Here is a 107,836-nt window from a genome sequence, read left to right on the forward strand (position 1 = left end):
CACTACCCTTAACATTAAAGTAACATTGATAAATAATGCCATAACATTACCATTTTGGGTAAACACTGAGTTCTACCATAGCTTGGAAACCATACCAGGATTCTGATGAAAAGTCAGATTGCCACTTTTATCAAATGGCCCTAAAGGTTAGACCAGATAGGTTAACTATCTGCATAATCTAGCAAAAATGAAAGCACATTTAAATCCAATTGACTTAAGCGTCTATCACTGAACTGAAAGACACGTGCCATAGCATCAGTGGGATTTACAAGTGTTTAACAATACTGGCTATCCTATCACATGTCTTTTCTCTGGCCTTATGAATGTGCTGAGCTTAGTTCACCATCTCTACTGGCACATTTGCTAGCAGTTCTGGCAGAGAACCCAAAGATTAAAGAGGCATGAAAATCAAACTACCTTAATCCTTTGATGTGGTCCCTCCAGAACCAGATTAAGGAACATAAGGCAAGCAGCATGTGGAAATCACCGCTGTTGCTGCCAAAGCTGTTGATTTGGTAGCTCTGAAAAAACATCAGACTCTACTCTTGGATATAATTCTTGGGAATAAATTTTTTCATCATTTTATATCATCAACTTTTGCAAAACCAGGCAGTTCAATTAATAAACCATGGTTTAATATATGCATGTTATTGTAGGGTTTGGGCTTTTTTTATTCCATGAGATATTTAATCAGCCACATGTCACATTCCCAATTCACGTTGTAACGGCGTACAGTAAACGAATTACTAATATGGAACAGAAGGTTTGGGGTGTAAAATCCTAAATCCTTCAAAGACTTCCCTGGGTGATCATTTTTCTTCTGTGTATTGTCAAGATTAATTGGAATTCAAAGGGCACCTTCATAAGCATGAACACAAGATTTAATAAATTCACTATTCAGATTATTGTGGAAGTAGCTTAGTAAACATGTCCAAGCAAATAGACTTTTTGCAGAATGCCTTTCATTGCCCCTTTCTTTTTCAATCTATATATGGAGGCCGTTAAATGCTTCAATATTGTTGTGGCACAAAGCCCACCGTGTTTTTAATGAAGTGTTTTATACAAATATATAAAGAAAAATAATTGCTCTGCAAAATATATATCTCCCCCAAGCCTATTATTAGTTGCACAGAACATTGGGTCTCAGCTCCAACATAGATAGATTGTTGACTTGTTCTGGTATCTGTTTCACTCCGCACTCATACAGCAGCAGTCATTGACCTGGTTCATATTACCACCTAAACTGTGGTTGGGACTCCTTTTCCCTTTAAAGTTTAATCTGTTGGGGACTACATACTGGAGGAAGATGGGCAGAAAGCCCATCCCTCCATTCTCTCTCTCTCTCTCTCTCTCTCTCTCTCTCTCTCTCTGTTGCATACTCAGCTGGAACAAGAGGCAGAGGCTGTGTAGGTTCCAAAAGTCCTTTATTATTGAAAACAGAACTAGACTTCAAGAACAGCCATTTTGCCTGTGAGCCTGCCCGAGCCAGACTGACTAGCTGCTGCTAAACTCTGTTAGTTAACTTGTTTCCGATAGGAGTGTTCACTCACCAAGCTCGTCTGTAATTGGCTAGGTCGCGCCAGGAGGCGGACCCTGTAAGGTGGTTGAACAGCTCCTATTGGTTCCCATACACAACACCCCTCCCCCCAAATTCCAAACATTATGAACAAATAAAATCTTTAAGGTGTGTTGGACGTTTACGTTCTCTTTGGGACCGTCGCAGTTCCGGGGTCTGCACCTGCGACTGAGGAACATCTCCAAGTCCCTGTTTGCTGATTGGTGCCATCAACCGAGGCGGCTCTGCAGGTGTTGCCGGTTGCGGGGCTGCTGTGGGCACCGGCCCAGGATCGCACTGTTGAGGTGTCTCGGTTGGCGGCACACCCTCCGTTTCCCCACTTGTCCCAGTTGCCAAGTCACCAGCTGCGTCTGTTGCACTACCCTGTGGTTCCGCTGGCCGTACTGGGTCGGGAGATGACCGGGGTCTGATCTGGTCGAGGTGTCTTTTCCAAACCAGTCCACCCTCCAGCCTCACCTCATAGGAAACCGGCCCTGTACAACGCTCAATGGTGCCTGGTACCCAACCTGGTCCAAACCCATAGTTCCGAACATATACAGGATCCCCTGGGGCAAATCCCTTAGGTGCTTTCCGCTCCATGGTGTGTGGTCGCTGCTCTAAGGCCCTGTCGGGATGTATGCGATCCAGGAGAGTAGTGAGCCTCCTTCCCATAAGCAACTCAGCTGGGCTATGGCCAGTGGTTGCACTTGGGGTGACGTGTTGAGCCAACAAAAACTCTGATAAACGGAGGGTCCAGTCTCCCTGTATTATACGCCTGAGCGCATCTTTAGTTGTGCGAACCATACGTTCTGCTTGGCCATTGGTGGCTGGATGAAAGGGAGCTGACCTGATGTGGCGGATTCCATTCTTAGACACAAACTCTTGGAATTCCGCTGAAGTGAAAGCTGTTCCATTGTCACTCACCAGGGTGTCAGGCAAGCCGTGTGTGGCAAATAACTTCCTGAGTGAGTTTATAGTCGCCCTACTGGACATGGTGGAGGTCGGTGTCACCTCGAGCCACTTGGAATGGGAATCCACCACGATGAGGAACAGTTGGCCCTGGAAGGGCCCTGCATAATCTATGTGCACCCTGGACCATGGGGACCGTGTGGATTCCCAGGACTGAACTGGTGCCTTGGGGGGATCCGGCCGCGACACTTGGCAGGGTTCACAATGTTTAACCCACCCTTCAATCTCGGCATCTATGCCCGGCCACCAGACGTAACTCCGGGCCAGTGCCTTCATCCGGACTATTCCCGGATGGGACACGTGCAAACCTTCTAAGACCTTTCTCCTAAGTGAGGGGGGAACTATGACTCGGCTACCCCACAGTATACACCCCCTGTGTGACGACAACTCGTCTTTGCGAGCTGTGAAGCTTGAGAATTCCGGTCCTGGCTTCTCAGGCCAACCCCTCCCCACCCACTCTGCAACACGAGCCAACAACCTGTCTTTCGCTGTTGCAGCAGCCACGTCTTTCACATGTAGGGGTTGGTCAGGTAAGTCCTCCAGTTGCATTATCTGGTGAGCCGGAGCAGGATCTGGACCATTCTCGGGCAGCGGTAAGCGGCTGAGAGCATCAGCGTGCCCCATGGCTTTTCCGGGTCGGTGCTCTAAGGAATATTGATAGCCGGCCAAGAAAATGGACCAACGCAGAACCCGAGGGGAGAGCGTCTGAGGCGTCTGGCGATCGGGGGCAAGGAGTCCCAAGAGAGGCTTATGGTCCGTCACGATAGTGAAGGGCCGGCCATAAAGGAAGTCATGAAATTTTTTTACTCCTTTAACCACTGCCAGACCCTCCTTATCAATCTGGGAGTAATTGCGTTCTGCTGGTGTGAGGGTTTGGGAGAAGTACGCCACTGGGACTTCTCTTCCGTCCGATAGTTGGTGGCCCAGAACCGCGCCCACCCCGTACGGGGAAGCGTCGCACGCCAACACTACAGGGAGATTTTCATCAAAATGCATCAACACCGAATTAGAGATAAGCAATTCTTTGACCCCTTGGAAAGATTTTTCCTGTCGTGGGCCCCACACCCAACATGCTTTTTTGTCCAAAAGCCTGTGCAAGGGCTCGGCCACTGCCGCCTTGTGTGGCAGGAACGCATGGTAGAAATTGAGGAGTCCCAAAAAAGCTTGCAATTCTGCCTTGTTCTTAGGGGCGGGGGCATCACAAATGGCACGCACCTTGTCCTCGGTTGGATGGAGGCCGTCTGCATCCACTCGGAACCCCAAGAAGTCCACGCTGTTCACTCACAATAGGCACTTTTTCTGTTTGACCTTAAGTCCTGCCGCCTGGAAGCGTTGTAGCACTGTCCTTAAGCTAGCGGTGAAGTCCTCCCTCGACGGCGCAGCGATCAACACATCGTCGAAGAACGGCGTGACTCCAGGGATGCCTTTAAGAAGATGGTCCATTAGACTCTGGAATACTCCTGGAGCCACGCTGATTCCAAACTGCAGACGTTTAACTCTGAAGGCGCCCTTATGGGTGACTATTGTTTGGGCGTCAGCTGTGGCCTCATCCACGGGTAGCTGCTGGTACGCTTGTGCCAAGTCCAGCTTTCCGAAGACCTTGGCCCCAGCCAGGTTGGCCAATACATGGCTCACTATTGGAACCGGGTAGGCATGGTCCTGCAGGGCCCGGTTCAGGGTGCACTTGTAGTCACCACAAATGCGGACTGAGCCATCAGGTTTAACCGGGGTGACAATTGGGGTTTCCCATGAGCCCGATGTAACCGGCTCTAATACTCCCTGTGCCACTAAACGGTCCAGTTCCTCCTCAATTTTGGGTTTGAGCGCAAACGGAACTCTACGAGCCTTGACCCTAATGGGTTGCACCATGGGATTGATCTGTAGGGAGATCGGGGGTCCCTTGTAAAGGCCTAAGGTTCCGTCAAAAACTGATGGAAACTCCTGGCAGATTGACTCAAATCCTGTCCCAGGTGAAATTTGATTTAGTCCTGACACGCTTAAGCCTAACGGGCCAAACCACGCCAAACCCAAAAGGCTGGTAAAGGGCCCCTTAGTTATGATGAGGTCCAATTTCTTAATGTGATTCTTAAACTGAACCTTGAAAGTGCCCATACCCCTTAGCTGAATTATATTTCTCTGGAAGTCTCGTAACACCACAGTGGCTGGTCGGAGAGGTGGGGGCCGTTTGGGAAAAAGCTCTCTAAATGTCTTGTCCGATATTATGGAATACGATGAGCCGGTATCCAGCTCCATATTGCACGGCTTTCCCTCGATTCTAACTTGCACCCTAAGCTTATTAGATCCCAGGGATGGAAACTGATATACCCTGTCTGAAGAGATTGACTGCAACTCCACCTCTTCGAGGGCCTCGTGCACGCGTTGTCTGGGTCGTATTCCTGCGTTCTTGGAACGGCAGACACGCATGATGTGCCCGGCTTTGCCACAGCCTCGACACGTGACGTCACGGAACCTGCATGTCTTACGATCATGGTTCTCTCCACAACTGGCACAGGTGCTGTGTGGGTTGGACTGATGCTGGTTCGACTTGCGCGCAGCTTGGGAGCGGCGGTTGCGGTCGGGTTGGCCTAGGGTTCGGTGGACATCCTCGGGGGAATCGCCAGAAGATGAACGGTCTCGCTGAACACGATGGGTCCCCCCTTCTGCTCAGGAAATTGGGGCCCTTCCGTGGGCATTATCCTTCTCGGAAGCCATGGCATATTCATGGCAGTGGCCATCGTGATGTCATCTTTCGCCAGCAGCTTGCGGCGGAGATGGCTGTCTCGCACACCAACGATGAACCTTTCCAACAGACGCTCCTCCAGGTTAGTGAATTGACAATACATCGCAATTTCCCTGAGAGCAGCAATATACTCATTTACCGACTCATGCGCTTGTTGCTCTCTGTGGGCAAAATCGTAACGGCGGTGGTTCTTTGACGGCTGGGGTGCAAGGTGCCCTGTCATTGCCTTTGTTAGCTCATCGAAAGAGCAGTCCTCAATGTTCTTAGGTGCCATCAAACCCTCCAGTAAGGTGATGGCAGAACTTCCCAGCACGGTGAGAAGCACATCTACTTTATCAATTTCCCTAGTAAACCCTTGAAGCCGAACATAGCTCCTTATTCGGCGGAGCCATTGAGGCCATTGCTCGGGATGGCTCAAGTCAAAGTCTGGTGGTGGCCTAGTCAGCCCAGCGGCCATTTTCGTACCTTGAGCTGTCGCTTGTGTGGTGGTGGTCGATTCCGAAGGAGCTGCTGACCCTTCTTCGCCACCGGAGTTCTCCGCAGAGTCCAGCGTGACTGGATGTCTCACTCACTTTGAGCGGCAGGGCGGTGCTGCAGTGACACTCAGGCCTCAAGTCCAGGCCTCCAACTCAGGCTCACTGTGTGTGGCAGGCCGGTGCTGCAGTATCAACTTAGGCCTCAAATCCAGGCCTACAACTCAGGCCTACAACTCAGGCCTTAAAACTGGCTGGGCAAGCATCCCACCTTCGTCGCCAGTGTTGCATACTCAGCTGGAACAAGAGGCAGAGGCTGTGTAGGTTCCAAAAGTCCTTTATTATTGAAAACAGAACTAGACTTCAAGAACAGCCATTTTGCCTGTGAGCCTGCCCGAGCCAGACTGACTAGCTGCTGCTAAACTCTGTTAGTTAACTTGTTTCCGATAGGAGTGTTCACCCACCAAGCTCGTCTGTAATTGGCTAGGTCGCGCCAGGAGGCGGACCCTGTAAGGTGGTTGAACAGCTCCTATTGGTTCCCATACACAACTCTCTCTCTCTCTCTCTCTCTCTCTCTCTCTCTCTCTCTCTCTCACACACACACACACACACACACACACTATTTAATTCATACATAACAAAAACTTCAATTCTCTCACATCCGCCCCCCTCTAGTTGCTATTCTCCTCTTAAAAAAAAAAAATCCACCTACACGAGAATTAGAGAGATATTCCAGATACTCTCCACCAACCTTGTCACCATGAACCTTGAGTTATACTTCCAATGCCTCACATTTCCATGTGGGTAGCTGTTAACATGAATATTACCAGTTCCTTATAAACATGTTTCCCAATTATCAATAAGGGAAATGCCACAACATAAATGTGCTGGCCCATTATCTTGGGAATTCTGTCAAATTCCATATTCCAAAACCATTGCACAGGACTACACTCCCACCACATGTGAATGAAAGACCTGAGTTCATCACAGCCTCTCTAACTAACATAGTGGGAATATGGCATAATTAATATGATGCGAACTCATCCAGTCCAGTGCCATCGGAATAACACTTTTTCTTCTGTTTATTCAGAGGTTGTTTTTACAAGCTGCTTCCAATTCTTGTGTAGTTGCTTCCAAAGTTTCCAGTTGCAACAGTTTATAGATTGCAGAACCTACAATTTTCTAGTCATTATCAGGTTGAATACAAAAAACTTGGATGAATAATTTGAATTTATCACAAAGGAATGTAAAACATCCCCCATTGTCCTCCACTTCTTAGAATGTGTTCTGTGATTCACAGTTCATCATTCTCCAAGCTTTCTATTTCTTTCACTTTTCCTTCTGTTGGTTTTGTCTTTTTTCTCAAATTCCATTTACTCAATCTTTTCCCCACACTCTATTTAAAATAACTAAATATCCCTTTCACTGTTTTTATCTATTCTATATTCTTTGTATCAATACATACAATTTCTTAAGAAAATATCCAGTCTGCTAACCCTATTATGCTTTTAAATTTTGTTATGGATCTCCCATCATACATCCCAAAATTTAGATTGTGCTTACTCTGATCATTCTCTGTCTATCTCAGTTTAAACAATAGGTTACATATTTTTTACAAATACATTCTTATATGTATATTAGGTCATAACTCTGGAAAACAGAATTAATTATATTTGCCATGCTCTGCAGCTTCTCTTCTCTTTTCTTTGTGCCATTCCAGCTAAGTCATCCACAAGCATAACCAATTTTCTTCCTTTCGATTTACTTTAACAACTAAATTAATTTTCTCCTTTTTGGTTAACTGCATCCTTCAGAAATGTTTTTAATATGGCAGCAAACATCCTTTGTGAACCTGTTCACCCATTATCATAATCTGCAGTTGTAGCTTCCTGAACTGTATATACTACATTCTGCTGTCTTTTTAAAGCTTTATATATATGGGCTGGCATTCAACTAAATTTTACGCAGAGGAGACCTATCGAAATTAATGAACCTAACTGACTCATGTTACTTTCAAAGGATCTATACTCTAAGTAAAATACTTTATTTTATCTGCCTTGCCTTATGCCTACCATCTTCTGCTTCCTTTGCTTTCCTAATAATTAGATTTGTTGCAACACAATCCTATGCGATATTCAATAGGCCTTACACTTGGTTTCATAGGCTAGCATGCCAAGATTAAACCATCATTTCTGAGTTTGAATGTAATGGGAAACTATGGTTTAAACAAGCAAATCCCAAATCTGGCATGCAAAACAAAGTGGCAGTTTATAAGGAACACAATGCTCAGTCTTAATCATAATAAGCCATTATTTTGTTAAGCCAAGATTGTTACATCTGAACTGGCTTTGTATGGGCACACCAGGCTAAATCTGAGCTCGTATGAATAGACTTTGAGCTAAACTGAGTCTTGAATTTTTATTCTGGGTTTGTTGTCCCTTTCTATATGCTCACGAACTTGTGTATGGGTGTCAATTATTTTTGTTTTCTGCTGCTTTCTCTTCATTTATCCTGTTTTTACTTATACATTGTGTACTGGTTGATTAATTGTTGTGTTGCTGATTTTAATTGTATGTTAGCCACCTTGAATTATTTTATAAGACAAGCTAGATATATATATACATATATAAAATAAACAGATCATAGGCATGTTAGATCAGAATCAAGTTCCACTGTGTTTAGTAAGGCACGTTTGCTAGCAAGCGTGCAAAAGATTGCAGCCTGAGTAGAGCAGAGATTGAGCTTCCTTCCTAGTAATTCCCCCTCCCCCCCCCACACTTGATGACCACACCTGTTATTTTGAACTGGCTGTCATTTTAAGTTATGTGTATGCTCAACTTCCGTTCAAGTTCAATGTGACCATGAAAGTTAGAGTATAGTTCTGAATCACACCTCTGCTGATCAAAACTGGTTTCTATTAGACTTTCCACTTTGTACTGCTGATGTTGCAATTCTTTGGAGAATATTGAAAGAAACAATTATGATAAATTAATGGCAGATTGTTTAGAAAATGAAATTTAATAAAGAGTCTTCCTCTTTATAAAAACTGGGAGAGGCAAGGTTTTTTGTTTTGGTTTTTTGCTGTATTTTACACAACTGTGATGATGCTATACAGAATTGCTTCAAGAGAGATGGAATTCCAGCATAGCCACATTTTTATAGGGCTATGCCCTTTCTGGCTTCTAACCAGGAAAGGCAATGCATAGTTTTTGTGGGTAATGAAAGAGGAAGTGTCATGTATGTAAACAGCAATACCCAGATTTCATTAGAGCACAATTAACCCAAAAGCTGATATAGGGCTCTTTTGTGATGCTGATGCAATGGAACTGTGGAGATAAGAGGGAATGTGCTTTAAAGTTTAGAAAGACTTTAACAGACTTTTTCTGAGCAACTATGAAAAGGGAGCAACTTTTCAGTTCTCTGATCCTACATGTTAACCGTTGTCAGCAGCCACTGTGCCAGGCTTATGCCAATGTAAGGGGGTGTAAGGGAGTTACACTCCCATATACTCCCAACATCAAAGTATAAAGTATAAAAGTATAAAAAATATGTTATCACTGTTGAAACAAGTAATATGTAGCAACACCAACTAATAGTATCATGGTGTCCCTGACAACTCTGCTGGTGCCCAAACATCACAATACAGTGGTACCTTGGTACTCGAATGGCTTGGCTCCCGAACAAATCGGCTCCCGAATGCCGCAAACCCGGAAGTAAGTGTTCTGTTTTGCGAATGTTTTTCGAAAGCCGAATGTCCGACGCAGCTTCCACTTGAGTGCAGGAAGCCGCACCTTGGTTTTGAACGGTTTCGGGAGTTGAATGGACTCCCGGAACGGATTAAGTTTGAGAACCAAGGTACCACTGTATTGTGCCAGACTTCTCTAAGCCTCAACTACACATTGATAGGCACTAAACATTATGAGTGGCATGATGGGTATCACCCTACCCAACCCAACCCAATCCCTACTCACACATAGTGCAGAAACATCTTGACAGAAATAACCTGACAACCCAAACAGATCAAGTAGCATAATAACAGGGAAGTGCTGTAGCCTGCAAACAATATTTTTGCTAGTGGAGAAGCAAGGATGAGACAGGGAATGAATGGAATGTCATTCCAAGTACAACACACAGTCATCTATGTAGCCTAGTGCATGTAGAACCCAGAGTTACGCAGAAAAAAAGGTTTAAATTTTGCCGAAGGATGACTACGATGATGATGATTATTATTATTATTTCAACCATCTGACTGGGTTGCCCCAGCCTCAGAATCCATGTTCAGAATGCTACATGTTTGTGTCTATTGGAGGGGAACAACCTTTTTTCAAGGGACAAGGCTGGGAGCCACATGCACAAGGAAGAAAGGATAGTACAAAATAAAGGATCAGCATGACCTGCCTGCTTGCCCAACGAGAAGAAGCAAGGTACTAAGAAACAGGAAATGTTGGTTTGGTAATATTCCCTGCCAAGGTAAAGCTTACCTTCCAGGTATCAGAGCGGCAACAATAAATGTGGATGGAAAGAGAGAAGCAGTGGGACTTGAACCCCAAGACTATGACCATCATAGACTTCCCTTCATGGGTGAGTTCATGACATGCCCTCTAAGCCATATGCATCAAGAACTCCAGCAGGTTTAGCAAAAAAAAAATAAAAAAATTCCCAGATTTTACCTCAGGCTACATAAAGGCCTCAGAAGAGACAGTGCAGTATGAACATTGATATCCAAGCAGAGGGAGTGGTACACCAATTAATGACCTCACCAAGCAACAGTCAGCCCTGAGAGGCTTCAAAGTGCCTATCATTTTGTAAATCTATTCAATCCCATGTAGTCACATATACCATATTCTGTTGATTGATGGTTATTTCCCCTAGTTTTCCTCAATAGAGAGCTCATCTCAGAGGCATCTGGTTGAGTTCTCTGCAAAACAGGTTGATGGACTAGATAGGTCTTTGAACTAACAGAAATCTTCTTATGACCTCGCTCCAATGTTCACAGAATACATAAAACAGAGTATGATATCCTATTGGCTGCACCACTAGCAACTGCAGATACGGCACCTTCAGTATTAGAAAGGGTCCAATATGCTTCCATTCATCACTGAAAGAGGGTTGACAAATCAAGAATAAAGACTGGGAAGGTTTATTAATACCAACAGAAGATAATTATTAATCTTATTTTGAGACATTTCCATGTAGCAGAAAGGGCAAAAACCAGACTGGAAACAGTCAAGTAGAAAATCGGGAGAACAAAGAGGAGGACAGCCAGTCATACAAGTTTTGAGAATACAGAAGAAAAATCAAATAGATCTGGCTATTCCTAGTATGGGCGTCAGGACCTGATTTAGATGAAGAGAGGCCCTAGGCTACTCCACTTGTGAGTCCCCTCCCCACCCCCACCCTCCACCCTCACGACTAGAAGAAAATAGAAGTGTGTTATAAACAAAATTGAGTGAAGCCAATGATGATGGGTATTTAAAATTATGCAATTCACAATTTTTCCTCTAAAGGACATAAGATATTAGTGTTAAATACCATGGTGATTTTAAAAAATGCATAAAATTAACACTGAAAAACTTTTGCAATAACTGAACTTTGCAAACCTTTTGTGGTCTGTCTGGGCAAGCTGGATCTTCCTGTTATATACCTGCTGGGATTGACAAGGCATCTGACCCTCACCTGAATCTCATAGCTTTCCTGACGAGTGCTTTGGTCTGACCACCAGATACCAGGCACTCTACGATTCAAATTAGGCCCCAGTGTTTTTGTTACAATACCCTTTTCAATTAGGTAATCAATTTTAATCTATAATTTAAATTCTCAAAACTTCCTTATTTGAAAATCGAGCAAGTAAACTACTGCTCTCACTTCATTACAAACAGTATTTCTACCTGCAACACACTTGAGCAAACCTGCTCCTCTTCCTTTCACAGATATTTTGTTGCCATTTGCAACTGTAGCTGCCTCTGATTAGTTATCATTTAACTCTTGGGGGAAATAATTAGCATCACACGTCATGTACATGGAAGTTGCCGAACCAATTAACCAACTAGAAGGATTACTGTTAATAGCACCAGTTTTCCTATAACTTGATATTGCTGGATAGTTTTGATGAACTGCAAAAGCATTTTTAGTTTGCTTTCTGTTGCCACCCTGGAACTTTTATTAGTGCCACTTTGTTTTGTATGATTTCTTGCAAATGAAGGAAAATAACTTCATGTTGATAATATAATTTTGGTTACTGAGGACAAAGAAGATTGTACAAAAACAATATTGGGTGCAGGCCTGGCCAGGACATAGGCGTCTTGACTGTGACAAAGGTGACCTGTGTGCTTGCTTGCTTGATTAACAGCTGCTGGGAAGGTGTCTGCTCTCCCTTCTTATGGTCTTTGTACTAGACTTGGAGACTCCAAAAGAGAGCATTCCATGTCAAGAAGGAGTGCAAGTGGGCACCCTATCAAATGACAGGACAGGAGCTACACAAAGCAGCGCCTTTTCACTGGTGGTGCCCATTGTATGCCTCACTGTTCCCAGACCTGCTCTCTTTTGGCCTATATTTTGGAGCTTTATAATTTATGAAGACTTTGGAAGAACTGGTTGACAAATCTTATCAGTCGCTGATGTATGAGCGGATTTTATTTGCTGCTATTCTGGGCTTTTGGTGCTCCAGGGTTTACAGCAGCGTAAAAGTGTTGGCCAGGATGCCAGAAGGGATACAAATTACAAGCTTTCTCCATTATCTGCACAGCAGGGGGTGTTAAGTCAACAGTGCAAAGGCTGAGGTGACGCATTCCCTGCTGGTTACCTGCTTTCAGCAATAGGGGTCACTGTTTGGTAGTACCCAATTGGTTAACTGTCAGATTCTAGAGCTCCCTATTGGTGGCTCTTAGGGAATTCACAAAACACAGAGTCCATTAATAAACACAGTGTTCATTCATAAAGCAGTAACATAAATCTCCATGGCTACTTATTGGGTGTATGTTTCAGCGGTGGAACATACAGGTTTATGGCCGTGCTGTAGTGTAGTGCTTATGGAACTGTGAATAAAAGGTGGCTGGGTTCATTGTTTCGGGGTTTTTTGGGGGGGAAGAGGTGACAAAACTGATTCCCACTAAGTGTCCCCCTTTATTTCCATAACAAGCCATTGAGTCTGTACTCTGAATAGTGACACCAGAAGGTGCAGAGCTTGTCAGTCCAACCTCAGCACAGTCTCATCAGCACTGACCTTAAGGCAATTGGAGCAACTTGGCCAAATTGGGCCCCGTGTGCCGCTTCTAAGGGCCCCCCGCACAAGGGCAATCTAGATGGATTTTATTTATAAGATTCTGCAGACTTTGGCTGTGAACTGGGGGCCTACAAAAAAAAAATCATGTTGTGCCCCACTGCTTCAATTTGGGCACCACTGCCTAGCCCTGAGACTCATAGTTGCTGGGCCTGAGTTGCCCTGCCCTTGCATGAAGTCTTGGGATTACAATTTTGGGAGAGGGGAGACTGCGGCACTAGGGAGTGGGCAGACTGGCAAGGCCCCCTAGATTTACAGGCTTGGGTTGCCCTGCCCTCGCATGAAGTCTTGGGTTTGCAATTTTGGGAGAGGGGAGACTGCGGCACTGCGGAGAGGGCAGGCTGGTGAGGCCCCCTAGACTTAGAGGCCTGAATTGCCCTGCCCTTGCATGAATAATAATAATAATAATAATAATAATAATTTATTATTTATACCCCGCCCATCTGGCCGGGTCTCCCCAGCCACTCTGGGCAGCCTCCAACAAATACCAAAATACGATACAAAGTCACAAATTAAAAACTTCCCTAAACAGGGCTGCTGAAGTCTTGGGTTTGCAATTTTGGGAGAGGGGAGACTTCCTGCTAGGGAGTGGGCGGGCTGGCGAGGCCCCCTAGGCTTCAGCCTACTTAGCCTATACATAAATCCGGCACTGATGCGGGTTAACTTTAGTCCCTTCACAGATACATGTGTGTAGTAGACGTCCATGCAAGGGTCAGTTTTAATCAGCCCAGGATTCCTTGTCACTTGCACAAACCCTGCATAGATACATCTGTATGTTTGTAGGCCCGTACTTATTGTGAGCGGCTAGCAGCTGGTAGCTGTTGAGGGCATCAGTGGTGGTCAGGAACAAGGCTAGCAACATTGCCATGCAAGTCCTTCACACAGTGGGTGAACCTGTGATGGGATTTTTATGGGCAGTCCATTTATGAAAAGTCATGTGGGCAGTTGTACACCTTCATTTCAGAATTATTTCAAGCCTTTCAGAAAGTATTTTGAGAACTGAGCCACCTTTGCTATAGAAACCCAATTTAGGCTCCAATTCGAACCCCTCACCTGTCTTATAGATTCAATAGAACTTATTCTGAATGGACATGCTTAGGATTGCAGCCTAAAAAGAGTAACCTGGTTGCCTTTTTATTTTATTGAGATAAGAAAAGGTATTGATTGTGAGCAGGAAAGATTAGCCAGCACTCTTTAAAACTGTGTTTGCTTTGTTTACACACACAACTATGAGATACAAGGTTGGAAGATGCCAAGTTAGTTTCACGCCAATCTAGGTCAAGTCTTGTCTAAGCTGCTCTCGCTGCTGGGTTCCCCTTCCTTGTATTCCTCCTGCTTTTCTTCTTCCTTCACCTTCTCCTCGCCTCGCCTTGCCCTCAGTTGCCTTAAAAGAAAACACCCACTTTCTCTCTCTCTCTCTCTCTCTCTCTCTCTCTCAGTTCTTATCCTCCTTCCCTTCCCGTCCCTCAGCCCCGCCACTTCCTTTCTCTCCCCAAACCTAAGAGCGCAAAAGTGTTCCTAAACACCGCTCCCCTCCCCGCCCCAGATGGCTTGATCTCTCTCTGTGCATCTCACGTTTTTGTTTTTTTTTCAATTCACACACCCTAACCTGCTCTTCCTTCCCCTTTCACAGTCGCCCTTCAGAGCAGGGTCATTGGCTGTTGCTAGAGGCTCCTCTCTCCGGATTGGCTAAGTCGCGCTGCTGCTCGCTTCGCCAGTTTCCAGACTTGTTGTCTGGCTCTAAGGCTAAAAGTCTGAAGGGGAAACTAGTGCAGCTGCGCGGTTGGGGCCGAAAGAGAGAAACCGAGACCGACTGTGTGTGTGTGTGCGCGCGCGCTAGTCAGTCACGCTTGGCTGTCTGGGCGGCGCTGCAGTGTCTCCCCCTGGCCTGGGCGGCGGTGCTTAGTAGTAGTAGTAGTAGTAGTAGTAGTAGTAATAGTAATAGAACTGCTCCCGCCGCCCGCTCTCCGTCCCTCCCTCGCTCCCCGCGGCCGGCCTGCCTGCCGCCGCCGCCGCCGCCCTTATCTCTGGGGAGCCTGAAGGAGACACCTCAGCGAGTCACTGGCCGGCGCCCAGAGGAACGAGCCTGCCAAGCGAGAGGGGCGGGAAGGAGGGAGAGGAAGGGGGAAGTGTGGAGAGGAGGAGCCGTGTGTGTGTGTGAGGCGGGGAGGGCGAGGGAGGAAGGCAAGCGGAGCGAGGGAGGAAGGCAGGAAGGAAAAGCGAACGAATAGAAGACAAGAAGGCTGCGCAGTGGAAGAAGGAAGAGCAGAAGCAGGAGGAGGAGGAGGAGGAGGAGGAAGAAAAAGGGGGCTTGTTGCGCTTCGCATCCCACCACATGCCCCTGGCGGTGGGTTGCGGCAGGCGCTACAGCATCCTGGGCCCGGCCTAGCGAGCGAGGGGACGCAGAGAAAGGAGAAGCAGCCAGGGGAGGAAGGGTGGAGGGGGGGGGGGTCGACGACGGAGGCGGGTCCGCAGCTCTGGAGCCTCTTTGAAAAGGAGAGCTGGGCCAGGCTCCGGCGCAGGCATTGCGGCCCCCGCGGTCGCCCCGTGTCCCCCCCCCTCGCCCAACACCGCCGCCGCCTCAGTAAGGGGCGGGAAGTGAGTCTTCTTCTGCCGGGACTGGGCGGCGTTCGAGGCACCTGAAACCGCGCATTTGTCACGGCGGAAGAGGGGGAAAGCTGAGGCGACGCAGAGACCTTCCCCCCCGCTCAACTGCGAAGAAAAGTGAAGAAGGAGGCCGGGGGGAGGGGGAGAAATAACTCACCTCGGCCGGCCGGGCCGCAAGCTTGGCATTGCTAAATTTCCACGCCTCTGAACGACACCCCTATCCCCGGAAAAGAAAAGAAAAAACCCAACAACGTCGACGAAAGCTGTTGCATCCTCCCCCCCCGGCCCCCACCCCGTTTTTTTCTTTTCTGAACTGCTGAGAAAACTTGATTTGGATTTAAATCATCCATTGGGTAGTGAAGGAACCTGGTGCAAATGGAGATCTGCACGCCCGAATTGTGAGGTTGGTTTTCAAAAGAAATAATTTTGAAAGTGTGCGTGTGCGGGAACATTAGGAATGAAACCCTTTTTATGTGTCGGAGAAAGGGGACACAATTGTACTTCATTTTGAGATGGTGGTCTGCCTCCTGTCCTTACTTTCGTTAGCTTTTTAAATGTCTTTCTGGATTTTGAAGCTGGTTTCCAGTTTCTTTCTCTCTCCCCCCCCCTCTCCGTGTGTGTGTGTGTGTGTGTCTGTGAGAGAGAGAGAGAGAGAGAGAAAGTCTAATCATTACCGGTACTTTGAAATTTTGTTGCAGAGGAGAAATCTAGGAGAGCTGATTTTGTGTGCGTAAAGCTTCTCAGACAGAAGTTTCTTTGTTCCATAGTAGAAGGTATTGAAGTGAAACTGCCTGATTATGCATTCGTGATCTTAAAACATGTCATCTGTAGAAGCAAGTTGCTGGACCGATAACTTTCTTTCTCTGCAAGCATTCCGTTTGCAAAAATGGCAAATATTCTTTTTCCCTTGTACCATTAAAGTTTGAAGACTTTTTCTTTTCTTAGTGGCTGGTGTCTTTCTTTTAGAAGGCATTTCTTAGCTGTCGAGTAAGGACACAGTTCAGACAGGCCTGCTGTTTTGTGAGACTTAACAAGTAGTTCAAAAACGTTTGAGTAGTAGAGGTATTTGTCATATTGTTATAAAACAGCTTCAGCACATTTAGTCAGTGGCTATCTCCTGAGGGAGTTTAAACTTTATTTGCAAACATCTACTTGCATAGGTGGTTTATGGACAAATTTATTTCCCCCCAATAGTGGAATTCAATTGTTTCATTTGTTGTTGTTTTTTTAACCACGTAGTTTGGTCTTGGTGTTTTGGGAAAAGGTATGAAAATATTGAGTTTTCTGAAAAATTGTTAAGATTAAGCAATTCTTATTGTAAGGAAAGCAAAATGTGTTGTATCACCTGTTGAATTATATAATTTTGATGACTTCACAAGCAACTTGCCATTTGTTTTTGTACAGATCTGCTTTGAACATGTTTTCTAAATTGTGCATTAGCCAGAGGACTATAACTGAGGCATTATTTTTGTACTGCGGATGGTTTAAATCAACGTCCATGCTATGTTTTGCTGGTCTGTCTTGATGGGAGTAAAGGCAAATTTCTCTTGGCGTCAATCATCATGATTAGGAAACTTTCAAACTATACACATGATCTTTAAAGACACCAGTAAAGGTTACTCTTGGCCATTTCAAAGGATTGGACAGAAAGATGGCAGTGAACTTCAACTTCCTTATATGGCTTATGCGTGGCAGAATAGCCTAAACAGAGTAATCATTTTACAGTGAATTAGCACTTCCAAAGCTGTGTTACATTCCCCACAAAACATATTCTAAAGAGGGATAGAAGGTATCATTGCATGATACATATAACTATAAGATATTGTATATCTAACAAGTAGCCATAGAGCATAAACTATTGTATTTTGAACTATTTATTGTTCTTGATATTGGTTGGACTTAAAATACTGTACAGTGCAGTCCTGTAAATGTCTACACAGAAGTAGACTTACTCTTAGGTAAAGGTGTATAATATTTCAGCTTTAGATTAGTTTAGTCACCATATAGGATTAGGCCCTATTTAAATAGCACACTTCTGCTTAGGCTAGTGATATGTCATAAATTACATTCATTTTATTAATACAATTTGAAAAGATTTGTTGGAATTATTGCTCTTGGCAAGTCAAGCTTATATGATAGTAAATTATCTGACAGGCCTTTGAATTTTCCCCTTTGTCTGATTGGTTCAAAGCCTGTTTAGTGGTGTGTGTATGTATTACATTTCATTAGTGATGTGGAAACTTTTCCTAATTTGACTTTTTCAGTGAGCTATGTTTATATATGTTCTGTATGTCTATATAAAAGGACTCGGGTGGCGCTGGGGGTTAAACCACAGAGACTAGGGCTTGCTGATCAGAAGGTCGGTGGTTCGAATCCCCGCAACAAATAGGTACCGCTCCATCGGGAAGGTAAACAGCGTTTCTGTGCGCTGCTCTGGTTTGCCAGAAGCGGCTTTGTCATGCTGGCCACATGACCCGGAAGCTGTACGCCGGCTCCCTCAGCCATTAACGTGAGATGAGCGCCGCAACCCCAGAGTCGGACATGACTGGACCTAATGGTCAGGGGTCCCTTTACCTTTTTATCAATATAAACATTTTATTTTTTAGTGTTCATACAATTATGTTCTAATTGTTATATTATCTAAAATTAATAAATAATAGCAAATAAGATTTACCTCCATTCGTAATTCAGATGAATGCCTGTCTGTACTGTTCAATAAGTCATTGGGAGACAAAAGAAAAATAGTAAATTTATATAGTTCTGCATGCCAGAAAAGTGTAGCTGAATAGGCAACTAAAGCAGGTTAAGTCAAAGCAGTAATCAGATGGCAATATTTGCATGTAGTGAATCTTTAATAGGTGCAATGAAGTATTTAGTCATTAACAGAAGACTTATTTGAAAAGGTGAACGAACCGTTAATCAATTTATTAAAATACTTATCTGTATACATGTCTGCTCTCAAATTTAAAATGTGTACTTTAGTTCAGTTTTAATATAGCTAGTGGCTATTTTTCACAATTACACACTTAATTTTTTTAAAAAAACTGCACTACTTTATTGTCAAAGTGGTTTACATAGAACATAATGTATAAAATTATCAGTAAAAGTCAGAAGATAGAAACATGCTGCCACATATATATATATATATAGAGAGAGAGGGGGGGTGTACATTACACACACACACACACAAACCTTGCATATCTAGGCAAGCTTACCTAAACAGTTTTTTTTTAAGCAGGCATTGAAAACAACACAGTGAAGGTCAGTGGGTAGTGAGTTCCAGAATGTAGGTGCTGCCACACTGAGAGATTAATTATTTACAAGTGTGGAATGGATATTGTGTAGCACTTTCCAAAGTGCTAGTTCCACAGTTTGCAGTGTTGAATGGGCATAGAAGGGGTAACGTTGCCTTTAGTACACATTAATGTCTGCCTAAGCTGATCCACATGTGGAATCAGACTTCCATGCACACATTGAATCATGGAATTATAGAGTTGGAAGGGACCACAAGGGTCATCTAGCCCACCCCCTGCAATGCAGGAATCTTTCACCCAATGTGGGACTTGAACCCACAAACCTGAGATTAAGAGTTTTGTGCTCCAGCTACTAAGCTATCTATGGTGATCACCTGTTAGAATAGAAAATGTGAATGAATAGATTCTACATACAAAGTTTGAGGCTACATCTAGTTTCTGCCTACAAGTTGCAGCTTTATCAGATTGAACACTGACTCAGTGTAACCTTAGAGCTTTTCTGATTGACAAATGGGTGTTCACAATTGAATTTGTGCAAAACTGGATTGGGGTCTGTGTATGCTATGGTGAGGGACCTTCTGTGGCCTGTGACCATAATGAAATTCTTTCATTGAAGGCTTGTCTTCATAACTTCCGGGTTTCATCTGCATGTGAAAGATTGAAGCAAACTGACCTGTTAGCATTTGTTACACAGTTAAGAAAACATTTGCTTAAATTTTTGGACCCACAAAGAATATGTTTATGGTTACTGACATACCTACAATTTGTGTTCCCCAGCCAATTAAAATATAAATATATTGAGTGTCCTGCTATGTATGTTGTAATTATGTATGGAATGGTGACCTCTGCAAACAACAGGGCATACTCAATGCTCTGGGGTTGTTGAATAGCCTGCTAAAAGAGAAAATCCCTGTCCCTGAATTTTCCAAATGCCAAAATGTTTTCAGGATGGCTTTTAGATAATAGTGATGGTATACTGCTGCAAAAAAAAAAAAGGTCTGTGGTTTTTAAGGGTATTTCTTTTGAACTTTGTGAGCTACCCTGTACACAGGAGATGTAGAGCTAGATTTAAAAAAAAAACAACCCCAAAAATTAATTTCTACCTTTTTAAAAAGCTACTTCTATTCATTTACTGAATATTTAAACTTGATCCTCAGGGCAAATTACAGTAATAAGAGTAAAAGCAAGTCCCTACTTATCTTTAGTTACCAAATTCAGGAATGTACAAAGCTCGGCTATTGACTTAGGCATTAAGTTTGAGAAGATGATTGTGGGCCTCTAAAGTAAGGCCACTTCTTCTATTCACTTTGGGTAGAAGGGGTAGTATTAATAACCTGCCCTCAGTCCACTGTTAACTTGGGAGGAAGACATTATGCAGGATCCAGTCCATTCAGTTTTTTCTTAGTTAAAAATAGCACCCCAGCTTGTGCCTGAAGGGCCCATGAAACCATTGCTCACTCTGGTGTAAGGATTTCCTGGTAATTCACGCCTGTTGATACAAGCCCTTCTGTTCTGCTTCAGCTGCATCCTTTGAAGGAAAGGTGTATTTGGTTGTGTTATAATAGCAAAGTTCTAAGGTTACGAAAGTATGATTATTGACAAAGGAAAATTTGGGTGGAATATTATACCCTTACCATGTAGAAATTGGTGGAATAATATGCATTGATAACCCAGAATTATATTTGTTTCACTTGCATGTTGAGATAGGTTTAGTAAATTGACTGGACCTGCCATCCAAGTACTTTGTTTTTGTCTAGTAGCAGCTTGTCATGTATGCTTCATGTATTTGCTGCACAAAATACCACTGTAACATAATGATCACGTAAAGTGTGGCTATTCTCTATATATTACAATCTTTAGCTGAATAAAATTCTACAAGTACAACCTTGTAAATTTGTGCCGTTAAATGGCTCTTAACTAGTGCACTCCCAAGTCTGAGTCTATTCTTTTATGGGCTCTTTCTTAATTTGCCTTGGAATTAGCCTATGATCCAGGACCAAGATTCTTACCAGATTTGATGAACAATGTTGCATATGGTTTTTTGCAAGGTCTATACCCCAAGAGATGGTAGGTCCACAGCAATTGGATAGTTCAACAAGGCCTTTGACAAGGTGCCCCATGATATTCTTGTAAAGAAGCTGGTAAAATGTGGGCTAGACAATGCTATCATTCAGTGGATTTGTAACTGGCTGACTGACCGAACCCAAAGGGTGTTCATCAATGGCTCCTCTTCATCCTGGACAGAAGTGACTAGTGGGGTGCCACAGGGTTCTGTCTTGGGCCTAGTCTTATTCAACATCTTTATCAATGACTTGGATGATGGGCTTGAGGGCATCCTGATCAAGTTTGCAGATGACACCAAATTGGGAGGGGTGGCTAATACCCCAGAGGACAGGATCACACTTCAAAATGACCTTAACAGAATAGAGAACTGGGCCAAAGCAAACAAGATGAATTTTAACAGGGAGAAATGTAAAGTACTACACTTGGGCAAAAAAAAAAAAAATGAAAGGCACAAATACAGGATGGGAAACACCTGACTTGAGAGCAGTACATGTGAAAAGGATCTAGGAGTCTTGGTAGACCACAAACTTGACATGAGTCAACAGTGTGATGCAGCAGCTAAAAAAGCCAATGCAATTCTGGGCTGCATCAATAGGAGTATAGCATCTAGATCAAGGGAAGTAATAGTACCACTGTATTCCGCTCTGGTCAGACCTCATCTTGAGTACTGTGTCCAGTTCTGGGCACCACAGTTCAAGAAGGATACAGACAAGCTGGAACATGTCCAGAGGAGGGCAACCAAAATGGTCCAAGGCCTGGAAACGATGCCTTATGAGGAACGGCTTAGGGAGCTGGGTATGTTTAGCCTGGAGAAGAGAAGGTTAAGGGGTGATATGGTAGCCATGTTCAAATATATAAAAGGATGTCATATAGAGGAGGGAGAAAGGAATGTTTTCTGCTGCTTCAAAGAAGCAGACACGGAGCAATGGATTCAAACTACAAGAAAGAAGATTCCACCTAAACATTAGGAAGATCTTCCTGACAGTAAGGGCTGTTCGACAGTGGAATTTGCTGCCAAGGAGTGTGGTGGAGTCTCTTTCTTTGGAGATCTTTAAGCAGAGGCTTGACAGCCATCTTTCAGGAATGCTTTGATGGTGTTTCCTGCTTGGCAGGGGGTTGGACTGGATGGCCCTTGTGGTCTCTTCCAACTCTATGATTCTATGATAATCACAATTTATGTGGATCTTGGCCAAATACATCCCTGCCATGTTAAGTCAGCACCATCAGCTGTGAAATACAAGACCTAGAGTGCTTTGTGTGGTCAGCCACATCTCCACCTAGAGTGTTCCATGCTAATAATGCCCAATGTGTTTAGATATTGAGTAAGTGCCAACCTAGCAGTTTGAAAGCACGTCAAAGTGCAAGTAGATAAATAGGCACCGCTCCGGCGGGAAGGTAAAACGGTGTTTACGTGTGCTGCTCTGGTTTCGCCAGAAGCGGCTTAGTCATGCTGGCCACATGACCCAGAAGCTGTCTGCGGACAAACACCAGCTCCCTCAGCCAGTAAAGCAAGATGAGCGCCACAACCCCAGGGTTGTTCACGACTGGACTTAACGGTCAGGGGTCCCTTTACCTTTTAAGTGTGTAGATATCTCACCTGGCTTCGGGTCACCTAAGTTATATACCTCCAGGAAAGTGGCCTCTACAGAATGCCATGGCATTGCACCTGACCCAACAGCTTTAGTTGCAGCATACTGTCAAGTGTACTGCTCTCATGCAGATAATACTGAAGAAGAATTGGATGATTTTTGTGCTGCTGAATTTGAAGATGAACCTGTAAGATCAGATATGTTAAGGAGCAAGTAACTATATGTATCTTTTCTCAACTGAAATGTGGTTTATTGTGAAATTGTCAAAAATCTTCATATGTGTTTACATGGGATGTTGATTGGACAAGTATATCAACACATACATGGGGTATTCCATTACTGTCTGAATTAATGCTTGACCTGCAGGACAATGTCCAAGAATGTTTCCACTTCATGAGGACATCCAGCTGCAGGAAATGCTCATAATTATTTACACAAAGAATAAAACATGCCTTCAACCAGGGCTGGAGAACCTGGAGGATTCCTAGATATTTCTGGATCTCCCTTTAGCCTAGCTAGCATGGTCAGTAGTCTGGAATGATGGGAGTTGTAGCCAACAAATGGTGGGCCACAGGTTCCCCACTTCTACTTTGGAAACTTGTTGAATTTAAGTTCTCATCCCCCCCCCCCAGCTAAAGTCAAACATGCATATGACAATTACCTCCAAAGCTCTGAAAAAAATATTAACAAGCATGTAACATACAGAAATCTTGACAAAATAAAATGAATGGGTGGTAGTTAAAATTGTGATAGATTGCAGCATGTGGCTATTCTCTAACTTTTGAGATACAGAGTTTTGTAGAAATATTTACCATTTTCATTACATACTAGCTGGCCCGGCCACGCGTTGCTGTGGCTGATTTGGTGAAATGGGAAAGGGGGGTGCAGTGCAAAAGTAGAAGTGTATGCTTACGGGCACTTTTTCTTGTTGAAGTTGAGGATGTGTGGTTTCCTTACTGGCTCTGCAGATGCTTTAGGCGCTGCCATAAATGGCGGTCATTTCGTTTCCGGGCGTCCAGACTCTCCTCTCAGTGGAGATGGAGTCCCGGAAATGACCAAAGTTTTTTTTGCGGCTGACTCCACAGGCGCTACGGCCGTCTTGTTAGTGGAGGCGGCGTCGGAAACTGCTTCTTATCCGGCTGGCTCTACAGCTGCTACTGCCGGCGCAGCAAATGATGGTAAGTTTCGTTTCCGCCCGCCCTGGCTGTTTTGTAAGTGGAGGTGGCGTCGGAAACTTGAAAGGTTTGAGAGTGCCGTTTCCGCCCTCCTGGCTCTGTAGGTGGCTGAGGTAACACCACAGATGGCGGAAGCGACGTTTTGCCTCACTTTTCTGCCACACCCGATGGAGCCATGGCCGCCAACCGCACAAACAGTTGTTCCTGCCTGCGTGGGTCTACAGCTGCCACCGGAGACAGCAGCGGTGTTTGTGAGCGGCATGCTCACAATTTTTACCTGGGTTAGGTGTATTTTTGCAATCTAACTACGTAAGATCCTTCCCATATGCCCATGGAACGTTGTGTCCAAATTTGAACAGAGTCGGTCAAGCGCTTGCGGAGAAAGGTGGTACAGCACAAACACCCACCTTTTACGATTTTATATATATAGATGGTAAGAATTCACCCTTTTTGGTGTGGGTTGGTCAAGGACTTTCACCAGCTTATATGAGATGCAGGATTTGCATGGAGGGTTTAGCATCAAATGCAGATGATTGTGACTTTGCTTAAAACAAAGATGAATAATGGTATGTGCACAAACGTTTGCTGTTTACTTGTATGGTAATTAATGCTGCAAATGGAAGTGAGGGTAACATAAAGCAATTATTATTTGTTATACTGGACAATGATACATAATGTTCCTTAAGAGGTCTGATTATAATTGGATGCAAACCAAGTGCTGAATTGCAGGTGATTCAAACAAACAAACAAACAAACAAAAAATCAATGGGTAACTAGGTCTTTAAAGATGTAGAGACCCTGAGTTGTATGGCCATACACTATGTACTGCCATAGTGTTGGAATGGCAATTTATTTCTTCTGTAGGAAGAGTGCAGTGACAAGACTCTAATTCCTGATTATGCAGAGGGAGAGGAAAGGCAACATAATGGACCATAAGTGACCTGTTTCTCTTGTGGTAAGTTTTTAATGGAATGAAGTGAATCTTGGCTTTAATTTTATATGTTTTGTTAGCTGTCATGCTTGGAGAGATCTAAGAAGGAAGTCAACCTAAAAGATTCTCTTGTGGATAATAGTTTCAAAAGTTGACTTGTAAGTCCATTTAATAATTTTAAGTGCCTGAACAGGTGATGTATATTTGATATTGGAAGTCAGGGTAAATGGAGCTGGTAAGATAGAATTTCTCAACCTTCAGTGGTCTCCATATTAATCAAGATTATATTACAAATTAGCTGTAGTGCTCTGGTTTTACTATAGGCTCTTAGTGTGGTTAAACAAGTGCTGTTCCTTACTCATGCTGTAGAAAGTAGGAAGAGGTAATGATCACATATTTAAATAAAGTTTCACTGAAGTAGACTGAAAGTATATTCTGAATTTCTCAAAGGCAAATCGAAAGATAGTTTAAGAAACATTCACAGTGTATGGTTTTTTGGATGTAATATTTCATGCTGCTGAAAAATCCATTTTTGTGACAGCAGTGACCAGGATACTTGGGACAGAGGCTATAGTGTTGCCAGCTAAGGAGATGTACCAGGTTCTTGGTTATGAGCCTAATGTTTGTGATTAAGAGACCACTGTACCCAAGCCTGGCAGGCAGGAGCCCACTGAACCAAATTCCACAACACCAGAGCCTGTAAAAGCAGAGCCAGGAGCCTCATTGGTCCATGGGACTTGAAGAATCCATACCACCTTACCAGTCTAATGGCATAAGGAGCACACCATGCAAGTTTGCCATGCAGTGCATGAGAATTGCCTATCTTTGAGTCAGAGGTTTGGCCTTTTAGGAGACACTTAAACTTTCCAAAAGCATATAAGAGAAGCTGACCTCAAGGCAGAGGTCAAATAGGTATCTGCCCATTTCTAACCCTTTTTGGAGCAAGTTGCTCATTGGGAGCCATCCTTGGTGCTGTGGCAGTTAACCCGCCTTACTACCTTGCTCCATGGGCTCCTCTTTGAGCAGGGCAGTTTAGCGTATTTTTGTCAAATGATTTGTATATCTAATTGATAGGTAAGATTTAACATTTTCATGCATTTCTGCTGTTATAATAGGCATGCAAAATTGTGGGGTAGAGTCAATGTTAGTCATACTAAAAGAGCCATTGAAGTTCATGTGTTTGGCAAACTTAAGGTACAGTTAACAAAACATTGTATCTTTTCCTTTCAGGTACTGTAATTTTTGTTCTTTTAGCATTTCATTTCCTCCACTCATTTTCTCTCTACCCCTTCCCTCCAAAAAAACTGTATGTATATTCTTGCCAATTTAGGATAATGCTTCATACATCTCATGAAATGAACTGTGCTCACAAAAGCTTATGCCATTATAAATTCGTTAAAAATTGAAGGTGCCAGACGCTTATAACAAGAATGCAAACTTAACATGGCATTCTTTCTGGCAATCCATTAGTTATATAGTTTAGGGATAAAAATAATTTGTCTCTGTTGTATATGACTAGTTCCCCAAGGCTTGGAAATGTATTTCCATCCCTGAATTTGTCTCTACCCCCACCCCAAAATGGAGAATAGCTAGTGTTTCATATAACAGAATCCTCATGCAACTATAGAAAAATTCAGAAAGAATTTTCCTTTTACACACTGTTAATCAAAATTGTCCCCTAGGAGTAAGTGTCAGATTAAGAAGCAAGTGTCCACTAAAGGCCATGCTAGATAACCTGATCTCCATAAAGAAACAAGCGTCTGTATGTTGAGCAACTACTTTTCTTATACACAAGCAGCTTGCCGTAACCTTTTGTGAGGGCAATGCAAAACTGTAGCCAAATAAACTGTTCTGCATACGCAAAGTGATTTGCACAGCCAATGGTTTTCCCTTGTCCCCTTGTTGTCAACAATTTTTTAAATGAGATCTATGAAAATAATTTATAGTCTACTAATATTGGCTCTGCCCACTGTTATGTTCATATAGGAGCTGAGGGCCAAGTATGATAAAACAATGGCCAACTTGTGTCTCAGGATAAAATCATTCTGAATCCATACAAAGAGATGGAGTGAAATTTTAAAGTACAGCATAAGCTAGCTGGCAGGCTGGCAAAATCTTTCCCTCATCCATACTTTCACCCCCCCCCAACCCTTTTACAATACTCTTCTACTTGAACATAGTAGATAGCACTTCTATTGAATAATGTTGTGGACACACAGAAGATCTCTTACCTTGTGGTGTAGATAATTCACATTCAGCAGTAATTTTTATACTGACAACCATAGACTAGCTTTCAGTTCTCTAGTCTCAATAATCAGGTATTCCATATAGCTTCCTGATCAACTTCCCTTGCCCATGATGGGTTGCCTCCCTTCTGATTTGTTGTTGTTGTTGTTGTTTAGTTGTTTAGTCATGTCCGACTCGTTATGACCCCATGGACCAGAGCACGCCAGGCACTCCTGTCTTCCACTGCCGCCCGCAGTTTGGCCAAACTCATGTTGGTAGCTTTGAGAACACTGTCCAGCCATCTCGTCCTCTGTCGTCCCCTTCTCCTTGTGCCCTCAATCTTTCCCAACATCAGGGTCTTTTCTAGGGAGTCTTCTATTCTCATGAGGTAGCCAAAGTATTGGAGCCTCAGCTTCAGGATCTGTCCTTCCAGGGAGCACTCAGGGCTGATTTCCTTCAGAATGGATAGGTTTGATCTTATTGCAATCCATGGGACTCTCCAGAGTCTCCTCTAGCACCATAATTCAAAAGCATAAATTCTTTGGCGATCAGCCTTCTTTATGGTCCAGCTCTCACTTCCATACATCACTACTGGGAAAACCATAGCTTTAACTATATGCACCTTTGTCGGCAAGGTGATGTCTCTGCTTTTTAAGATGCTGTCTAGGTTTGTCATTGCTTTTCTCCCAAGAAGCAGGCGTCTTTTAATTTCATGACTGCTGTCACCATCTGCAGTGATCATGGAGCCCAAGAAAGTAAAATCTCTCGCTGCCTCCATTTCTCCCCCTTCTATTTGCCAGGAGGTGATGGGACCAGTGGCCATGGTCTTAGTTTTTTTGATGTTGATCTTCATAACCATATTTTGCGCTCTCCTCTTTCACCCTTATTAAAAGGTTCTTTAATTCCTCCTCACTTTCTGCCATCAAGGTTGTGTCATCAGCATATCTGAGGTTGTTGGTGTTTCTTCCGGAAATCTTAATTCCTGCTTGGGATTCTTCCAGTCCAGCCTTTCGCATGATGAATTCTGCATATAAGTTAAATAAGCAGGGAGACAATACACAGGCTTGTCGTACTCCTTTCCCAATTTTGAACCAATCAGTTATTCCATATCCAGTTCTAATGGTAGCTTCTTGTCCCACATAGAGATTTCCCAGGAGACAGATGAGGTGATCAGGCATTCCCATTTCTTTAAGAACTTGCCATAATTTGCTGTGGTCGACACAGTCAAATGCTTTTGCGTAGTCAATGAAGCAGAAGTAGATGTTTTTCTGGAACTCTCTAGCTTTCTCCATAATCCAGCACATTCCCTTCTGACTAGCCTAGAGTAAAAAAAAAGAAAAAGCGTTGCCTCAGCACCAATCTGTTAAGATCAGGCATAGGCTGCAGGATTCCTATAGCCTCTTTCCTTGCCACTTTGTAACACATAATGCAGCTTGCTGCAGTAACCCTCTGAATTCTGTGCTGTTTCCTCACCTATGTTGCATGTTTCTAGGAGCATTGGTTATAACAAATCCTTTACATGTTATGAAAGATCAACACATGTGACTTAACATTTGGCTTAACATTATGTCTGACCCTGAGCTCATGGTTTGTTTGCCCAAAACGAAAATTACAAACTATAACCATTGTTACAGCTCATGAATTGTTTGGAGAAAAACATAGTATATGTATAAGCCCAGGCTTGGAGATAACACTAAGTTCTTGGCAGTGTGGAGGCAGTAGGAGCTGAAGAGGAGGTGAAGCAGGTGCAGTTTTCGCTCTGTGCACCAATACACTGTGCATTTACCTTTTAATCGTAGTTCAGCATAACTGTATAGTTTAAAGTGATATGTGAACTAAGCCATTTAGTTGCTTAGAGGGATGTTTTTCCTTAAAAACAAGCAAGCAAACAAACCCACACACAACAGAACTTCCAAATAAGATGTTTGGGTATTATAATTGAAATAAGTTGGTGGTGCTGATTTGCAATAGTCGTTAGGATTGCTTATTAATTTTTCAAATCTTATTCAAGTATTTATTTTAAAAGATAGTTTAACTTCAGTATCTGTTTGTGAGGGATTTAGCTGGGACCATAAAGTCCATGGTGGAATTCATATAGTTTTGAGTACCTGACTCCCTTCATGTAGGCAGGTATATACCTCAGTTTAAGAACAGAGCCTGAAATTGTAATGCTAACTTATCTGAGGGTTTGCTGAAGAATTAAGCGTCATATAGTCTTAAAGAGGAAGGGATTTATGGATGTGTGAAAGAGACATTACAGGAGGTGGGAGGAGAGGGAGTTATCGCAAATAAGAAGTGGCAGGGGAAGACATGGTATGTGCTCAGCAAATGCTTCAGTTCTTGAGCTGTCAAAGCAAGAAATATCAGCCAATTTGACTAATATCCTCAGGTTGGGTATAATAAAACTTAATTAGCATAGAGGAACAAGCCCATGGCAGGGTTTGTGCATTAGACATGCCAGTTTTAATATTAAGTGAGGCATGTTTGCCAGCCTGTATGTGGAAGCAAGGATTACATAAATACTATGGCAAGTATACCATGTTCTATGAAAGTTGCAAGTGTAATAGTTTCTGTTGATGATTTACATATTACCTTAAATGCTGACGTACACATTTAAATAGCTAACTAGTGAACAGAAATGCATAGTAACATATCCATCACACTAAATTAGATTGATCTCGCTCCCCCCCCCCCCGGTGAATTCAGTACATGTGAGACAAAGGGGAGTAACTCATTTGGAATAAGAAAATGTCTTGGTAGCTTAAAAGTTGGGTAGAACCAAGGTGAAATGAAGCCTCCCTAAAATTCTTTAGAATTGTGATTCATTCTTATAAGGGCAAGTTGCTGTGAAGCATGTTGTGTTGCTCACTAAAGTGCACTTCCAGTCATGTGACGCTAACTGACCTAGGTGTAGAAAACTAGCCAGAATTAAAAATGGAATAGTTTACTGTCACTACTTTACCTTGCCTAACAAAAACAAAAAAATGAACAGATGTTTTTAATTTTTGTGGACAGGAGATACTGAATGCTTAGCCCAGAAGAGATCTTTTGAATTTTCTCCCTATTTGGGGTTACAGATTTAGAGAACATTCCAAATGAGAGAGTTGTGTTGGTCTGTTGCAACCAAGACAGAAGGCCTTGAGGTACCTTTAAAGATAGCATATATACTGTGATATAAGCTTTTCTGGAGTAGGGCCTCCTTCATCAGATACATGAATGGTTGTTCTCATTTGGCAGAGGTTAAATATGTGTATAAGCAGAGACATATTGTAAACAGAGACATATTGTAAACAGTGGGACCCAAAAGCCAAAATTCAAAAGGCTAAAAAGTCTGAATGACCATGTTTGGATTTTGCACTAAATCATTTGAGATGAATAAACTGCAGTGAGCCTTGGGCTTACACACTCCCCCTCTAATCTTCTGGCATGGCCACAAGGAAGAGTTCACAAACTTTTGCTTCCATATTTACTTAAATACTGAAACAACAAGCCATTAAAAAACAAACAAACACCTTTTTGCTTAAATGGCAACTAAAAATGGAAGCAAAGCCTTCCAAACTTGAGTAGATGAGCCAGAAGCTCAGTTCAGCTTGTTCATGTAATGTCTCAACAGGTTCAGTATTTGAAGGAGAAGCAGAGCTGTCAACCTTCCTTTTTTTGCATTGGGAAACTGCCATAGCTGTCAACTTTCCCTTTTTTTGCAATGGGAAATGGTGCTGGAATAAGGGAATTTCCCGCAAAAAATGGGAAAGTTGACAACTATGGGGAGAAGGCTTCTTTTTTACATGGGGAAACATTCAGTAATTTGGTTCTCCAAAAGTACTCTGAAGTGAAACCATCAACAGAAGTCCCTAGCACGTGACTCTGAGGAATATATAGCTGCTAGTGGTTGAACTGTGAGATAAATTGGAAGGCTGCGGTTAAATTCCCCTTGAGTTAAGGAAACTCTTTTCCATATCCAGTGAACTGAGCATAAGCCAGAGTGATGTACTTATTGTCAAATCTAGGCTTGCCATATTTCAAACAGTGAAAATCTGGACAGAAAGTTGTTGAGCAGTATTTCAGACATGTCTGAAAAATCCGGTTGTTTGGCAACCCTTTTTGTTGCTCCTTTGCTCCTAATATTAATCTATAGCATGAAAGTGTCTGAAAATGACTCTGTTATAATCCTAGTATTATACCAGGTCCTTCTAGTTGAGGTCTGTGGCCTATTCTTAAGTAAGGCCCAAACTTGACCTAACAGGAAATATGAAAGGATGCTTGTAAATTGAGACTCAGGGTTTGCATCTGTCTCTCAATGTGATAAAAATAGTTTTTAGTGTCATAAGTGCTATGTTTAATATAAAACTTAAAAGTGGATACTAATTTATATGGAGCAAAATCTGGAAATTCCAAACTATATAGGCCAGGTGGAATTGATTAGCATTAATTACTTGCAGGATCATGCTTGTTTTATAGCTGTGGTGCTCTTTCTGTAATACTGAATGTAATGCTGAAAGGATATCTATTTGTCTCCATTGTTCTTATTTCCATTTTATGCAGCAACAAACTAGAGCTTATTCTGTGACCAGGGATTGTAAACAAACTGCTCTTTTTGGACAAATGTACTTGTATGGTAAATAACTTCCCCAAAACTTGCTAGTTTAATACTTAACCTTTTAGATTTGCACTTAAACATATTAGGTGTATGCTGATAAAACAGTGGTTTGGTTTGAACATAATACTGTACTAGTTTGAAGAATGAGCCTTGCAGCCGTGAGGAGGAGCTGAGAAAATTTCACTCCCATTTTAGAATAACTGCAGTTTGTCATATAGACTGAAATGTAGACATACTGATTAGTCTTAGTGATGATTAGTGGAATCAAGTTAACTCCAATCCACAGTTTATGAAGGTGGGTTGCTTTCAAAGAAGAGTGGGAGGCATCCAGAGTCTGCAGTCACATTCTACAGAAAGTTTTTAACATGTTTTCTCAAGGAAGTACACTCTTTGTCCACCCACAATAATATTAATGTATCTAGGCTGTTGAAGCCAATGCTAAATCATAGAATCATAGAGTTGGAAGAGACCACAAGGGCCATCCAGTCCAACCCGCTGCCAAGCAGGAAACACCATCAAAGCATTCCTGACAGATGGCTGTCAAGCCTCTGCTTAAAGACCTCCAAAGAAGGAGACTCCACCACACTCCTTGGTAGCAAATTCCACTGCCGAACAGCTCTCACTGTCAGGAAGTTCTTCCTAATGTTTAGGTGGAATCTTCTTTCTTGTAGTTTGAATCCATTGCTCCGTGTCTGCTTCTCTGGAGCAGCAGAAAACAACCTTTCACCCTCCTCTATATGACATCCTTTTATATATTTGAGCATGGCTATCATATCACCCCTTAACCTTCTCTTCTCCAGGCTAAACATACCCAGCTCCCTAAGCCGTTCCTCATAAGGCATTGTTTCCAGGCCTTTGACCATTTTGGTTGCCCTCTTCTGGACACATTCCAGCTTGTCAGTATCCTTCTTGAACTGTGGTGCCCAGAACTGGACACAGTACTCCAGGTGAGGTCTGACCAAATATGGCTGCAGTGTGTGGAGATATGTATTATTACTCACTGCTTTTTATATTGAAATGTTTCTTCTATTTTGCTGTTTAGTAAAATTATTTAATCTGTCAGTTTTGCATGCTGCATCAGAGGGGCTGTATTAAACTAAGTTTTACTCAGATCCATTGAAATTAATGGACCCAAATTAGTCTTCTCCATTATTTTTAGAGGGCCTACTCTGACTAGCATTGACAACAACCCAAAGTGATTTGCAGAGCACAGTGTCATTTGTAAAGCCATGAAATGGAAGGAATCCTCGGCGGATCCTATTCTCATAAGGCTTGTAAAGAAGTTAAATACTGTCTACAATCTGTATGTTTTTTAAAAAGCAATAAAGTGGAGCTGTTAAAGACATCTTTCAAGTTTTCACTCAGTAAATCAAAATTACAGTAGACTTCTCACCTATGGGTTTCTCACCTGTGGACTATCTGCTAATAAAATTTATTTTATCTAGGACTGTGCATTGAATCAGTGCAGTGTATGGTGTTGTGTCTTTCAGATGTTAGAGGCTTGAGTGGCATGACTGCCTTTTTCTTGGTAGACAGATCCTGTAGGTCAGGAAAGCAGAGATGTGGCCCAAATGCTCAGTTGTTCTTTTTGCATTGTTTGTAGCATTTTGTGTATGGTATATCTGACTTGGTTGTTGGTAATTATTTAATGATTTCTTGTAATCAATGGGAGTGGTTTTTGTTGTTGTCATTTTGCTGATATCTTGTAATACTATATGTAAAATGATTCTAGGGATACATTGTGCTGTGTACAGTAATGTAGAAAGGTGGTGTATACATTTGAAATAAAATAAAAATGCTGTGTGAATACTTGTAAAATCAGTTGCAAAGACTTAGGTCCTTGGTTGGTAACCCCTCTCCCAATCCCAGATTTCAGAAGTTAAGAAATTCAGATCCCACTTTTATTTTAAACATAGGTCATTAGAATAGAGGTCTAGCTGCTTGTTTCAAAATAAATTGGATAGAAGGTTCTCTTTTGCTCGTAACATTTCTTGCAAATTAGCACTCTGCTTTTCCTTCCATATTAAAAGATAAGGCCCTCGGATGCCTGTTCACTAAACTTTTTATCACATAAATTTAGAAATTCACATCAAGAATGAGCAGGAAAGAGTTGCATGAGCCTTGAAACACTCTCTCTGTGTGTCATGTACAGAACTCAAGGAAGCTTATCAGCACAGTATCAGTACAAGGCGATAGGAAAAAGAGTGAGCTAGAGCTGCTGCTTGGTTTCCTCTTCAAGGCCCCTGACTGATTGGGTGGAGCACCTGGCTAAGACAACAAGCAGTGCAAAAGAAAAGAAGAAAAAGCCACAAATGGCTCCAAAACTGCAGGGTCAGAGGAGAGTTGGAGGCAAACAATTGGCTTGGAGTCAGTCCCCAATTGATCATGGCTCTATTCTTATGTGATATCTGACACTTTAATCTGTCAGTTTGATGAATCAATAAATGTTACAGTCCTAATAGTAAGCTGCATCTTGGTTGTTTAATCTAAATATTTCTAGTGCTTCAGCATTTGGGGCTTGATATGGGAGACTCTGATGATCTAAATTCTCAGTTGTGCCACAAAGCTAAAGGTTTGGCTTAACCTATTTCAATTGTGGTGCAAAGTATGGTCCCATTCTGAGTTTCTATTGGTAAGGAAGGACTGAAAACATCAAAATGTTTGGAGTACTACCTGCTGTCTGAAGTTAGCAAAAAAACCAAACCTCACTTCCTCTCTGTCCCCCTCCTCTGCACACACACCATTTAGTTAGTACAGTGGTGCCCCGCTAGACGAAAATAATTCATTCTACGAATTTTTCCGTCTAGCGGTTTTTTCGTCTAGGGAGGCATTCGTCTAGCGGGGCACCACTGTATTGGTCTCTTGTGAAGGAGACCATATCCCTTAAAGCATAAAATCAACACTTAAGCAGTCAATGCTTAACAGAAGCTGCAAATAACTCCCTTGTTTCTTTTGTTTATATACATATTAAGGAAGCACTTGTCAGTATCACTTGTAAGTGATCTCCAAGTGATTCGTGCAGGACAAAGTGGGATTGGAGCAAACTTGTATTGGACTGAGACTTGGTTTCTTTTCATAGTGCAAGAACTGGAGCCAATGCTGTCCCTTATTTTTGCAGTAGTGGTCTTGGACCTTGTGAGTTCCCATGGTTCAGGAATAAGGTTTGATGCTGCCCTTGATTGTTGCAGGATTGGGACTGGTCCTCATTCTGCAAAGAATTGGCTTGATGCTGCTTTCCTAGTGGCCTAGAATATCCACTGAAGGTGGAGTGGAGGGTGTTAGGCATGGAGGCACATTGCTTTCTTCATGGAGTCCGTATCAGCAGAGGCTAAGCTGGACCACAACTCATAGGAGGGATAGCATAACCCCAAAATAAAAAAAAATGCAACTAGGTTTATAACATATGATGCCAATTCTATTCTACCCCCTTGTCTCTTTTCAGTGTCAATTGTCACATAGTTCATTATTGCAAAACGTGTAATAACTTGAGTTTTATTAAATAGTCCATAGAAACTTTATGGTATTGGTTGTAAGAATATATAAAGGTTCTGTCAGCACAAGACACTGTTCACTAAAATTCCACTGGAATGAATTGGATTTGTACAAGAAGAAAGCAGTACTTTTGCTGACTTCTGTTCTTCTCTGAAACAAAAACACTCCCAATAGATTGTGCCTGAACAATGCCTAGAACCTGCCTGGAACACCTCGAACAACACCTGTCTAGCCTACCTCAGAAAGTTAGTTTTGCATTGAACATAAAATTAGGAGTATGCATTGCAAACCAACTGGAGGAACAAAACATGTTAAGTAAAACTTAGTTTGGAAGGTGACGAGACCCTTTTGACACTTGCCTCTCATCAGCATTGATGGCCTGAAATTCTTTCACAGTCAACAGATTAAAGAAATTTAGTCTTGGTGTAATGTTTCCCTTCAAATAAAATTAAATAGCATTCACAATAGTCCAGAGAAACAGGATCCATTACTTCATATTTCAGAACCAGTTATTTCATATTTGAGCTACTGATGGTGGTATTGAGGGGGGGGGAGAGATACTCCATTTAAAGAATAATAAAGTAGAATAATTGCACTTTTTAAAGATAACCCTCATATATAAACATTTCAGAGTTAGAAGATATACATAAAATAAGTTCAGCTCCAATACAGATACCAACTGGGATAAACATCTTCTTTTAAAAGGCTGGTTGAAAAGAGCACTTCTTTAGCACATGCTGAAAAGACCTTAGAGAAGGTGTCTGTCTGATATATCATAGGAGGAAGTCCAAAGTGTAGGTGCACCACACCTAAGGTCCGATTCTGGCCTCTTGCAGAGTGGACCTTATGATAGGATGCTATCTGCATGATTCCCTCTCCTGCAGAATGCAATGATTTGCTGGGTTTGTAGGGGTGAGAGGATCTTTTTGATATTCTGGTCCCAATCTGTATAAGGATTTGTACAGCCAAAGAGCACCTTGAACTGACCCCTGTAGATAATTGCAGCCAGTGCAGTTCTTTCTGTAGCAGCTGAACAGGAGACTATTCCACCCCAGTGAGCTGCTGAACTGCCACATTTTTTTTAAACAACAGCTTCTGGGTTAGCTTTATGCAAAGTCCCCATAGAGTGCATTGCAGGTTGCCAGCACATGAATGGCAAGAGTCAGGCTATCCCAATCCAGAAACTGTCATAGGTGTCTTGCTGACTGAAGCTGTTAAGATGCTCTCCTGGCCACCAAGACCTGTTAGGCCTCTAGTGGCAGCGATGGATCCAGGAGCACCCCCAGACTACAAACCTGCTCCTCTGGTGTGGGGATAACCAGCATCTGGGACGACCAGTAATTCCCGGAGTTCCTGCTCCCACTGGCCGTGAAAGGGCTCGCTGGTTATGAACCTGAAGGTCGTGAGATTGTTGTTGGGAGTTCTGAAGGTTTCCGAAGGTTTCTGAAGGTTTCTGAACGTTCCGGAGGTTCCGGAGGTTTCTGGATAGGAAAGATAGGCAAAGCTAAAGAAGCGGCCAAAACTAAGAAGGCCAAATAAACTTTCGAAATAAAAGAAATAAAGACTAAGAGACTGCAGTCAATGGTGAAGTTGCGCTCTACTGCTCTGTGCGGCTTGGTTTCTCTTTCGGTTTCTTTCTTGCTTGTCTCGCGCGCACTCCACACCGCTACAGAGAGCAGGGGCTATTTATTAGGAAGTTGAACATTGTCATAACATTGTCAATAACCAATCACAACGTATCTAGGTGAGTTTCTGGGCGGGAAACTCTTAACTGACCGTTAATGAAGCTTGTCTTGGCGCGCTTTGCCCCAAGCACGGAGGGATCCAGGCAGCAACCTCTGCCGGATCTCCTTGCCTTCCGTGCAATGCGCAGAAGGTTACCTTAAAGTGAACAGGTGCAGGAGCACCTTAAAACGTATTCCCACACTCTGCGTAAATACGTCCCCATCCAAAGCAAGCAATCAACCAGTTATCCATACTTGAAACCACCCACTACAGTGTCTCCATTGTGCCAATATTCAGAGTCACTTTATTGGCCCTCAGCCAGAACCCACTGAGTCCAGGCATTAGTCCAATGTTTGCACAACTTCTCCTGATTTAGATGTTACAGAGAAGTAGAACTGGATATTATCAGCTCACTGGTGACACCTCACCCTAAATATAATGACCACTCCCAACTACTTCAAGTAGATGTTAAATAGCATCTAGGACACAATAGTATTACTGTGGCTCCCCAGAGCATAACAGCAACTGACCTTAAAAATGGTCATTTTGGAACAAAGGAACTTTAAAAGGAGACTGCAACATGAAACTGCTGAATTACAATTCAACAGAAGATTTGATGTTGTCACTTGTTGTAATGAATTGACACAATGGGTTTTTATCAATCTACAACTGTTAATTGGCTTACCAATGCCAGGATGTCTGCATTATCAACGACTGTTTTGTGAATTGTCACTAATTATGTAATGATTGCTGTCTCTAATTTATGCATTTCACCTTCTGTTGACCTCATTGTTCACAATCTCCCTACAGGATAACATGTCACACATTTGAATGCTTCCACTGGAGACCATAAAATCTTATGCTGCAATAAATTTGTTAGTGTTTAGGATGCTACAAGACTTTGTTGTTTTTAGTCTCATTTGTGATTACCAGCAGATCTTTCCAATGTGTAACTGAAATTAGTCTCAGAGTGCATGAATTTTCACTACTTCTGTAACATTTGTGCAGGAGTTGAGCAGACTTTTTTTCTTACATAAATTAGATGCTGCTTTTAGGATGAGCAGAGGTTAGTCACAGCAATTTAGGAAGCAGTACAATATATTATCCACTGAAAAGTACATAGTGGCAGCAAATTACAATTTTTTTTTTGCCTGCATGATTATTGGTTTGCACCCATTTGTTTCTTTTTAGAATTTTATTCTGCCTTTTTGGTGACAACAACAACAACAACCCTATGGTAGTGTACAATAAAACAGAAATAAAAGCAACATAAAACATTAGCAATGATATTAAATTAAAAAGATGTGTCTTGACTTCTTTTGTAAAAACAGAGAATGAGGAGGCCAATTGTGGTTCTAAATGGAGTACATTCTACAGTCTGGGAGCAACATGGTGGTGGGGGAGCCTTACTCTTGGCAGGGGTATACCCTCAAAACAGCCTCTCTGGCAGGTCTTAATAATAGGAGAAATTCATTATAGCCTAGTACATCATAAACAGTGTTAGAATGTCTAGTCGCCATTTGGGTGTGTGTGTCCAGCAACACTTTTTAGTTATATTTTTGATAAGCATGAACTAATATGCAATTCACATAAGTGACACATTGTTAATATCATATTTTTAACATAAATTGTTAATAAATGTTTAATTTGGTGTTTACAATAAAAAATATTGGTACCATACGTACCATACTTCAGTTTTCAAAACATTCTACTCTTTATTGTTAAACTCTTTAAAATATTGTCTATCCTTAACATATACTTTGAGGCACATACATTTCAGCATTCCTTGAGTGTCAACCAGGTGCAGAGAATGGCACCCAGACTTTTTGAGGTGCTCGCAAATAGAGAATCTTTAGGTGCGAAATGTGCCTGGTGCCCTGGTAATTTCAAACCTTGATCATAAACAACTTCAGACCAAGCCTGAATATTAAACCAACTTCAGACCAGGGTTTTATATCCTTCTTTTTTCTGAAGTAGACTTAATGTAGTTTCCCAGTTTGGATGAAATGGGAAACTATACTTACATGAAGCCGGCCTGGTTTGTTTGCCAGCTCGTGCTGGTGTAGAAATTGCATTCCCAGCCAAAAAGCTCTTTCCTATCTTGGATTTATCTTGCAAACTCTCCCATAGTCTTAACAAAAGCTTCTGATACCCTGACTGCCTATACAGTAATTTCTGAATATTTCTGATGGAGTGGGGTTAGAGGCAGTCAGAAATATGAGCTTGTTATAACACTTTTTTGCCTAGTGTATTTGTAGTTGATCAATATGTTTCTATTTATAAATTTATTCATTGTTAGATTTGGCAGGACATTTATCATTTTTCAGCACATAATGATTTAGATCACTGGTTCCCAGTTGGCAATAAATGGACCCCAGGGTCCGCATAACCCACCCAGGGGGTATGCAGTACCATGCACATAACAAAAACTACCCATAGAGATATCAAAATTTTCAAAAGTAGGGGGTCTATGGCTTGGCTTTTGAAAAGCAGAGGCTCCACAGTACTTAGTCAAAAGGAACCACTGGTTTAGATGATTAAAAATAAAGATAGTACAGGGAAAACAGCTTGCTGCTTGTGTGAGTAAAAGTTCAGCGTTATCCTTTCTCATTTCTTAGTTGTTGTCACTGAGAACCAGTATCCCTTTAAATGCCCACATGCTACCATAATACTGTGATGCAGGGATATCTTGTTTGCTATACTCAACTTTAAAGGACCTGGGCAGGTAATGCAGAGATTAGTTGGCAAAATGCAATTCTCAATCCCCCTGAGGGAATGGTTTTTGCCAGAGGGTGATAGAGAGGCAATTCCCCCCAAATTGTACATACAGAATTCTCACAGAGAAAGATATTCACTCATGACTTGGATGCAAACATCTCTTCTCTATCCCTACTAAGAATTGCATTGGAAACAACAGAGGATATTCCTTGAGGCATGATTCCAATGGGTTTTGGATTCTGTAGCCCACTCCAGACTTGGGAGAGCAGAATCCATTCCTGGCTCTACCAAAGCTTTTGGACTGAAATCAAGCAATTTCTTTCTGCTCATAATAATCCCCCTTAATACATTTCTATCTGGACTGGCTTTTAATGGTATGATAGTAAATGTTCTATATAGTTGGTGTTTGCAGTGCCTTTTAAAATACGTAGCTGGCCTTTTAAATAGAAATAGACAATTTAAAAAGCTGCACCTAGCATTTATTATTTCCCTACAGAACCAAGTGCAGAGAGGTAGTGCAATGAGGATTGGCCGTTTCTGTTTTCAGGATGGGAATTACTGGATGGTCGCTTAAATACGACCTATGCTGTCTGGAAATGTATGAATCCAGTTTAAGCAGCTTATGCTGTATCTTGTGATTTAACGAATACTGATAGCTTTATCATCTCTCTGTAAGCAGATAGAATACAATCCTATTAATCCCTGCAGATATTTCTTTGCATATCATTGAAGCCTTCACCTGGTGTGTTGAAGTTGTGTTTTCATGAAAGTTTTGGTGTAATAAGCAAGAACAACACAGTGCTAACATTCTCTCTATATTTAATTTATTTACTGGTTCTATCTAAAAAGTGATTAAATCCTGAACACTTCTGATATTGTGGGTATTTCCTCTCTTACTGTTTCCTGTCATTATTTATATGATAATGCTTATCCTGTGACTGTAGTCCTAAATCAGAATTGGAGAAAAAATACTGTCTTCCCATTATAGCAGGCATAGGCAAACTTGGCCCTCCAGATGTTTTGAGACTACAAATCCCATCATCCCTGACCACTGGTCCTGTTAGCTAGGGATGATGGGAGTTGTAGTCCCCAAACATCTGGAGGGCTGAGTTTGCCTATAGATTCTTTTTAAACAGACACACTTCCAGATTGTGCCATCTGTGCTGGTCCTGGTAGTTAATGTTTTCTGTGCAGGTTAATCAGGATGCTAGCATGACTTCACTGCTGTTCTTTTTTAGCTTGTGAGCATTGGATACCCACATAGTAATATTTTCGATGTCACTGACCTGCCTGGGAACACCCTTAAATATTTACTGATACAGATGACTATCAGTTTACGTGGGGGTTATATTCTGGGACAAAACACATAAAGCCAGTATCACGTATAGTCAAAACACATTGGTTCCAATGGCAGGTGGGATTGCCAAAGTCTTTTTTCTTGGATGCCTGTCCCTTCTTCTGCATGCTTGACCTCTAAGCTGTGCCTGCCCAGAAACTATGATACTATATTCTAAATCTGACCTTTCCAGATGAACCCTTTTAAAAGCGGAAAGAAAGGATTGCTAATTACAATTGTTCTGTGTATGGACAGTGGTATCTCTGGTTGCGAACGGGTTCGTTCTGCTTGCATCCTGAGGGATTTGCAACCGGAGGTGCCGCTTCTGCGCATGCGCGCATGGCAAAACCTGGAAAAACACTTCCGGGTTTGCCATGTACGTATCCTGAAGGATACGTAACTGGAGGTGAACGCAAGTAGAGGTACCACTGTACTTATCTTTCTACTTCAATGTAGGTCTGGGCGATATATCAATATATCGCACAGGACTGGTATGAGGGGCAGGCAGCGATGATGGCTTCACTCAGCGGTATATCGTGGATGAAACTTTTGCCTCCTGAATCCCTCTGCTACCAGCGCCCAGTGCACCAAGGGAGAAACAAGCTGCAGTCGGGTGCTGGAGGCAGAGGTACTCAGGAGCAGTGGCGGTTTTACCAGTGATATACCACTGAGTGAAACTGCCATTGCGGTCTTCCCTCATACTGCCGCAGAGGGACAAACAAGCTGCATCAGCGAGGCTCCGATACAGCTTGTTCCTCCCTTGCTTCTTTAAACTGCTTGGCTGAGGAGTGTGCCACTGCCCTCGCCTCAGCCAAGCAGTTTTATGGAGCCCCAGACCTGCCACCGGCTCACAGTGGCAGGGTGGGGGTTCCGTTAAAGTGCTCCCCCCCCATCTGAGGGAGCTCCGATCCTTCTCCTGCTCGCATGCTTTTTTATTTAAGGATCTTATTTGTAAAACAAATTGAGCAATAAAACAATTTTTAATAGTAAAAGGGAAGTACCGGTACTTACAAAAATTCAGGAAATGTTGACAAAAATTGAATTTAGAATACAATTAGTAAGACATTGAGTGGAAGCAAGTAGAAAACAATGGTAGCAGTCCAAAAGGGAGGGGGAACCTCAGGATGTCACTGGAGACTATAGTATCTAAATAATTTTATTGTGCATGTGGTGGGGGTAGATGCTAAGCGTTTGGATTTCTACACATTTGCTGCTTGCAAGCTTTGAATTTAAGTGCCATAAGAATCTTCAAAAGTCGTACACATTGACTTCAGTGGGATTTCCCCCCTGATATGTGCATAGGGTTGCATCCTAAATCATTAAAAGATTGTAGGTTGATACTAGATTTGTAAACTTATCCTATAGCTTTTAATCTTGTGTTCCAACATAGCTGACAATTGGAAACCAAGTGCAGTGTCCAGTGAACATTTTGTAGTGAGGAGTGTTCTTAAATAAGATTCAAGAGCATGTTTTCAGTTTAAACTGGTTACATAATAATCTTTCAAGCTTAATTGGGCTGTTAGCAGGCAAGTAAATCAAGGAAGCACATAAAATAAAGCTGTCAGTTTGGGAACCATTGTGAAGTGTTGAATTTGAGATGATCTGTCACCTGTTTTCTAGCTTGTGTTGTGCTGGGGGGGGGGCATTTCCACAGAGCTTCATGCAGAGATTATGATTACTCAGAAAAGAAGGCTGCCTGTGTTCAAATAATAATAGGATAATAGTGGAAATCAAAGCAAGAGCTGTTTGCTCCAGTTTTTATCTCCACCCCTCTATGTTTGTGTATGTAAGTGATTTAAGAGTTAAGCTTAAAGTTTTTACTAAAGCATTAGTATGCTTACTGCTTATTTCATTTAGAAGAGATGTTGGTTAAATTCAAATGATTCTCCAAACAATTGATTTTGGAGGGCTAAGAATGAACCATTGCTTACTTCTCCCACTTCCTGGGTTTCTTTCACACAGCTGGCCATCACATCTTAACTGGGAAGGTGCTAATCTCTATAAACTGTTAATTTGGAAGCCCACTTCAAATCATGGTTTGAAGGTTAATGTAACCACAGTTTTTCCCATTTAGGATGTAACTGCATATTATACACAGCAAACACTATGTCCTGGGGAGTAAGGACCAAATGCGGAATTGGAGAAGAGAGCCTCTCTCCCCCATAGTATGCCCTGATGCCCGCAACCATGGTTTGAGGAATTAGTCATATCTGAACTGAACCACTGAGTAAAGATCTGATCCTTTGCAATAAGCCCCCCCCCCCTGCATTTTAGCTAGTTTTCTATTTGTAAGCACTAGAGAAAACTTTTCCATGGTAGATTTTAATAGGGTTTGAAAATGGTACTTCATGTTTCTGTAATTGTAACTAGTCACTTGGATAAAAAGGAGGAAAACACGCTTTTTTAAAATAAAAAAAGAATATTACTTTTACAAAAGGCAACTCATAGGACTTACTATTTGTATCGGTTGCTGTAGAAATACAATCTCATTATAAGGATCCATGATTCAAACATTAAAATTGTCAGTTAACTTACTGTTGAGCACTGTCTGCATGTATTTTTGGCATAATGTTTTGTTTTTCTAAGTGAAAAGTTGGAAGTGGAATTTTATCATTGTTAAGCTATGCTTGCTCAAACTAAACTTGCTCTAATGAGGCTGCTATCATATACAGACTTTGAACGGCTGTTCAGATATTAACACACACTTACATGCCCATGATGAGATGGCAAGTGGTCCAGAAGCTGACATGATTCCTTCCCTCCACATAGAGATAAGTCCCTGATACTCCCCTAGGGAAATTTTTAGTTCATGTATCCAGGGTTGGAGGAGATTCTGCGTAGAAATAATTGCACGATCATCTGGCTTAGGTGTGTTGGGGGATCTGGAGAGGAAGTTTATTGGGTGGGTGGGGGTAAAACCGCAGGGTAGGTGCTGATGTGTCCTACTTCGATCTCTCTCACTCTCTCTCACTCTCTCTCTCTCTCTCTCTCTCTCTCTCACACACACACACACACACACACACACAGATTCTAAATAACCTAGCTACTTTCTTCCTTAAAAACTGACTTGGAAATTGATCTTAATTTGACCCCTTTAACATGAGTATGCTTGTGTAAACCATAATGGACAACTTGGACAACTTCTCCTCCCCTGCATAACATCTGTGCCAAGAGTTCACCAGGATTTAGTCAGGATGTATGCTTTCAGTACAACTGGATTTTCAGTGCTAGAATATAGGGAAGTGCCTCTGAGCAAATGTAGAGTGCCTTTCTCTCAGCTACAGTTGCCTGCCCATGCCATACTTAGTATTTACCAGCAGAGTGTCTTTCAGCACGTTCATTTCATTATTAGAGCTGAGACCACAATATTTTTTTCCTTCACACAATAACTTACTCTTCTGTTCCTGAGTGTCCTCTTACTTCAAAGCCTGTTTTACTCATCATCATCTGTTTTACTCATCATCAACAATTTTTACTCATCATCATCAACAATTTTCATTTATTCAAATATTAATCTTGGTTGTGTGCGTGTGTGATCCAATAGGATCAAAGGAAAGGAAGAGATTCGTAGAATAGTTAACTGGTGTTTCTTCCCAATAGCACAGGGAAGGTAAAGTCTCAAGGGAAGGGAGGTGCACATGCAGTTTTAAAATATTGGCAGTCTTTTCCACCCAGTTCAATTTATAACATTGCAGAGGTTTCTCTATACAGTGGACGCTCGGGTTGCGAGTGCAATCTGTGTGGGAGGCGCGTTCGCAACCCGTGCTGTTGCGTCTGATGCAATCTGTCGCTTATGCGCAAAGCGCCCAAACCCAAGAGCAACCTGTTCCGGTACTTCTGGGTTCGGTGCGTTCGTATCCTGAAAACGCGCAACCTGCAGCGAGCGCAACCCGAGGTATGACTGTAGGCTATATACCTGGAAGCTAGCAGAGCCTTTTGACTGAGTGAGATAACTCACAGCATGCACAGAAAATGTAGCTTCTTTTCTCAGGCCCTCCTCTCAAGGCAAATCCAACCCTCCTTGTGGATTTATGCACTGCAGCCCAGCTAGCTTATCTGCCTTTTTCCACCTTTATCCTCTTCCTTCCTGCTGCTATGTTCTCTAAGCTGATAGGAGGAGGCAAAGTAGTGTACACCAGTGGTTTCAGCTCAACTGCTCCACATTAACAGACGTTGACCTTAACTGAGATCCATCAATATTGGGGCTATGTTGTGCAGGGAGGTAGGGTTTGAAGCCCTTCCCTATCTTGACAGGATCTTGTAAAGAATTCCCTGCCCCATGATACTAATATCAGTAGTTTTAAAAAGCACACATTTTTTACCATTGATATTTGCCACATGCTGGTGAGGGAGATCTTGGCAAAGCCAGAAGGGTTTAGCATGCTGTGATCTCCACATAGCATGCTGTTTGGATTGGGGCTGCACTTGGGTTTAAATAAATAAATAATTCTGGTGTTGCTGTGTAGGGTTTCAAAGGCAGTGTGGACCAACCTTTTGCATCTTTAAAAGAGACAGCTCTCCTCGGTAATAGATATGCTCCTTGCAGTTATAGCCTTTGTTTCTGAATGTTAGGACTACAAAACACTTGGAAGTGTTCTTTTGCTTGAGCTATTATGTTGAACCCTAAATGATAGAACATGTTTGCTGTTTTATAAGGTTCATGGTTGGAATGATGCAACAGAGATTCCAATCTGAAAAATGTTTTTACTCTGCTGGATGTCTGATTTAAACATCGTGCTGTTGTAATTCATTATATTAGAGCTTCTGTTTTAAAATTAGTCCTAATGATCTAGTTTTATGACTTCTTCCTTACAGGATGTCACATAGCAAATATTACTGATCATGCTATACTAGAATTTTATTCTACACTTGTTCAGATAAAATACTTTTGCCTCTGACAATCCCTGATGGGTGTGAACTGCCCCGAGATCTGTGGGTGAAGGACGGTATACAAATTTAATAAAATAATAATAATTGAGGTAGTACATCTGTGTCTGGGGTGCATATCCCTTCAGACAACAGATAGAGAGAGGCCTATCAGGGAGAAGACTTCTAGCACAGCATTTCATTGTGGCATTCAAGTTTTTCTTTGTCTAGAAGCCAACTTTTCCCATTGGAGAGCAGTCAGTCCTGTGAATCACCATCTGCATTCTGACAGCCCAGATACAGGTTTACCACCTCTAGTGAGAATTAGGTCACTGTCCCTCATGTAAGTACTCTACAGCTTTATTAATATCATCCTATCAGAAACTAAGAAAAGGCATCACATAGTCCCTGTTTGTGAGATCAGATTAAACTAGACTGAATTATTTTATCTGTGACATTATCAAGCTGTCTCATTTTTGATCTCCTAATGGTTTTACAGCAAATCCTCTATCTATAATGGAATTAGTCCATTAATCTTACTGCTGAGCTTGAATGTTTTTTTCTTTTCCCCACTAGACTCCAGTGTATTTTTAGTAGACCATAAAAATAATAAATTGCAATGGCACTTGTTGCAGGCTGTACAGAATATGTGTGTGGGCACACATACACATGCTTTGTATAAATGATACCTATCAAACAATTAAGCAATTTTAGTTTTTTCAAAAACTACAATTTTGGTGACAGGGAGACATTCTAAGGTCTGGTCTTGGTTGTATACAAGATTAACTTGCTACATGTAACTACATCATTGACTAAACTGAGGCACATGATAAACTATTTAAATATTTATCAAACTTCTTTTCTGTTTTCTTAGCTTTTGGGGTGTACTGTTATTAGCCTAAAAGTATCAATTTGAAGCCACAATGAAAAACCTATTTTTTTTAAAAAATTAAAAAGCTGAATTCTAATGCAGGTTACAAAAAAAGCCTGGGCTGTATAATAACCACCCTGATTCAGCATCCCTATACTAACACATAGGACAAAACCCTTCTCTGTACAGTATGCGGAGGGATTGCAATAGGGCAGTGGTTCCCAAACTCCCCACATCTGCCCCTTACTCTGACGATAAGGCATAACAAAAGCCCTGCCCTTCAGACTGTTGCAGGAAACAGGAAGTCTGTTTGTGCCTCATATACAGTGAGGGGAAAAAGTATTGGATCCCCTGCTAAATTTTCCCGTTTGCCCTCTGACAAAGAAATGACCAGTTCATAAATTTAATGGTAGGTTTATTGTAGCTGTGAGAGGCAGAATAACAACAGGAAAAACCCAGAAACCCAGAAGACAAAAGTCAGAGATTGATGTGCATTATAATGAGTGAAATAAGTATTTGATCCCTTTGCAAAAGATGACTTAGTACTTGGTGGCAAAACCCTCGTTGGCAATTACAAAGGTCAGACGTTACTTGTAGGTGGCCACCAGGTTTGCACACATCTCAGGAGGTATTTTGTCCCACTCCCCTTTGCAGATCCTCTCCAAGTCAGTAAGAATTCGAGGCTGATGTGTAGCTACTCGAACCTTCAGCTCCCTCCACAGATTTTTGTTGGGATTAAGGTCTGGAGACTGGCTAGGCCACTCCAGGACCTTAACGTACTTCTTCTTGAGCCACTCCTTTGTTGCCTTGGCCATGTGTTTTGGGTCATTGTCATGCTGGAATACCCATCCCCGACCCATTTTCAATGCCCTGGCTGAGGGAAGGAGGCGCTCACCCAAGATTTGACAATACATGGTCCCGACCATCGTCCCTTCGATGTGGTGAAGGTGTCCTGTCCCCTTAGCAGTAAAACACCCCCAAAGCATAATATGCCCCCCTCCACATTTGACAGTGAGGATGGTGTTCTTGGGGTCGTAGGCAGCATTCCTCCTCCTCCAAACATGGCGAGTTGAATTGATGGCAAAGAGCTCGATTTTGGTCTCATCTGACCACAACACTTTCACCCACTTCTCCTCTGGGTCATTTAGATGTGCATTGGCAGACTGCAGACGGGCCTGTGCATGTGCTGTCTTGAGCAAGGGGAACTTGCGGGCTCTGCAAGATCTCAGTCCTTCATGGCGTAGCGTGTTACCAGCTGTTTTCATATGTTCCTTGTACAGATTGTTTATCCATCAGAACTTCCCTAAGATTTTTTCACATCTTTTGTTATGTATTCTGAAAACATTAAGTATAGGATAGAGACAATATTGGCTGACTTGTACAATTCTCTCTTCCTGGATCTTTAAATAAATAATTATTGGATGGTAACTAACTACCATCTGCTTCATACAGCATTTGTTAATGTTGGGCCCCTCTAAAGCAAAAAGCTTAATTGATCGATATCGAGCAACAAAACAACTTGGCCAAAACAAAGAAATTTTGTGCATGGTTTGCCCCCCTGCCCCCCTCACACTTCGATGCCCCGGCATCTTACCTGCATAATTTAAATATCCCAAAGTATAGACATGCTTTTACGTTGGCAAGATTGGTCGTGCTACCCTCCGCCGTGCTTGAAGGCCGATATCAGAAATTCCCCAGGGAGAAACGGCTCTGCCTGTGTGGAGACGGAAACTTGGAGACAGCGTCACATGTTCTTCTGGCCTGCCCTCTGTACAAAGACTTGATGAATGAGATAATTACTCCCCTCCTACTTTCCGTACCAGGTTGCTCATCAGCGGCCACAATGTTTCACTTGTTATCGGACCAGAACATTCAGACAACAGAGAAGGTCGCCAGATTCATCGAGAGGGCAATGAGACTAAGGGCCACAATTTGAAAGACAATTCGGTATATATGACTAGCCCATGCACCCGAGGCCTATATTTGTCTCAATCGGCATATCTATATAGCCCTGAGGAACGAGAGAATCTTACCATCTCTACTGACCTTTTTAGGCCGCCAAATTAGGGCCTCATTGCCTTACCTTATTTCTAGTAGGAACAGAAACCATAACAGAGAAAACCGTTTGACTCTCTGAGAACGAGGTCACTATTAAAACGGCCATTTACCCTGGGGGTTCCATATGATCTACTAGTATATTCATATACTTGTATACCTGACTGGTTTTTCTCCAGTGTTTTTATCTGTTTTATTTGTATTTTTAGTTGCAAGGGCCTGTTGGCTACGTAAATAAAGTCTATCTATCATACAGAGAGATTGTGTTCTATAAATGTAGATAGCTAAAACTATGTAGACTGGCCTTTTTATTACTAGTGTGGTTATCAGTCTTGAGATAAATAAATGGATCCCTTTAATTGTAATAATAATTTGGGACATTGTTTTCAGGTTAATGGGTGCCACTCGGTTTTTTTTATCATGGTGGGTACTGTTTTTCTACTGAGTGTGATGATTCTCATTTTTAAAATTTGGTACAGGTTTAACTATATTAACACATACATAGTCGAAATGTAACATTTCATTGTCTATGAACTTCCTTTTGATTTTATTTTGATATTTAAATGAATGCCTCTGAATTTTTTGGAGAAACCATTGCAGTAATAAAGTGGATGGCAAATTTGACTTTGTCGTTTTACCTATTCTCTGCCTTTAAATTTAAAATCTGTACCCAGGATGTTTGGTGAGTTTTCCAAATGATACTGGTTTTTAGAAATATAGGGTAGAATCTCCAGAATGTTAGGAGGCTCATAGAATCATGGAATTGTAAAGTTGATTCCCCCCCGTTCAGTATATATAAATGTAATAGAAATGAAAGGGAAGCGGGGATCCTGTTTTTATAGATTCATAGTTTTGCCTAAGATTGTCATTTCTTTTTCTTTCCCCCAGAATGTTGGCTACGGAAGCTCAGGGAAGAAGTAGCAGGGAGAAAAACATTACCCAGTGGTAAGTTTAACCATCCTTCCCATTGAATTAGATAATGTTTCAATCACCTTTATTTTTACTATTTTTTTAAGCTTTGGATACCAAATAAAATATTAGTGATACCTTTAACTGCATATATGCTTATGAAAGTACAGTGGTACCTTGGGTTACTGACGCTTCAGGTTACAAACACTTCAGGTTACAGACTCCGCTAACCCAGAAATAGTACCTCAGGTTAAGAACTTTGCTTCTGGATGAGAACAGAAATCACATGGTGGCAGTGTGGCGGCAGCAGAAGGCCCCATTAGCTAAAGTGGTACCTCGGGTTAACAACAGTTTCAAGTTAAGAACGGACCTCCAGAACAAATTAAGTTCCTAACCCAAGGTACCACTTAGCTATTTAGTTTTGTAATTCAAGTTTCAGCAATACTTATTTTCAATTTATTATTATTATTATTTAAATTTCTATACCATCCTTCTTCTGAAGATCACAGGATGGTTTGCAATATAAAAACACAAAAATGCATACCATAATAACAAACAACACACCCACACCCCAAGTTTAAAGGCCATAGATTGCTTAACTAGACAAAGCCCTGGAAGAAGAGAAATGTTCAAAAAGGTAATCCCTTAGCTGTGCCCTTTACCTCTTATTGTTCTATCAATCCAGCCATTAAACTTCAAACAATACGACCCTGTTTACATGGAATCCTAATTGTGAGCTCATGGGAACTTTCAGGAGGAAAAACGGCTGCTTTGCTTCTCCCCTGCTGCCATGCTAACTGGAGCTAAGCCATGGTTTAGTTCGGATGCATTGCATTGAACCTGGGCTTGTGGTTTGTATTGCTTCAGGCAAAATATGTTTGTTTTTGGTTTACTGCTTGTTTGACTGAGGCAGACAAACTATGAGTCTGAGTTTGGCTATGGCTTAGCTCTGAGTAGTAGTGCAGCAGCAGCAAAACTAGAAGAGAAGCAAAGCAGCCATGGTTAGTTAACTCAGGAAAAACTGACTTATAGCACACAGAGAAGGTGGGGGTCGGGGCAGTGTAGGGTGGTGCCCTTATGGAATGGTTGGTCACGAGGCTTATGTATATAAAGCATGATGTACATTTGAGTATTTACTCCCTTAACACCCTGATACTTAGCAAGTTCAGTAAAGTTATAGGACTGCATGGCTGGATTCTATTCTAATGAAAGAGTAGAGTAGCATTAAGAGGTTACTATTTCTGCTGAGAGATAGTTTAATCTGAAGAACTATTTGTGTATGACCTTTAAAAAACAAACCATCTTTGTGTAACTGTCAGCTTTCACAGTACTAATACTTATACAGTATTGCTTATTTATATACTGCTTTTTAGTCCAAAGGCCTTTTCCTTTACACACCTTTTCTATCCTTGCTAAAGTATATGGCAGTATTTTGTGCAACATTCTAAGTCTATTGCTATTTTTATAATGATTTGTTTCCTCTTTTTACAATAGTGCCTGAAAATGACAACAAAGCGGAACTTGTTTGTGCGGTTGGTGCCATGCCGCTGTTTGCGTGGAGAAGAAGAAACTGTCACTGCGCTTGATTACTCTCACTGCAGCTTGGAGCAGGTGCCGAAGGAGATTTTTACTTTCGAAAAGACATTGGAAGAACTCTATTTAGATGCCAATCAAATTGAAGAACTTCCAAAGGTATGTTATCTTCTATTTGTGTGAATGAGTGAGTGAGTGAGTGAGTGAGAGAAAAGTGCTTACATGCACATTTGTGCACAAGGACAGGGGATGGACTGATAATCTTCTAGTTGCTTTATAACACCGATAGCCAGTATTGCTGAACATACTTATCTGGTCCTGTGCAGGTCTGCACCAAAGTGAACCATGGTTAATATTAAATGGCACCTGAATTTTGCAGCCTTATTTGCAGCCAGTGAACTTGGGGTCCATTTTTCTGATTATGGGGAGGAGGAGGAGCTTACCTTTAGAAGTGGTAGCAGTAACTTGATTTTGTTTGTGTTTTGTATAGTACTTATTGTGCTATAGATGCAGGTATTGGGAGTGGCAATAGCAGAACTGCTGTCTCAGTAGTCTGGACACCATTTACTTTTTCTCAAAACACCTCAAATGCAGTGTCATTCCTGAACATGTTTTTGTGTGTGGGAATGATGAGCCCTAACAGTAGCTACCATTTTGGAGAGATGGTAGCAGTTGTCACTATATCTCCTCCACAATGCTCTGGAATGATACTGGGTTGTATTTCACGGATAACTTTTACGCAAAGTAGACACATTGAAATTAACATGACAAACTTGGGTTCATTAATTTCATTGGGTCTACTCTGAATAAAAGTGGAATACAACTCATAATGTCCAAGGTACAGTGGTACCTCGGGTTAAGTACGCTTCAGGTTAAGTACGCTTCAGGTTAAGAACTCCGCTTAAGAACAGAAATTGTGCTCTGGCAGAGCAGCGGCAGCAGGAGGTCCCATTAGCTAAAGTGGTGCTTCAGGTTAAGTACGCTTCAGGTTAAGAACGGACCTCTGGAACGAATTAAGTACTTAACCCGAGGTAGCACTGTATTTGGGAAGAAAACTAGTGGTTTCAGACCACCAAGAAGGGCTCTATACACCTGTGGCAATGGGACAATAAAGCTTTTTTTAAAAGTTGCAGAGCCACTACTGAAGGAAAGTGTAAGCCATGAGGGTGACAAATTTCACCACCACTCCTCAAAACAGCAAAGTCGCTTTGTTACCATGAGGTAACAACCATGAGGGGTTGGCCAACTTGGTCAGATGGGTGGGACCACCCACCTGTCAATCACCTGACATCATTATGGCACTGACAGTGCTTTTTAAAAGGAGGTTGCCATAGCAGCTGTTCAGCAACCTCCTTTGAATTTTTATGGGTGGTAATCAGCTGATTGGCTCTGGGAGCACACTTTCAGATAGGTACCTCCTTTAACTCTTTGCTGATGGGAAAATGCTGTTTAAAAATGAAACATTTTCTCCTCTGCAGAGGAAGTGGTTTAGATTTAAAGCACCAGAGGAAGCCCTTTGAAGCCAAACTGTTTCCTCAAACCCCCTTGGCTGCAACCATTACAAATATACTAGCATGTGATTTTAGGGTGGGGGTGGGAATCTAAAATCTGAGTCTTTAAACAAGATACCAACGTTTTGTTACTACCTCCAGCTAAAATTATATTTCATTAATATGTACAACTCATATCAGATTAATAGCTATTTATTTTATCTGAATGCTTAAAAATTGTATGTTAGTAACTTACTACTTTACAGTGGTACCTCCGGTTAAATACGCTTCAGGTTAAGAACTCCACTTAAGAACAGAAATGGTGGTCTGGCGGCGCAGCGGCAGCAGGAGGTCCCATCAGCTAAAGTGGTGCTTCAGGTTAAGAACAGTTTCAGGTTAAGAACGGACCTCCGGAACGAATTAAGTACTTAACCCTAGGTACCACTGGACTGTTATTTATTACATAGCTCCTCACGATCATTGTGTGAGATGGGTTTCGGTTGAATGATGGTGAGCAGCCCAAGTGAACTTCATGACCAAGTGTAGATTTGAATCTTGGTCTCCCCATTCTAATCCAACTCTCACCACTATACTACCCTGGCTTTCAGATCTATCATTTTCCTCCAGTGGCCAGAATTATCACAATATATATACTGTAGTCCTCGGTGATGGATTGCTTGTTTTGAATCAATAGGATACTAAAGAGCACAAGGGATTTAGCTACAAATCTGCTAGTTCCATGTTTGAAGTTGCCTCGGCCATTAATTCATTAGGTGCCCTTGGGCAAACTGGTCTCTGTTCATAATCAGTTTGGAGATAATCCCTGGCTTTCAAGGGTTTGTCTGTAAAGTGATCTGATGTACACAGTCCTTGATTCCAATCTCACTTTCATCTCATGAGATTATCTTCTCTCTGCTCATGATTTGACATATTCTAGGTTGGTTACGATGAAACATGTCTTAAAGTTAGGGCTTGTGGGCTTTGAATTGCACGAAGTTTTCAAGGGATTCTAGGATCTACAACAGCTAGTCAAGGTTTACAAGACTCCACTGCTTTTTTGCCTTTCATGCCTTCTAGCTATGTTTCCCTAAATACATTTACCTGTATTTCTCCTGGAGTGGGATCAGTTTTGAATATTAACTATGAAGAGCTGTGCGGCTTTTTTGGTTTTTTTTTTTTTTTTTTGTAAACTGTAGTATGTTTTACACATGTGTTCACCAGAAAGGAGTTTTGTGCTGTGTTATTAATTTGTTTACAATTTACTTTTTGCTTTAAAATACAGATTATCAGTATAGATAGATTAATACTTAATAAATAATAATTATGAAGTAAGTTTTTTTGCCAACAATTTTATAAGAATATTTGTAATGTCCTTTAAAACTCTTAATGTACAAGATTAGCTTTGGTTATTTGTTTGTGATTAATAGCTTCAAAATCATGAAATGTAAAATAATATTTCTTGCAGATTATCTTGAACACTTTATCATTTATTTGACTCAGTAGCTGGGCTTTAAGAAGTTTAAACCTAGCATATTACAATAATATGCTCTCTCTTTTGGTCTTTGTCTCAATAGCAACTTTTTAACTGTCAGTCTCTGCACAAGTTGAGTTTGCCGGACAATGATCTAACAACATTGCCTGCATCCATAGCAAATCTCATTAACCTCAGGGAACTGGATGTCAGCAAGAATGGTGAGTTTTTTTGTTGCTACAATCACAAGCACTGAAGAGCAAGGCTGTATCAGTGTATAAATTTCAGTTTTCTGATTGACCTGTAATAGTTGAGTTTCTGTAAAAAAATAAATAAATTGGTTGTCTCCAACATAGTTCTAAGTGAACATGATTCTCTCATTCTCCTCCCCTCACTCCACTCCAGTCTGTTCTAAGCGTTCCCACAAAGCTCTGGGGTAGATGTGGCAAGGGTTCAGGACCTGCACAGTGAGAAGAGAGCAGAGAAAGATCTGCTGCACAAGCAAAAACCCTTGTGCTGATGGGACACAGGAGTTGAATTCCTTCCCATTCCTCTTAATTAACAATCTCGTGGTATTGTTATGTAGGGTTTTCCCTTTCTGTTGTCTGTATTCTCAGCCTTAAATACCATGCTATATACAGAGGCACAGTTGTGCACCTAAACTAAGTACCACTTTTGCTTCCTGTCAGTGCAGGGCAAAATCAAAATGCTCAAAGTTGACCTGGTTTTTTGCTGGATGCTTGCAACTCCTATGTAACCTTTTCTTCACATCTCCTTAGGCTATTGATTTGAACTAAGAGCATTAAAACTTACTTTCTAGCTTGTAAAACATTGATTTCTGTCACTTGTTCATTCCCTAAAACTTACCCCCCATAAATCTCCCCCTATAGGCTCCAGCAATCAACACATTTTAAAATTTGCAATATTCCTAGAATGCGCACACTTAGGCTTGGCCTCTGACAAGTCTGAAGTGAAAGGAATTTCATAGCTGTGAGGCAACTGTTGAAATGTGCCTTGGTCTCTCAGCTTGGAATATATGTAGAATTATCGAGAGACCATACTTGGCAAATCAGAAGGATCACACTGGGACGTACAATATAAGACCCCAATGCAGTCATTTTTAGACCAAGTTACCACTGCTGAAAATCAAAGGAAAGGCTTGAAAATGTGTGCTTAAATGTTTAAATGCTAAAACTAGAGAGAGTGTTCAGGCAACACTCTATTTTCTGTTAGTGAAATAATTCAATAGAAGTGGTATTTTTTTCAGCAAACATACTGGTCTCTCTGATCTGTTAATCAGCCTGTCCAGATTCGGTTGCTTCAGATGTTTTATAGCTTTGGTCATTGACAGTAACATTAGCATGTATACCTGTCCAATTAATGTAATACAGTCTGGGTTTGTTTGCTTCTGGTTTGTAGAAGTTCAGATTCTCCTTGATTTATCAGCAATTCGTTCTGAACCTTCTATACGCCTAGGGAAGTATTACATTATTGTGTACTATTTCAAATGTTAATAGAATAGTATTGGTGAGACAAGTGTCCCCTCCTCCTCCTCCTCCTCCTCCCCCTCCCCCCTCCCCCTCCAGATATATCCCTAAACTGCATTGGACTATAATAGGCAAATAGGAGGAAACTATAGTGGAGAATGCAATTTTGCATTTGATTGCTCTCTGTCAGACACCCAAGCTGAGTGATGGCTCAGGGCAGTCTGGCAGAGAACTCATTTCCACTCTTCCAAGCTGCATATTGGCTTAGGGAAAACTGGCATAGAACTCAGTTGCTCCTTATGAGCTTTTGCCATATGCCTGAGGCTGGTGGAGAAAAATAGTTAAAAGCCAAATCCAGAAACAAAAATACATTTAAAAAAAAAACATTGCTACGCTTGTGTAATGCATATTGACAGTATTATGAGTGCTATTTGTAACTGGTGTATTTGAGGTGAACTAGTGCAAGCTTTTGATTAACTTGGCCAGTGTTGCAAATATTAAACAGTTTTGGTAATTCAATAGCAATGTGACATATTTTAGCTGTTCAGAGTTAATTAGCCGAGAAGAGTCTCAGGATTGAGCACGGTTTCCTCCCCCTCACCTCATTTTGGTAGAGCAGAAAACCAAAATAGTTAATTATTTATTTTTATTTAGAATATTATAGACCATTGTTTTAACACTCGATTGGGAGCCGCCCAGAGTGGCTGGGGAAACTCAGCCAGATGGGCGGGGTACAAATAAATTATTATTATTATTATTATTATTATTATTATTATTATTATTATTATTATACAAATAAATTATTATTATTATATTACCATTTTACATCATAGATGGTCACAAAATAGTTTACATAGCAATCAAATAATTAAACAAATAATAAGGGGTTTAAAACAAAAACCACAGGTAAAATAATAGATTCCATAGATGCAATACAACTTAAAATGCCTGCTGAAATAGAATTGTTTTCTGAAGTATGGTTTACACTTGCCTAAAAAGTATGAGCGAACAATGATTTGTAAACTTGGTTTTCACGCAACAGCAAATCATATTTTTGACCGTTGAAACGAACCAGGTGAAACTGCATTTTGCTGTGAAATTAGGACTCGTATTCAGGATCTCAGAGGATGGGTGGGGAAAGTGAGTTTACAAACTTTATGCTTATTGCGTGTTGATGTCCCCAACCACCCACCAGAAAATAACTCACACCAGAAACATTAATTTTGGTTTGGGTTTTGGGGATAATTTTTGGCCATAACTTTATTAAAATACAAGATATGCGAGTGGTTGCGTAGGCATTGGTTTAGACTATCTGACCCACTGGGGACAGAACTGACGACAGTCAGTAAGGGAAAGCATTTTGGGGAGAGAATAGGAGCTGGGGGATCAGACACAACGATTCTCCCCAAATGCTCCCAGGGGCTCTTGCGTGGCCCTGGCCCCGACTGGGGGATACGGACAAAAGCATTGCGAGCCCCTGGATTCCTTTAACGGAATTCCCACGCAGCAGCAGCAGCATTGGAGGGGCAGACACAGCCAATCATAACCCCTCCAGCAACGAACACGAAAACCAATGCCTAACCGCCAACCTTACAAGTTGTGACTAGTTGCTACGCAGTAGGCGAAAACCAGAGGGCACAAGCCAATCAGCCAACTGGAAAAATTCCTACCAGGCCCCTGCACCAACGGCAGACGACCCCATGACAGGCATAGCAAGGTCAAAGCCGAGGCCTAAACGAGGGAGGGGAGGGCGGGCGATCTGTTGCAAAGAGAAAGAATACGGGGTGTGCCAAGGATTTAAAACCTCTAACTGTCAAAGCACAAAACTTGCAACATTAATTTCTCCCCAACAACAAGAGATGCCCCAATCAAAACAGCGACTACCACTGAACCAACCCCACACTGGAAGGGTGGATTGCTGGCCCCCACCGCAACCTGTGCTCTCTATGAAGGAGAACACGCATTCTTGCAACACCAAGCCATAGTTTGGTATTGCTTGTGAAGTGCTGCAGTGTGTGTGTGGAGAGAGTAAGTAAATCATTATAAATAATTGGAATCTGGCTTACTTTTCTGCTACCAGTCAATAGGAAGTAGCTATTGAATTAGCTGCTACTTAGTTTGCAGTCTCTACAGTCACCTTTTTGTCCAGCTGGTATGGTGACAATTCACTTATATTCCTTTTCCTGTAGTTAAAACCAAACATGTAAACAACTGTCAGTCCCTTTCACAGTATAAGCTGCTATGAGTGCAGGGTGTTTCTTTTTCTGCTTTTAAATGTATCTCTTATCAAGATTTTGCCTCCCTGCTGTCACAAATATAAATATTTTGCATAAACTTAAGCTAGGAGAGACAATCTTTTAAGCTCTGTTCCCTTAATGTTTTCTCGGAGAAGGCAATGCTTGTATTGGAATCTGGCCACATGCCTACTATTTTCTTAATTAAGTTTCATAAGTTTGTAAGACAGACTATTCTGTTAACTTTGTGCAGCTGAGAACCTCAGGGTAATCTCTTATTGTGTAAATTACCTTGAAGAAAGTTCATTCTTGCCATTTATAAATGGGTTGCCAACCTGGCTTAAGAGGTGCTGGCAAGCTGCTTTTTGCATGGCTTCTAGGCATTTCATGAAGGAGACAGTTCATTGCCCCCTCACTTCTATCTATTTGCTTCGGATGAGAGAGATAATTAGAAAAAGAAAATCTACTGTCCCTTTACAGCTCAGCACACAACTTCAGTTCTCAGGAACATTAAAACTATTCGGGGCTTGGAATGAGAGTGGATGAGACATAATTTCTTGTGTGTGAATGCTGCATTACTGGAACATTGGCCTGAAGCTGTACATGGCATGTCTGAGCAGCAGCTGTTTAAGCCGGGTGACTACAAGCAGAAGGTATCTTTAAGAAAAGATGACCTATGGAAAAGATGGTTAAGTCATGGCATTGCTAATAGCACACACATTGAAAGCTGTAGACTAATAAAGGAAAAGCAAATGGTCACATTATCAGTTTTGAGGATATAGGAATTGGATTTCACCCATGTAAATGTATTTGTATATATTAAGCTTATAAATTTTCACATGTCACAGTGAGGGGCCTTTTTGAAATGTAAGTTTAGCAAGCTGCTTGTGTTTCAAGCTCAGAGGTAGTTAAAACAGTCTCCCCTCCGCACCCCTCAGAAAGTGAATGGGAGAAATTATCCATGCAGATGGTATTAAGGTTGTATCAGACAACTATGTACCTGAGAGTGCCGCAGGGAAGATATGGCACAGATTTGAAACTAACTTTGGATGTCAGGTGTTTGTTTTTTTTGAAAAAGTACATACCTGGTTTAAATTGCTAAGAATGCTACTCTTTTGACTCACAATGTTTTTGCTCCCCTGCCCACTAATGATAAGGAGAGAACCTACTTCACTTTTATACACTCACCTGGACAGGAGGAATTATTTGCCGGAAGGGGTATAGGATAGCTGAGTGGGCACTTTCTTGTTTAGGTTGGTTCAGCTTATCCTCCTTGCTCTTCCTCTCAAAACTGCTTGCCATAGATATAAAACACTACTTCAGTAAGCACAGTAAGCACAGTTTAAAACATTAAATTTCAAATTTCAAAAAAACAACAACCAATAAGCTGACCAACACATTATTCAACCCAGTGCAGAAATCACACAAAAGAGCCCTCAATATTACAACCCCAGATCTTCAAGCCAGCAGATTAAATGAACATGTAAACATGAAGTGAATAGGATGCAGGAAGCACCTAATTTTCTTGATCTCTTCTTGGTTGCCATTGCAATTCCCATTATTCTACAAATGAATATATGTTCTAAATTTAAAGTGTTAAGTGTGCAGGTTTATAAAACCTATTGAGACTCATATGGATTCTCTTATCTTCCCTTTTATATTTGATATCGAGTGTTTCAGTTTAATGCCTGAAAACTTTAGGTATCTGGCAAACCTCATTCCAAAATATGCCCCATTACCAAATAAGTATAACCAATATTTATGCTGTTATCATCATCATTTTATTTGTATGCTGCATTTCCATAGTTAAAGGCATGCTCAAGGCAACTTAAAACATGAAAAGATTTACATCTTTACAAACATAGCAAAGTCAGTTATAAACAATAAATATAAAACATTAAAAGTACACAACCAAATTGAAACAATTTCCACATAAATCATAAATAAAATCTCCCTCTGTGGGTGATATAAACAGCAACAAAAAACCCACAACAACCCCCCTAAACAATACCCCACTCCAAGAGTCTGTTCAGCAGCCTCTGCTTTTGCAGCTGGAGTCAATAAGGACCCATCCTCCCAGGCCAGGTGGGAAAAGGCCAGCAAGGCAGGGAGCAGGTCTTCCAGCACTCACAGCCAAGATGATTCCTGTGTGTTCCTGTTTGTAATAGAAAGCTACCAGCTGAGATTTGGCATCATTTAATGTGTTTTAATACTGTTTTGAGACTTGAAATTTGCAGTGTGTAATGTCTGCAACTTTACACAATGTATTCTCTCCTTTATGGGGTTAGGGTTTTCAGACTGCCTTGGGAATTGGGTAGGAATTATTGTTATACTGCCTTCATTATTTTGGTATGTGCTATAATTTTTGCCATATCTAACTTTCCTAAATATATAAGAAACTTATTGAGTGTTATAGGAATGTACAGTTCCACACCCTACGACTTCTCCGTAGAGCATTGAATGAGAAAGACCAGGATTGTAGCTCTGGCCTTTTGCCACCTTTGAATTTTCACTTAGATAGCTTTACTAGGCAAATGAATGGAGAGAAACTGGAGACAGCTTGCAGCCATGTCATGTAGAAGACTTAGAGGAAATTGCAGAGATTATCTCACAGCTGTACAACCTTCACTTCTTCCCACCTCATATGTATCATGGGCATCAGTAACACATTTTCTCTGTAACATAGATAAAAGTTTGCTTAGTATAGTACAGTAGGTCATGGACATACAATTTGGAGTTAAGCTATAAAGTGGCCTTGGGATAGTACCATAGCAATCTACGGCAAGAGCATTTAGACCCAACCTCATGCTATCCTAAATGTTAAAAACGAGATTGAAGCAATAAAATATTCCATAAAAGTGCCTTTCAAAAGATTGCATGCCTAGTACACCACCTACAATTAATATCCAGCTTTGATAATATGAAGACTACTTTGTTTCTCTGTTCTCGGTCTTACAAGGACTCTGTGCTGGAGTCTGACAATCCAAGTAACTTGTAGAATTTGTGTTTCCAAAATGGGCTATTTGCCTTTTTGTCCCTGTAGCTATGGGGGCATCCAGCATTGAGTGAGGCAGTTCTTTTTACGCCTGCAAAAATCCCTCCTGCTATCCCACCTTATCCATTGCAGACTTTCAGGAATGCATCACACCTCTCTCTCTCTCTCTCTCTCTCTCTCTCTCTCTCTCTCTCACACACACACACACACACACACACACACACAGGTTTTTATGAACAGGCTGATAAAAAGTTATGGAGAACTCAAAAGCCTGCATATGACTCTTAGACATTTTGGTTGGTTCTGGTAAAAGTAGAACCATACTGTAGATTTTGGATTTGTAGCAAAAAATCAGCCATGATTAAGTTTATCATTATGTGTGCTGTCACACAACGTAAAGTTATTTACAACATGAACGTGTGCATGGAGGTTTTGGTAATTTGCAGTAGAGAATTGCTGGGAATGGGCAGACCGTTATCCATAGAACACAATGGAAAATTCCCATGCCACATTTCATGGCTTTGGCTTATTTCTCATGTTTTTAAGAGTGCTTTGTTTCTTTTAATTGTGCTGCAATATATACATTATGTACACATACATGCCTACAATATAGTCATTTAAATACAACACAGGTGGAGACAGCAGTGGAAACCTTTAAATAATAGAGGTTCACCTATACAGTACTTCATGGGGCAAAAGTTCCATCTGGTACAGTTCTACCACCTTCTGGCTGCTTTTAGACAAAAATACTTGAAGAAATCCAATTGCAGATCTCCCATGTCAAGTCTGCTTTGGCTCATTAAACCGTATGGGGCAGGAAAACGTTTCTGATTACTTCCCTCCCTCTCCTGTGGCCATTCATAAATTAAATGTTGGACACGTATTAGATAGCTTGTCTGGCATCAGGAATGGCGGAGATGTAATTTAATAACAGGCACACCATAGATATGTGGAAGTAGTATGGAAACATCATAAATAATATGCTAAGAAGAACTTTAGATTCAGAACGTGCTATGGTTGTGCGTCAAAGATGTCCAAACATTGCAAGATGGCTGTATTCATTAATAGTCTTTTTTAAAAGCTTCATACTAAGCAATACATGAAAACTACAAATTTTTGTTGGTGCTTTATTAACTTGGGAATTTAAGAAATGTAATTTCTTGAACATATTTCCATTTTTAGTGTGCAGGTAGCTATCCATTATGTACTTTGTTTAAATGAATGTTTTGTGATGTGATGAAAAAACAATAGCTTCTCTCAAGCTGAGCACTGTGGCATTCAGATTTGTACTATTGTTGCCCTTTAGTCAGTTCTCATTAGATTTTTAAGGGCCAAAGTAGTATCTCTACTTCCTAAATAATTTTTCCTTGAATAACTGCTTCATTTCATTATCTCTGATTAACTTGCTAAATGTTTATTTTAAAACATCACAAGAAGGATTGGTTTCTGTATTAATTATCATTGTCTCCAATAATTCATAAGCAGACTAATAGTGCCTCAGAGATTATGTCTGACACTGTGTTCCTGCACTCATTAAACTCATTTTCCTTTCTGCTTTATGTATGTACGTATTCTACAAATGTATAAACTACTTCACAGCCTGAGGCCATAAAAGCAGTGTACAGCAAGATAACAAGATAAAATACAAACTCTTAAAAACAAAAAGCCATCCCTACTGATGTACAATTAATAATTCATAAACGAAATGTCAGACAACTGAATTCAATGTGTAATGCAACTGAAACTGGTATCTCTAGGGATCAGACATATCCCACTGAGGTCAACCTTAGGATAGTATAGCATCTAAGTAACAAGAAAATATGAATTCTACGACCTGCACAAGTTGTAGAAACCAATACAATTTGCATGATTTAACTTAGTTTTGATGTCATTTTTGGTATAATTTTGCTTCTGTTAGTAATAAGGAAGGGCAGGTTGCTCAAAAAAAGGTTGAAGCTTTGCTATTTGACCACCAGAAATTTTATTCAGTAGCAACTCTGGCTTCTGAGATTTTACCAGGCATTACTGCTCACTTTCAAGTCTAATTTACAATTGTCAGAAGGTTGATTTTTAAAAAAATGAAAACCAAGACCACTAAAACCACATTCTGTTACTTTTTTATAGTTCCAAGGAACAGCAGCATGCAGGCATCCCTAACTAAAGCTAGTGAAGACCTTGATTCAGATGCTCTTGAAAATTCACTGAAATACATGAGGTCCATACAAGCTGCTGCACTTTTCACAATACAGTGGTACCTCCAGTTGCGAATGGGATCCATTCCGGAGGTCCAGCCGCATCCCGAGGAATTTACAACCAGAGGACCACTTCTGCGCATGCGCACAGTGAGGTTTAGCACTTATGTGCATGCGTGCTTGGCGAAACCCAGCAAAATACTTCCGGGTTTGCCACGTTCGCATCCCAAAGTTTACGTATCCAGAGGGATACATAAGCGGAGGTATGACTATAGTAATTAGAGTGCATTACTCCAGAGTTTGAGCAGAAGCTCTGAAACTCTATTGGCTGTGAAACAGAAGTCATGTAGCCTGTGCAAAGTAGTAGCATGATCTCAGAAAATTAAGTTGCCATTATTTTAGTTACTGCAGGTTTTTTCTTACGTGCATTTGTGCTGTCTACTTTTACAGGCATACAGGAGTTTCCAGAAAATATTAAAAACTGTAAAGTTTTGGCAATTGTTGAGGCCAGCGTAAACCCCATTTCAAAGTAAGTTATTTTGTTGTTTAAATTGTAGCATGTCAGTTGAGCAGTGAGTAGTGAACACAAAGTGTGTTTTGAAATGAGGCATATGATATTGTGTTTGCTAATTTATATGTGTTTAAATTTGTCTAGGCTTCCAGATGGATTTTCACAGTTGTTAAATCTAACACAGCTATACCTGAATGATGCTTTTCTTGAGTTCTTACCAGCTAATTTTGGCAGGTAAGTTTGAAAATGGGTTTTTGAAAATCAGCACGTTTTTAATTGTGTAGAATGTAGTGTGTTGCATTGATCAGAAGAAGGCACGTTGTTGGTTAAGAAGCAAGATGTAAATTCCAAACCCTACCTTTCAAACAGAGTTATGTAGTAATATTTTCACAATGGATATGATGAGCTAGAATAAGTGGTTTAAAGTCCCACTGAAAGATGGAATTAGTCTTAGTAGAATGGAAATTGAAAGATTCATCAGCTCCCATGTTCTTTAACCATTGACCATACTGGCTTGCGCTGATGGGAATTGTAGTCAAGCAACAGCTGGAGGGGGCTCCATGGGGGCTATCCCCGATTAAAACATGATGTAGCTCTGCTGTCATTTTTGTTTTAATAAAAATGTAGGGTGAGGGACTCTAGTCAAGAGGTTTGAAAAAAAGAAAATAGCAAGGTTGCACTCTCCAAGACCACTTCTGTGCAAGCTGCACAACATTCATGAAACACTGACTGCAAAATGGCATCAGAGTGGTATTGGGATGAACTCTCTTAGCCACCTGTTCTGGCTGCTGGGAACTGGGAATCCTCGCAGCTTTCAATTCTCCTTTCAAAAGGATAGAATAGGCTATCTAGTTACAGCATTTCAATCACATCATTATGCTAGCTTTCATGGAGTTAATGTAGATCAGGCTTCCCCAACCTCGGCCCTCCAGATGTTTTGAGACTACAATTCCCATCATCCCTGAGCACTGGTCCTGCAAGCTAGGGATCGTGGGAGTTTTAGGCCAAAAACATCTGGAGGGCCGAGGTTGGGGAAGCCTGATGTAGATGGCTAAGTCAGGAGGAACATCTACATCGTTTTCTAATACGTGCAAGACTAGTACACAATAAAACAATGCATTTTACAAGGTAAAAACAACAGTACAATGATAAAAATGGCTAGCATATAGAGTTGAATTGCCATCTAAACATTGTTGCGAAATAGACAAATACATTGATTTGCTGTATGGACATTATATACAAAACCAAGCCCTATTTGACACCAATTATGACTCAGCTGCAGCATCGGGTTCAGTCTAGGACATCACATTTATAGAAGGAGAGCCATAAATTTTAGAAAACTGACAACACCCAAAAAATAAATAAATCCAGAGATTGATAAGAGACATGTAACTTGAACAAAGTTTAAGAGAAAATTAAGATCAAAATTCACTTGTAGGACAGAAAAGAATAATGTTTGGAAGTTTTACCAGAAGATAATAAGGAATGGTTGCAGATTTATATTGTTGCTTAGTGAAAAAAATTTGCTTACAGTATAATTAAACAATACCAAAAATTGCTTGGGATAATTGCAATCTCCTTCTTGTCTCTGCTAGAGACAGTTGTCTAAAGTATTCCAGAACAAGTAGTATAGCCTGTATAGCCTTGATATTACTTGCATTTGAATGATGTCTTCCTCTGCCCACGTTAGATCTAAGAATCACAATCCTCTGAAGCAAGCAAAATATCTAGATATTAGATGTGTGCAGCCTGTATTTGAACCCAGTTTTTATTTGCAAATTAAATTTGTCCAATATCTGAATTATTGTACTGGCTGTATAAGCAAGCTTTATTTTATTTCAGATATGCATACTTTGACTTTTAAATGGTAATCTTGAGTGTTTATTTTACAGATTAACTAAACTCCAGATTTTGGAGCTCAGAGAAAACCAGTTAAAAATGTTGCCAAAGTAAGTATATAGTGATATTTATGTTTATTTTGGTGTGAATAATATATTTGAAGATGTATTGAGATTATAATAATTGGCAAGCAACGTTGTGTCTGCTTTTATAGGAACTATTACATTATGTTTGTTGTTCTTCACCTTTCAAGGATTCCAAACATTCTCCTGCTCCGCCTCCCCCATGATCCCTATCCTGGGTGAAAAACCTGACCTGATGGCTACATTATTTACTGTACAGGGATGCAGGGGATGCCGGGGTTTAAACCACTGAGCCTCTTGGGCTTGCCGATCAGAAGGTCAGCGGTTGAAATCCCCATAACGGGGTGAGCTCCCATTGCTCTGTCCTAGCTTCTGCCAACCTAGCAGTTCGAAAGCACACCAGTGCAAGTAGATAAACAGGTACCACTGCGGTGGGAAGGAAAACAGCATTTCTGTGTGCTCTGCCACTCGTCATGGTCCTCCATATGCCAGTAGCAGTTTAAGTCATGATAGCCACTTGACCTGGAAAGCTGTCTGTGGACAAATGCCGGCTCCCTCGGCCCGAAAAGCAAGATGAGCGCCACACCCCATAGTCACCTTTGACTGGACTTAACCGTCCAGGGGTCCTTTAGCTTTACTTTACCTACCTGTTACTTACCAACTCCAGTCCAAATAATTATCTGTAAGATGGCAATTGCATATAAACAACTTCTGTTTGTACATCCTGTGGGTTGCTACATATGTTACAATTTCCTGTGGGGAGATCAATAGAGTGTGTACAGCTGTAATTTTTTACGTTCATTGTGAATGGTTTTTACTGCCAGTAAGGCAGTTCCTGGGCTGAATTGCCTGAGGACCTCTATGTAGGAAAATGTAATACAGTGGTACCTCGGGTTACAGATGCTTCAGGTTACAGACGCTTCAGGTTACAGACTCCACTAACCCAGAAATAGTACCTCGGGTTAAGAACTTTGCTTCAGGTTGAGAATAGAAATTGTGCAGTGGCAGTGGGAGGCCCTATTAGCTAAAGGGGTACCTCAGGTTAAGAACAGTTTCAGGTTAAGAACGGACCTCCAGAACGAATTAGGTTCTTAACCTGAGGTACCACTGTACTTGAGGAAGCCATTAATCAGTTAGATTTTGGATCTAAAATCATGCCATGTGTGTGCATATCTACATCACATGAAATTGAATGACGAATTTAGAGTTGAAAGAAAACAGCTGTTTTTGAAGTGAAACAGTATGATTCTAAAATATTTACGCAGGTTATTTTTTCCCTGTAATAATAATGATACAGCAACTTAAATGCATTTTTGTTTTGCTTTCATAATGGTATGGCGCTTTCGCTCTCTCTTTTTTAATTCTTCTTGTCACAGGTTTCCTCCTAAGGAAGACAATGAGCACTGCTGTGCTTAACCAAACCACCTAAGAAAATTGACAATTCCCTTGATCCCTTCTCAGTAGCTATTTTTGCTGACGATTGCCAAAGGGCACAGTAGGAGGTGGCCAGCCAAGATGCCCTGCTGGCATTCCTTTCTCCCTTATTTATGCCTTAACAATAGTGTTGGGCACTGACTGGGGAGAGAAGCCTTTGTGCTGAGAGATGGTGCCTCTTTTCCCCATTTTGGGAGCTGCCTCTTCTTTTGGGGTTGACAACAAAGAGGGAAGCAGCTGGAAAGTAGTGCTGGTCCCAAATAGGAAATTGTGTGCCCATCCTTAGCTGATATATATGATGAACTTTATCAAAGGATATGTAGTACATAAGGAAGGGTTCTGTGAAATGGGCTATGAAAACAAAAGAAGGGAGATTCTAGCGCCAGACAAATGAACCAGTAGATGAAATACGAGTCTTAATGCTCACACTTCAGCGGAGAGCTGGCTAGAAAGCATTGCTCCATTGAACTCTTATCCTCTTGACGCTCTCTTGTTCTATTAGTTTCACTTGGCTATATTTATGTGGCAATTGAAAAAACATAACCTAAGGATACCCTTTTAAAATAAAATGTAGTCTTTGTAAATGAAACGGCTAAAGAGGGAATGCACACAAGAGAAATACGTTTTGAGGAACAAATGTAGTGACATTCGAAAAAGCAAACTAACGTTTAATTCCTTTGTTCTTTAATAAGTTAACATTTGTGTTTGGATAGTTTTTAAACATGGGGTTATAGCTTTCCTGCTTAGAATCATAGAAGTATAGAATTGGGAGGGAGCCGGAGGGTCATCTAGTCTAACCCCCTGCAGTGCAGGAATCTCATCTCACCTATAAACAACAGATGGCCATCCAACCTCTGCTTAAAAACTTCAAAGGAAGAAGACTCCACCACCTCCTGAAGGCAGGGGTGGATCTACTATGAAATTAATGAAGGTTAAATTTCAGGGCCCCTAATCCTGGGGTGGCCCCAGAAGCTAATCCACCTTGCTTTTTTTTTTTTAAATGGGTCTAGTTGACTCAATTTGAGTTGCACAGCTCTGAACTGATAAATTTTCTGCTGTATATATTTCTACAATCCCAGTGTTTGAGAGTCAGTAGCACAGATTGTTGCTGGTTGCAAAGGGGTCCCCATAACAGTTGAAGCTTCAGGGTCCCAAAAATATAGGTCTGCCACTGCTTGAGGGAAACCATTTGTGATAAGTTTTGGTTAGTGCTTTTTTCTAGAAGAATTGCGGGGATTATTGAATGTATCCAGTCTAAATAAAATGAAAGAGATTGAATGCTGCCTATATTTAAGTTAGTTTGCACCTGAATTAGAAAGTGCATTTTTTTAAAATGTTGATACTTTATGACATTCCTTAGTTTCCTGATTGATCCAGCATTTACAGTGGAATCTAGCTGTTTCTTCTGCAAAGAGCAGTAAATTATGCTGTGAAATAATTGGTTTACTAGTTAATTAAAACAGTTGAAATGTAACTCGCATTTTTCTTTCAGTAGGGGACAAACTCTTGCTGATGACTTTTTTGTGGGATGCATGTGTGTGGCACAAGTAGTTCACTGTCACTTTCTAATAGCAATGTGCTTAATTTGTTAGAGCACGGGTGTGTGATCTATTCGATAGGCTCCTAGTATATTAGGATTTTTAGAAAGCATTTCACACTGTCCCATGGGCATAGTCCGGATTTTTGTGGGGGGGGGGAGACTTTGTTACGCAGGGGCAGGACTTTTGTTGGGGCAGAACCAATGTGATTGGTCAGTTAGTTAAGTATTTCTGTTATTTTACCTGATGGGGGGCACCCCCTGGCAATGCCCGTGGACTGTCCCTCACTGGATACTTGAAGTCGTAGAACAAGATGGTGACTTTTCTTAGTGCAAACTTACACATGTGAGCTCAAAAGTAAGCCTCATTGATTTTAGTGGCACTTACTCTCAGATGTGCATAGGACTGCAGCATTAATGGACTGAAAACTCTCAAAGTAAGAAGAAAGAGAGTAGGATCACGTTTTTCCTTCACAATGGAGATGGGTAAACAGTGGGATCTTTATTAATACAAAGCAGCTTTAAAGACAAGTGTGTGTACAATGGCACAACTTATCTTTGGCATTCATTGCCGCATAGTGATGATGTTGCATGATTTGATAGAATTGGGAAGAAATCATTGTTTTCTCAAAGAGCTAAGAAAGAAATGTGTTTTTAATTAAACGGGGTAACATTGAACTACAGTTTTTGCTTTGCTTTTAGCTGTAGGATTATATGACATTTTATAAAAGTCTGACCCTATCAAGTGCTTTTATAGAACTGCCTGACTATCTGATGTTGATTAAAAAGATGCATTAGTAAAAACACAAGAAGATTGGATGTAACTGGTATTTTTCTTAAACCTAATTCCTTATTAATCCTTTCTCTTTGCAGAACCATGAACAGACTGACTCAGCTGGAGAGACTGGACTTGGGAAGTAATGAATTCACAGAAGTGGTGAGTTCTAGCTAAGTAACACAGCTTTTCTAAAACCTCTTATCCTTAAATCTATTTTTAATCAATGTCAAATAGAAAAATCAGCTTAATGCTGTCTTACAGAGCAATTGTTGCCTGTATCTTAATTTTTAAGGAAACTATTTTTAAAGTTAACTGATTTGTGTAGCTTTTATTTCCGGTTAGTGTGGTATATCTGTGGTAGACAGAAGTATTTTCATATGTATTTAAGCTACAAGCAAGCATTATTCTCATTTGACTACATATTAGCTTCTAAGATTGTACATTATAATAAATGCTTATAATTTATGCAACTATGAAAACAATTTTTGTCTAGTTGATTCTACATGTGCCAATGCAGTGAAATTCATTCTGAAAGACTATATAGCTGTCTTTTCACTCAAATGCTATGACTATAACATCTGACAAAATACAGTATCTATTTAAAGCTTGTAGGAAAAACTAAGTAGGGCATCAGTATGTAATAGAATGCTATATAAAAGAAACAAATCAGTCTGGAGAAATACCAAAAGGCAGCATCCAATTTTGATCAAATCAATTTCCCCATCCTCCCCTCCCATCTGCAGCTGCCCCCTCCACTCCACATTCTCCCACAAATCAACTTCCAACCAACCAGATTCTGTTCCTAACATGATCCTTCCACTGGCATATGGACACAGATTCACTCAGTGCATTGCCAGTAATAAATGTAGCTATAATACAATCTATTTTTTTATCTTACTTGTTTTTAACAGCCTGAAGTACTTGAACATTAAGTGGGTTAAAAGAATTCTGGATGGATGGTAACAGACTAACTCTTATTCCAGGGGTATGTATATTTATTCATTTAAATGTCTGTGCTTGTGTGTACCTAAGCCTCATACATTCAAGGTGTGTTGCTTTTCCTGACCACCCTTGTTTGAAATTATACCAGAGGGACGGGAAGCATATTCATGTCAGCACGGCCTTGATCTGCTTTGATTTGACAACTTTAGCTAAACCAATCATCCACACCCCATATGCCTTGTATTTTACGTATTTAGTAATCATCATTCTTTATTCGACCAGCAGTCAGAAAAAATACATTTATCCATACAAATTAAAACACGTATTTAGTGTAACCTACGACAGTAGTGTGCTTAAATACATCCATTGAGTGTTATACCTTCACTCTTGATTACTTGGAATATTCTGAAGTATTTCTGGTCACTTTTTTATACTCAAGAATGTAAATGTTCATAAAACAGTTGGTAGAAATGTGAACCTGCTTCTTCAGTTGTTTAACATTCTGAAGCATGCAGGAGAATATTTTATGTGTTCCACCCAAAATATGTATGGTCGAATAAAAATTGTGAAACTGAATATGATATTGTGACGATCCTTTTTAGAGGCATTACCTTCACTTTGTATTAGAATAGGCTTGTCTGCATCAGTGGAACTTTACAGCAGCCTCTTAGAATGAAATATCTAAAGCTGGACGCTATACTTAAGATTTGGATTTTGTACAAGCAGCTATCAAAATGTGCACACTATCTGGTTACTAGAATGCTGATGTTACAGGCCTGATAGATCTTAGCAAATAGCTATTTTTATTATCTGTGGAATAGAATACATTTAACACAGAATCTTTTTACTTTGCCCATACTTTTATATTTTCAGTTTATGGGCAGTTTGAAGCACTTGACCTACTTGGATGTTTCCAAAAACAACATTGAAACTCTTGAAGAGGGTGTTTCAGGATGTGAAAGTTTACAAGACCTGCTGTTATCTAGTAATTCACTTCAGCAACTACCAGAGTCTATGGTTTGTATTGTCCAAAGTTAACTATTACTATATTTTCAGAAACCAAATAACATTTGTGACATGCTGTATGTAGGCCAAAAGTAAAAATGAAAACAGATTTTTCATCTTGCACAAATTGTGTTTGTATATCTAGGTCCACTCAAGTAAGGTTCCTCACTCAAATTCAGGTGATTCCTCCCTGCAGTCCTCTACAACACAGTCCAAACTATTCAGGAGCCTTCCACCACCCACCTCCTCTGGAGAGACTTTTTAGGGGCTGCAGAGAGCAGGGAAGTTAAAAGAAAGTTCAGTTGCAATAACTGCCTTACATTCATGCAACCACTGGACACAACTCCGTTAGGTAGTTTTTTGCTGTGCAATATTGATCTTCAGAACTAAAATGATCTTGCCACACAGGCTTAATAGCTGCTGTGCTAAAGTGCCCCAATTTCAGATTAGAGAAGTGGAAGATTTCCCTAGAAATGGTAATTGCTTTTCTTTGAAAGGCCTTGGTCTTCACATTGCAGAAGGAAATCAGGGGAGCCACTTGCCAGCCTTTTTGCGGGCCCTGTACCACAAGTATGAAGTGCAGCATGCGTTAGACATTAGCACTGACACTCCCCAGTCGTGGGAGAAATACCGTATTTTCCCATGTGTAAGACTAGCTCCCCCCCAAAAAAATAACGTCCAGAATTTGGGGCGTCTATACATGGGGGGCCATCTCCGCCCATTTTCTTAAATTGGAGTCCCCAAACATACATGGGGGGCATCTTATAGACAGAAAAATATGGTATATTTCTTTTGTTTGTTATTTGACAACATGGACTGGAGTGGGACAGGTAGAGTGAAACATCATTTTCAGACCTATGTCCATGTATCCCTCGTACAAAGCAGGAATGTCTGTTTTCTATGAACACCATCTTATTATGATGTATGTTTACAACAGGGTCCCTGAAGAAATTAACAAGTCTTAAAATTGATGAAAATCAGCTAATGTATCTGCCAGGACTCTATAGGAGGGTAGGTATTTCTGAATAAATAAGGGCTTATATTTTATGGTTTTGTTCCTTAATGACTTCTTGTTTGGTTACAATCCTCTTATCTACTGCACATCAAATACAGTACCTTGTAGACATTGCATGGTTTTATCAGTTGTGGTTCATACTTCAGCAGATTTATTTTGGAAATGCTGCAGGTAGCTTGGAATCATGAGCTGTGGGCTATATTTTTAAAAGGGGTGAACTTCAGCCCTACATTTAGGTCTTATTTCTTAGCATTTGTATATAACTGGATATTAATTTTTATTTTGTTCATTTAAAATGGCACTGTCAAGGTAAAAGACTTTTAATTTAATAATTTCATTGAATTTCAGTTTAACATCAGTTGAAGAACTGGACTGTAGCTTCAATGAGATTGAAGCTTTGCCTTCATCTGTTGGACAGCTCACTAATACAAGAACCTTTGCTGCAGATCATAACTTTTTAACACAGTTGCCACCAGAGGTAAGTTCTTATTAATGAAAATCTAGTTTTTAATTATTATATCTGTTTAGATTTGTAAGCAAGAGTATATCTGCAGGAATTCCTAGCATGCTTTTATTTCTGTACCATTTCAGGTTGATTTAACTAGCTGCTGAAATCTTACAATGCAGGTTTGGTTGGAGGAATAAATTTCCGAAGTGTCAGTCATAATCATGCAGTTAAAGATATTAATAAGATGTAGACTTAAAAGGAAGAGGCCACTCACCTGCGAATTTTGCTATTAAAGCACATTCTGTTCAGAGATGAGGAAAAAGCTTTGACCAGAGGAGGCAAGCTCTCAGTATTTGCTCAGCAGTGGAGTGATTCCAGCTTTATAACTGACATACTGGTGCATGCATGTTAGCAAAACAGATGCCACCATCAGTCTTACCCCTTTACACATGCTTCAGGTGGATTTTCCTGCCTCTTTTTTAAATTTGCTTGCATGACCTTTTATGTGATTGATCTGTGCATTCAATAAATGTATCTGTATCTCCTCTGTATCTGTTTTTCCCCCATTTTTTATTCACTGTATCCATAATTTTTATGTATTCTGTATGTGTTTATCCAATAAACTTTTAATTATTAAAAAGAAAGGAAGAAGGAAGGAAGAGCTGATTGAAAGAAAGATGGAAAATAAATAGTTTGAGGATGAGGGTAGCTGAATGTTCCTTGCTGACATCAAGTGAAGCCCTGCCTTAACTTGAATATGCAAATGGAATGTAGAAACAGTTGTCAGTAGGCACAAGTTGTCATGTTATTTTCTGACAAAAGTTATTGCACAGAAAAAAATGGCATTAGGCAATATGCATTGGACTAAAGAGAAGAAAGTTACTAGACCAAACAGTCATGCAGTTTCTGAAATACATTTTGTACAGGAGTCATAAATTAGATCTCCACTAGTAGAAACCTGTACCTCAATTGTACAACTGATGCTTATTCTTCCGTTCAGCTATACCAGGAATGAATATGATTGCTGTGTTTGCTATGCATTTGCATGCCATTGAAAGGCGTTGGTGATGAGTAATTTGCATGGCAGCATTCCAGTACAGGAGATATAGTGTGTACTTTGATCCTTCCTCTTGCGTCTTGTTGCTTATGCCCCAATAAATGACAAAGCTTCCTGCACAATAGACTAACATGGCTACCACTCTGAAAATCAAATCCATGGGCTCATAGCAGCCTAAAAGAGTCAAGCAAATTACAGCCTTTGAGGATGGCTGCTGGATGTCACGGGAATAGTCAAACTGACCTGCATTCTATAGGTCTGTGGTCTCCAATGCAGTGACCACAAGAGCAGTGATGCCTGTAAAAGCCTCTGTACTCCCCTCACTTCTGCCTCCCTGGCCAGGAGTTAAACCCCCACCCCTTTATAAGTGAGAAGGGAGAAATCTCTACCTGGAAATTACAAGAAGTTAAGAGAGGAGGCAGGAGTTGTTTTGCCACTTTCACTTAGTTTTCTAGACTGAGATCAGTACAGTGGCACCTTGGGTTATGAAACTGTTCTTGGGTTATGAAACTGTTCTTGGGACTTCCGGCGGCTGACGCCATTATGGGTGGTCGTGGGATGCTTCGGCTGCGAAGCACCCAGCTCATCCCGGGGGTTAGGAGCCCTGCAGCCGCATAGCGGGGCTCCGGTTGGGGTGCGGGAAGAGCGTCCCGCACCCTGGGCTCCCCGGCTGTGCCCGTTGTGGCTCCGAACCCTTCCCCCCTCCCCCTGTAAAGGGGGAGTGGGGGTGAAGGGACGACGGAGCCGGGCTATAGGGGATATGCCCCAACCGGGATGTAAATGCGGCGACAAAGCCTGTGATGAGCGTCTAAGTTCTACCTGTCTTTAAGGAGCTGATAAGAACCCAGAGGCTGTGAGTAATTGTTTGACTCTTTGTATTCCTGGAACGATCTGGGGGAAAGAAGAAAGGCAGCCCGCCTCCCTCCCTTCGGGTGGTGAAAGAAATTAACTCTTTAAGTGACTGCTGCTACAACAATCAATAGAAAGTATTTGGAATTTGAAAACTGAGACTGTTGAGATTTCCCTTCGGGGGTTAACTGGGGAAAAAATATCTCCACTTGAAGTTTTGGTCTTTATACTCCGGCTTCGGAGAAATGGCGACGACTTGGTTTGTCGTGGGAAAAAACTGAAACAAAGGAAGGAAGAGACAGGAACTGAAATCTGATACTCACCCTCTCTCCTAAAATGCTGGACTTTGTGCTCGCACTGGTATTGAACTCTGGTTTAAAGGATGAGGAAATGCTCACTGTCTTGCAGCTGGAACTGCTTAATCGAAAACTACAAGTTTTGAGTGGAATTATAAATAAAAACTTACTTTCCACAGAGGAGGCTTTTCAAAAGTTTTATACAATGGAATCAAACCTTGGCAAAGAGCTGGGAGGGGCGCTGGAAGGATGGTTTGAAATGGCTGGGCAACTTCGAAAGGAGGAGGAGCCGATTTCTGGGGGTGGCAGCCCTGGAACGGGAAAATTTACAATATCCAGACTCCGAGGTGGCAGCTCGGGGGCAAGGGACATCGAATTAAGATTTCTACAAGAAGAAGAAGAAAAAGAAACGGAGGAGCCCATGGAGGTGATGAAGACCCTGAGGCTTGATGCGGGGTTTGTTGTGGATGTTGCCTGGACCTGTGGACACTCAGAGGAAGACAATTGGAGATTTGGTTCCGGTGAAAGACAGGAAAAGACAATGGACAGAGGGGGAGTGGGTTGAAGTACTAAATGTATAATCCAAATGGTCTGCCATGGTATCTGAAATTGGAGTGTGAAGTCTGTTAATTACAAGTTTATTTTAAATAAGTAAGGAGATATTGAATCTTAAGTTAAAAGCAGCATGATAAAGGATAGAAGAAATAAGTTTAGCTATAAGAATATTTGGTTATGATTTAGGTTATAATGCAAAGATTAAGATAAGTATGTTTTCTTTTCTTTCTTTAAGTAAAGTTAAATTTTTTATAGAGAAAAGTTGTTAAGGAAATAGTATATTGATTTAAAACCGAAGGTGAATAGGCGGGGGAAGTCAAACGTCAAGATTTAGAACTAGAATTTTTTTTTGTAAGGTATATAAATAAGAAGAAGAATCCTGACATTATGTGTATTTGTATTTGTTTTTGTATCTGTAGGTGTGGGGTTGGGTTTGTGTTATATTATGAAAATGCTAATAAATTCTGTTTAAAAAAAAAGAAGAAACTGTTCTTAACCTGAAGCACCACTTTAGCTTATAGGCCCCCCCCGCCCAATTTCTGTTCTCATCCTGACGCAAAGTTCTTAACCCGAGGTTCTATTTCTGGGTTAGCGGAGTCTGTAACCTGAAGTGTCTGTAACCTGAAGTGTCTGTAACCCGAGGTACCCCTGTATTGCAGAGGAAATAAGAGTGCCTGGGAGGGAAGGTGTAAGAGAAGAGAAAGGAAAGGGATGGGAGAGGAAGGGATGTGAGAAGAGAATAAAAGAAGATGAACTCTGTGTGCACACAACTTTCCTACTTTCTGTGGTTTGGTACACTTCTTTGTCCCTCCCCTTGGGCTAGGACATGGATCTGTTTTTGCTTTAGGTGTTCTCCGTTCTCCTTCGGAGGCTGGGTTTTTTTCCACCATTTTCTCCTCCTTGGTGGTGGGGAATGTCTTGTGTGTTTTTCCTCTCTCCTGCTCTCTGGGGTCTGGGGGGTCTGAGTTTGTTCCCCCTGCCTCCCCAGGGCTTAAGAAACAAACTGGAAAAGCAGGTTTTTGGTGGTGCACGTTACACAATTTGAAATGGGCCCAGAAAGGTTGGGAACCTCTTTAGGTGAAAAAAGTACCGTACATATAACCTCATTGTGAAAAAACACTGTACTTTTGGTGCAAGTTTAAAAGCAACAAATAAATTGCTATCTTAATTTCCTCAAATCCACCCTAACCTTTCTTGTCCCTTTATATCCAAAATAATGTGGGTCCTAGTTAGTGGAATTTTTTCTCTTTGAAAATATATCCAAGCAAGAGTTTCTTTTCCTATTAAAATAGATAATAGATAATAGATAAATGCATGACTAAAAACATTCAGCAGCTAGTACTCCAGATTGCTGAGTAATCAAACTTATTTATTTTTTCAGATTGGAAACTGGAAACATGTAACTGTTCTGTTCTTTCATTCTAATAAGCTGGAGTTCCTCCCAGAGGAAATGGGTGATATGCAGAAATTAAAAGTCATCAATCTAAGTGACAATAGGTTTGTTATTTGCATTCTTTTGTGTGAATTATGAATAATGAAGTTACACTCAATGACCATAGGTCAGTCACTGTTTCTCAGCCTAAGTGCCTTCCTCCCCCCCCCCCGCCCCGGGCTTGTTGTGAAGATGAAATAGTGGGATGGAAGTGCATTTACCAATTTGAGATCCTTGGAGAGGGATGAAATATAAATGTAATCAATCGTAGTATCAAATTACCACAATCGTATCAAAATTCATTTGTTGCCCTCGTGGCTCTTAATTTGGTGGTTGCTTCCTTTGTGGAAAAGTGTGTATACAAAGATTCAGTTGTTTTGGCTGAGAAGCTTGGACAGGTCTGGGAATTGAGATGCTAGCAAGGGAGAGGATAAGAATTTAAGCATAATATGGTCCATTGCCAGCCCATAAACTGCAATTGATTGTGTAGGATGGAGCCAAGAGGAGACTAATGCTTAGTGCAGACACCCCCAATCTGTGGCCCTCCAAATGTTTTGGCCTACAACTCCCATGATCCCTAGCTAACAGGACCAGTGGCCGTGGATGATGGGAATTGTAGTCCAAAACATCTGGAGGGCCGAAGGTTGGGGATACCTGGTTTAGTGTCTGAAGTTGACTGAGGCCACAGTTGTGTTGGAAAGATGGGGGAAAGCTCAGGAGTTTGGAACACCCTCCCTCTGGATAAGACTAGTTAGTGATTCTAGCATGAGTTTTTATATTCCATAACACTGCTGTAGCAGAGCATCCTTCCTCAACTAGAGTGACTTTCGTCTTCGGGGTTTCTGGGGGTTTTCCTGTTGTTACTCTGTCTCTCACAGCTACAATGAACCTACCACTAAAGTTATGGACTGGTTATTTCTTCGTCAGAGGGAAAATGGGCAAATTTAGCAGGGGATCAAATACTTTCTCCCCTCACTGTAGCACCTTCCAGATGTTGTTGGACTACAACTCCCATTACCCCCATCCAGTATGGCCTATGGGCAGGGATTATGGGATTTGTAGTACTAGACGTGAGCAGGTTTGGAAAGGCTGCCCTATTAGTTATGCTGGGATTGTTATCTGATTAGAGAAAGCTACTGGTTAGATAGTAGGGGTTAATTCTTGGGTTGCTGTGGGTATGAGGTTGTTGCTTGTGGGGCATGTGTGTGTGTGAGAGAGAGAGGGAGGGAGGGAGGGAGGGAGGGAGGGAGGGTGGGAGGGAGGGAGAATGAATTACACTGGACAGACAAAAAAGTTACTATTTGTTTAGATCTGGATAATGTTGAATGAAAAACTTTTGACTAAAGAAATCTAATGCTGCAAACAAGTCCATCTGTTTTAAAACCAAAAGTAAAAACATATAACATTTTTCATATTCAGGGGTGGGAAACCTTTGTCATCCTGACAGTTGTATTCCCTCATGGGCAGTCTTCCAGAGGCTTCATGCCAGAGAAAGAAATTTGGTGAATCGATGGGTGTGACTCTTGCCTTTACACAGTAGGCTACATTCCATCAATGCATAAGCTGGAAGCTTTTGCAGGCACATGCACACACATCTTCCTGGTGCTTTTGTCTTAGAAAAATAGGACAAAAAATAGAAAAATGTATCTGTTTTTATCTTTTCTTTTGTAAAATTTGAATTATGAATCAAGTTTATTTTAATTATTTTTAAAAAGAAAAAGAAAAATATGTGCTGGTACTCACCACGAAATTGGTAGGGGTCACCAGCCCTTTTTGATTGAAGAGGTTGGGGGGCACCAGTCACAAAACGGCTGCATTGGAGGGGGTATGGCATAACACAAAAGGGCTGCCATGCCTGGAGGTGTGGCATAAACAAAATTAGAGAGGCAGTGATCCCTGACAACCTTATGCTTACCATAGGAAGACAGCTAAGTGTTTGGAGATAAAAGTATGGTGTATGGAGATAAAAGGTGTGCATACACTCTGACTGATGCTGATGCTATTGCTGTCTAATAAACAACAGGGAGCATTTCTCAATACAAATATATGTATACATGGTAGCCACACCACTCTCATTTTACAGAAATCACTTAGAAGGTACCCACACCTTTTGCCCCATAACTTTCTTTCTTGGAGGACTAGTACCTACTTCCAGGAACCACGTCACTCATGGGCACTGGGTGGGTGATTCTTTATCTATGGTATCCTCATTCTGGTCTGTTCTTAGATAAATAATTTGTTTTTATGCATAATCTTTGTATCACATGTTTTCTTCACAGACTGAAGTATTTGCCTTATACCTTTACAAAGCTGCAGCAACTGACTGCCATGTGGCTATCAGATAATCAGGTAAGCATTGCTTGTTTTTAGCATGATTAGAAGTTTTTTTTATTTCTTGCAATCCTAACAAATTTTAAAACTAGCCCTTCAGTGACATACATAAATCCCTTTTGGTATTTCTCACAAGGTGATCACATTGGACATAATGTTCTGATGAGCCAAAGGATCCTATTATTGTCTTGGAAGTGCATGCACACGCTGTTAAAGGATTATCATTGACATTCTGCAAATACATCCTCAATAGGATGTGTACAAAACTCTTAAAACATCTACTCCTCTTTATTTTGAGACTTGGTTAATAAAATTACTGAGCATACTTAATATATTGGCTGTGTTTTAATATTTCATATCAAATATATTCTTGATGAAAATGAAACTGGGATTTCACTGCATGCACGTGTATAGAATGTGTATATATTCTTAATGGCATTCTTGTTTTGTTTGTATTCTCAGTCTAAACCACTCATTCCACTTCAAAAAGAAGTTGACCCAGAAACACAGAAAACAGTACTTACTAATTATATGTTTCCACAGCAACCAAGATCTGAAGAGGGTAGGAATTTGATTTGATTTTTTCCTATTTTTTTAAAGTTTGATGATAAAGGGAGTATCTATTTAGATTGGATTAACCACTTTTACTATTTCTAACTTTTAAATTATTGGGCCCTCACTTGTATCTTGGTCCTAAAGTCTCAGACCCCTTGGAGCTTATTTGCTTAGGAATCAATTTTCTTTTTCTATTCTTTAGTTATGTTTATATCTGATAATGAAAGTTTCAACCCTTCACTGTGGGAGGAGCAGAGGAAACAGCGCGCTCAGGTTGCTTTTGAATGTGATGAAGATAAAGATGAAAGAGAGGCACCACCCAGGGTATGCAATTGCTTTATTCTGTCATGATTTCCTTTATCCGTTTCACACTTTCTGCCTTTAATAGGATCTCCTGCTGAGGTGGGTAACTCACAATTTCTTTTGCACAACCTTCAGGCTTCAGTGAGATTCTAGAGGATCATAGCTTTCATTTAAAATGCATGTAGATAGTATTTGGGACACGGGTGGCACTGTGGGTTAAACCACAGAGCCTAGGGCTTGCTGATCAGAAGGTCGGCGGTTTGAATCCCCGCGACGGGGTGAGCTCCCGTTGCTCGGTCCCTGTTCCTGCCAACCTAGCAGTTCAAAAGCATGTCAAAGTGCAAGTAGATAAATAGGTACTGCTCTGGCGGGAAGGTAAACGGCATTTCCATGCACTGCTCTGGTTCGTCAGAAGCGGCTTAGTCATGCTGGCCACATGACCCGGAAGCTGTACGCCGGCTCCCTCAGCCAATAAAGCGAGATGAGTGCCGCAACCCCAGAGTCGTCCGTGACTGGACCTAATGTTCAGGGGTCCCTTTCCCTTTCCCTTTAGACAGTCTTTAACGCAAAGTTCTTTGAGATTATGCTCGGAAGGCACATGATGCAACCAGCCACCGATTTGAAGTGGGCCTGGCCCCAGTTAGTGCCTGGATAACCAACTCTCTGGGAACCTCGTGCATGTCATGTTCAGTCCTGCTGCTTTTTGTTTTGTTGTTTTAATGTTATTAGTCTTTTTATTTCTGATGTTTGCAAGATCTTGTTAGCCACTTTAAGCATGTTTATTAGAGGAGAAAATGTAATTAAAAATAACAATTAGTTTAAAAGATGGGATTACAACATAAATAATGCAAATAAATGTAATGGTCTATAGGTGCAAGATGTGTGATCTGTAGCTTCATGCATGTTCAAGGTTTCTTTTCCAGCGTCTGGTACTGGAGCAATGCCTAGCTGAGACCGATTCTGTGAAAATAATGAGTTCCCTAGAGAAAGAGTTGAGTAGAAATGTGAGAAATGTAAGCAGGACTGTACATGTGCATTCCCCATTCACTTCAATGCCAGCAGCAGCCCTATGATTATAGTGGAATGTTTTTTCTCTTCCACAGCTGATGTCAGAATTTACAGAGTTACTTTGCAGAGTTACTAAACTGTGATGTGACTTTCTTGCTTAGGAGGGTAATTTGAAGAGGTATCCAACACCTTACCCTGATGAGCTGAAGAATATGGTCAAAACAGTTCAAACAATAGTTCACAGACTGAAAGATGAAGAAAACCCAGATGATGCTAGTAAAGAAACAAAACCAGAAAGTCAGCCAGTTTCAGTGAAAGATACAGGTGTAAAGGTTAGTTTCAAAATTCTGTTTTTGTCATATTTTGATCATTTTAATGAAATACTAAAATTTGAACTGTGGAAATGTTTATATATAATCAGAAACAAAAAACAAAAAACCTTACCTTTGGCATTCCACAAAGTAATTATCCAGCTCTGATAGTCTGGAAATGTTAACCTGGACTGAGAGTAATTGATTTGAGTGTATTGGCCACTATTTAGAAAATAGCTTAAGTAATTACTGTGTTCTCTGATTCTGGTAAGTTGTCATCTCTGCTTTCAGCACCTTTCCCTTGTTGGTCTTTGCAGAGAAAAATCAAAGGAGTCACAGATGGAGTGAGGTCAAAATTCCATTTGATTTATATCAAGATTATTATGAGATAAAAGTTGCAAAATAGTAGTTTGTCACTTGTAGAAATGTGTTGGTTCCTGTTGTGAACTCAATGATCTCAAGTGGTACAGGGTGGGAGTTGTGCTCAGATTAGTTGTTGGAGGAGGAGAGTACTGGGGACACAGCAAGCAGGGAGCAGCAGGACCCCCGCACACATGATCCTTTGTCTTTAGAGGCCAGAGAAGGGGAGGCAGTCCCACTTGCTCTCTCTGCTGCCCCTTCCATTAATGGAAGAAAGAGCTTCCCTAGCAATGGGGAAGAGCATAGACGAGCCAAAAGGAGAGGCTGGGCAGCTGAACTGGGTAGCTCTGTTCTGTGGCTGAGAACTTGGTGCCACCTCTGCTGTTGGCAGCATACCCACACCCCCATTAGGAGAAGAAAATGCTCCTCCAATGCATCTTGATCAGCTTTAAAAGTTTTTTTTTTGGGGGGGAGGGGTAGTGCCCGTTTGTTGCAGCATTCATCCAATCTCAGACCCTGATGGTTTTCTTGAACTCTTGGTCACCTTTGATGATCTTTACTTGTTGCTTGATCTGAAACTTTACAATCTTTGAATAAAACTTCCTTTCTTACATACACATAAACCTCTGTTATTGTGTTTGGGAGAGTTCACCCAAGCCTTTTCTGAACCTTAGTTTGGACAGCACTAATGGCTGGGTTTGGGTGGCTATTGGTATTCATTCTTTGTGGATGGGGTGGACATTTTCTTCTGTTTTAGATGATTCTTTCTCTGGACAAACCCTTGGCTTTGTATTTGTTATAGAATTTCTTACATATTTTGTATTTTGTTATCGTGAATTGCTTCTGGATGTGTGAAGCAATATATGTATGAATAATTTACTGCACTAAACTGCCTAATTATTATTACTGCTCATTGTGACCATTTTACTGATTTTCTTGATGAGTATTGTTATTGGATGTTCTGTTCTGTTATTGTGTGAACTGCTTTGATGTTTCTTTATGCAAATGAAAAGCATATTTTTTTAAAAAATAAATGAAAGTAATAAATATACGAGCTTTGATTTCCAGAATAGAATGTTTGTTAATGTCTTTAATCTATCATAGACTGCAGAAATTACTCCAGCAAAGAGCAAAATGGAAAACAAAGAGCAGAATGTGATAGGAAACTGTGTGCAAAAACCTAATGTAGCAGAAGTTGAGAATAGCACCGGAAACTTGCAGATGAATACTCAAGTTGAAACCTCTGAGAACACAAAACCAATTGCTAATCATGAGGATACTCTTGAGGTAGTTTAATTGTTTCCCTTGCATGTTCTCTGCCAACTAAGCAACACGCAAAGCTGAGCAAAACACGATGAAGATATAGATTGCAAAATATTTTTCATTACCTCAAAAATGAATCAAACTCACAAGAACACTTAAGTTACAGTCTAGTACATGATGACCTGGGATTACTTCTGAGTAGATGTTTGCAGAAGTGTTTTGCTAAAATCCTGTTACAGTTGCCAGCAGCAAATTACTTTTGAATAGGCAGGATTTAATCAGAGCACAATAGATAAATGAATAATTACATTAAATGATTCTGAAATTGCCTTTTCATTACTTCTGTTCAAATGAAGTGTGCATATTTTTCACACACCCCCCCCCCAATATATGCATCGGAGTTACTTTTTTGAGATCCCAGCAAATGTGGTGGTGTGGTAGGATTGGGGAAAACACCCATTTGTGAGGTTTACTGGGTCAGCCACTCTCAGCAAATCTATTTGACAGGATTGTTGTGAGGATAAAGGGTGTGGGAGGAGGAGAGGACCTTGCATGCTCAGTAAACAAAAGAGTGCTGTTTTGCTCTTCTTTATAATATGAGTTGCTGCTACGTCTGATAGTTATGATTTTACTTTGCTACATGTTGTGTTTGATTTTGTAATTTTGTGAGATTTGTTGTACAGTTTGTCAATCACTCATATGTGTAAGTGGGTGGAGTATAAATATATATGTTTATAAGCTAGTAGTAGGTCCTGAGCACAAAATTCAGTTCAAAGCCCAGTTTGATGCTTTTGAAAACAGCCCACCTTGGCCTGAAGTGCTTCAAAGGCTGTCAGATTCATTTTGAGATCTAAGACGTGGGTTTGTTTTGGAAAACAATGAGTTTTTTTACTCCCCTTCTCCATGCACTCTTGGAAATTTTTATTTAAAGCTGTAACTCCTCCCTACCCCCAGAAACAGGCACAGCAAATTTTCCCTCCAGATTGGATTAAGCCTGCCGAATAGATCTGGGGACTTTTCTTCAAATGTTAGTTTTCCTGTTTCAAGGCTACTACTACTACTACTACTATTACTACTACTACTACTACTACTACTACTATTTAAGTGTTTCCTTTGTGCTTTCTTCTTGGTGCCTGGGTTTTGATCCAGAGTGAGTGGTTGAGTGTGTTGCTGTCTTCTGAAGCCCAGCCTCTGATTGCAGCTGCACAATGAGCTGCTCCTCTCAGGAGCAGCCTCAGTTTAATATGAAGAGTTGCAGTAACAATAAAAAATAAAAATAAATGGAGATACCAACGTTCATGAACAATGCATGCAAAAATGCTTAGGTTTGTCTAAGGAGTTACTTATTTTGGCAAGCATCTTACAGTTTATACCATACACCTCTCCTTTGGCAGGAGTCAGAAGAGCTGTCCTCTGATGAAGAAATGAAAATAGCAGAAATGAGACCCCCTCTCATAGAAACCTCTATTAACCAACCAAAGGTGGTAACACTTGGCAGTAGCAAAAAAGGTGAGCTTAAACAATCTTTCAGTTGTTAAAGTTTATAAAATTTAAGTTAAATTAAAGCTGTATGAAAGTATCTGGAAGCATCTTTTAGAAAGTTCATCCTTTAAACTAGCACATGTGCTCTTAAGTTAATGGAGCATATTTTCACATGCCTTGTTGCTTGGAGCATGATTACATAAGTAATTATGATTATAGTACACATCTTACTCGACTATATTTCTTCTGCTTAAATATAATGGATGTTGCTGTGCTTGGATAACAGTTATAGAAATATGTATCTTGCTCATGATAATGTCTGGTACATTTGTGAAAAAATTATGTTGTAGGGGGGTTGTTTAATGAAGAGCTGACAGTAATTTCATAGAATTTTTTAATTGCTTCTATCCCAGATGCATGTAACTTTAGCGTCTGAAGCATATCACACAGAAGCTGTGAAATATATGTATACTTCACTTCCTTATGCAACCAGGAATGTAAGGGTGCATGTAATATAACTATGTTTGAGGAGTTGGGTTGGGCAGCGTTAACAAATTTCAGTAGTGGGCAAAATGTTGTTGCTTTTAGCCTGTACTAAGTTAAAATGAAATTGTTTAGATCTGAAATTCTGTTTCACAACAGTTTGCTAGTTAGGTTGGGGTCCCTTCCAACTCTACAATTCTATGGTTGTATATATTCAGTAGGTTTCCTGTGACAATTAAATGAAACTGAATGGACCATATGCTAATTATATACCCATAATAAGCTAACTTGAATTCTTTTTAGATGACAATAAAGATGTAGATTCCTTGTCGGATGACCCCACACACAACAGTAATCAGAATAACAGCAACTGTTCCTCTCCTTCTCGAATGTCCGACTCGGTTTCTCTAAATACCGACAGTAGTCGTGAAGCATCTCTGTGCTCTCCAGACAAGGAAACTAATATGGCTGTCACTTCCAAAATCAGGTTTGAAAAATACCACATAGCATGGTTGTTTGGAATATTGATTTGAAAAGCCATTTTCATGTTTCTATGCTAGTTTTTTTTTAATAACTTCATAAATTGTTTTAAACCATTTTATAAATTAAATGCTGGATTTGTTGTTTTCCTATACAAGTTATAGATGACCACCCATATGTATTTCTAAGTCTGCTTGTTTTGGTTTGCTGTCCTTTTGGTGAGTTTTGGTTTGTTGTCCTGACATGGGACTTGTAAACTAGAGAAGCCCAATATGTCCAAATCAAAGCAAGCTGAGTAAAGAAATGTGCAGTTTATAGGGAAATGGCAGAAGCTGGAAGAAATTGCCACTACCCTCCATGGACTACATCACCTGCCTCTTCAACATTAAGTTCTCTTGTGTTTTCCCCATTGCATCAGCATAGTTGACATGAGATACTACTTGCCCGGCAGCACCAAAATAATTCTTGGTAGGGTGCCTTATCTCGTCACTGTTTATCTGGCCATGTAACAAATGTGTTTGGACACACTTTAGCATTTCTCCTTTCACACTTGGCATCTTGTTTTTGTATCTTAGCCTCTAAAAATGTTAAATACATAGTCAGATGCTCTACAGTCACTGAGGTAATTTCAGTGAACAATAACTTAGTTTTTTTATTGTTACCAAACATTTTGTTTGTCACTAAAGATTGTGTTTATGATATAATAACTTCGGTGGTATCCAGTGCCTAATAAATTATAATTTTATCTTGGGAAGGAGATGCTTAGTATATTGCGTCTTATAAAACTATTTTATTAGTGCACAACAAGTAATTGTTGTGCACAACCAGTAAAATGACAATGCTGTTGTCATATCTGTTAGTTGTAAAACTATTGATTTTTTGCTTTCAGGCAAGAAGATGAAAATTCCAATAGTCTTTTACAAAATGGAGGTGAATTAAATGTCATAGCCGATGAAAAACTAGATGCTGAAGATCAAGTTACAAATTTCACTGAATTCAGATTAAACATTGAAGAGAGATTAGCTCTGATAGAAAGAGGTGTCGAGCTAAACAATGCTACTGATGAGTCTCACAAATTTCACCAAATTAACATGAATATCTGCAAGTTGACTGATGAGGAAGGAATCCAATCAAATGTAGTAGAACGAATAAAATCACAGGAAATCATCAGTTAAGGGCTTTTTAAACAATAATATAAAAGAAGAAATTGAGCATTTGGAAAATGGAAATAAATATTCTAACCTGGGTCCTATAAATAATGTCAATGGACATTCTGAGGAAGGGCTTCATTGTGCAGGAAAACCAGAGCTAAAGCGAAGTGCTACAATTGATACTGATTCTTCTTTGGAAATGTGTCTTTCAAAGAGCACTGAAGACTTGTCCCCCCAGCGGAGTGGACCAGTTGTGAAATCTCATAGCATAACTAACATGGACACAGGTGCTTTGAAAATTTATGATATCATCAATGACAATGGATCCCAGCAGCCAAATCCTGTAGTAAAACCAGCAGTTACAGGTCCAGATGGAAAAAAATAGTCCGGAGTAAATCAGCTACTCTCCTCTATGACCAGCCATTACAAGTATTTCCTGCATGTTCATCATCGTCTGATTTAATGTGTACAAAAACAGTGTTCAAATTTGATTCGAATCATAATCCTGAAGGTACTAATGTAATAAGAGGGCAAGGGACAAATACTTCACAACAGTTCAGTACCCCTCAATATAATATCCAGTACAGTAGCAGCATGGCAGCCAAAGAATCTTTGTGGCCCCCAAAACAAAACTCCCTAGTTGAACAGAGCTGCTTGCCTCCTCAACGCTTGCCAAGGTCAGAAACCACAGATGGCTGTAATTCTGTGAAACATTCTGCCAACATGAATTTCTCTAACCATAACAATGTTAGAGCTACTGCTGCATATAATACGCATCAAAGGATGGGTGGGCGGCATATGGAAATGTGGGCCGTTCCACCAAATGACAGACTTGTTTCTGGAGCAAGCCGAAATACTCTCCAGCGGCAGAGCAGTGTCTCTTCCACTGCTTCCATGAACATTGGTGATTCTGGACCTCCTCGGCGCCCTCAGGTTCCTGAAGGAGATTATTTAACGTACAGGGATTTGCACTCAATGGGAAGAGTTCCACCAATAATGTCAGGGCCGCAAAGACCTCTTTCTGCAAGAACCTACAGCGTTGATGGGCCCAACGTACCTCGGCCTCAGAGTGCTCGCCCTTCAGCTAACGAAATACCAGAGAGAACTATGTCAGTTAGTGACTTCAATTACTCAAGGACTAGTCCTTCTAAAAGAAACCCAAGAGTTAACTCTGAACACTCTCTGCTAGATCCTCCAGGAAAAAGTAAAGTTCCCCATGACTGGAGGGAACAGGTGCTGCGACACATTGAGGCCAAAAAATTAGAAAAGGTAAATAACTTTACCACTTCTCCTTCAACTTGCTATCCTTCTCCTGAGTCAACCTATAAAAATCCAGTTTTTGAAGTGATGCATGTTCTCCAGCTGTGATAGTGTGCTTTGAAATTTTAAGTAATCTATTTATAAATTTAAAACCATGTTCAAAATATGATAGAAGCTAATTTAAGCATGCATCCTGCTGCACAAACAACTGTGACTATCTGACATCCTGCCTACATGCTTTGTTGAGAATAGTAAGTTGCTAAAGAATATCTGAGGTTTTTTGCCATAATGTCTAGTGAAATCTAAGTGGGAAAGTGATGTGCTTCAGATATGAAAACCTGATTCATATATTATCAGAGACGCATGGTTGCTGCTTTGCCATGACTGAATCTCATACAATGACATTTGAATAACACCATGTTTCTCAAATAGTGGATCAGAACCCACCTGTGTGCCTTGGGCTACCTTCAGGAAGGCCTCATTGCCATGCCCAGTACCTCCTCTCTTGCCTGTCTTGCCACTTAATTATGCCATAGCCTTTTGGTTGGACCAGCAGACTGGAATACAGTTTGAGGAATGAGGAGAGGAAAGGAAATCTTCCACCTCTGAGGGAAAAAGGGCAGAGGAGGAATTTACAAAAAGTTAATGTATAACCATAAATAAATATAAAAACAAATTGGGAATAGGAAAGCAGGGAAGAAAAGAAAGCCATTTCCCAGAAAATAGAAGGACCTGGGAAGAGGAATGAAAGGAAGGGGGCTTGGGGGTGGGGCTGAGACTAAGTTACAGATTGAGTGAGAATAGAGAATGGGAGAAGAAATTACCAGAGATGTAATTACAGGAGATCACACATTGTTTTTTCCTTGAGTTTTACAATACAGTATCGGACGTAATACTGGAACAGAGCCATAGATTGCATTGGTGCTGCCCTCAGCTAGGGTCAACATCCACACACAGTGTTCTGCTGCAGTACTGACGTACCGTAAAACTGGTAACAAAGGACTGCATTGTTTAGATATTTGTTCTAACTGTCAGAAGCAGCTCCTTCGCTTTAAATCCAGATTTTCTAATCTGTTACAATCCATATTTGATATAAAACCCCAAACATTTTATCAATTGCATTTCATGTTCAGTTAAATATAGCTCCTCTGTTCAGATGTTGGTGGTGGCTTAAATCCATCCTCCCATATATTTTAAGCTTCTTGGGGCCACCTGGTGGCTACTGTTGGAGACAGAAAGTTGGACTGATTCAGCAAGACAGCATTGTAAATAAAAATCCACAACAGTCACTAGTCTGCACACAAGCCTGGTGGGAGCTGGCGGAGGAGGGACAGGGTCCTCTGTCCCTTCTACAGTAGCCTACTGTATTTCTATGTAGAGTATAAAGGAAGTGGCTTCTGTCCTCTGGCAGCCTGCTTGGCTGCTATGCTGGGCATAGAGAAGGGATAGAGCACTCAGCACCTTGTCTGCCAACATAGGAACCAACTCCTAGGGACTGAGGGGGCTTTGCCACCCCATAAAATATTTGAGGAGGCTGCCCCCCAGGTTTATGGGCATTGTATTCAAATGGTGTGGGTGCACTGTGTCATGTTATCAATTATATGGGGGTGGGGCTTACACCCCCCTCCCAAATATTTTATTCAAGTTAGCATCACTGTCTGCCAACCAGTTGACTTGCCTGTGTGCAAAGCCTTGTTGCTTGTGGCTGTCAGGTGAGTGCTTAAATAAAAGACTGATGTAAAATTTAGGACTTGGATTCCTACTGATCATGTGTTCCAGATAGCTTTAAATGCTTGTTTTTGAATTTGGGTGATCAGAATGAGAAGTCTCTGAATCTTGGAAAAGCAAGTTTGTGTGGGCTATAGTAAATAGTTGCAGGGTAGAGTATGAATGTAATGACTGTTTCCTGAAAGAGAATTCCAAAGTACTGTACTTCATCATAGGCTGCTGTAGATATAAAACTAACTTTAGTGTTGTGGAAATGAGGCCTGGGTTTTCGTGGGTGCTCCCCTGGCTCCCTTCAGTGTGGCTGTAAGGGGCAAAACCGAAGCATTTACTTCCATATTCAACTAACTGTCCCAACCAGGACAAACTGACTGGTTTTAACTATGGTTTATCTGAACAAGACAATATTGTAAACCACAGTTTAAAGCTAGCCACAGTTAGTCCTGGCTTGGAAATAAAAACAAACTGATTGGAAGCATTTGCTTTTAACTAATCTCACCACTGCACTGGTGGAAGAGAAGGGAATTTGGAGAGCCCAAGCCCCAGACTCACTCAGGCTCTTTTCCATAGCACTTCAGCATGGTTTGGCATTTTTATGAATGATGTAGATCCTACCTGCAGTTTCATTTAATTATTTTGATGTAGTTGCCTCTGAAAAGTTGCACTGTTTGAGTACATGCTATACTGTTAGCCACTCATGTGAAGCAGTACCTACATGGTTCAGCTTGATTTTAAACATGCTAGGGAAACATGACAAACACTCTGAAAATGTAAGTGGAAATCATACTGCAAGTAATATGTGGTTTCTTAGATAGCATGATTTAAAGCACAAAATGTACATCAACCAGCCATTAGTCCTAGAATTCTGAAATCGGTCTCATTCCTAAAATAATATGCATTGCTTAGCTTTAGTGTTTGTTTAGGCAACACCCATGTTCTCATTTGTAATGGTACTCTTTAAATTTTGCTTGTTCTATATTTTGCTTGTATTGTGTATTAATTCCCCCAGCTCCGAGAGCTTTTCTCATTATTCTTGCCAAAATCTGATATTACCCACTGAATTGGATCTTATCAGATGCACTGAAAATTCAAAGGGAGATTTTGCTTAACCAAGCTTCAGTTCAGTGGGTAAGATCAGATTTTTGCAAGGCACAGCTGCGGAACAGTGAGGAAAGCTCTCGGACATGTGGGAAGTAATGAGCCTTAACTTACCTAAAAAGAATACTTTGTGTATAAAAGCACTATGGGACTACTTTTAGTTCAACCAGTTTTTCACCTTTCTAGTGCATTCATTGGATTTTATCAGCAGTTATTTTAATTGAGCCCACGTTGAGAAGGAATTCAGTAAAGGTCACATCAGGGAATAAATTCTACATGTGAAACCAGTAGAAAAAGCCATTAAAAGAATTCAGTACTCAAATGCAGCTCACAGATTAGTTTCCTATACAAAAGTATGAATACATTTTAAACCTAAGCAAGCTAAACAGCAATGGGTGGAGTGTGAGTGTGTGTGTGTGTGTGTGTGTGTGTGTGTGTGTGTGTGTTCGTGTGTGTTCTGGTGCCCTGACCTCCTCAGGAATTATCCATTCCCTAACCACCCTGAATTTCAGCATTCTTTTTAAAAGGGTGAAGTCTTGTAATTCTTCCCCTTAAAACAATATAATTGAAAATGTGCAGGTATGGTTCCACCCTATTGAGCATGATAAGTATGTTGTACAGCAGAAGATCTCATTTACACATGTGGCAGAATGTGAGGGTAGAATGAAGGAATGTATCAATTTAGTGTGCAAGTAGGGGATGCCATTTATGTACCAAGCTTCCTGATAAACAAAAAACACCAGCACATCAGGGAGAGCTCTCTTCCTGCTGCACTTATTTTCTGATAAAAGAACATGTTTGTTTGTTTGTTTTTTAAAAATGTAAGGGATAATTCTAAAATGTATCTGAAATGATATTATTCATCCTAAAGCTTCAGAACTCTATCATCTCACCTCTTTCTGCTTCAGGAACAGACTAGGTCAGGGTTTCCCAAACTTGGGTCTCCAACTGCTTTTGGACTACAACTCACATCAACCCTCGCTAGCAGGACCTGTGGTCAGGGATGATGGGAATTGTAGTCCAAAAACAGCTAAGGATTAATGCTGGGTTTTAAGACCCTGTCTAACATGGTCTCAGCTATGAGGGAGTCACTGCACATCTCCTTTCCGCTGTACTCTGGAATGTCAGAAGTCTCAGATCATCACATAGCAAGAGACCACAGTGGATTGGGAATTCCAGTAGCAGGACCATAAGGCAAAGGATGTCATAAAATGTAGATTCTGGATCAGAACATGTTTAATACACACAAGAGAATCCATACAGATTGCTGAGAGGCCTATGGCCTTCACAATGCGTAGTCTTTAACCCTTGCTCCGCCTATTTTCCTGGGAGCTCCTAAAGAAGCTGGCAATAGACCCTTTACATTGGAACGGGTATTAATAAAAAGAACTTTTACAAAACAACTCCATATTTGAAACTATTAACTTGCAAGTTCTGCTTCCCAAAGAGACAGATATATGTCATGATAAGTTATCTTGAAATCTGATGTTCAACTACTCAGAAGGCAATCCTGGTGGGCTCTTTGGGTGCACCAGTCTCACACATGCATTGAAAAACAAAAGGTAAAAAAGAGTAACTCTAGTATGGCCCCACACTAAGACAGTAACCCATTTTGGGGGGCCCTTCAAAACTTGGGGTTTTCGCTGAAAACAGTTGCAAAACTTTGGCACCAGTTTGGATTGAATCGGACAGTGTTTGTTTTGGGGGGGGGGGTTGATCCTGGTTTGAGTATCAGTTACTCAGTTTACTGGGTGCTGTTTAGAGGGGATTCCAGATTTCAGGGTTCAAAGTTAATGAAGCTATAAAGATCTTCAACAGAAGCTTCAATGACTCCTAAAATACATCTAGTTGAGGATCAAGAAAAGGACCTTTGCAATAGCTAGGCTCAGGCTTTGGACTTCCTCCTTGAGGAAAGCCTGCCTAGCTATCTTTCTAATAACTTCACTGCATGTTAATGGCTGTCCTTGTTAGAAAGGCTTCTGGTTAATGCTGTTGGAGAAAATTTTAATTGTTTTACTGAGCAACTTTTGATTAATGTGCTTACTGTTTGTTGCTTTTAATTCTTGTAGTTTTTATGGTCTTTTTTATTTATTGTTTTAATTGTTAGCTACTTTGAACTCCTTTTGAGGAAAAGTAGAATAAAAATATTTTAAATATCACTTCTCTCTGCTGGGGAGCTATTGAAATGGGACATATATAAATAATAAAATTGTTGTTATTACAGTGCTCAGGATTTTACCCTGTGTTTATCATTATTAGTTTCCTCATAACATCTAGTAATACTGCAAACATTTAGGTACTGTGAGTGGTTGTGTTTGAATATTTTCAGCTACCTTCCTGATTCATTTGTCAAGTCAGCTAACTTTACAAAACTACCGGAGTTTGTTGTTCCTTTGTACTTTATTCACAAAATTAACTTTTTGACTCAAACCAATGTTGTCATAATCAGTATCAGCATTGGAAAGTGTTATCACATCTTAAGTAAATGAAAATGGTTTGAAAATTCCTTAAAGATAAAGTATTTAAAAATAAACCGTATTAGTCTTCTAAATTCGATTTAAGTCATGTTCAACTTCAGTAATTCTAATTTTGTGCTGGTTTTGAAAGACCAGAAAGAGTGTTGGAAAACTGCCCCCTTAAATACCAGTGACTCCCCATTTACATGGGGGTTACATTCTGAACCCCCATCTGCATACACAAAATCACATAAAATGGGGAGTCACAAGTATCAGCTCAGCCAGTGTGGTGTAGTGGTTAAGAGCGGTAGACTCGTAATCTGGTGAACCGGGTTCGTGTCTCCACTCCTCCACATGCAGCTGCTGGGTGACCTTGGGCTAGTCACACTTCTTTGAAGTCTCTCAGCCCCACTCACCTCACAGAGTGTTTGTTGTGGGGAGGAAGGGAAAGGAGAATGTTAGCCGCTTTGAGACTCCTTCGGGTAGTGAAAAGCGGGATATCAAATCCAAACTCTTCTTCTTCTCTTCTCTTCTTCTTCAGCTGGTAGGCAGGGGTGAAGCTTCCCTGCACCTCAGCTAGGTAACCTGCACTGTCCCTCTGGCTCACATGGCTCCATGGATGGGCACAGCTGATGAACGGGGAAGAACCAGAGGGATGGTCAGGCTTGGTTGGCCAGGTGGTCCCCATTTCCAGATACCTGACACTGTGTGTGTGCGCGTGTGTGCAAATAGAAAGTTTGTAAGTAGGGAGTTGTCTGCAATGCAGAAATATGTTGAGGCAATGGTGTTTCTGCTCAGAATGAAGCTTCCAGACAGTGTACTTCAGTCATCCACTTTCCCCTTCTGTAAACTTAGCTGCCCATGGATTATGTTGAGAATGTTTAAAACGTGACAGCTAAACACCTGTTTTTTCTTTAGCATCTGCACATTTTGAATGGGCTTGTTTTCGTACTTCATGGTGGCCTCGGTGTGTGTTACGTCAGGCTGCTTGTTAAGTTACAGCAAGTAGACTACATGGCAATGTCCTGAGATTTGTTCTCGTCACAATGGGTGTTACCCTTTGTGTGCATGATATCTTCTTTTTTGCATGGTTATGCAGTTATGTGCTTCCATACTGACTTGGTGTATAACGTGTCCTGTGGTTTATGCATGCTGCCTGAATCTCTGTTATCTGTCCCCTCTTTATTCAGAGCATGCTGTCCTAGGTCCTTAATTCCAATTATGCTCCAGTTAGCAGCTTTCACTATGGCAGCTCTAGGGATCTGCATGGCAGCCAAGGCAATGTTGCCTTGAGTGTTGCAGACGGAAGAAGTTCTGGTGTTCACATTGTTCGTGTGAGTACATACATAAACAGGCTATTGTTAGTAAGAAATTGGAAGAGGCATGTGATAGTGCCTTTAAAACTGCACTTTTGTAATTGTGTAATTATAGATTATGGCTGATTCCACCCATTACTGTAATATGATGATTCAATAATGGCAATTATTGAATAATTTTCCTTCAATATTTGTAATTTTTTTTAATGCTTTCTGCTAAAGCATCAGAGGAAGAGCAGTTTTGAAATGAGACTTAATTTTTTAAATAATAATTGGCATATTCTGCCTACAAGCTAATTGATAACCATATAAAATACTGAAGAGATTTTATCCCTCGATTGGCAGGTGACCTTAGGGATTCTGTTTCTCAGGATGGAAAATAGCTTCCTTCCTTGATGTTTAGATAATTCAATAGTTCTGAGCTTGTTTATTATCTACAAGCATATCTGGTGTCAGTGTAACCTGATGGTTACTGCTTTCAGCCTGTGGAATTCTATGATAATACAGTATAAATAAGTTGGAGTGGTGATTTTTATGTATTCTATGGGCTCACTCTTATGCTTTAGCTTCTCTATTCACTACCTCCCCTGTTATGTTTCCCTTTTATTTTAACTTGTGCAATTTAGTCAGAGCCCACTATAAAAGTCTCTGTACGCTGATAAAACTATGTAAACAGTACTGCAGCTTTGTGTTACAAAGACATAGGTATTAGCCAGAATCACAATTCTATATTGGGGTTCACAAGGATTCACTAATTCTCCTCATAGATAATAAGGGAAGTTTTAATTTTGTAAAACTCCGTAGTTAGATATAATTACTTATTTCTAAGTATGAGCCACCTATATCCCCCCTCATTTTTTCTTGATTAACAGTTAATATGTCCAAGGTTTAACTTTCACAACTCCACAAGCCTTTTCGTCTCTTTGGATTTTCTACTCATTGACAACATCACCATCAATTTGTGTTTCTAGGACACGAGGCCCAAACATTATATTTGATTATTCTTCTTAATATTGAATCTGTTTCCAAGTCACATTGTATAACTTGGCAAAAATATGACCATTTCTCTTTGCCCTCTTGGCAAAAATTCCAGTTCATAATCGGGCCATCTTCACCTTGTGTACTGCAGCTTATATCCTTTCTGGCCTTCTTTTGCCACATCTTGGCACTCAAAAATAATTCACTCATCATATTTAATATCATATCATTTCCCTCTTTAGATCCCGGTACTGGCTTCCTGTCTGCTCCTGTATCCAACATAGCCTAGCCTGACCTTCCCTTCCCTTATTGTTTCATTATCATATTGCAGTACATGCTGTCTCCAGCTCCAACATCCTCAGCCAACTGAATTCTTCCTGATGCATCACTCTGCACTTTCTCCTTGCCGTCCCGTCTGCCTCCAGGGGTCGTCCTGGGGAAACCCAGCCAGATTCCTCCATGTAACCTTTGGCTAAATCTTGATTCCTCATTCCTTATTGTAATTTAGCATGTAACTGAACAGAACCATATTCTTTTCCTGTTGCTTTTTCATTATTAATCTTTTTTCCTTCTGTTGTTTCTCACTGATTTACATTTTAAGATCCTTGGAACAAGAATGTATCTTTTTTTGGTCAGTCTGTGAAGAGCTCTGCACATTGATAGTGCTCTGTTACTACTAATTAATAATAATAATAATATGATGATGATGATGAGATGATGATATGTTTGATACACAGCTCACAGTAGTTCCACTGAGCTGTTTGGAACCCCATATTTCTGTCATAAAGTGAGAACGGCTGTCCTAGTCCCACCTACCTTTCAATTCCTGAGAGAAAATAAGCAATAGAAATTCTGTTTAGAGGAATTCATGCAAACTAAATTGTTAGCATAGTTCAGCAAGACAAGGTGTAGGAAGTGGCAACGGTGAGGTTCATGTTCCAAAAAGTGGATGGGCATTGGGTAAATCTAGCAGAACAAAGTTAACAAAAGACTTTTGTGTTATCTTTGCAAATCCTTAAATAGCAACTACTTAATGAATAGTTTTTATTATGCAGTTCAGAGTAAGTTCCAGTGTTGTTTCAAAAGCTGGAGTTAACATTTATGGTCCTCTCAAGGCTGGTTAATAAGATTAAATTCTTTAATGCACCGAAGTAATATGCTTAACAGTCATATGAACAAAATTGGCAATTCTTGTATAATGGGTTTACAATATAGCAGTAATGTTGTATGCTTTTATCATTTAAAGCATCCCCAAACATCAACTTCAGTAGAGCAATGTCAGGAAGATGTATTCATTGCTGGACAGCAGAACTATTCATCTGCCACACTTAGCCTCAAAGATGTTGCTTCAGACAACGTGAAGAAAGTTCCTGTGCAGGTAATAAGCTACAGGGATCATTCAAAATCTATAAAAGTATTGTTATGACACAAATATCTGGTTAAGATACAATGCTAAACACTGGATTTTGTGCTCCCACCTCCCTGTTGTGTTAACAAGAAGATCAAAAGCTTTCATTTCTAGTTAATTAATGGTTAATTATGTCCAAATGCAGAACTGTGATAATGTTAACTATGGTTTAGGGAAATTAATCACTTTTTCAAGCTGGCATGTTTCCCTAAATTGTAGTTAAGACAGACCACAGTTTGTCCAGGCTTGAGCATAATGAGTAAATCTCTTTGAGGGTTGTTGTTGTTTTTTAACAATAAAGTGATGTATAAATTTTATGAAATAAATAAATAAATTGCAGTGCAGTTTAATTAGTTATTTAAATAAATAAATAAATAAATAAAGTGCAGTTCACTTAGAATGGAAGAAACTTCCCTTCTCGAGTGGCACTTGGGTTTCCATCTTCCATTTGCTTGAAGGAGGCAGAAAATGCTATCCTTTTACTAGATGTGAGCTGCTTGCCTTCCTTGGAGGCTCAGTTCATTTTCTGCCTTGCTTGAAGCTGGATTCAAATTCTGCTCCATTCTGGCCTTACTGGTTTCCAGTCTCCTGCTATGGCTGCATTGTAGGAGAACAGGGGAGTGGGAAGCTCACAAGCCCAGACCTTGGTAATTGCAGCCGAACAAGGCCATTGTTGTGGGCAAGAAATGCATGGTGAAGAAAAAAACCCGGCAACTATCTACTTATCTAAATGTGTGTCTTGGGTGTTTACTACTCAAGACAAGTTATAACACAGAAAAATATTTTTGATAAAAATACATTTGAAAACAAAAGGAAACAACTTCTAGCAGTGCTTAATTTATAACATAGAACACAACTACTTTTAATATGATCACAGAACATCCAGAAAGTATAAAACAGTGCAGCTACATAAGAACATGAATCATTCACAAAATATAAATATAAACGAGTCTTCTCCAGCTCTCTGTTCAAACAGTAGTTCTGGATCACAACTACGTTGTCCTCAGTATCACTTTATGCTCTTAATCTGATTTTGAATAGATATCTATTCATATTCCGCAATTAAAAAAGAATTTTTTTTATATACTATACTATAGTACACCAAAATGTTTAAATGTTCTTTGATTGTCCTGGGATCTTACCATCACATTTGCTATCTTCCCCTGTCACATCCTTTGAGAACCATAAGCAATATACTAAAACTTCAAAAGCAATTCAAAAATCTGTGAGTACTTCCACCAAAAAATATATATATATTCCCTAATTGATTAGTTTAGCCCATTACCTAGTGGTCTAGTTTGTACTAAACAAAAGTTGGAAAAAAATGCATTTCATTCCCATTTGTTTTGTGTATAATGCTATTAGATTTTTTAAAAAGAAGAATACAACAGGCAAATTTAACAACAAAATCTCTTATAAGTGTTGCAAAATCATTATCAGCTGAGCATCAGGATAATATATATACATACATATTCTGCGGATGTAAAATGTTGCTTAAGGATTATTCATTTATCCAGATACCTTTGACGAATGGGCAGATGTGCCAGCCTCCAAGACCTCAGGCAAACTATAGCCAAATCCATCACCCTGCTTCCCAAACTCCTGTGGCAAGACATCCTTCTAGAGAGCAATTAATTGATTATCTAATGCTTAAAGTTGCCCATCAGCCACCCTATAGTCAGTCCCAGGTTCCATCAAGGCAAAGCCACGAGATGTCAAAGCAAGAGGTAAGGACAAAGGTTACGACTTAATGAATAAATTATCAGATTGTTGTTGGAAAGCACTGGAAGCATTTACTTGGTTGGGACCCTGCGAATGTCCTTTGCTGATGACTTGTGACCTTTATTATTACCACTGTTGTTCATGCTTCCATATAAATTTTCAGAAATATGCCCAAGTGCTTAGAGAAATATGTGTTTATTTAGTTAGTAAGTATTTCACTTTGAGTAACCCATGCAACTTACAAAACAAATACAAAGAATATAAAACTTAATAGAAATACAACAAAAGATTTTAAAGCATTGATTAGCTTGAAATATAGAAGTAAAGCATAGTATTATGTGATATAAAAATGGATTATGCAACAGCTGCAGTTTTTCCATGAACTTGAACATGCAGAACAAATCTATTTTCAAATTTTCTGATTTTCTTAGATAAGAGTGAGAATTGAAAAGGATCCAGAGCTTGGATTTAGTATATCAGGAGGAACCGGTGGTAGAGGAAACCCCTTCAGGCCTGATGATGATGTGAGTATTAAATAGATCCAGTCTCTTGGGGTATGGTTATTGTTTGGGAGGTATTAACTTTTGCTATCTTTATTGAGGAGGAACTCTTTAATGTTTTAAAGGTTTTTATGATTAATGTATTTTTTTTCCTTCAGGCTTCCCATGCTTCCTTTTGGGAAGAAGGGTGTACTATATTAACCATAAATAAACAAATAGTTGTAAATAGTTGCATTTGTGTGTGTGTACACACACACACACACACACACACACACATGCACTTTGCCCACCCCCAGCATTAATAAGCATTATTTTTCACTCTTTTTCTTGTTTAGTTATCTAACCAGCTACACAATAGGAAGAGAGAGATGGTGGAGGTGGAAGGACCTTATAAGCCCAATATTGAGTTTAACTCTGTGTGCAAAGAATTGTTAAGATGTAATATGTAATAATTACTACTTAAGAAAAAGAAAAACAGGCTAGATAGGGTTAAACTTGAGCAAAGTAGGTATTCGGAAAACACAATTCCTGTTGTCGGAGGAAATTATAGAAGTACCATAATGTTGATGAATTTTAGTTTCATGGTAGTCTGGCTAATTTAATAAAGCAAACTTCATATCATAGGCAAATACGTAATACATTCCCTACAACACATGGTTTTAGCTGTAAGCCTTATGCAGAGAATTTTTTTGAGTGATGATATTGAAAGGCTTGCCATCCTTTTCTTTTAAAACCTTACTTTCAAAAGTATGATTTATCATACTTATGTATGGTAAAATAAATAGGTAATATTCAGCATTAGTTGTACTCTGAGTAGACTAATTAAAATTACTTAAGTCTGTCAATTTCAGTGGATGTGCTCTGATTATGACTGAGTTTCATATCACCGAGTGCCCTGCTGGATGCAGAGTTCATTTTACAAATGGAGGAATAGTGGGGTTCTGGGGTCAATTGAATGCTGGTAAGATAGGAAGAAAGCCAAAGAAAACAAGGAGAACGTTTCCTCCAAATCAGACTAACCTGAAGGCAGCTAAGCTGTTCTGTTGTGGCTAACTTCGCTTATATCAGTGTTTTTTTTTCCTTAAAAAATGTTTAGGGGGTAACCCTGTGTGTCCCCCCAAAAAAGCACTGACTTATGTTGTTTTTCTAGCCCATGGGACAAATATCTTGCATTCCTAGTGCAGCATCGGATGAGACAAAAACAAGTGAAAATTATTTGCAATAGTGACTACAAGGCCAGCCCGGTATTTTGAACCACTGTGCACAGTGGGACTTTGAACTTTGCCTTGCACAGTTTTGATACAACTTCTGGATGATGCAGAGAATCTGTCATTCAAATATAAAAGTCAAAATCCCTACTGCAGATATAGAGGGTTGTGTTCCAGTAAACCAGCATGTATGTTTTTAACGTTTGTTTCCTGTTCACTTGAAGGGTATATTTGTAACCAGGGTACAGCCTGAAGGACCAGCATCTAAACTGTTGCAGCCAGGCGATAAAATTATTCAGGTAATGTAGCTTAAACCAATTTACCAGTTATTAATGTTCATCACTATAGCAGTCTTCAAAAGATTGTCTCTTTTCCCCATCCCTTATCTGCTCCATCACTTCTGATCACAAGTTTCTGAATATTCTTCAAAAGCAACTACACAAACATCTAATTATTGCAGACAATTCTAGATGCTACCAGAGCATGGATAACAGAGGCCTGGCTACTTCTGTCCATGAGACCACCACTGACACACCAGGTGCAGTGGCTGAAAGAGACTCTTTGCCACAGAGGCTACTTGGGCCTGCATTGACGTAGCTTGATCAAGGACTTACCTCCAGGCTACACACTTGATAATTTAGGAGGAAGACAATTCCATTCAGAACAGGTTTAATACCTATAAACAGTGCTTTCCCCCCCTTTAAAAATGTTTAGGGGTACTCTCATTTTCCTGCTCATATTGAAATACTGCCCCTCAATGAGGCCAAACTTAGATTCACAAAATGCAGGAGTATACCCCTGCATACTCCCAGAGAAAAGCACTGCCTATAAACCACAGAACTTCTGCTTCATTGGGATTGTGTTTCCTGTTTATTGGCCCTTATTCCAGCCCCTTATGGAATAAAGGCACCATTCCCGTACCTTCATTGCTCCACCTTAATTTAATAAAAGCGAGGGGTGTTGTCAGCATACTGGTGGCATCTTACACCAAAGCCCTGAATGGCTTCTCCTAGCAATTCCATATACATGTTAGAAAGGAGGGGACATGACAAAACCCTGAAGCAGTTCCCCAGAACTACCTTCCAGAATTGGCCCTCCAGGTAGGCGTGGAACCACCTTATCATCATATCTTAAACTTCCAGTGCAAAGAGCCTCTCCAGGATACCATGGCCAGTGGGTAATAACATCCTCCGAGAGTTCCAAGAGAATTATCAGGGTTGCCTTTCTTCTGTCTTTCTCATGGTATACACCATCTATCAGGACAACGCAGGCAGTTTCAGCATACCACACTATCAATTTAACCTTCTCTTTGGTTCTTCTGCCACTGCTTTGAAGCATGCCGTCACTTCCATCATTCTCAAAACAACCATCAAATTTAGAGTTGGCTGAACAGATAAAATAAACTGTTATTGAAAAGGTTTTCCTCTATACTTAACAGGATTTAAATCTTCTTTCCAGGCTAATGGATATAGCTTCATCAATATTGATCATGGACAAGCGGTATCTTTACTAAAGACTTTTCAGAACACAGTGGAACTCATCATTGTTCGAGAACTTTCTTAAATACTGTGGAAGAAGGGGAAACGTCCATGTGATCCTTTGAAGGACTTATGGGAAACTGAATATTTTGATTATTTTTATATACAAAAACTTTTAAAATTATGTACAGTAATAAAATAATCTTGTGGTTATAGGGGGGAAACCACTGTAAAGAACATAGATAAAACAGTTTTGGAAATGCATATTGTAGTCAACCTTGTTGAGTTTTAAAGCATTGTAGCAATCAAAAATCACTCCTCCAAGAACAAACCTGTGGTGTATTTTGTACAGATGGTAGGTTTATTTTTGGATAACGCATACACATAACTAAACATTGTGTACGAGGAGCCTCCATTGTAGCCAATGGACAGATGGCAGGGCTTTCTGTCCTGTAGCTGTTTGTTGCCTTTATTTTTTTGTTCACCTGGTTTTAATGTCTTTGTTGAAACCACTTCTGTAGATGTGGATAAGATTTGATATGTTGGCTTTGCTATGTGCATATTGTACAGATGAATGGGTAGATGGAAAGTGGGGCTGGCTGGGATAATTTTAAAAGGCCAGGTAAAATGGCCATGAAAGTATGGAATCAAGAAAGAAAGAAAGAGGGGGGAAAGTTAGCATGAGAATGTATATCTACCAATAGAAAAATGCAATAAAATGTGAAGTCTTTTTTAGAGAGACTATAAATACACTTCTGGGAGTTCTACAGATTGGCTCATATCACATCAACTGACTGTCTTATTTGTTTTCTTTAATTTAACTTTGAGTGTTTTTCATCACACAACTTTTTTCACCTGTTCTGTGGAGTTGTGCCCAGAGACTCCTGTCTATTACAGAAATCCCCAGTTTTGTGCAAAAGGGTGATTTTCTTCTGCCTTGTATTAAGTACTCCATTTTCAACTTATTTATAGATTTTTTAAAAAAAGAAAAAGGAAAAAACTAAATGGCCAGTTGTTGTTTTTTAAACTGTGTTGCCTGTAACTCATCACCTATATATCTATCACATGTGTGCATGTTCCAAACCTCTAACTACTCTGCCAGAAAAAAGCTTCATTCTTTTTAATGGGGTTCATGGCAGTGAGGCCTGTGGGGACTGGACTGCCCAGAAGTAAATGGTTCAGGAAAGGGTTAGGAAAGAAACCGTGATTTTGTTTGGCCTTGAATTGCCTTGTTAGACTAAAAGGAAACAATACATATGGAGCTAGGTAACCAAAGCCAGTGAAACTGTTGCAGAGTGATGGGAGAATTGCTGTTGGGAAGTTGTAGAGCAAAGGTATGGGAACTTGTGACCCACCAGTTTGTAATGATCTTTCTCAAAGGGCTGTTCCTACAGGTGACATTAAATGTGAACTAGACACTTCAGAGTCATTAAAGGGTTTCTAACCATATTAACGTAATAGTGATTTACCACAGGCTGCCTTTGTTCCTTATTACTTGTATAAAATATTGGATTATACATATTTAATTTTGTTTATGACAAACATTATGTTTATTTTCCTCTTTTTTCTTTATATAACAGAGATGAGATTGCCTAACCTATAGGGTAATAAGTAATACATGGTTATTATGGACCAGAAAAAAAGTGCCATAGAAGACCTATAACTGTTTTTTTTAAAAAGGCGAATTATTAATCTGTCATTGGAGCAATATTCAGTTACTGCGATTTTAATAAGTAGAAATTGGTAGTTTTAAAGCGAAATTAGCAAAAGCACCAGCCTACTATATTGTTTGGAAAGATGTGCTGGAACAGAAAGGAACCTGTATACTTAACAGATAAAGGCAGTACTTTTTAAATACACAGACTCCAATGATATTGCACTCAAAGATGTTATCACCTGCATATTGTACTGTGTATAGTTTTTGATAATTTTAATTGAAACCCTTTAACAACTCTTTGTACATTAATTTTAGTTGATTTTCATTAATATTTACATAGGAATTGATTTTTATATTAGCGAAAATGTGCTGTATTTTGGTAAAGTTCACTTATTTTCTGTGTGCTGTTAATCTTTAAAGAAAATGAGAAACATAGCTATATAATGGCAGGCTTCAGTGTTACCATGCTTCTAAAAGTGTGTTTTAAATTTCTCTACTTTATATTGACAATTCAAAAATTTACATTCATTGCTTTTAATTATATTAGTAACCTCAGCCTTTTAAAAGGGAATATCAACAAATCAGTCCTAATCTGAGGACTTGAGGCATAAACTATAATCATGGTAAGGGCAAAAGTCCCAAATCAGAACTGATTCTTTATTGATCATGGACACCATTTGTCTTTGACAACATCATGTTGAAATAAAGTGTTCAAATTCAATTTTGTATGAAATAAGCAGTGTAAACCATGCTGTTAGAATTTAATTTAGTTGAATAGCTTTGTACAATAGTGTTGCCAAAAAGAATAATTGTTTGTTGAGAGAATTTAAAGAAACTTTGTGGCCTTCTAGGGGTTGGGTTTTTTATTTTATTTTACTTTTTGGTGCAAGGAACTAGAAAAAGTATATTGGAAATCAAACATTGATGATACTTAAAAAAAAGAAGACATGTTGGATGCATTATACCATTTGTGTTGGATGATGGTAAAACGAAGCTTTGGAAGAAGCTCATTCAAAACAGAAGATCATTATTCAGAAGCCATGGATTTTTAATGTTTCTCATCTTGTCAGATAAGATATATCTGCACACTTGGTTGCTTTGGCATCGAATGAATAAAGTGTTTGTCAACTCAATATTATTTTCATGACAGTTCATTAAAGAATCAGTTCAAATGACAAATTCTGGGGGAAATCCCACATATTTATTGTGTAAATACATTTTTTACTTTTTTTGACTGGAGTTTCAAAAATGTGTATATAATTGAACACATCCTATGAACACAATCATAGCAATAAGCAACACACAGAATCAAGCCTTTATCATTAATTTGCTGTACTACTTTTTAAAAAAGTAACTATTCCCTTATTAGCAGCTATGTAATGTTTTTATTGATCAGCATTTATTCAGCATTCCAAATTTTGTATATAATTAAATTGTTTCTGAAGTAACACATGGAGAATAGATAATAAACTAATGCTCTTTAAATCGCTGTGTAATTTACTGATTTCACTACATCAATCTGAAATTTTCTAAATCATTTGAATCTACCACTGAGTAACATTCTATAACCAAGCAGAGATTCTTAGAATTTTCTCTTTGTTTTAAATACCCTTTCCTTATTTGTACTGGATTTTAAGTCCCTTTGAAGGAGAGTGCTGCCTCAAACCAATGGTGAGACAGGTGATGATCCTAGAGACCATTGGTCATGTTGGATGGGACTGATCTGGCTGGTGTTCTCTCTTCTATCCTGTGGGCATGTGGGAGGCAAGTAGTCAAGCATTGAGGGTGATTATGCCTGCAATAGCAAGCTTGGGAGATCTTTGGCAGGAAGCCTCTGGAAGAACCGATGACCCAACCTTAAGGAGCGGAGTGCAGTTATTTGATAAATGGTTAGCTTTTTTACAGGTGATACAACACTAGTCCTCTCGGGGAACAGCCAGCATGGTGCCCTCCTGAAGTGGTTGGACTACAGCTCCCAGCAGCACAGCCAGTGCTCAGGCATCCTGGGAGTTGTAGTCCCAACAATATCTGGAATGAATATGTAAGTACAGTGGTACCTCAGGTTACATAACGCTTCAGGTTACATACACTTCAGGTTACATACTCCGCTAACCCAGAAATAACGCTTCAGGTTAAGAACTTTGCTTCAGGATAAGAACAGAAATTGTGCTCTGGCGGCGCAGCGGGAGGCCCCATTAGCTAAAGTTGTGCTTCAGGTTAAGAACAGTTTCAGGTTAAGAACGGACCTCCAGAACGAATTAAGTTCTTAACCGGTACCACTCTACTCTACTCTTGAGAGAAGAGTAGATTCAACAGTGGCATACATGGCTACTCAGAAGTAATTACCACTGTATTCAATGAGGCTTACTCTCGGTGTGTGCATAAGACTGCAGCCTTATCTAGGTGTATCTAGGGTACCTTATGGACTTGGCAAGGATCTGTATCAGTACCACCCACTCCAGTGGACAGGGGCTAATGCTCTCTTCGGTGTGCATGCAAAATCTATAGTTATTTAAGGGAAGAGGGAAAGGCACTTCACACGTGCTCAGGGACCCATTTTAAACTCTACTGCAACTTTGCATCTTTGGGAGTGGAGATCAGGTACTGAAAATAGTTCAACCCTGGCCCAAATTCACACCGGGTTGGCCCCAATTCATGGATCCCTCACAATCTGTCAGCTTCCTATCCCCCCCCCCACTGTCTTTGCACTCCACCAAGCAGGGGTATTTTTAAGGTAGTGCAACTGGTTCATCCACAACGGGTGCTGTGCCGCAGGGGGCTTCACAACAATGCTATAGAATGAGCACCAAATTTTAGCATTGCATAGGGCACCACTGAAATGTGAGATCCCAAAGTCTGGCACGAAGTGTAACTGGAGGAGAAGTTGCTCCCCTCCTGGCCAGGGAGACCTCGGACACCTTGCTTGCTTGCTCATTCTCGTCCTCCCACCCATCCTTCCATACCTATCCCGTGGGTTGACCCAGTTTTGGTGGTGTGGTCCATGTAGACTTTGTTGTAGTTGCAAGCTTCCTCTCAGCCCTTGGTTAACAGCAGCTGCTGCTCACTCATCTTTTCTGTTGCTAGCAGCAGCAGCAGCAGCAGCAGCAGCAGCAGCAGCAGCAGCAGCAGCAGCAGCAGCAGCAGATGGACAGAGCAAGCCCAGCAGCAGCCCCATGCGAAGAGCTCAACAACTCATGCAAAGGATTTTGTTTTTCTTGTAAATTTCCTCTCTGGGAAAGGTTGCAACACTTGAGGTTAATGACACATTGTGTGATGAAATCAAATAGATAGATGGTTTTTCACCCTCCTAATACTAGACCTGAAGGAGAGTCTCCACCCCTATCATTCAGCCCGGACACTGAGATTCAGCTCTAAGGGCCTTCTGGCAGTTCCCTCATTGCAAGAAGCGAGATTACAGGGAACCAGGCAGAGGGCCTTCTTGGTAGTTGCGCCTGCCCTGTGGAATGCTCTCCAGTCAGATCTCAAGTGAATAGACAACTATCTGACTTTTTAAACAAGACATTGAAAAGCAGTTTTTAATGTGTGACATTTTATGGTGGTTTTATAATTTGCTGGAAGCTGCCCAGAGTGGTTGGGGCAACCCAGTCAGATAGGTGGCATATAAATATTTTTTTGTTTTTGTTATAGGCCTTGTGATAAATAAAAGGAGCTGAATGTTGAAAATTCAGAAAGACCTCGGGACACAGTGGATGGCTTAATATGGAATGTGCCTAAACAATATTTGATGGCTGCTATAGATAGATTTAAAAGGAGTTAGACATACAGAGGATAAGTATCCATGATTATAAGTTATGATGGCTATATGTTACCTCCAACATCAGAGGAAGCATGCCTGTGATTATTAATTGCTGCCAGGGAGAAATACTTGTTGCTATTCCACTCATGTCCTGCTTGTGGGTGTACCTTTATATGCCCGACCAATGCCTGAGTTCTGCAGGAGAGGGCATCCTGAATATAGCATGGTAATGATTTAGCCCCGTTCTTATATAGTGTCAGTATCAAGCATTTAGTGTGTAGGCTTCTGCCCTTTGGAACTCCCCCTCCCCCATTACACATAAGACAGGCATATATCTTAGTTGTCTTTTATGTACCTGTTGAAGACTTTCTTCTTTCAACAAGTCTTTTAAGGTTTATAACCCAGTTGGTATCCATACTGGATTTGTATTTGTTTTTATGTGTGTAACTGCTTTTAATTGTTTTCGTGTATGCATTTGCTTTAAATGTTTTTACATTTGTAATTGTTTTGCGTAAGCTTTATTGTACAATGAAATTGCTTTGAAATGCTTCATAGGAAGGTATTCAATACTGAAATAAATAACCTAGTTAACCACTATGCAAAGAGCGTGCTTAACTCAACAGGCCTTTGGTCTGATTTGGCAGGGCGGCTCTTATGTCCTTATCCCTGAATTCAATGCCAGATGCATATGGTAGCATTCATAGAATCATAGAGTTGTAGAGTTGGAAGGGATCACAAGGGTCATCTGTTCCAATCCTCTGCAATGCAGGGATATTTGCCCAATGTAGGGCTTGAACTCACAACCCTGACATTAAAGAGTATCATGCTGTACTGACAGAGCTATTCCAGCTGTCATTCATGCTAGGCAAATTATATACTGTATGCCAAACATTTCAATGCAGTTCTCAAATTCTTGGTGGTAATAGATTACA

At 40.4% G+C, this 107,836-nt stretch overlaps 1 protein-coding gene and 1 pseudogene across 1 annotated transcript; one reads left to right on the top strand and one right to left on the bottom strand.

Annotated features, from left to right (window-relative positions):
• Positions 1-1,660: 1,660 nt before the first annotated feature.
• On the bottom strand, positions 1,661-5,538 carry LOC117055285 (annotated as a pseudogene).
• Positions 5,539-15,883: 10,345 nt separating this feature from the next.
• ERBIN (erbb2 interacting protein) lies at positions 15,884-104,632 on the top strand. Its single transcript, XM_033164101.1, is given in 30 exon segments — positions 15,884-16,026; positions 49,411-49,467; positions 50,926-51,123; positions 54,029-54,146; positions 63,284-63,362; positions 63,489-63,578; positions 65,237-65,293; positions 69,111-69,174; positions 69,927-69,939; positions 69,942-70,000; positions 70,831-70,973; positions 71,898-71,958; positions 71,960-71,973; positions 72,326-72,455; positions 76,564-76,679; positions 78,894-78,963; positions 79,408-79,507; positions 79,703-79,824; positions 80,973-81,143; positions 82,587-82,769; positions 84,140-84,254; positions 85,014-85,197; positions 86,080-86,361; positions 86,363-86,718; positions 86,721-87,610; positions 96,421-96,552; positions 98,100-98,309; positions 98,736-98,828; positions 100,237-100,311; positions 101,471-104,632. Coding segments are annotated over 28 exon segments (4,221 nt in total). The 5' UTR covers positions 15,884-16,026; positions 49,411-49,467; positions 50,926-50,934; the 3' UTR covers positions 101,576-104,632.
• Positions 104,633-107,836: the final 3,204 nt, after the last annotated feature.

This window comes from Lacerta agilis, chromosome 11 (assembly GCF_009819535.1).
Source record: "Lacerta agilis isolate rLacAgi1 chromosome 11, rLacAgi1.pri, whole genome shotgun sequence".
In the NCBI taxonomy this organism is placed as follows: domain Eukaryota; kingdom Metazoa; phylum Chordata; class Lepidosauria; order Squamata; family Lacertidae; genus Lacerta; species Lacerta agilis.